This window comes from Gymnogyps californianus, chromosome 17, assembly GCF_018139145.2.
Source record: "Gymnogyps californianus isolate 813 chromosome 17, ASM1813914v2, whole genome shotgun sequence".
In the NCBI taxonomy this organism is placed as follows: Eukaryota; Metazoa; Chordata; class Aves; order Accipitriformes; family Cathartidae; genus Gymnogyps; species Gymnogyps californianus.
In genome coordinates, this window is record NC_059487.1 from 674,649 (window position 1) to 797,735 (window position 123,087).

The 123,087-nt window shown below is 48.1% G+C and overlaps 1 protein-coding gene across 2 annotated transcripts; it reads left to right on the plus strand.

The window, feature by feature from the left end:
* Positions 1–3,136: 3,136 nt before the first annotated feature.
* On the plus strand, positions 3,137–72,014 carry RALGAPB (Ral GTPase activating protein non-catalytic subunit beta). Of its 2 annotated transcripts, none has more exons than XM_050907074.1 (30): positions 3,137–3,187; positions 10,237–10,449; positions 11,128–11,330; positions 15,656–15,819; positions 16,466–16,652; positions 19,842–19,973; positions 21,154–21,332; positions 24,614–24,762; positions 24,873–25,089; positions 32,013–32,214; positions 33,627–33,794; positions 34,917–35,031; positions 35,273–35,420; positions 38,166–38,230; positions 38,424–38,556; positions 40,609–40,742; positions 43,806–43,988; positions 46,641–46,792; positions 48,479–48,666; positions 50,831–50,937; positions 52,586–52,738; positions 53,383–53,592; positions 54,576–54,734; positions 57,586–57,751; positions 60,898–61,020; positions 61,865–62,001; positions 62,848–62,956; positions 65,229–65,307; positions 65,866–66,014; positions 67,782–72,014. In XM_050907074.1, exons 2-30 carry the CDS (start codon positions 10,267–10,269, stop codon positions 67,973–67,975), a joined length of 4,488 nt encoding a protein of 1,495 aa, XP_050763031.1. In that variant the 5' UTR covers positions 3,137–3,187; positions 10,237–10,266; the 3' UTR covers positions 67,976–72,014. The 2 variants fall into 2 exon arrangements, with proteins under 2 accessions (XP_050763031.1, XP_050763032.1); XM_050907075.1 differs by having other exon boundaries at positions 40,621–40,742.
* The last annotated feature ends 51,073 nt before the right edge of the window (positions 72,015–123,087 follow it).

Genomic DNA, 123,087 nt, shown 5'->3' on the forward strand with positions numbered 1-123,087 from the left:
GGAAATATTTCAGTAGGGGTAGGACTCACGGATAACTCCTTCTCCCAGCTCCCCGGGGGGCTCAGCTGGGCCAAAAACCGTGTGATGGCTGCCCATGGCTGTGCGTGGGGCCAGCCGGGCACACCAGCACTCTTTTCCCCACTGCCCTTTTTCCAGAAAGGCATTCCTGGCCAGGATCCTGCCACCAACACCAAATATAATGCTCGTTACAGATCCCAGCAAGAAAGGCACTCAGACTCTGTAACGTATTGATTAAAATACCTTTAAATTAAAAGATCTGGGGATAACAGGAGAAACAAGAAAAAGTATAATCTTACGTCCCTTCGGATGCTGGGAACCCCGAGTCGTGCAACATCGCATGGACGTCCAGCCAGGGCGTGGCACAGGGCGCAGGGGAGAGGTTCACCGGCATCGCGGTCTTTGGGGTTTTTATCGGGTTTTCCTCGAAGTAAACAACTCCATTCATCATTTCTGCAGTTAAGCAAAAGGCTGTTTAATGAAAACACGCTGCTTCACTTCAAGATAAAGACAAGGACAGGCCGTGGCGTCATCGCCAGGTGCCGAGCGGGAGCTGCCTACAGGCTTCTCTGGTGCAATCAGCTGGCGAAGCCCATCCTGCGGCCAGGAGGTGCGTGCAGCCCGGTGCAAGCCTGAAGACCGAGCTCCCCCCGTGGTACACACAGCCAGGCCTGTGCCCCTCAGGTCAGCGCTTGCGTGGGTCACCGGCCCCTCGATGCCCAGCAGTCTCCCATCAGGATCAATGCGGGCGCGGGGATGGGGATCTTCGAGCGTGCTCCAGGAGCAGTCCTGCTGTGGCTTGGCTTTGGAGAGGGGACCCTGCGTGGACAGGGAAGGAAGAGACAGCGATCTTAACTTTTTTTATACATAAATACAGGTAACATGACAACGGTAAGGTGCATGAACTCTGTGATAAGACAGTGAGAATCCAAGCAGGGCAAACTGCACCGAGCTGAGGAGGCAGCGCACAGGCAGCAGCAGGCAGTCCTGAGGCCATTCTCAGTGGTTTTGAAAACCACAAGCGCAAAGGAAAAGAGCAGAAAGGTGGCTCACCACGGGCTGCTGCAGATAAACTCCGTGTTCCCTTCCTCTGCCGCTGTCAGGCTTAATGTAGGAGACTGGAAGGAGTGTTTGCACCTCTGATATAGCAGGCAAGGGGCCGAGAGGAAGATGGGCTCAGCAGACTGTGGTTTGGGGGACGGGGGACCCGTGAGCCAGCTCTGCACAGTTTTAGTTGCATCATGTCTCTGCACGTGTGGTTGTTGGCTCTCTGAGCCCCTGCTTGTGCACCGAACTCCCTTTCCACTCAGCCTTCTCAGTCCTTGCTGCACGTACCACCCCAGCAGCCTCACTAACACCTCTCCAGAGCGCTTCTTTTTTTCAGTAGGCACCAGAGATTCATGGTGCGATGAAGGGTTGTGTCCTGCAAGGGCCCCCCTCTCCCCTCAGGGGCAGAACAAATGGGCGGAACAGATTTAGAGTAAAAGCACTGAGCAAATTTTTACCATAAAACTCTCGCCCCTTGCCGTCAGCAGCCTCCCATGCACAGGGTGCGTAGAAGGACACAGGTCTTGCTGCAGGACAGGGGTACAGTTTGCACTGTGATACATGGTGGTCCTTCGATGGACGGCAATAGAAGGGGTTAAAAATCTCTTTGCAGGCTGCTGTTTGTTTGGGCTGACATTTTCCCGCTGCACTGAACAAGGAGCAGCGCAGGCGAATGCTACAGAAGGGGCCTGGAGACCCAGGCCCCTGCGAAGCAGCCGGTAAGGGATCTGTAAGACTGGGCCGAGCTCCCCAGCAACGCGCCCGCCGGAGTGGTTTGCAGAGGTCAGAGAACATTGCGGACGAGGTGAACGCAACGTGCCGCGCAGGGGACACGCAGCTAGCTGCACGGTGCCGCTCACCAACCGCTGCAGGCAGTGACGCGAGAACGGCCATGCTGCTGCCCTCCGGCCCGCTGCCAGGGGCTTGCAGGGCCCCGTGCCCTGCGCCCTCCCTCAACGGCCTCGCTTGCCGCCTCGTGCCAAACGATGCCTGGCTGCGGGGCGCGGGCCCTGCTCCCTGCAGAGCACCCTGTGCGGCCTTTTCTACTGGCTGTGTTTGAATACAGGTAACTTGGAACGCTGTGGCTCAGTACTTTCAGAGCCTGCGGAGAACTTTAATCAACACCGAGGGACAGGGGGGACAGCAAACGAGAGCAGGATGGAATAAAGCAAGCTGGGAGGGAGAGACATGGCCCGCGGCCCACAGAAAGGGGAGACAAAGCTGATGCTGCTCGTTGCTACCTCCCCCAGCTACGGCTGGCCTCGGCTGCCGCTGCTGGGGCTGTCAGCCGGCAGCGGTGCCTGAGCAGAGGGCGAGGGCCAGCCTGGACGCCAGCGCACCGCAGAGCCCCTCGGCCTCCTCGGACCCCTCAGCAGCGGCACTTGGAAGAGTCAGCGGCTGCCGGGATGGCAGGAGGGGCACGCTGCCCGCTCGGCCCCCTGCCCGTGAGGGCTCAGCCTGGACGAGGCCTGGCTCTATCTGGTGGGGACGGCAGCAGCTCCTAACGCCCCGGGGGGGCCCGGGGGCGGACGGGCCCCGCTGCTGCACCGAGGCTGCTGCCCCAGGCCCTTGCGTGGGGTGACGGTGAGCCCTCACGGGGCCCTGCCCTGAGCCCAGGGGGAGCAGCGCTCAGAGAAGAGCGGGGAGAGGGCGAAGGCCTCCCCGGGGCTGAGGACAGCGAGGAGCCGCGGGGCGGCCCGGGGCGCGGAGGGCTGCGGCCCGCGGGCGGGGCTGGACGGGGCGGGCGAGGCGCGCGCGTCCCCTTTAAGAGGAAGAGCGCGGCGGCGGCGGCAGGCGCGGCGGCGCCGGGCCCGCGCACGCGCGCAGCCTTCCCCCGCGACTTATTCGGCGCCGGCGCCGGCGGGGGCCGCGTAGCCGGGTGGGGAGCCATGCTGCAGCGCGGCGGCGCGCATGCGCAGGGCGCCGCGGGGCCCGGCCGCCCGCCGTGCGCTTTGTGGCGCTGCCGGAAGCGGGCGCGGGGAGCGGGGCCGAGCGGAGCGGGGCAGCGCGGAGTGGCGTCTCCCCTGTGTCGCCTCGGCCGCCGCGGGCACCATGGAGCCGGCGGCCTGAGGGCGGAGCGGCCGGCCCTGCCCCGACATGCCCGCCGGGCCCTTCGGCGCAGGTAAGGCGGCCCGGGCCCTCCCGCGGCGGCGCTGTCCGCGCCCGGCCCGCTCCTGCCGCCGGCGGGGCCTGTGGCGGCGGGGCGCCGCCCGGGAGCCTCCGCCGCGCTGCCCTCTGCGCTGCCCGCCGCGGGGCCGGGCCTGCGGGCACGGCGGGGCCGGGCCGGAGCGGACGGGGGGCGCGCTTGCCCCCGGGGGTTTCCGCGGTCGCCTCGGGCAGCCGCCGGGGGCCCGGCCGGTGCCGCGGAGCCGCCGCAGGGCGGGCGGGAGCGGGCCTCGGGGGACCACCTCGCACCGGCCGGCGGCCCTGGGGCCCTTCTCGGCCTGTGCCCTGGCCCCGGCCGCGGGGACCGGTTTTGAGCCGCGTTTCGGGTCCCCGAAGCGAGCGTGAGGTGTCAGCCGCGGTCGGTGAGCTCCCTTCCCCCTGTGTGCCGGCTCCCGCGAGCAGGAGTGCGGCCGTGAGGGAGGGAAAAGTTTTTGTCACTGCTTCCCTGCAGACTTTCTTAGAAATAATCTGGTGGTGCCTTGTGTTCCTGGCTGCAGGCCTCCTGGGCTTTGCCGTGATTCTGCTTTCCCTTCCTTGTTTTTTGTTTCGTTTGATCTTCAGGGCCCTGCGGGCAGTAGATCAGATTTCTTTTGGAAAGCGGTGAACAGCAGCAAAAGCACAGCAAGGCTTGCTGCCCGGGTTAAGGGGACCATCGGCTTCAGGAGATCCCTTCCCGGTTGTGCAGTTTGTAGAGTTGCACAAGGAACTGGACTGAGAAAGAAGCGCGAATGTAAAATAAACCGTTGAGTAAAAATTATTCTCCGTCTGCGTCTGGGAAACGCACTGTTTTGCGGTGGAGTTCATTACGTGGTTTTTGGCACAAGTGAGGGATGTCAAAACTCCTTAAATTCTCAGATGACCTGCCTGGAAGATAATTTTCTCAACCCTGCTTTTAAAGATGAGAATGATAGAAGCAAAGTAGTACTGATGTCTGACTAATGAAGCTTGAAAGCAGAGTAATAGCCAAAACATACAAAATTGACTGATGTTTTTGCTTTCTTATGGCTCTGTTAACCTTCAGATATTACAGTATGCAATTTTTAGGCAGCCTTCTTCTCTGTGGCAGGTGCCCTGCTTCGGGAATGTTGACGTCCAGTGGTGCTCTCGGGAACCAGAATGGCGATGGGGTCTCTGAAGTCAGTGAGCAGGGAGTGCTGCGGGGAGTGAGACCCAAGTCCTGTGGCTTAAATGGCACCTTACGTTTGAGACCCAGCCTTCCCTGTGTCACATGCATGTATTAACTTTTGCTGCAGTTAGGTCATAATATCTGACAAATTCAGCCACCCTTGCCCAGGGAAGATGTAATTCTCTTCTCTTCTGCTCAGTAGCACTGTGGCTGAATGGCCTGGGAAGGGATGACATGGGTTCCTGTTTTTTCTGTGCCTGAGCTCTTCCAGCCTTGAATCTAGACTTTTTTTTCATTTAGCAGTAATCCTGACATGCATCTCCATTTATTCTTTAACAAAATACTGACTTAATAAAATACCAACTTTCTGCTAGTGTTTCTCTCAGATGGGTCTTCTGTTTGGCTCTTGCCTTTTTTATTTTTTGCCTGCTATCTGCTCTGCCTGTTGTCCTTTACACATGGTGTGTGCCTAGGGCAGAGCCTACCCGTTGGATGGGCTCCAAAGGTGAGCTGCCTGGAGAGGTCTGCACTGCTTCAGTCCTGGTGGGCTTAATATGAGAGGTGCTGAGTGAGTCTTGGCAAGATCTAAGTCGCTCTCTCCAGCAGAAACTTGGAGGGCAGAGGGGCAGCAGCGTCAAGGTGGGACAAGTGGGTACGTGGCAGTTGTCCATGCTCAGGACGTCATAGGCCCTACCTGGCTTGAAAAATTGCTCATGAGCCTCTTTGGTACATGATGCAGCGAAGACGGGTTGTGGCAAGATGGCTTTCCGATAGTAACTGTCGCCTCTAGAGAGCAGATGTCAGTACTATTGGTGTAGTAGGGGTCATGTTAGAGAGAGGGATTACTTGTTTTCTGTGGAATACTGATAAAGTATATCTAATATCCTAGAACTTTATGGTGTAGGCCCTTTATGTTGATGCTTCTCTGGTTTAGCCTCTATTAGGTCTTCAGCCTTCCTTGGGCATCTCTGCTGATGGTCTTTGCATCTGTTATATTAATAACAATTGCCTCCGCTCTGCTTTTTTGATTCTGATAAAACCCAAGAAGCATCCATTTTTGGGACAGCTTGTCTTTGTGCTTGAAATCCTTTTGCATTGTAGGCGAACATTTCATTTTATGTATGAAGCTGCTGAGCACAAAGGGCTAAATGTTCACGTTTGCCTCCAACACTCGCCTCACTCAGCACACACTGAGGAACCGCTTCGTACACCAATATTGGTTCCCTGACCTCTCCCCTGCACACACTCCAAAAACCCCACCTCTGCTTTAGCCTCTGAGCTCCTGCATGTTCCTTCAAAGTAATTGCAGAATGTGGGTCTGTTATTTAGTTAGGTGATTCTCACTGTCTAACTTTACTGATCCAGGAGTTTAAATATTTTGGCTGCAGCTGTTCATATTAAGTCTTTGGGGACTGGAAATAGAACTTAAATATCTTTGGTTTTGGAGTTTTATGCGCTCATTAGTAAGTTCTTTCACGCTCACCAACTTCTACGGTGTTTATGAACTGAGGATCTTAGGTCTTAAATGCTGAAACAGCCATTTTCAGTGGTTTATATGGTGATAGCTACTAAAATTCCTAAGCTGAAATGGATCTGGAGGGAACATATTGAAACCCAAATTATTTACCACACTAAGGAATATTTGAATTATGTTCAGTTTCATAGTAGATGGTAAATATTTTAACTTCACATCTCTCAGTTGTTCTGCCAGTGTTAATGCTGACAATTTCTTTCCAGATCTGTCTGTGAGAATCTGGGGATGTTTTATTTAGTGCAGCCTCCAGGAACATAAGCACGACCCCTTTCCAAACTTGAGAGTGTGTAAAACTGCTTGATAAACTTCAGGGTTTTATTTATTCTTCTTCCCACCCCTCCTCTTAATTAGGTTGCCTGTCATTCTGAGAGTCCTTAGTGATTTGAACCTCAGTAAGACACATGTTTATGTGAAATATGAATATTCAGCTGCATGAAACTTAGGAGATGTTATCTGGGCCAGTGAGAGTGCTTTTTTGAAGCTGAAATGCAGAAGCATTGCAAAAACAGAAGTAAAAATCAGGGTATGCTGTTTGCGTGGTGTGACAGTCGCCTTTTTTATTTTTTTCCAATTTACTGTTGCTGTTTAAAAAATTTGTGATAAATACAGCCTCTTCTGAGGGAGAGAGTCCTGCTTCAACGAAGCATTAGGTGCCTTTTGTCTAAAGCAAGTTATAGAATTGTCAGTGTATTGACTTTGTCGAAACAGAACGTTGTAACAGATACAATTGTGTGGGGAGACTTACCAGCCTTTTTCAACTTATGTCCAGTTACAAGAAGCTGCATAGTAGATGGCTCTAGCTATACCCCAATCCTAACAGATGGCAGCAATTTCCAATTCAAATAGCAGTTGAAGTGGAGTCTTAAATGAAAAGTAACTTCTAGTCCTTGCAAATAAAAACTTCTTACTGCTAAATGTAAGGGGGGAATAGATCAATACCCTAGGAAATCCCACCTCAAAAGGATTTTACATCTGAAGCAATTACTTGTTTCAGTATTCCTTGTGTATTGATAAGACTAGCAGAAGATTTCTCTTATGGCAAGACCAAAGGAAGTCTTGAGTATTAATAAGATACAGATTTGATCATTAAATTTATGTATGAAGGTCAGGCAGCAGGCTGGGTATGTGTGGCACCAGAGGTTTTGGTTACCCTGTCCTGCTGCTAAACCTCTCTTCAACATGGCATATTATACTGTATCTGTTACAAATGCTGCTCCTCTCAGACGTGTGGAAGGTTGATCCAAAAGAGCTTTGCATCTTTGCTTCAGCACGGCAGGGAGCTGTGTGAAGGCAGGTGGTTGCGTCCTCCCATTGCCTTGCCCTAGTGCAATGAGGGTTTTCCAGAATGCAGCAGGATTTGGGAATCCTTGTCCTCTCTGATGACTTTTGTCTTCTAGACGAGAAAGCTCCTGCATAGGGACTGCCTACAGTTTGGTTGTGCTGTGCAACGCTTCCATGCTTCTGGGAGCCCTGTTCTGGTATAAGGGCAGCCACAGTAAGCGTGCTTGCAGTTATCAGCATGCTGATAAGTTCTGCCATGAGCTGTTAGCTGCCAGTCCTTCAGCTGGAGTGCAGCGATGGAAAGTACATGCTGCTTTATCAGTTGAAATCAGTTTATTTAAACCAACGCTCCTGAAATGGTGTTATGTGTTTCTGTAATGAACTTGAGTGTCAAATGGGAGGGATGGAGAGTGCCTTCACCCTTCCCTTGTGGTGAGCAGCAAAGCTGGGGGGCAAGGGGAAGGAGCACACTGCTCTGGGGGTAGAGGCAGTGCTGTGGGGCTGAGAGAGGAAGGGGAAGTCTTGCAAAGTGGTGATATTTCACTTCTGTGTCTCCTTCTTCCACTCCAAACACAAGCTGGAGACGAAGGCGGTGTTCAGGTGGGACAGAAAGGGGAAGGTGAAGAGGCCCTGTGGGTATAGGATATGAAAGGAAAAGATAGCAGTAGGGAAACCTATATAATGAAGTTAAGCGGTGACTGAAGCCATCACTAAGGATTGTGGGTCATGTTCATTTTGGGTTTTTTGTTTGTTTTTTTTATTTTGCTTTTTTGTTGTGACTTCTCTGTGTCCCAAGAGCTGGTGTCTTGGAATTGTTGTTTTCCTCTAAGCCTAAGGGTTTTGACCGCAGTGGCACGCGCATTCCCCCTGCCACGGCCCCCAGAGGAGAGTAAGTGCCTAAAGGATGGGGAGGATATGCTTCCTGCAGGCTGTGGCTGCTCTGATTAATTTGCTATCAGAGGAGCACATGTGATTGCTGCCTCAAACCAGAAGGACGTAGTTTGGAAGACCAAGATCTTGCTGCCTTGCCTTCCCTCATCCCTTGAAGGAAATCATCAGGCTTTTTAAGTAGGTTTTGGGTGTAAATAAACACTCGGGGAGTCAGCTAAATAGGCAGACCTGTTTAAATGGTGGCTTGTCCCTCGGAAGGTGTATTTCCAGGCCTGGCTTCTTGTTTGGTTTTGGGCCAAGGAATGTCTAAGGGAGGCATTCAAAACATTCCCTGTATAACTAACTGGCTTCCAAAATGTGCCAGCTAAGTGTAGTTGCAAACGGTCCTCAGGGTGCCATTTGTTACAGCTTGAGCTGATCTAAGCTGTGGCTGTTGAACGCTCCTTGCTTTTCTGCCGTGCTAACCCTGTTTTCCTTGTTTTATTGTTCACGTGGTCATCTGGCTCAGATGAGTGATAAAAGACTGCCGGTGTTGGTGGGAGAGGAGGAAGGAGGGAGATAGTGCAGTCCCAATTCTGATGGCTTAGGCTGCCGTGGTACCACCTGCCTAAGCAGCAGTTTTAATGTTGCTGTGAGTGGGTACAGAAGCCTCCTCCTGCCAGAAGGAATGCTGCTGCCACCCCTCCCGGCCACGTGTCCTCACTCTCCTTTGTGTTGGCACAGATGTTCATCTCACCTGAGTTAGATCAGATCTTGATCCAGCTAAAAACTCTCTCAGCAGAAAAAAAAGTTTGTGCTGGCTTAGCTTTCCAAATGTTTTGATGCGTAGATCAAAACTGGCAGTGCATGGCAGATCTTCTTGAGCTGCCCAGTGCTGCCTGGAGGGACTGGACGGCAGTCCCGTGACTAGCTGCTGGCCTTGTCCCACACTGTGCCTCCCTGCTGCCCGGGGCTGCTTGCTCTGGCCAGGCTCCCAAGCTTGTTTCTGTACAGCAGGTAGGTGTTGTGTGTGTGCTGATGGTGCAGCACGATCCACTGCTCTCGGGGCAGAAGGGCATACCCTGCCGTGCTTCTGGGCAGATGCTGGCTGAGAGTGACTGTGGAAGCATAGCTTAACTTTTGTTGTTTCTAATCTGCCTCTCTTGATTGTGGTTTCATAACAATGCCCCCCCCCCCCCAAAAAAAAACCACTCACCGCTGCAAGAACCTGGTTAGTTCACTATCAGCTTGGCTCCCTAAGCTGGCTTAATCTGCGGTAAGGGAAAATGCACAACTGCAGTTGTGCTGGGAGTGTTGTTGAAAGGAGAACTCTGTTCTCCTGTCTAGTTCTGAGAGCGCTACCTGGGAAATTTTCTAGTGGCTTTTCTATCCTGAGTGTTTGGGACAAATCTAGATTAGGGAGTGACTGTGTGTGTATTGACTTTAGAAGGATTGGAAATGCATTAGGGCATACCCTAATGCCTTGGGTTTGGTACCAGTATGCAATGTTATAATGAAACTATAAGTGATATTGGGTTTAAGTAGTGATCCGCCAAGGCTCAGTCAGTCTTGAAATCACTTCAGATAAAGTGCACTGTTCATCACCAGTCAATCAAATTTTTCAACTACGAGTTTTGAATAGTGCATCCTCTAGGAGAAATACTTTATGAATGTAAAAAGAGACTGAATTTTTGTCTTCCAAGATGACTAAGATTTTCCTGAGAATTTCCTTGTATGTATTTTTAACTACTATTGAGCTGAAAAAGGGAACAAGGTATAAATTGGAGCCATTGCTTATATGAACAAAATACTTGTAGAATTATTCTCTGTTTAGCCAAAGATGTCATGTAAGTAAGAGCATCTTTCCTGCAAGGATGGCGCAAGCAGACGTTGTGTGAGGTGAAGTCACTTCTCAAGTTTAAGTGTCTCAAATGGGCTGCTAGTCCCTAACTGAAACTTACTGTAATCTTTTTTTAAAAAAAAAAAAGCTCACAGCTATGTTTAAAAACAACCCCACAACATATTAAGGTTGAAAAACAGCTGTTGAAAGCTCTTCCAGATCTTCAAATGTATGACATGGACACAAGCATCTTGAATTTACAAGGGTCTGTATCATGGCAAACAGCCTCAGTTTTGGTAACTCATGTCATAGACATTTCTACTAATTATGTCTTTTTTCTTCCTTGTCCCCCAGGTGTTATTTGGATTGTAGCATAGAGGCACTATGTACTCAGAGTGGAGATCCTTACATCTTGTCATTCAAAATGATCAGGGTAATACCAGTGTACTCCACAGCTATCCTGAAAACGTGGGGAGAGAAGTGGCAAATGCAGTGGTGCGTCCTCTTGGACAAGCTTTAATTACATCATCTGTTGGAAGTGAGAGTTTACTAAAAACAGACAAAGAAGTAAGTGCATTTCCTTAGAGATCATCTTTTCCTTCATGCTAGAGTGGCAACTTAATGATTTTCTGTAGTCTCTTTTATTTTTCTCTCTTTAATAGTCCAAGCTTTATGAAGTGTGCTATATTTTTTAGGTTAGTAATCTACATAAGGCTTCTATTAACAGCTAGTTCATAGCAATGGTGTACTTCATGACCTGGTAGTACGTGTTTATCTGAGCTACTGTGCCAGGAAGTTCAGGCTAAAGCAAATAATAATAATAATAATAATAATAATAAAACCCCCAGAAAACTGAAAAAAAAAAAAAACCAACCAAGGAATTTAGCAGTAAACACATAAAGTCTCTCTAGTTACCTTCGTTTTTGAAGCAACAGTATGTGACTTTTAAAAGAAGTCTTTGTGTAGTACAAGTATCTACTAGAATTTGAAAATCTTCCATTGCATTAGCTCTTGTGCGTTCTGAAGAGTTCTCTCTACAGGTTAGACTAAAGAGATTCAGGATGTAGAGTGATGTGCGTTTATTCATAATCTTCATAATGTCATGATGTACAAATTAATGCCTTGGTGTTTTCTTGCAGTATATGTTAAATAACTACTGTTATTTTGTTGAGTTAGAACCAATGTGCTCTGGGCATTGTTTACTTAATATTTATTTTTAATAACTTTTGCTTTGTGTTTGGTTAGGTAAAATGGACTATGGAGGTGGTTTGTTATGGACTGACCCTCCCTCTGGATGGCGATACTGTGAAATACTGTGTCGACGTATATACAGATTGGATTATGGCTCTTGTATTACCTAAGGACTCCATTCCTTTACCAGTTATTAAGGAACCAAACCTTTATGTTCAAAGCATTCTCAAACATCTCCAAAATCTCTTCGTACCGAGGTGAGTATTAGGGCTGGGACGCTCAGGAGGCTCAGGAATTCGAAGCTGTAGTCAGCAGGTAATCTGTCAAAGATGCCTGATGAGCCATGGAGGCTCTTGATTAAAATAAGACTGCTGTCGTTGCAAAGTTAGGAAGGTGTCTCTCCAAACCTGTTTCGTAATTTTCAGTAGCAAATTGAATTGTTGCTGCTGTGTTTAGGTAATTAGGATTAGAGATCGTTCATAGACTTGAATGTTTACTGTTCTAAGAACTTCAAGAACCATCTCTATTAGATGACTGGATGGCGGGGGGAAAGGTTAAATAGCATCACTGTGTGACCACGTGCTTGTGGTGTTGTGTAAAACTGAGGTAACTAAGAGCACATCATGGCAATCCCATGCTTTGTTTACTCAAGACTAGACCGCATTTCTGATGTGCTGGAGGATCTTGCAGTAAGTGGCTGCTTTGTGCCTGCATCTTGCTGCCTGGTAAATGGGCATAATTATGCTGACCGTCTTTCGCTGGTAGAAAGAATCCTGCGGAGGAGTGCTTGCTATCTGACAACCTGGTGTTACGCGAGACTTCCTCGGATGATAATGTGGAGATACATATGCTTCTAGGTCTTAGACAAAGTTACATTGTCATAGTGCTCAAACATCATACTTTGTTTATAGTTTATGACAAGTTTACCTGCTGCTGTTGAACACACATGTTGGATAAGTAAGAGGAGATTGTTTAATGGTGCCCTGTGAAACTGTACTTAAATATTAGCTACCTGAAATTACTTCAGATCAATGTTTAGTATATGTCTGTAAGTACCAGATCATCTACTTTTATCAGTATTAATAATGTATCACTGCAAGTGGCCTTCAAAGTGTTCTGCTGCGTTTGGGCCACTTAACTTTACCTGAAGGCTTTGTTAATAAAGGGCTTTGAATAATGACTCATACAAATTCAGACGAGAAGTTCATTGCTATTTATTGATTGCCTCAAAGTCTACCACCTAACCTTAGCTGTCATTGCTCTTGACTTGTAGTGAAAAAGGCATTTTAATTCCCATTAAAGGATGGTCAGGGCAGTGGCACAAATCTGAGGAAAGCATGCTTCTGGATTAGACTTCTGCGGAAGGTTGTCTCTAAGCTTTAATACATGCAGAATAGTCTACTGTCTGGGAATCTTTATTCCCTTGGCACAGTAGAGAATGAATTCTTCACTAGTCCATTAAATAGTTCTTGCTTTGATCCCTTGACTGCTTTCACACCAGGGGCCCTGGTAGCAGACAGTTGAGTAGTCCTGTTTCTTGCATGCTGTTGGCATAAGCTGCCATTCCACCCTTCTCTCCCAGTTTCATTGATGGAGCTCAGTGCAGGGTGGTAGACTGCACGTGATGGCTGTTGAAGGAAATAATTAACATCCAGATGCAGGGAGGGCTGTAAAAATCATTATTTTAAACACTTCCCCACTTCCTCCCCCAGTATAACTATTCTATTGTTTTTCTCTCAAAAGCCTCTGAGATGTCCCTAAACCACTGTTTTTTCATGACCGCTGCTGTCAACACTTGATGTTCAAGTCTCTACTCTGTTTTCAAGAAAAAAAACCTTAAATTTCGAGTTTTGTCCTCCAGGGATCTGTGTTCAGAATTCACTCCAACAACAGGAAGACATTCTATAATGGAAATTAAATGCAGAACTGAGTTGTGCACACCTTGCTTGAGTGAAAGCAAAGGCTCATGTTCTTAAGTGCCTGTGGAGGGGAAGAGGAAAATAATTTCTGGTTTTACCCAATTGATGCAGGTTGCTGGTGCTGATGGGCTGCTGTAGAATACTTGCCTAGGAGCTCTTGTAGCAACCTGCATTGAACTGTCTCCTGGAAAAATCTCCTATTCTTGTGTTGAAAATACTAAGCCTTTATTATAAGCCTATGTCCTATGGAGGGTTGTGATTAAAATAGCTTCCTTCCTCGTCCTGGTTTCCTGGAAACTATATAGCTGTTGGTTTGGCTGTCTTAAAAGTGGTGGCCCAGAGTTGTGGTGGGGATTTCAGACCCTGAGGAGGATGTATAGATGAGGTGTGAAATGCAGCAGCCTTAAGTGAGCAGGTCCACTTAAATAGCATCTCAGGAACACGTATACACCAAATACAAAGCAGGTGTGTATAAATCACTCTAGTTTGAGTGCTCAGCGGAATCAAATGTTTACATGCACAGTCCTTGAAATAGTGTGGTGCTGAAAAATAAGAACAGTGAAAGATGGGTGAGTCAAGTTGCCTTTCCTCTGTCTGCTGGACTGACTAGAGAGAGGGTGCTTGCATCCTTCCCTCCAGCACTTGCCTTCTGTCCACCCTGATGAAAAGACCACTTCTTTTCTTGACGTATTTGAGCAGTCCCCAGGCAACCCCCAGGCTTTCCGTCTCTAGCAACCCTATGATATTCAGGAAGCCTTGCAGATTACTTAAGCAGTAGTGGTAGTTACTGCTGTCAGATAAAGTTTCAGTACCACAAACTCTTGTTGGAAGCACGGAAAGAAAATAGGAGAACTCTCTCCCCCTGCCTCCCATCCCTAGGAGATTGAGGTGTAGGTACCAGGGTCTTCTGTGCAACTAAAATGTCTGGAATTGCTTGAGAAACCATGGAACATGTGACTGTCCAAGTGTAATAGATGCTTTTTTTCTAGTAACTTCTGCTTCTCATATGAAATCATGAGAACAATTCTTGTTGCAAAGGAGTGTGGGAACCAAAAGGCCAGGTTCTGTAGAAATCTAGATATGAGTCTGCAAAATGCTGCAACCAAAACTTGCCATTCAGTTGACTTTGTGGACAAGAGGAACTTATAGATGGACGGGGACTTCAGAGTTGCCTTTACCAGATTAGCTCGGAAGTATCCCATTAGTCATCTTGCATATGGAGCTCCTACATATAAGCCCCCTTTTTATAGATTCCCTAAATTATTAAGGAAACAAGTCTTGAAACAGGCTTTGAAACTTCAAGCCTATCAAGATTAAGGATATCTTTTCATTAAAGTATCTGCTCTGTTGTTGCTCAGGGAAAAAAATAGTGCTGTAACCAAGGCAGGGCTTACTTGTCCCAAGCTTTGTTGTTCTATGGAGACTATCTGTTAGGATCTAGCACTAGCATCAAGCAACCCACTGAAGTCCTGAACTGTGACTAGTAGTCTGCAATTTTGCATTAGATATTATCTTGTCTCTTTGTAATCTTGTTTCCAGTACTGTAATACAACATTTATTCTATCAAGATAAGAGTTGACAGTATTTTTAAAGCGTGTCTGTCAGTAAGTGATCTCAATGCGAGCTACTATTCTCTAAGAAAAGCAGATCTCTATCTAGTGGATCAGCATGTTCTTGAGATGCTTACTGTGCAACATGACTTGTGGATTATACCACACTGAAAGTGTTTGGTAGGAATCTGGGAATACTACTTAGTAGTCCAGTGGAAGGTAATATTTTTATGATTTTTTTTTTTGTCATTCCTTCAGTAAGCAGTAGGAGGGATGAGAAAATGGCGTACAAGTTGAAATATGGCTTGCATATATTGCATGCTCTAATTTGTAATCTCCTCTTTTACCCTTTAAACTTTTAGGCTTCCTCAGCTTTATTTACCAGTGTCCTCAGATACTGTCCAGAACGTTTCACGTTACTATTTTGTACCTGTTCTGCCTTGTCCAAACTAACTGATGGGAAGAGAGCATGCTGCTTTGTGCTGCTTCTGCAATGCTTCATGTTGAGTGACTCAGCAGTGACAGTGTGGAACAGGTTGTTACTATAGGGAAAACCTTGATAATATCAACTTTCTTCCTTATTTATCCCCTCTTCCTTTAGTCTGATTTTCCTATTTAATGACCCTCTTCTAGATATTTTTTTCCTAAATCCAAGGAATTGGGAGTAAGAGTTGGATCTACATTTGGAAGCAAGAGGAGAACTAGGAAGAATTTAAATTAGTTTGCTAACAATATTTTCACCTAATTTTGCCACTTTCCTTCTGTATTACCTATGTAACAATTAGTGATGTCTCAGCTACATTCTCATTGTTTGGTCTAAGATAAATTCCTTTGGGATAATGGGTTGTGCTTGCACCAGTTAGTGTTCACTCTATGGCGACGAGTTCTGTGTCATGTAGAAAAGAATGTTACGGTACATCTTGTACTCATTAAGGCAGAGTTAGGATGCTTAGAGACAGAGTTAGGGTGCATAGAAACATATTAGCTCATGTTCTTGGCTCTCGTTCAATAATATTGATGTTTCCTCTTGTAATTGCTCAAAGTTCAGATTATTGTACGCATCACTTTATAGCTCTTGTGTAGAGACTCAAATATTGTTTTCTTCTCTTGCAGGCCAGACCCAGGATCTAGTCAGATTAGACTATGCTTGCAGGTTTTGAAAGCTGTCCAGAAACTGGCTCGCGAATCGACAATTATGGCAAGAGAAACCTGGGAGGTTTTGTTGTTATTTCTTCTTCAGATCAATGACACTCTTCTAGCAGCTCCAACTGTACAAGGTTCATGTTCAACTTCCATTTGGTTCAATTACTGGAAAAGCCTTTGGCTCTGCTTGATGTTGAGCTGCCAGGGGAATGGGGAGAAACCTGTTAAAAGCTCTTAGTAGCCACCAAAGCACAATAGCTCACTCCTAATTCTGCTACACTACTCTGAAATAAAGCATTGTCAGAAAAGACTGAATGATTTGGAGCTCAGTTTTCCTAAACGTATTTTTGGAGAACAGTGGCTCTGTACAGGAACAGTTCATGGTGAACAGTTTCAGACAATGTTGTTCCCTATTTGTTTTACTGAAACCCCTATGTCTCTTGCTGTTTGGCCTGCCTACTGGAAAATAATATTGTCAGTTTATACCTATTTTTAAAAAAGACATCCATGTAGATAGAGTCCAATAGAAGACAGCCTAAGATCAGTGAGTTCCCAGTGTCCCTTAGTAACACACGTATGTGGCTGGGCTTTATATATTATGTTTGGTCTTGTAAAAAGGCTAATTGGCTGTAGGAAGCAATCAGGAATCACCCTTAAATGAAAAATGATGAAAAAAATGAACTTAATCTTTATGCACTTAAACTGAAATCTCCTTGGGGAGATATTTGAAGTTACTTAGATTGAATACTCACTAAAGGCATGCTTTGTTTCTGTTATAAGGTGGCATTGCTGAGAATCTGGCTGAAAAATTAATTGGCGTGCTGTTTGAGGTGTGGTTACTAGCTTGTACGCGGTGCTTTCCAACACCACCTTACTGGAAAACTGCCAAAGAGATGGTGGCCAACTGGCGACATCACCCTGCAGTAGTTGAGCAGTGGAGCAAGGTCATCTGTGCCCTTACTTCCAGGTAGGAGAAATCCCATGGAAATAAACACGTGTTTACGGGGATGATCACGGTTATACATGTTTTTCTCTGGAGTTGCTTATTTGTGGAATGCACAGCAATCCAAAAGTGAATGAGCAAAACAAAGTGAGAGATCTTGCTAGTATCCGTGGCTTTTACTGTTTGTGTGTGTGTCTTCATTCTGCAAGTGAAGATCTGAATTGGATCGTCTCTTATTGTGTAATCTCAGCATCCCTCTGATATTTAGCACTTAACAGTGTGTGTATATTAGTCTCCATCACTGTGACTCTTCATCATGTCCTGTGAAGAATGAGTCATGAATGTTAGTGTAGCATTATAGTCTGTATGTTTAATGGCAGTCACCACCAAAATTATTAGGTGCTGTTACTACTGCATGTTGCTGCATTTGAGGTGACTCTTGGCCTCTGCCTCTCCTGCCCTGCGGAGCTGAAGCCATGCTATAGCTGCGTGGCGCTTGTGCCCTGGCAGTCGGGATGCGGTGGGCCAGAGGCAGGCTGCAGGCTCTCCCCTGAGCAGTGACGCTTTCCTCCAGAGAGTATTGGAGGAGAGCTGTACCAAGCCTTGCTGGGCATGGGAACAGTGAGGATCTGTGGGCTGCGGGAGGGGTGAGGCTGTAGTAGAAGGCCCTGAACAGTGAGGTGAGTCTCAGTACCCTTAATACTGGGGTCTTTGTGGTACGAAGTCTTTGTTGGACAAATCTCAGCCTCTTGGAGGAAAGAACTAAACCAGTTGCTGAGGAGCAGGAGTCTGGGTCTCCTCTTCCCAGCTCTCCTGAGATGTCAATAACTGTTTCTATGGAAGTTCAAAGAAGTATTAAAATTGCTGCACTGTGAAAAATTAAATACTATGCTTTTCCACAAGGGTTTATTTTAACTCTGAAAACTTCTGCTTCTGGATTACCTGTCAAAATTCCAAGTGTGGATAGATTTTTTTTTTTTCCCCAGGTTTTGCAGCTACTTGTTAAACCTGTGGGAGATAAAGCTGCAATACAAGGTCTGCGTATTTCCCACGCTATTTCTTTAGCTATTTTTAGCTCATTAGATGCAGCGTTGCATAACAGAAAATATTTTATGATTCACTGATCTGAAAAGAACAGCTCTGTCTCAAAACATGCGTTGGTGTTCTGCTCCATGCACTATGCCCACACTTTATCTTCCACTCTTGACTAACAGTCTTAGTTCTGTTGATGCACAGTAATCTGCAGGTTTTCTGTAATGTTTTAGCCTGCTGTTCAGTAACATTGGTTTATGCCTAATACATAGAAAGCTGAAGTCCTCTGAGGCTAACTTTAAGTTAAGTGGTATTTTAAGATGCACTTTTAATACTTCAGTGAAGCTCCAGCTTCAAACAGTGAAAGTGTTGTTTTAGTAAACAGTTTTCTGAATTGGGTTGTTAGCAATAGGCCGAGAGTAAATGTCTCAAAACCATATGGAAAATTCTATTTGGAAATCTGTTAATGCAGTGTTAATCTGTATCCATGGCTAGGACTTCACAGCAGGATGAAACTAGGGTCTTACTTGTGTTGCCATACCAATAGATACTACTTTCACCCATCTAGGGTGCTTTAAGTCTATTTTAACTGTCTTGAATGTGTGGATTACAATTTATTTCTGTTTTCAGTCATTCTTGAAAATGTCCCAAATTTCAGTTAAGAGTCAGCCATGCTCCTTGAAAAACTGATTTCTTGCAGCTCACAAGGGGCGAATTGTGAAGTAGTGCAGTCTACTGCAGAACAGAGCTGTGGGGCATGACTTTGCATGGGGTGTGCCCGGACTCTTCTGGGTTTGTCAGTAATTCCTCAGCAAAAACCTACTATGGGGTGGTGCCTCTGGGGCAGTAAATGTAGATGGGTGCTGGGGCATCAGCGTGGCATACTGGAAAGCAGTTACTGCCTGGTACAGGCGTGTGCGTTTCTGGTTTGGACCTGAAGAAGACCTCGTGTCCTAAAGCTCATTTGCTTTTCTATCCAAGCTGGTTACTATGATAGACTGTGATTCCAAACACACTTTGAGTGTATTTTGCATTAGCTGGCTGCAAGTTACTGTAGTGCCCAGTGCTGGGGGAAGTGGAAGATGGTAATTCAGCCTATTTCACTCTTGGTTTAGCAGTCAGCCGTAAGCTTCTGCTCTCCTCCCCTTTCTCCTAGTTGTAATGACTTTATCTCCATAAAACTATATGGCTTTATAAGTCGGCAATGATGAATGGGACGTCTTGTCTACTACAAGCAACTCTAAGCTTAGAAATAAGGGTGTGATAATTGAAGCAAGAAATGGTGCTAAAAGTGAGTTTAGCTTAGGGAAAGACAAAAACTGATTTCTGGGAATGCTAGGATATTGAGAAGGTGCAACTCTGATCTCTTCCATCCTTTTAGAGAACACCAAGATTATGTTGATCAGGGGAATTGATCTATAAGTTTGCAAAGCTGGGGATGAGGCAGGGGTCAAATCAGACAGCAGTGGCTCGGTGAAGCTTATTGGTGATGGGTCAGGTAGTTATAGCACTTCTAGAGAAAGATCTCTGTTTATCTAAGCCATGATCCTCACAATCTTGCATTGCTGTGAAGCCCTCCGTGGGTTTGCTCTTCACTGTTCTGCAACTCCCAGCTTCTGCAAAATGTGGTGCATCTTTTTTGAAGAGCTTGCTACTCCGTGGATTGTAAATCCCATGCTGCTTGTAGGATGGCACCCAGTGTTGCTCAGTGTGCTGGTGTAAATTGTAAGTCATCAGGAACTTGGGAATTTAGACCTGTAACTTAATGTGACTTGCTGGTGTCATTGCACACTTTAGCTAAAGAGCCTTGAGGATAAGAGCTTAAATTCCTTCTTTCCCGCTCCCCCCGCCCCCCTTATGTAACATCTTGTCAGTTATGTATGTGCCCATGTTAACTGGTAACCGCACTGGCTAAACAGATGGGAGAGCTGCTATGGGGTGTTAGGCCTTAACAGCTCTTTGATTTGGTTGGACCTTTGGGCGGGCTCCAAGGTGTGTACCCTTCAAAGCTTTAAGAGGGCTAAGTGATTGTATAAAATGGGGATCTCTAGGAAAACTTGGGATGTTGTGTTGTTGCTTGTGGGCTCACCTGTGGACTGCTGATTCCTTTGAGGCTCAAATGCACTGTTAATTTTTGAGGGGTATTAACTGAATGACAGATCTGTCTGACTTGCTTTCTAGATTGCTGCGTTTTACATATGGACCTTCATTTCCTCCATTTAAAATTCCCGATGAAGATGCTGGTCTGATTCCTCCTGAAATGGATAATGAGTGCATTGCACAAACTTGGTTTCGCTTTTTACATATGCTGAGGTATTGTAATTACAGCCATCCATTGTTCGTATTCTTGCATCATTTCTATAAATCTGCATGACAAATGAAAAATTTCTCTGGAGATTGCTAAGATTAAGCACCTAAATAGAATAAAGTGCGAGAGACTTGTACCAATGCCCTGCGGCAGTTCAGGGCAAGGTTGTGAGTGGATTGTTCAACTTTGAACTCTTTGACTCTTTCAGAATGTGAACTGGTTCATTTAATTTAAAAGTTTTTAGCTATTTGGCATTTTGGAGGTTCTGAAAAACAAGACTTCAGTACAATTTTGTTTCTCTGAGATAGCAAACAGGAAAAGCAGAACAATAGCTCCGAGAGATGTATACTGCTTCCATTTATTCTCCAGGGTGTTAAATTTAACCTACAAAAGATTATTTTTAAAATGGGTGTCTCTGTTTTTATGAAGAAAGCTATACAGTTAATTTTAACATCCATGTTACTCTTCCTTAAACACACAACAGAACCAAGTGGCATGCTTGATTTTTAAAGATTCTTGGGAATGGCATTGCATTAACTTTCTGAATGGCCAGAATATTAAACTTTTAATATAAAACATTATTTACTAATTAAAGCTACATGAATGTTAGACTGTTTAAAAACTACTTCTTAACTAACTAAAAAAAAAAAAAGTCTGTTCTTTTGCTTCATTTGTGATGGTAATGTGACAAGTACTGTACTCCAGAAATCTGGAATTGGTGTTACAGGATTTGTATCAGTCAGAAAAAATTGCTCAGACTTTTACAACCCACTCCCTTTCTTGTCACTGTTTGCTGGCAATATTTTATTAATTGCTTACCTTTTGAGAATAATTTTAACAATGTAAGGACTTCTTAAACTGAGTTCAGAAGACCTCATAAGTAGTTAATATTACTGCAACAGTGGGATTATTCTATCAAGTGTATACTCTGGTTCATTGGATCTTAATAAATTTATTCAGTGTATTTGGGTAGTGTTTGAAATGAAGACAACTGAGTAATGCCAACCCAGGACATGAAAATTTACTTCCTGTGATGGAGTAACAGCTAAAAATATATTTATATTGGATGCTGGTTTGTGTTGTTGTTGTTGAAATGCCTTAAACTATTGCATCTTTAAGTATTTTAAAAGTCCTAACAGCTGTTCTTAAACTGACTAAAATATATTTTGCTCTTTTTGTGTGCAGTAATCCTGTGGATTTGAGTAACCCAGCCATTATTAGCTCTACCCCCAAATTTCAGGAGCAGTTTCTGAATGTGAGTGGGATGACTCAAGAACTGAATCAGTACCCCTGCCTTAAACATCTGCCTCAAATATTCTTTCGTGCCATGCGTGGGATCAGCTGTTTAGTGGATGCATTCCTAGGTAATGCTTTTGTCTTACCTGTAGGTAGCTAGGAAGAGTAACTTAATCATTATTTTATTCTCTTTAAATCTGTCTTCTCCATAAATACAGCCATAACAATTTATCACTTGCAAGTATATCCTGGAATTGATGGGGAGGGGACCTCAGGTCAATTTTAAATGACCATCTGTATACACAATAATAATATTTGAATGCACAAAGTTGTAGATGGCCTTAGTTTCAAATGCAAAACAAATAAATAAATCTGAAGTCTAAAATAAAACCAACCATCTCTTTCCCAAACAAGGCTTCTTTCTCTTTTTGTCTAATCAACAATGCAAGTGTTATGCTTTTAGCATGTTGTGAGCACTGACCACTTTGTGGCAACAGCTGTGTGCAGTGCCTGTTTTTATAAGGTACTGAATTTTGACTGTCATCTTCAGATCTTTATACTACAAGTGCCAGTTTCACTTAGTTTATGATTAGTGGGTAACTAGTACTGCTGAGAAGAAAAGCTGTGTTTCTTTGTGTCTGCTGGTAACTGAGTAGCTCAAATTTGACTGAAAGGTAAGGTAGATGTAAGCACTAGCTGGTAAGTTTTAAGTAACACTATATAGCACCTGAAATCTAAAGCATTATTCTTAGTATGCTTCAGGCTTATTTAAAAATTCTTCAGAGAAAACGTGCTATTGTAAACTCTGAGAAGCTGCCTGTCTCCTACTGCTTTTTTTGCTTAAATGTATGCAAACAAATGTTGTCATCTACCAGAAGTGTGAGCTGACGTGAGACTGCAGAAGACTTGAGCAGATATGTAAACTGTGTTCAGAAAAAAAATTGGCTGTGGAGTTAGACTGTCAGCTTTTACATGTTGTTTGTCTTTTGGAAAAAACTGAATGCTTTAGTCCTTTTAGGCAAAGCACCTTAAGATCCTCCTGTCTCACTGAATTATAAGATCCTTTTTACTAGAAATGCATTCTGTGTTTCTGTAAAAATATTGCAAGGAAAAGGTTTATCAGTACTGTATTCCCCACTGCAAACAAGTTTTTGTAGCTATAGATTTCACTTTTGTAGAAATAGCTTTGTTTAAAAAGTTAAGTGATGTAAAAGAGCAAATGGTCATTTTTCTTAAGCTGTGATATTGAATCTTGAAACCTGTTGTGTCTGCTGTGTTCTTCCAGATGTCTTGCCACCAATTTTAAGGAATTTTAATGATTGCTTTTTACTAATACCGGATATGAGATTCAAAATATTCAGTAGTCTGTCAAATAATATCATAATTTGTTAAAGGAGGATTGTATATAGGCAATATATGGCCTAACCTTACGAAAACAACGTCCTTGTGTTACTCTGTCAAACTCTATCTTCCTACCTATGATAATAGGATTTGGCAGTCTGCACTGAAACGATAATTTAAAAAAAAAAGTCCAACTGAGCATTGGTAGAAGGTGTTCCTCTGAAGTGTCTTTTACTGGCTGTGTAAGCTGAATTAATTTTTTTTTTAAAAGCTGTTAAATATAGTATGTATTGAAGAAAAACATACTATATCCAAGGTTTTTGTGAAAGTGTGGTTAGTAATTAATTTTCAGTGAAGAACATAGTTTGTGATGTAAGACTCATGAGGGGGGCATCTTGCAGTGGCGGCAGAGGAAGAAGCTGAGCAGCTCTTAGCTTTGCATAGTGCATGCACCTCTGCTGGGATAGCTGTTGTAGTGAATTCCTCTTGGACCTTAAAAATAGCATGGGGTTCTTATCTGAGACTTTTAACCCACTAATGGTGTGGTAGTCCTTTTTGCGTCCCGCATCTGGCTGCCTGAGACTCCGTTCCCACTGGGGCAACAGTGATCACATACACAACTCTGTGTCTGGATGCAGTGGAGGGGGCTGTGACGGTATCTGGGGTTGAGGTCTTCCACACTGGCCAGCTGTGGAGCGCTTCTGTGGGCCCCTGGCAGCCCAGACTCTCCTGTAAGCATGGCAGGGGCTTTGCTGTCTATGTGAGCTTTTGATAGGATGTTGAATTGGAGACTTCAGACTTCTGAAGATCTCACGTAGTGAGATGAAACACCTAGGGTGATGATAGCCCACCTGGAGTTCAGAGACAAAGACTGCAGACTATGATGCACTCGGGCACAGCAAAGCTCTCGGTGAAATTAAATTCAAGCTGTAGGTGTGGATGTGAGAGCGTGCCCAGGCAGACTTTAGGCCTGCAGTATGGACCCCTTCAGCTAAGGCTAATGGGAGATCTCATTGCCTTCTACCCCAAGTGCCAAAGCACATGGTTTTTATCTCGCCCTCCCTGATATGTACCTACATGATGTGTGCGTTGTTTGGCAAAATACTGTATCCTCTTTCCCAAAAAAGTGTACCAAAACAATACATTTCATAGTGTATACTCTGCCCTCTGCATGGGCTGTAACACTGATGGTTTAGCAGGAGTTAGTTGTTCTGTAATGTGTTACGAAAAGTACTTGGGTGCTTTAATTAACATGGTCAAAAAAATCTGTGTCAAATCTTCAAGCACACTGCAATTCCACAGTTAATTTTTCAAATGGGGTGTAGGGGTGGTGGTATTCATTAAAATGGGAAGAAGTGGTGTTTGTCACTTCCAGTTTTGCAGAGGGCTAGTTGCTTCTGATTCTGACTGGGAAGACTGGCTTTATACACCACAAGTATTTCCCTGAAGCTGGGTAAAGACTGATCTAATGTCCTGCTGCTGCCAGAAAAATTATAGCTTGCTCTGCTTTCTTACTCCATCTGTTGTACTGACTTAGTATTTGGCTGCTCAGCAAGCTGATTCAGCTCACAAAAACAGCAGAAAACTGCATGGTGGATGGGTTTCATCTTAATTTAGTGAGCTAAGTTGGCTTTGAAGGGTCAGACATCTTAGAGATGTCTCAGAATGGGGTGTGGGAGGTATGGTTGGGAAAGAAAGGCAAAGGTGAGAGGCATCTGAGTTTTGGCAGGAGTGAGCTGTTAAATTGGCTTTGGCAAATGAACCTTGCCCCTTTCCCTCTGCCTGCTTCTAGACTTGGTTCTCCTGTGTGCCATTTCCCACGTTGTTAAGGTGTGGGTTTCTTTGGTGTTTTTTAATCATTTGGTTATCTAATGTAAGCAGGGTTTTCTTTTGCTTGTGTTTTTATTTCCGCTAATAGTAAAAGGGGAAAGATGTTCTTACTACTGCTGTTTTGGAGGGGGCAGTGGGGGAAGCTAGTCTATTTACAAAAGGGCCTGATGCTTACTAACTGCTGTGTATGAGCCTATGGAATTCTTGCTGAAAGCTTGCTTTATTTCTTGATCTACAGGCATTTCACGACCCCGGTCAGACAGCGCACCGCCCACGCCAGTAAACAGGCTGAGCATGCCCCAGAACACTGCTATCAACACCACTCCACCCCATAACCGAAGGCATCGGGCAGTGACTGTGAATAAAGCAACGATGAAAACCAGCACTGTAAGATTTCATACTCTCTTTTTAAGTAGCTGACTCTTTTGATAGTTTCCTCGGTTAGAGGAAGTAATTTCCTTGTTTCTAGGAGCTGATTTGTTCTTCTGTTCAAATAGGTAACTACTGCACATACTTCAAAAGTGCAGCACCAACCCTCCTCTACTTCTCCACTCTCTAGCCCAAACCAGACAAGTTCTGAGCCACGGCCACTACCAGCTCCTCGCAGGCCAAAGGTTAACAGCATCTTGAACCTCTTTGGATCCTGGTTGTTTGATGCAGCATTTGTTCACTGTAAACTTCATAATGGAATAAACAGAGACAGCAGCATGACTGGTAAATATTATTGAAAAAATATACGTACACTTTTTTCCATGTTTTATTGACATTTCCTACCTGCAAGATTAACACATGCATAACCAAAAAAAACCCCTGAAGTGCTGTATTGTGGTTAACCCCTCCCAGCTGAGCCAGCACCTGTTACTAGCTGAGCAGGTGCTGGGGGCTTTGAAATTTAAAAAAAGTCACTTTTTACTATTAAACACTCCCTTGCTCTAACAAGCATGGCAGTCGCAATTGTGCTAGTGGGGAAAATTTTATTAAGTGAAAGAAATAATGTGATAAGAGTTCACTTCCTAATTTGAAATCTGCTTGAGTATCTCTGAGTAATAGCAACTTTTTATAGTGACTCTAATGTTTGAAAAATTGTCAAACATCACTCCAGATACTGCACAAAGTGGTAGTACTTGTTTTTGGAGAGTGTTATGAAAACAAGTCCTTAAAATAGCAAGTGAAGTTGCTGCCTTTCAGTGACGGTTGCTACATGTTTCCATATATGGCTTGATACCTTGGTTGTCTTCAGTCCTTAACTGCTAGATTTATTTCGTCTCCTATGCTTTGCTCAGCTTTAGAGGTTAGATGTTTTGAGACATGATAGCAGAATTAGTGCTCTGCTCAGAGAGGGTTTTTAGCATTCTTCTTCCTTTTGGTGATAATATTCAGAAAAGAATAAACTTTCTCACTCCTTGCATTTTTCCTGTTCTTCATGTAGTATTTTGAATGTCTGCTAAACTCTTCCAAGAGATCTATCTATGAGGAGCTCGCTGGCCTAAGTAAGAAAAATAGAAGGAAGAGGTTTGTTGTAGCAAGTTGGGTTTATAGTGGGACTTGACAGCAGCAGCTAAACTGATGATTGTCCTTCTTTGTTGTCACAAATCCCTGTGTGGAGGCAATGGGTTTAGGATTTGGGATCTGTTAAAGGTATTTTTAGGCATGCAGCACATGGTTTTTGAAAGTGAGTTGTGGATTTCTGTGGTAGGAGATTCAAGTCCCTCTGTAAAAGGCCCATGACACATTACTAGAGAAATAGCTGAGCTTAGGAAGGAGTAAGGCATAATTTAAGGGTGTGTTCAGTTGCATATGCAGCTAATGTATTTCTGTATTTAATGCTTTTCAGATTGATTGGATCATTTTAATTTTCATATAACCTGTATCTTGAGCAATTTTAATGAAGTGCTTAACCTGAAAAGGATGTCAGCTGAGATGCTGCTTATGCAACAGTGTCAGCTGTAAACAGAGGTGGTGTAATTCTAGCAGAAGTACAGAGTCATCCAAAATCAAAATGATTGAGTTCCCAAAATGAAGGGGTTCCGGGGCCTTCTATTCATATATGCAATGTCTTAAGTTACCTAACAGCAGTCAGAAAATTGTCATATTGCTAGCCTTACAGAGGGACTCACTAGCTTCCTGAAACTAGAAACAACTATTTGGAAATCACTTGATTCTGTTCCTCCTCCATGCTCTTCAGAGCTGTCCATAGTGAGACCAGTCTTTGCATGTCACCCGTTCTGCCATTTATTAGCAGCAGCGGATCTGAGAGAATTATGTTGGTGGAGACCCAGAAAAGTGGCTGTGTTATGTGCTGCTTTTCTAGTGATTTGGAAGACAGAATCAACTTGCGGAATTTAGTCAAGTGTTTGCTGCCCTTCCAGGATGCCATGAGTGTTGATATGGCTGCGTAAAGTACTGGTCACAGCAATGCCATAGCAGGCTGTCGGAAGGAGAGCGAACTCAAGATGGACCCATACTGCTGAAACTCTGTAGAGGGGCACCAAAGTCTGATTGCCTGATTTATCCTTTTGGATAAATCCTTTTGCTCAGCCTCTGCTTTAGGTGGGAAAATGTAGCGAGACTGGTAAAGGGCTAGGCTCCTGCAGTTTCTGTTGACTTGAAGCATCAGTGTCTTTTCAATTGGATTTAAGTCCAAATAGAAAAGCTTCTGTTCTGGGAGTCTAATCTGTGAAGCCTGATGCTTCCAGGTGAAGTCTTTTGCTCCTCAAACAGTGTGAGGCAGGAGGTGCTGTGCTGGGCTGATGTGGTGGGCCAGGTACTGTGGTCCTGCTCCGTCCCACAAGTGGGGCCCGTCAGTAATAATCAGATCTGCATGTTGTGCTCATCCGCCTGCCTCTGCTCATGCTGCCCAATATAGATGTGGCTTGAAGAAAGAGGGCAGCAGAGAAGGGACAGCTAGCTGCCACGATCCCTACCCTTAGGAAAGAGGACAAAAATAAATCTGCTTCTTTTTGGCTGCAGGTTGGCTGTACCTGTGTATCATGGTCCATCTGCTATCCTCTGTAGCCTGGTACAGTAATGCTTTTGCCACTAGCTTGAATATTCTTACCATGCTTGACACTGCTGTTGTTAATCTTTACATTAGCTTCAGGAAGCACTATTATTTTTATGGATGCTTTAAATATTTTATGATTGGGAAGTGTCTGCACTTAAAATCAGCTTTGCTATGTAGTATTGTCTTCCACTGGCCCACGCACACTATTTTTCTTTTAGGTCTGGGACTGCAGCTGTATAAGATCTCAACAGCTTTAAACCCTTCTAATGTTCAGTTTGTTTCAATGCCATGCAGTTAAGAATTTCTTCTCTCATAGCTCTCTGTTTTCTTGCTGGCTGGAGGACTGAGGACCACTTTGAAAAGAGGTGAAATATCTTGATACAGGTTGCTCCTTGGTCCTGCAGAGAGATCTCCTGCCCTGGGACACCTTTCTGGAACACTGCATTTTCTAGTGCGTGTTTCTTATTCCTCTTTTGTCATGTGACACATTCTCAATGAGAACCCATATGACATGATTTCTAAAGAGGTATTCATGAGCTAAATGTGAGTGCCTAACAAGTAACCCTGTGGATGAGCTGCGGTCTCAAGTTCTAGTTCAGAATTTAGTTCAGTTCTTTTAAATGAACCCTGCTGACTCACATGGACTAGCACATCGTCCTTCTCCCATCTTACAACACAAGTCTTTTTGATGAGCTCTAGGAAGTAAAGAGCAGTTGATCAAGGCTGATGTGAATAAGTACCTGTCTACCCTTGCTTTTCTCCTTGTCCTGGAGCCTCACGTATCTTACTTCTTGAACTCTTTAACCTCCAGAAAGGAAGTCAAGAAAAATGACTGGTGGAAAAACTGTGCAGCTTTTTGTAGGTTCTGAGATGGAAAAATATCTGGATGGGTGGAAGGGTAGCTGAACTTGCTCTACTTGACCCCTGCTTTGGCGAGGGGGCTGACTACATAATCTCCAGAGGTCGCCTTCAGCCTCAACTCTTGCCTGGTTCTGTCAATGTAACTGCTGCCCCACTGTTGTTCAATTTTCTGTCCTCTTCATTGGTAAGCTTCTTGTACCAACCCTTGCACAATTCAGGATAATCGTAGGTATTTCATGTTTGTGGTTGCTGTGGTTTTGTCTGTCTCTCTTTGGGAAGAGAGCGAATTGTTCTCTCCCACAAGATTAGCTGGAGGTCATCTGTGTACGGCTGAGTACTGGTGGAGTTTATCACCTGGAAAGTAGTCTTCCTGTTTGCTCTTTGAGCCCCGTCCTTCAAGATAGTGTTGTGTCATCATTTGGATTCTGAAGCAAAACAGTGATCTTGCCATCACTGGTGTAATGCTTTTGTGCCTCGAGTGTCCTGTATCAGGTTTTAGTTTCTGCACTGAGACCTTGATGGTGAAGCTTTATGGCCATATAGCAGGCAGCTAATGAACATTACTCTGAATTGTGGCGAGAGAGGAAGAATGATCTGTTCAAAAATGCATAGTTGGTTTGAAAGGAGCTGGATCCTGCTGGTGTAGTCTTTAGAATTAGATGGCTTCATGGTATTTATTTAGCTGTTAGTGTGGCATAAATAGCTCCCTATGATCGGTACTTGAGAAAACGCCTCCATAAGAAATTCGCTATGAAGCCTTTATGAAGTTAACCCTGAATATGACAGCTCTGGGGTGTGTGTACATGTGCCGAGGTGTAATGTCATTGGCAGGATGTGTTTCAGTTAGACAAGCTTGGCCATACGGTGCATGGTGCTGCTAGTTGCTGTCCTCAACTTGTGAGAATTGGGAGAAAGTCATGAATACCTTGTGCCACCATTTCAGCAACTGAATCTTCCAGTGTGATGGGCTCATTCTTAATCCTTGTACCTAAAGTTTTCAGTCACAAGCCAGCCATCTGTGTGTTCTATAGCAGTGGAAGGAGGCTTACCTAGGCACGTTGTTGGTATCACCCAGGTGCTGTTGGCAGTGGGGGAGTCTGGGGGTATAGTTTTACCCTCCTCTCTTCTGGCACTACTGTCATTTAATATTAATGTCCCAAAGAATGTTTCTGGGGGTCTAGGAGCAAACTATAAGAAGCCCTGATTAGGGACATCTTGAGTGTTGCTGAGGGGCTTGGTCACATGTCTTGGTCTGACGCTGCGCATTCAAAGCAGCAGCTCTTCCGAGCTGGTGGTGTTCTCTCCTGGTCCCTGGGTACTGGTGTCTTTCCTCTCTTCTTTCTCTGGAGATTGTTTTTGAGATGTTGATATTTCTGGTAGTGTTTTGCCTTTTATTTCTGCTTTGGAAGATTGTTGATTGAGCTGGTGGTCAGGGGAGGCACGCCCGGGTATACTGGTTGATAGTAACTTGGCTTAGGGAGGACGGAGCTGTAATACCGTCAGGAACTCATGATTTGGAAGCAGGAGTATTGCTGTGAGGAGACTCTGCAGGTAAGTAACCTTCCCCCTACAAGACATACCCCAAGTCGCAGAAGCCTTAGGATAGCCTACAGTGCAACATAGGGAAATGTACTTGAGCTGGGAAGGGTTAATACGTCCATTTAAAGAACTGATGTACATTCATATGAACAGCTCTAAATCTTATTAGTGTTTTGTAAATTTTTGTTCATTGTTTTGCATGGTACTTTCAAAACCATAATTTTGGACCTGAATGCCAATTTCCTATGTGTTTAACGAGCTTGCTATATCATAAAGCTTTTAATCTATTTTTTAAAAAAGCTAAAAGCTTCTTAACTTATATTACGATTTCACCATCTTAAAAGTATTTTATAACTACTGCTGTCCTTTGATTTGTTTCCATTTTATTTCTATTATCTTGCAGCATCTTTTATCCAAATTCTTCTTTCTTATAAATCTTGTAAGTAGGAACCAGTAGCTTTTCCTTAATTGCAGTCATGCTTTTCTTTTTCCATAATCCCATATTTTATTTGTAAATTCATTCTCATTGTCTCTTGTAGCTTTTGCACTTTTACTTGAAAAAGACAAGTAATTTTTTTGTGTGTGTCTTTGAATGGGGAGGATTGTTGGCAAAAGCAAATTAATCTGCCTGAATCAGTCCCATCTTTTCTGTACTTTAGTCTGTGATCATGTCATGAGTTTCAGGACTTTGCACTAACCATGTTTTTTTTACTTAAAGCTTATTTTACAGACCTAGTGTTTGATTTGTATGCATTGTGCATGTAGTGTTTTTTTCCAACTACAATATATTGCTGGATAGCTTATTTAGGACAAAAAATGGCTCATGGGAAGATGCATAAAGATTTGTGCTTATTTGCTACTTACGTCATGAAAATTTGTAAGGTAACAGTAGGTTAAACGGCGAATTCAAAGAATTCAAAAAATTAAGAGTAGACACTTGTCATTAGGACGCTTCCTTCAAAACAAAAAAAAAACCCTATCCGTAAATTAACAAGTATTCCAACTGTCGAAGTGTTAACAGGCCTTTGTTTGCAAGACTGATTGTGAACCTGATGTTCCCCAGTGTCCCAGGCTTGAGATAGAGGAAGTTCTCTGGTACTGGTAGAACTACATTGGTATGATTCTGTTAGGAGCATGCATTATCTGTTGTTTAGTTTTGTAGCTTACAAAAGTTTTGAAAATCAATATAGTCTTAGCTAAAAATAAGAAGAAACGTGCTTTCTGCCGTTAGTAATCCAAGAGTGAAGTTGTCCAAGGAAAAAGTGAAAAAAAGAAAAAAAGAGAAGAAAAAAAAAAAGAAAAATCACATTGAGAGCATTATATTTTTTTTTTTTTGGTTGCCGTCCTGGAAGAAAGGATGAAACCAGCAAAGCGAGTAGCCTCCTGCATCGTATGCATGTGATACTGATGGGTGAAAGGGGGACCAGAAATCTCTCTAGAAAGACATGAGTTTAACTGGCTCGGACTGGCAGAACCGTCCTGCAGGGAGGGAGCACAAAGCTCGGCAGAACCACATCCCATTTAGGTAACGGCGGGCTCCCGAGAGGCTTTTGTGGAGCGTATTGTGGGATAGGGAGTAGGAGAGGGCCAGCCTCCCTGGTAGCTGCTGTCTGGAGGCTGTCTAACCTCAAATTTATTTGGCAATTTCAGTAGTCATGTGAGGAGAGAGGGACCAAATCAGGAGAGTGGGTTTCAGCAAACTTCTCTTTCTGATATGGGTCCTTAGAATTTTTTGATTATTTTTTTTAATAAGTATGTTTATACAATAAAATTGGATCAAAGCAGCTTGGTTTCAGAGCAGCATAAGAGATTAGTTGGCCAGCTGAAAACTAGGTGCTTGCTTCGAGGTCACAGTAATGGCACCGTCTAAATGTTTTTTGGTATTTTAAGGCAGCAAGGCAAGGTGGTACTTCATTTTTCTGGAGATGAGAACTAGGTAAGGGAAGATCCTTGTCCTCCAGAGAGGGTAGGAAGCTAATATTGGATATAAGTGTACTCTTCCCAGCAGAAAGTTGGGACAGGCTCTAGAATATGAAGGTCAGTTGTTGTCATCCTTATAAAGAAAATAGTTACACTCACAAATAGTTTCTAAACAGAGGCACTGACTCAAATATAGTGAACTAACAGCTTCATGATAACTACTAAATTTGACTTGATCTTTGTGTCCAGGATCCCATGAGCCTATTATATATGTTAACAAACACAGTGAAACATTGTTTTTTTCTCTTTCCAGCTATAGCAACTCAAGCTAGCGTGGAGTTTCGCCGGAAAGGATCACAAATGTCCACAGACACAATGGCTTCCAACCCCATGTTTGATGCGAGTGAATTCCCAGACAACTATGAAGCAGGAAGGGCAGAGGCATGCGGGACACTGTGTAGGATATTTTGTAGCAAGAAGACTGGGGAGGAAATATTACCAGCTTACCTATCCCGGTACTAACCTATCTTCCAGTTGCTTTATTGGTATAACTTTATGGTGCAAATTAATTCACAGTGAATAGCATTCAGTTACTGACTGAATACTGTGGTGCCAATTCAAAAAGACCTGGTTAGCCTGCAGATGCTGTAGGTGGGGATCACTGGCTAAACCGAGTAGTGATTTCCTTTTGTCTTCTCATGATGCTGGTTTTCATTGGGTTTTCTTCAAGTTCAGTTGAAGGGAAGTCCCTTAAAGTGCCTCCCAGCTGGAAGGAACGTTGTCTTTTTGATACTTTCTTGCCTCTTATATTCTTGGTTTTGTTTTTTTAATTTGTCATTGAGTATTGTTCAGATGGAAAAAATAAGTGCGCAGACATAAGACTTTGTACACTTTATTAGACCGTGAAGGATCTAACCTTGTCAAATGCCACAACACTGGGATGGAATGTGTTTGTGGGTTTCTTTCCTTTAAATATAGAAACGCACTAATATTCCATTATTTAAAACAGTTGTGTTCTGAACTACCTGTTTTCAGTTTTGTTTCTAATAAAATAAGGCAATCTTGCCTATCATAGTGTACCTTTTTTCCAAATTTTTGTTAAAAAGTGAAATAGCAAAGGCTAGAGGCAGAGAATCAACTTTAAATCATGACTCACTCAAACTGTTCAGGTACCTTTGTCACAGATGGCATCAAAACTTCCTGGAAGACTGAACTATTTTATTTCTTGCATGTTGTTGTGTTTTGTGTATAGATAGTTTGTGTTTCTCTTACCCAGTCAGTGAGATTCCTCTGTGTTTGCAAGCCTTTTAAAAAAATAAAATAAAGGGGGTATAAATTTTCTTCAACAAGAGACTGCAAAAGAAACTAACTACTTTAGGATGATGGCCAGCTAGGTTCCTGCCCCCCTGCTTTTTCATTTGAACTGGTTATGATGGTTATGTTTGGTCTCATTTTCCATATCGCTGATCAGTGTGTCCTGTCCTGTCCCTCCCTCCCACCCCAAAAGATTTCACAGTATTTTTCTTGTGTTGGGGAGTTAAAATCAAGGTCTCACTCCCATCCTTACATAGGGAAGGGAGTAGTGGGAGAGCATGTGATCCAAACACAGTTAGTAACCATCTGGGCTGTATTTGTACAGCTCCAAGTCTGTGTGGTGCAAGAAGTCAGAGGTTTCAATAAAACTGTGCTACACTGGCTTTTCACATGAAATACGTGTGATTTGTGAGGGGTTTTTTTGTTAAGCTGGTTAGCTGCATTTTCCTGTGCTAAAGTAACTTGGGGGGGATGCTCATATAAACATTTCCTAGCTCTGATTTTGAAACTTACTCTATATAGAAAAGATCAAATAGTGGCTGTGCATTCTTGTTCATGTGGGATGCTGATGCTTTTTATGTGCAAATAATTTAATCTTATCTTTCTTTGTCAGATTTTACATGCTTTTAATTCAGGGTTTGCAGATAGCAGATTTCGTTTGCCACCCCGTTCTTGCCAGTGTTATTCTAAACTCGCCTCCTTTGTTCTGCTGTGACCTGAAAGGGATTGATGTTGTGGTCCCTTATTTCATTTCTGCTCTTGAAACCATTCTACCTGACAGGTAAATTGCTATTTCTGTATAAACATCATCAGAAATGTGGGGAGGTGTTTATCTTCTGGGGTTTTTGTCATTCCTGGGTAGTTTTCACTGAAGGAATTCTGTAATGTGGGCCCCATAGTGCGTATGTATTTGATGGTGATAATAGTGGCACTTCATAAGCTCTAATTTTCAATTTTATTTAATGCAATTTTCTTTAAAGCAATAATAGTGCTTATTTTAAATGAAATATTTGAGTTGTGTTATCTACATAGTCATTGATGGAAAGCAGTATCTGTAAGAATAGGGAAAAGGAGTGATTTAGCTCAAATATATTGAAAGCCTACTGATTTTGAAGTAAAATTTCACAGGATATTCTTTAGCGGCTGTTGCTGCGGTGAATTCATTAAGAGAGTAATCTTACACATCACTAAATAGAAAAATTGATAATTTAGACAGGCTGGTGAAATTGGAGTAGGTTCTTGAACCAGAAGATAGAACCTCCCTTGTCAGAGCTTTATAGATTTCTGGACGTTTTGCTAAGTAATTTGAGGCACTTAATACCACTCTGTGCATGCCTTCTTCAATGTATGTTTTATGTCTAGGTACTGCATTTCATTTTGAAGTTACGCATAAAATATTATTTATCTTCTGGGCTTAAATCTGAGCCACTGCTTCTTTTGAATAGGTCTTATAAGTAGGAGAATTTGCTGGTGGCCACTGAAAAAAGTTGATCTATTTGCTAAGCAGCTTGTGTTTTCTGCAATATGCGTGTGAGCATATTCTGCGGATCTCTGATAATCCTGGGTGGGTTTGAGTTGTAATAAGCCAGTAGAGGCTCATGACCGAAACTTCCTGCTTTGAAGATGCAGTATATATGAATAATACTTTCATCAGCTCACTGCTTTTATATGGGGTACAGAATCCTTGGCAAGTGATGGTTCCTGCATGATTCATTGTGTTATTGCTGATGTTTAAAAAAAAAAAAAAAAAAAAAAAATCCTGAGCCTAGAAAGAAAGAGCTACATTGTATACTGCAAATTATTTAAGATCACTGGGTGGCTGTATATTTAATTTTAACTTAATTAAATTTGGCTCCAAATTCCTGTGAAAAGTTGATTAACTGTATGATGCTTTGATTTGCAGAGAACTCTCAAAGTTTAAAATCTATGTAAACCCCACAGAGCTAAGAAGAGCTTCAATTAACATCTTGCTGTCTCTGTTGCCTCTCCCTCATCATTTTGGAACCATAAAGTCTGAGGTAGTATACTTACCACTTTGTTTTGCATTTCCATTTTTGTTTTCCTGGTTGGTTTGGAGTGGGATTTGGATGACTTGTGGGTTGTATCTGGTGTTCTGTTTAGCACTGAGACTCTTATAGCAAGTCTGTAACAGTTACAAGTTGTCAGTAGCAACGTGTGCTGTGGATATTGACTTTTGAAACCAATACCATGCTGGCGTGATCTCTAATAAATACTGAAATAAATGTATTTTTCCTTCAGGTTGTCCTGGAAGGGAAATTCAGCAATGATGACAGCTCAACATATGATAAGCCAGTAACTTTCCTTTCCTTGAAGCTGAGGCTTGTGAATATACTTATAGGAGCTTTGCAAACGGAAACAGATCCCAACAACACTCAAATGATACTAGGTTATTTCAACTTTTTAATTTATTAAACTGTGTTATAGAAGCGTCTGTCTTAATCTGTCCTGGAATAATATGGGTTATTAGTAATGTGTTGCTTTGCAAGAAAAAAGATGAAATTCCTGGCAGGTTGTCATCTGTATAATCTCCTCATACTGTGAAAACATCTTGAAAAGCCTCACATTTTTGTTGAGGTAATCTCTTTCTTTTTACAAATGTGGAATAGTACTTGAAAAGTAGAGGCGGAAGTAAAGCACGTTCTAGCAGGAAAAGTCAGGCATAACTAGGAATGGAAATAGGAAAAAATGTTGTTTTAATATTGGGAAGGATTCTTGACTAATGGGTTACAGGGAACATTTTGGGTTTTGGCATGATTAAGCCTAGAAACAAATTGAAATACTGGGTGACTGGTGGTCCAGCATTGGCAAAATACAGGTGACATTTGTTTAGCACTGTGTAAATCCTCAGACAAAAGCTTTGGAATAGAGTCTGGGGATGCATCATAGTTTGGCAACAAACTGTTCTTTGAGGTAATGAGTGTATTAACATTATTCTGAATACTCAGGAAGTAAGTAGAAGCTGAAAACTTGAGTAGTGCATAATCTGTCAAGTTAAATATATTTTCAGACAAGTAAAAAATGTACCTGCCTTTTATTCTCTCCCCCCTTTCCCCCCCCACACTGTTTTTCTCTCTTTTGAAGTGCCTTTTTCCACATCATGGTGTTCTTGTCCTTCAATAATTACAATACCACTTTCCTTTTGTCTGTTTAAAAAGGACACAGACTTGCACTGCAGTGGGAGGTGTCTGCCTTGTTCTGGGAGACAGAGAGCCTACCTCATTGATAGGGGAGGGCAAGAAAATGGCACGGAGCAATGAAGTGAAGGGAAACAAATCCGGTCTGCAAAGACTTTTGGAAAGTTTCCTTGCAGTGGTTGAAATAGTTCCTTTACTAGCGGAAGACTAGTTCATATTGTTCTCATACGAAAGAATGATTTGCAACCAATGCTGGTGAAGGGATGAGTATATTTACAGTTGCAAAGTGATCCTCCAAACGAGACCCACAGAGCATCGGTGCACAGAGGGCTGCACCACCTCCAGAACTGCAGGGCGATGCTCTGTTAAATCCTACCCATGCGTTCCTGTACGCCTCCACTGCGAGTTGGTGTTTGCATCCGGCTGGGTAGATGCTCTGCCTGGAATGTTTTTTTTTCCCATCACTATTTCCGTGGTAGTCCATACCAGTCCATCTCCCCTGTATTCCTGTTCTTAAATTCCTCTTTCCGTATGTGAAGTTATTTCCTGCTGGCTTTAGTTGGAGAGGATTCATGAATTTCCAGTTTAGCCAGAGATTCTCACATGTGCCACCAGCTTCTCAGCACAGTCAGTGTTTGTTTCCAGCTGCTCACGAAATGTTTGACAGCGAGTGGTGCATTTCCCTTCATATAGCAAGTGGTGTTTTCCTAAACATTCGTTGGTGGGGGAGGGGGGGCAGAAAATTAAAATCGATGCCGCTGAGTGTGTCAGTGTCAGCCTGTTACCGGTCTGTGTCCTTACTGCTGCTTTCCTCGTCGCCTGGGGGTGATGCTGCCAAGCAGGTACAGGCTGTTTACCCTAGTTTACCTAAGGCACCCAGAATGCATCGGCAATTTTAATTTAAGTGTCTTACACTTGCGTGTAGTTATCTCTCCCAAGATGGAAGAGATAGCTACCTGCTGGCTAGTTTGGATGCAGTAGGGTTGGCTACCCCTGCACTTAGAGCTTCCGCTTTGTCAATACAGTATTTTGGACACTGACAGAAAACAAAGCACAGAAAGTGAGAGGCTGGGGATGACTTCAGGTAGAGAGAATTTCAGTGTATCCCACCTCAGATTATGAACTGGCCTCCTGATTTGGGAAATTGGTTTTATGTTTTGGCCAAATTGAAATGAAAGCAGTTTTTAATTTGCTCTGCAAACCCACAGATTGTCAATGATGCAAATATTAGCCTTGATATTTTTTTTTTTTCTTTTGGTGGGGCAGGGGCAGAAATGTCATTATAAAAATAAAACACCTTGTGTTACAGTGGTTTGGGGGTTCATTTCACTGGTCCCTGATCAGTATGAGAACAAGCATGGTCCCTTGTGCTGATGTCGTAAGGGTTGCTGAATGGACCAGACATTATTCACTTTATCTTCCAGCAGGTTGCTGTATGTACTGGTAGTTCATTAAGACTTGAAAACGTGGGGGTTTTTGCCGGTCACCAGCTGTCTTTTGGCTCCTAATGGGGAAGGGAGCCTCTTTGTGCCGGGCAAGAACATAGCCAAGGCCAGCACTGTATCACCCTTGAGGTGGCTTTGGACTATGCAGCTCATTTTAGCGCTCTCAGTTGTCTAACAGATACTGTTATTTTATTCACAGAATCAGTAGATATCCTTAAATGTAAACTGAGTTTTTAAATGAGCACAGTCTGATGGGAGACAAGGAACGATTCCAGCCCTTCTGTGAAACCAAAATCCTTCTGAACAGAGGAATTTGAAAAACCTATGTTCAAAGCATTTTTAAAATAGCTGAAAGCACTCTCTGTCTCAGCTCTCATCTGCTTCAAATGGCTAAGCCTGAAGCAAATCCTGTGTTTTATAAAACTCTTATAAAGAGTTTTTATAAAACAGGTTGGTGATCCTGTATGTTAGACCTTCAATGCTTCTTTGTAAATTTTAGTAGTGAATATTCTACTGCAGTCTTTAGTTACCTTCTTCTATCTGATTCTTCAGGTGCAATGTTAAATATTGTTCAAGATTCAGCACTGTTAGAAGCCATTGGCTGTCAGATGGAAACGGTAAGTCGTTTTTGTTTATGAAGTTACCATTTCAGAAAGAATGCATTACTCATTTTATCTGCTGTTGTAAGGTGCTCTGTTAGCATCTTGAGGTTTGATCATCTTTTTTTCTCCATTGTATCTGAGAGCATCCTCTGATATAGGGAACTCAGAAAAATCTTCTCATCGCTCAAAACTGACTTTCAATTTGCAGAACGGCGGGGAAAATAATGTCTTCAAAAGCCACAGTCGTACGAACAGTGGCATTAGCACTGCAAGTGGAGGCAGTACGGAGCCCACAACACCAGATAGTGAGAGACCAGCACAAGCCCTTCTGAGGGATTATGGTAAGGATAGCTCTTTTGAAAAAACTGTCATTATATGCCAAGGTGATGTGTGGGGGTTTTTTTTCCCCCCTGTTCCTAGTTCTGACTAATACATTAATGTGCATGGGTGTTTTGAACCCAGGGTGGATAGCCCCTTTGTTTATTGCCAGTTTGTGCTCATATGTGCCCTCTCGGTGGTTGTTTTTTAATCCGTACTAAAGGACTCTGTTAACATCTTAAAAATAAGAATGTAAAAGCTTATGAAAAAGGTGTTTGCAAACTGCTTTACTTTAGCTTATGTTTTCAAGACACTTAGTTTTCATGAACAATAATGGGATAAATGTACACCAAGTGTAAATTAATTGCTTCATTCATTTCGGTAGCATTCATTCCAAATGCTTACCTGACTTTTGCAACAGCTTTTCTTGAACTATATTTAAAGAGTATTTGAGGGACTCTTGTTTTTATAGAGCGAGTAAGCAGAATGCTTGTGGTGTGTCATTTGTTATAACAAGAGAATTTAGTAATTAACTTTAGTTTGCTATGTCTTGTACTGTGCATTTTTGAATCTTTGTAATAAAATCCATGTTATTCTAAATCTGTGTGTGGTAAGCTGGCCAAATGTCGAGATCCTGGAATATCATTTGCTCCTTTGGTCTTCATCAGTTTAACTGATGTTGACCAAGTAAATGTGAGAACAGATCACCTTTATTATATTGTAGCTTAGGTTAACAACTCTGTTCTTGCCAACCAAAAAAGTTTGGTTTTTTTTTTCTTTAGTTCTATAACTAAAGAGAGGAGGGAGATTAGCAGGAAAGACTTTAGTATGTTCTAGGGATTCATATAAACATGTTGGTGCTTTCCCTACAGGATTTGTTTCTTTGAAATTATTAAAGTGCTAGTTTTCAGCACACCATTTGAATTGTGTGTTTAATTCATATGGGTTTTCATTGACAAGTGCTTGTAAAATACCCATTTGTAAGGTTAAAAAAAAAAAAAAATCTTTTAAATGTTTGACTTACTGAGTCTTTAAACCATGGCATAACTTGAAAGATTTTTTTGTAATATATTCATTTTATTGGATTTTTTTAATTTCCTATGCACAGATGGTAAGGTTGTAAGAAATTTATGAAAAGAATTTCTGTGTTTCTGCTGGATGCTTCAAACAAGGAAATTGAAAACAAGATGGTCTATTTTTACTGTTTTACTGTAGCAGACACTTGAATCTGCTACTAGTGTAACATTGTACTTAGCTCTTGAGTGTTAAATATGATGATTTAAGTTTTGGGAAGGGTATACCTTAGCTGTCATAGTTCTCATGTCTCTTTATAACTAGTCATTTAGCAGTTTCTGTTTCTGAAATGAATTTGCCTACTTCAGTTTTAACAAGTATGTCTAGTATTTATGTTCCTAATATTTTGAAATGAGAACAACTGATACGACAAACATTTTCTATTGTTAATTTTGAGATAGAGGTTCAGGGAACTTAAAGGTCTAGAAATAATTGCATCTTTTTTCTCCAGGACTGATTCTTTCATTATCTACATTTATCTAACTAGTACTTTTGATAAACACTAGGTGTAGAAAGAATGGGTAACTTCTGGCATAGATATCTGAAGTTACATGTGCTCTATTAGTTCGTTACTGATGCCTAAATATAAAAGTACTAATGGCTAATACACATGACCAATGCCTAAATTTTTCTGAGACTACAGGACATCACAGCAATTTAAGTACAATAGCAAACAATAGCAAAACCTGAAGCTAGCTGTTCTGCTGCTGAAATGCAGCAGAATGCTGGGATTACCCAAAATGTCTTTTTAAAAAAATTTAAAAAAAAAAAATAATTGAGATAAGGTAGTCTGAATGTATTTGTATAATGTCTGGTGGTGTATAGAAGGGAGTTAGCCTGTGCAAAAGTGACCAACCCAATTTCTGGATTCTGAGTTGTGTATAATTTTATTTTATGTGTGTATTGTGGCTGCTTTGGCTTGTGCCTGTGCTTTGCTTATTGTCACTAATGCTTAGTTATTTTCCCTCCCTGTGGTATGTGGTATTGGGGTTATATCCTAGCTCTTAATACAGATACAGCTGCTGGACTACTGATACGCAGTATTCACCTGGTAACCCAAAGACTCAACTCGCAGTGGAGGCAGGACATGAGTATCTCTCTGGCTGCACTGGAGCTTCTGTCTGGACTGGCAAAGGTGAGAGGTGAAGCTTTGTGTGCTCTGGCCTCTTCTCAAAGGGTGATTATAGTCCTGTTTAGGTGAAAGTCATGCCACCAGACAGATGTCTGTCTGAGTTTGTCAGCAAATGTTCTGTTTGGACACGAGAAAAAACAGTACTCCTTTTGTACTTCATCTCCTAATGTAAATGCTCTGGGGCTCAAATGATGCGTGGTGTAAATGCCTGTTGGCTGAAAGTGAAGCTCAGGGTGTCTTGTTCAGATACACATGGCTCTACTGTACGATTCTGGCTGGTTCTGTTGAGCTCACTGGATGGCTCCTAATCTTTCTCATGGATTCCCATGTGTGTCTGGTTTTGGATTTTGTTTTGTTTTTTACACTACAGGGGATGCATCTGCCATATTAGGTTGCAGAGTTGAGGAAAGACTTGCCACTAAGCTTCCAGTGGCAGTGTAGGGGCTTGGGCCATTAGTTTTCAACCCCACTGTGAACTGTTTATCATACCTTTGCTTGGTTGGGTGGTTGGTCTGTCTGTTCAATGTGTAACCAGACTTAGAAAAAAGAATTCTCGTTGCTGTTAGTTGGCAGATTGCAAATATGCCAGGGTGTTGTGGTTTAACCCCAGCTGGCAGCTAAGCACCACGCAGCCGCTTCCCCCTCCCAGTGGGATGGGGAGGAGGGAAAAAAAAAAAAAGGTAAAACTCATGGGTTGAGATAAGAACAGTTTAATAACTAAAGTAAAATAAAATATAATACTAACTAATAATAATAATATAATAATAATTGTAATGAAAAGGAATATAACAAAAAAAAGAGAAATAACACCCAAGAAAAGACAAGTGATGCACAATGCAATTGCTCCCCACCTGCTGACCGATGCCCCAGTAGCGATCCGCCCCTCCCGGCCAACTCCCCCCCAGTTTATATACTGGGCATGACATTCCATGGTATGGAATATCCCTTTGGCTAGTTCAGGTCAGCTGCCCCGGCCATGCTCCCTCCCAGCTCCTTGCACACCTGCTTGCTGGCAGAGCATGGGAGACTGAAAAGTCCTTGGTTTAGGATAAGCGCTACTTAGCAACAACTAAAACATCAGCGTGTTATCAACATTATTCTCACACTAAATCCAAAACAGAGCACTGTACCAGCTACTAAGAAGAAAATTAACTCTATCCCAGCCGAAACCAGGACACAGGGTATTAAACAACTTAATTGCCCTTTTTGTAAGTGTTGTTCCTGCTTTTCCCCTTCCATCTCATCTTGGAAATAGTTTTCTGAGCTTAGAAAATGATAGCATATTTCTAATGAGGGTGTCACCTTCTTCAGAGCTTTATCTGCACACAGCTCCTTGATTCAGCAGCAAATAAATGAACTAAAGCTACCAGGTGGGGCGGGGGCTTTTTTGTTGAGAAGTAAAATGCCCTTTTCTGCTTGAGGGCTCTTGTCCCCAAGCTGGACCTCATGACGTTTGTTAAGCAGAAGTCCAGTGTATTTACAGTGACCACAATGACCTGGCGTGACAGTTCAGCATTTCCTGTCATATTCCCCCAGGAACTCGACAGATCTCTTTGAAGTACATGTGTGTCAGGCATTTTTTAGAGCATGGAGTCAGCACTGAGCCACATTGGAGTGGGTGCTTATTTTATTACTGCAGCAGCATGAGCTGAAGGATGCATTTGAAAGTGTTCTGCAATGAATGAATGTATCGTTATTGGGTCTTATAGAGCGTCATACAGAACCAGGGGTTCCTGCAGCTTGTGTGGTTAAGCCAGGTTTTTTGGCTTTTTTTCTTGGTTTGCAATGGGATGGGAATGTGAAAATATATTATCTTTTCAAGTGCCTACCCAGGTTAATATTAAATGTTGTAAACTTTATATAATTCTCATGCAACTGAAGTAATTCTTCCCCTGGGGTATCTTGGATATCTTTCCCCTTTGTAACAAAGACAGTAGAAAGAGATCACCTCTTACTGCAGAACTGCAGAGTGGAGAACTGGTTCTGCTTGTGCCTTTGGAGGTGACAATTCCCAAAGCCCTTCTCAGGTTAGGGGCTGCTCTGTCCTGTGTCTGTTCAGCACCAGGTTATTAGTAGGAGTTGGTAAATTCAAAAATCCTGTTTCCTGCAGGAGTGCTGGTTCACCAACCTGCTTTTCATAAGCTTATCTTGAGGGGACTCTATTTGCCATAGATCTTATGCTGCCTTCATCCTAGGGCTCTGAATTGTCACCCCCAGCTTTGTGGAGTGCAGCTGCCTGGCTCCGGTGTTGTCACCGGCAAGACCATCCACCTTCCTGCTTGGATAAGGGTGCATCTTCATGAGTGAAGCTTTATATGGCATGGTCAAATGCTACAGAGTAGAAAAGTCCAGCTTTAACTGACTGTTCCTGTGCCAAGTCACAGTCTGGGAAGAGAAGAGAAATTCAGTTCTTTAGTTTTATAATGTAGATCCTTACGCGTCAGTGTACAAGGCTCTTTGCTAACTCTCCGGTCTGGAGCCTTGTTCCCTGAAGCCCTGAGCTGGGAGAGAAGCTGAGCGGTTTTTGCAGTGAGTTTTGGGGGAGGGGTTATGGGGTTTTTTGCCAATTTGCTTGTCTGAGGGTGGGTTTTCTGTCCCTTTTTCACTGGTGAAAGTTACTGTGCTGACAAAATATGCCTAGTGGAAAGTTATGTGAGCAGAATGAAGCCCTGTGGAAGGGAGACTTGGCAGTGAGTGGGTTTTCAGAGATACAGAATGGGTTGCTACAGCTGAAGGAGAGAAGTATTTGCTGAAAATAAGTTTCAGATACTAATTTATTCAGCTTGCAATTAGTTTCTTATCCAACCATATTGGTACCACTCTTGCTCTTGGAAACCAAGCCATGTAATGTGGTGGCACCTCAATGCAGCATTTCTTTCCTTTGAGTTTCAATATCCATCACTGTTAAATATTTTTACCCATGGCTTTTAAGCTGTAATCATAAAAGAGCTCAAACTGTTTTTTTCTATTTCTTAAAACTGCGTTTAAAAATGCTTTTAAAAACTATTTCTTCTCCGAAAGATTTTTGTGGAGGAATTCTCATCCTCTCCTGCTTGCTTTACACAGGTGAAAGTGGTGGTCGATTCCTCCGATCGGAAGAGAGCTATTAGTTCAGTGTGCAGCTACATAGTGTACCAGTGCAGCCGCCCAGCGCCGCTCCACTCCCGCGACCTCCACTCCATGATAGTTGCAGCTTTCCAGTGCCTCTGCGTCTGGCTCACCGAGCACCCTGACATGCTGGATGAGAAGGTACGAGTCCCTGGTGTATATATTTTGAGTGCTCCAAATTGTAATGCCTTTCGTGCCTGACCTGTCTGTTCTTGAGACTTTAAAATACTGTGGTTTTCTTAGTTTTCAAAAGTAATACTAGGAATTTCAAAACTAGTTTCCGTGCAAAATAGTTTTGAATTTTGATTTCTGCTCTTTATTCACCAAGAATGTTTTTGGCTTTAAAATTACCTTTCCTATTTCTAAGAATGTCTTGATCTTTCTTCTTGCTTTGTGAAAATGGCAAAAGAGAGAAGAAAAGAAAACCTGAAAAAACAGAAACTGAAAAGAGAAGTATGGGAATTAATGGTGTGTGTGTGTACTATAGCTACCTGCTGCAGATAAACTTCACTAAAAGCCATGTCTCATCTATTTCTCAGCTCTTACCTGACTAAAGCGTCTTCCAGACTTAACGGAATTCCTTTGACGCTAATATTTTGATAGTCATCGGTTTTTTTCACCAAGAAACCAGTTTTCTAGAAATTGAGCAAGGCATAGCTCAATCCAAGATGGAATTTGCTTGGGAAGCTTGAAAAGAGCAGGAAATGAAAGATGCATGTTTCCAACATCCTTCTGTCCTGCTGTTTAAAAATAAAAAAATAAAAAAATTTAAGTGCATATTTTCATTGTTCGTCTCCTTGCAGAGACAGCTCAGTGGTCTTTCTATGGTTTTTGTATATGATGTATAATAATATGTATTATATAATATTTTAATATAGTTTTATATAGAACATGCATTTTATATCTTTATATTATGTTTATATATTCTGTAGCATATATAAATATATGTATTTTTTTTTTAAATGAAAATTGAAACCCCACAAGCAGGACTTTAAAGATGCTTTCTGCATGCACTCTGGGATACTGGCATGGCAGTAGGTGACTAGGACAGGATGGTTTCCCTGGATGTGGCACAGCATGGGTTTATTCAATTGCATAATGCTTTATTTCATAGAATTGTTTAGGTTGGAAAAGACCTTTAAGATCATCGAGTCCAACCGTAAACCTAACACTGCCAATTCTACCACTAAACCATATCCCAAAGTGTCACATCTACACGTCTTTTAAATACCTCCAGGGATGGTGACTCAACCGCTTCCCTGGGCAGCCTGTTCCAATGCTTGATAAGCCTTTCGCTGAAGAAATTTTTCCTAATATCCAATCTAAACCTCCCCTGGTGCAACTTGAGGCTGTTTCCTCTCATCCTATCACTTGTTACCTGGGAGAAGAGACCGACCTCCTTTCGGGTAGTTGTAGAGAGCAATAAGATCTCCCCTCAGCCTCCTTTTCTCCAGGCTAAACACCCCCAGTTCCCTCAGCCGCTCCTCACAGGACTTGTTCTCCAGACCCTTCACCAGCTTTGTTGCCCTTCTCTGGACAATGCTCCAGCACCTCAATGTCTTTCTTGTAGTGAGGGGCCCAAAACTGAACACAGTATTCGGGGTGCAGCCTCACCAGCGCCAAGTACAGGGGGACAATCACTGCCCTTTCATTTCCTTTCCTTAGGTTCTTTTTTGTTTTAATTATCACTGCATATTGAGATAGTGTTACATACTGTGTGTAGTATATACTGGACACTTAGTCGCTCATTCCTGAGCCATGATAGTCAGATGGGAACCTCTCATTGCATTTGCAAGTATTAGAATTGCAATTTTCCAGGTGCCTCACCTTGTATTTGCTTTGAATTTCACCTGCTATTTTACTAGCCAATGCTGTAAACTCCTTCTCTAATTCTTCATGGCCATTCTTTGCATCTCAACGCTGGTTAATTTTGCTCTGTCAGAAAACTTTAATCTTCCTGTTCACCTCTTTTTCTACATCAATTATGAACATAAGGAAGGACACAGGCCAAGGCATAGAACCCTACCTGGTCTCTGGTGGTAAAAACTGACCACTTACTTGTGTTCAGATTTTAGCCAGTTATTTATTCATGAGAACACTTTCCTTGATGTTCTATAGCTTGAGCCATGAGGTTTGAACCTTTGTTGTAGCAATCCAAATATTTTCAACAAATGATTTTGTAATGAGCAACACTTGTGAGTCATACCTGCGGTTCTACTGAGTGTTGGCCTCTCCTGTAATAGATTCGTTGAAGCTTTGCTGTGTACTTTTAGAATATTGTTATTGTTCTCTTGATGAATTAGAAACCATGATATATTTTACTTATGAAAGCTGTTGGCAATTGAAAGATTTGGAAAAGGATTTCTTGCAGTTTTCCAGATGAGTTCATTCTTAATGTGCTTAGAACTTAATTAAAAGTTTTGCAGAGAGTCTCAGAAATGCATTTCTTATCTCTTTAAATATGTTTACATTTTTCAATTGCACTCTTAGTAGTCCTCTTGGCAATTTTGTGCATATGTAATGAAATATATATTGTGTATGTATTCATTCAGAGCACTTTCTACAATTAAATACAAACATAAGTAGACATCTGTAGATGGAGAAAATATCATTCCTATAGCAAATATGATCTTATTCCAAAACTGTCTGTTAGAATAATCTTCTGCCTTTATTTCTGAGCTCATATTACCAGCAGTACTTTATTTTAATCAATGGTATATCACTGTTTCACTGAGGTCTTGGAGCCATTTGTTGGAGTGCTTCTGCTTTAAGGTGGTTCCTCTTGCGTTTTAGGATTGTTTAAAAGAAGTACTGGAGATTGTGGAGCTGGGCATTTCGGGAAGTAAATCCAAAAACAGTGAACAAGAGGTCAAATACAAAGGAGATAAGGAGCCAAACCCTGCATCCATGAGAGTGAAGGATGCTGCTGAAGCTACACTAACGTGGTATGTAATTTGTCAGAGCATGTTTACTTTTTAGCATTGCCTTGTCTGAGAGTGTTTTAATTAGGAGTTCCCAGCTCGTGAGATCTCTGTGATGTAGCAAGAGCGTTTGAAAAGTCAGCCAGAAGCTCCCTCTGTTTTGCCCTTTGGGCAGGGTTGTCCTGTGCTCTGCCTTAGCTGTCTTCCCCCTCTCATTACAGGTGTTCAACAGAAAAAAGATCCCTGTGATTGTCTTCCCCTCCTGCCTGTTCTCTTCCTTGGAGAGCAAAACCCAAGTCCTCCTACAGTCCCTGGTGTTCTGTTCTCGGCCAGTCCCCTCTGCAGACAGCAGTTCCCTCTGTCTCCCACTTGACCTGGTGATCCTGTCTTTCCATTCCCCCTTCTCCTTCTCCTCAGCCTGACAAGATGCACCATCCCCACACTGACTGGGAACCTGATAGACAGTGTTTCCTGTGTAAGGCAGCAGGGAATGGCACATGCAGGAGATGTGAGCTGGTGCAGGATGGGATGTCATTCTGCCCACAGCGCTGGGCTTGCTTAACGTATCTGAGAGGTTCTGCTGGAAATGCAGTAACAGATAACGTGTGGGTTGGGGAGGGGAAGCGCAGAGAGGAAAATGGAGATTTGCTCCAGAGAAGTTGAAAAGCACTGTTTTACCGGATGAACAGTATGATGGTAGACAGGACAGACTGAGGATGGGTAGGATAAATAGGTTTTGCAAAAGGCAATAGTTGCTTTCTTTTCTGCTCTGCTTTGCAATAAAATTGTTATAAACTTTACTGTTAGTAAAAACAACTGTGTAACTTCCAAGGTAGAAACAACTACTCAACGGAACCTGTGCACAAACCTGTATTGTTGCCTAAAAGTGCCTCTTTTCATTTAGAGAGATGAAACCATCTGTTCTCAGAGTAAAGTGAAAAAGTGTGTGGGGAGGACTTCAATAAACTTACTTTTGGTCTGGATGGTGGCGTTAAGAGTAAAGTCCTGAGTTAGATCATACGATCTGCAGTCTGACACTGGACAACTCTCATTATTGGTTCCTGCCATAGAAATTTCTAATATTACTAGGTAGATTCTGTACAACTTCAGATGATTTAAATCAGTACTTCTAGGAGCCTTCCAAGGCTGTGGCTCCAAGGAGGTAGGCACTGTTGGACCACACCTGGAGGCTTTCTCCCAGGGAAGGTTACCATCTACGGTAGTCATGCTTGTGTGATCCTGGGTCTGTCTTAAAGGGTTTTAAATTAATGTAATCTGTACTTGAAGAAAGCAAAGCCAGTCATAATTAGTGCATCAACCATTCTGCCTTGCTTGTTGATACAAGAGTGGGCTAAGGTATCAATGATTACCTCCAATCATCCATAATCTTCTTATAAGAATGAACATTAAAAAAGCTGTGGAAGGGTACAGATTTTCACGCTTTAAAGCATATCTTAATATCTTTATAACCTAGGTTATAAAGAAACTCATTCTGTAGGCAGAGTACCTTTCTTTGTAGGTTTCCATCTATGTTTTTCTGAAGTTACTGGTTCTGTTTTAAAACAAGCTGATGGGAGAGGGCAGACTTGCCCTGATAGGGTAACTGCTATGTCAAGACGCAAAGGAAGCATATGAGTGAATGTCTGTGCTTGGGAGGAACAGTTTGTCGTCTTAATCTGTTGTAACTCTTAACTTTTTTCTCACTTGCAGTATTATGCAGTTACTTGGAGCATTTCCTTCTCCCAGTGGCCCTGCTTCTCCTTGCAGCTTGGTGAATGAAACCACGTTAATTAAATATTCTCGCCTACCTACCATAAACAAGCATAGCTTCCGTTACTTTGTTTTGGATAATAGTGTCATCCTGGCGATGTTGGAGCAGCCTCTAGGGAATGAACAGAGTAAGTTCATACTTCCCATTTCCTTCTTCCTCTGGTTAAAACTCTCTGTATGGAGCCGCAAAACAAAGGCGCTTCATCAAGTCTCTCTCTGACATTTCAGGGGCTTACCTGTTCTGTGGGTGTGCGATTGAGCAGAGTGTTGTTCTGGGATGAAGTGGTGGGAGTAACTTTAATGCCACTGATAGTCAAACATGTACAAACCCATCCAAATCATTCATGCAGTTGTCTGTGTCATTCACCCAGTTAGATACTTGCAGCTGACTGCCATCTAAATTATTGCTGATGGACAAAAGCAATAGCATTATATTTTGAAAACATCCTTGTTCATAAAAGAATGAAATATAAAGAGTATAGGAGGCTTGATAGGGATAAGTGCTGAACAAATGGTTGATGTGACATCTTTATGCTTGCACAGTTGCTTTTGCTTGCTTTAAGTCTCATGTTACTAAGTGTGTCCTTGGGTGCCTTCAGCTCACTTGGTTTTAGTTGCTTAGGAGCTGTTACACCTTTCCCATGTACCATCCTGTTCTATCAATGACACCTACTGTGAAGAAGATCTATCGCAGGGTATTTGCTTTCACAGCTGAATCTAACTCGTTTCAGCCTCATATGCTTTGACCAACAAGAATTTATGTTAAAAAAAGTCTGGTATTAAATTACATGATGCTTTGAACTGAATAACTGATCCCCCTGTAAGTCTTCATGTATCATGGCATTACCTAACAGAATAGGTGAAAATTCTCTTATATACTACCTCAGTTTAAGACTAATGTATGTTAGATCTGCTGCCCTGCCACAGATATATTTTCCTCATCTATGGACAGGATGGAGTCTAGATGCTAGTCTTGAAGACAGCGATTGCACAGAACTCCATGAACTGGCTAAGAGGAGTTGTTATTTTGAGTTGTGGTCCAGAGTGCTCCAACCTCATTGAGAATCACTAAATAGACCTTGCAGAAAGCGCTGATGCTGGGAGCCATTGCCGCACGTCCGCCCACAGTCTGTGTTTGAGCAAGCGTGTTCCTGACTAGAATGGATTAGAGCACGCTAGAACAGCTGAGCAATTCTCATCCTTACTCTGCCTCTACTAAATGCATTACTGAGGAATCCTGTAAAGCTATTAGAATCTCAAATTAGATTATCTCTTCTTGCTGTGCATAACTTGCTTACAAATCCCCTTTGAATTACAAGATTAATTGCAGTAACGCACAAGTACGTCAAATCACTTTTGAGGCAGATCACTGAAGTGGATGATTGTGGGGAGCTGGTTTGGTTTGTCTATATGTGTGCTTATGTAGCTATGGTGCACCCTGTACTTCCCATGAAATACTGGGGAAGGAATATATATCTGCTGGTTACCTGATGGTGTCAATTTGTGGTTTACATGCGCAAAAGATAAATAGAAATAATTTTAAAAAGAAAAGCTGTAGAGGCATGATGTTCCCTCTTCCAAGGTGTCTAATATCAGTGGCTTTTTAAGTCTCAAGGAAGACTGAAATCCCTGCAATGTTAAAACCATCATTGTGCAAGTTGAAAGTCGCCTCAGGAATCTGCAGTCTAAACTCCTGCTCTAAACGAGGTCAATACTGAATTCAGACCAGAACAATGCAACCTGACATTGTCCAAGTAGGTCTTGAAAAACCTATCAGGTCAACTTCTCTGTGTCTCTATTCCTTGTGGTGGAAAACTTCCCATGATGTGAAGTCAGAATCTTCCCATGTCTTAGTTTGACCATTCTCTCTTGTCCTTCCACTGTTCTTATTGCTGGTATTTGTGTGGGACCTTTACAGAAGGTCATGGAAGTATCATGGAAACTGTGTCTCCATATGGTCATTTGTCTTACCTAAACCGGCAGTGGCTGTACAATCTTTTTCATTTCCTGGAGATAATTTGGAGAGCATGAATTTGGATAAAAGTTACTTTTAATGAAGAAACTGAGCCGGCAACTACTGAACAGACCACAAAGTAGACTAGTACTTCCCTGCTGCAGAGAGGAGGATTGCTTGCTACTCACCAGGAATTGTCTTGAGGGTCAGGGAGGAGTTAACCTTGAAAACAAAACCTCTGTCGTCATGCCTGCGTTTCTTTCTGGTTAAATTATTGCACAATGAACTGTTTGCAATTTATGATGATCTATTATTCTCTTAACTCATGTGCTTTGCAGATGACTCTTTTCCCTCTGTCACGGTTTTGATCCGTGGGACATCTGGAAGATTTGCATGGGCCCAGCAACTCTGTCTTTTACCAAGAGGAGCTAAAGCAAATCAAAAGGTCTCTATCAAAGCCCGTAAAGAAATGTTTAACTTAGAGATGTTCAGCAGAAATTCCACTAATGTGAGACAGCCCCACAGAGCTGGTGATTATACATTAAGGCTGAGCCACGGGGCCTTTAGCTGTAGGTAATGTGACACATCTCTGGTGACTCTTTACAACTTGTGATTAATATTAAATACACGCTGTGAAAGTGCTGTTGCCTTCTAGACTTGTTTAAGGGGAGGGGGCATTCTCCTGTTTTTTTCTGAAAGCATCTTCTGAGGTGATGGGGCAATGGACAGTGTATTTAGTGTGTAGGCATGAGTGTTGGTGCTGATTTTGGGATGTCAGGCAAAGCCTTTGCAGCAGAGGGAGCAAAGTCTGGAGGTGTAGAATGGGATGCTGCAGAGAGAATAGCCATTCAAGCTACGAAGCCCAGTGTTACAAAGATGGCAGTAAACCTGCTGTCAAAAAAAATTATCTAGATGAACTCTGGAACAGCTCTGGAGAGGAATAGTGGAGGAGAAGAGAAATACCCCAATCTCATTTTACAGTGAGATCTCTTATTGCAGTTGCCTAATCGAGCATGTCCTTCTGTTATCAAAATTTCTGTCTGTTTGTGAACTTCTCCAAATCTTTGAACTCTTCACATGCCCCTCGGTAAAATAAAGGAAGAAATAATGTAGCTGAAATGAGGGCCTGTCAGTCTCAGCTGTCACGTTCCCATTTAGATGAATCTGGTCTCCGCAAAGCAGCCTTCGGGAAGACCCTCCACGTGATGCCATGGGAGCTGTGCTGTCACTGAAGCTGAGCCATTTCGCTAACTAGTGTCAGTCCAAGTGTACTACCTCCCACACCAAAGGAGAAGTCATGTCCTGGCTGCTGACCTCCTTACCAGTTTTAAGCGAACTTTTCCAACTGAAAGGCATTCTGTAACTTTAATGTTAACAGTTTTGCCCTTTTGAAGCGTAATTGGTAGTAAATAAATTTATAAAGCAGCACTCAAGATGTAATTAAAGGTCTTGCTTGCTTGGACCTTATGCACCTGCTAACCTGCACCTAGATCTTTTGTTGCTTTCATTGGTAACTTCAAGTTTTGAATTACATAATAACAGTTTAGAACATAATGTAGTAACAATATCAAAATCGCATTACCATACCTTGTGCAAGCCCTTTTGATACTCTGGCAGTGCATCTCACTCCTGACCCACAGCATTGCTGCTGTTCTCTTCCAGACTTCTCAGCTTGACTTGCTGTGATCATCATAGCGGGCAGGGTTAAAATGGAGGCTTCTCAAACAGTTGGTAGCTTTTGCTCAATACAGTTAGAATGGGCTGAAAATGAGATGTTGCCATGTAAGCTTGCCACTTTTATTGGGTTTTGCAGCTGCTTAGAGGTTAGATGGTAAGCAGGGTTCCTAGGTTCCAGGAATGCAGCCACCAAAATGGGCAGAACTGTGTCTCTCTCTTAAAATTTAAAGCCACATTTTTAATACAAGTCTATTAGTTTAAAGTACTTACTGAATGTTTTGTAATGATACCTCTCACTAATGGATTAGTGTACTTCTGATGGTGAGGGGGGAGGGAACATTTTCCATCTATTATAATAAAGTATTGTGCAGTGGTATGATGCCTTGAATGTAAAAACTGTCCCCCTTTTTTGTCAGACTTTTGTACCAGAACCTCGACCAGCTCCTAAAAATGATGTTGGATTGAAATACAGTGTGAAGCACCGCCCTTTTCCTGAAGAAGTGGACAAGATCCCATTTGTGAAAGCTGACTTGAGCATTCCTGATTTACATGAAATTGTGAATAAGGAAGTAAGTAACTCTTAGTCTCTGACTTAATTTTGTTCTTGGTTTTTTTGTCTGTTCATGAATCCTACACGAATGTTTTACTGTAAATAGTTTTACTCTTTAGCTTGACTAATTTGATATTAATGGAATAATGTCCTCTGCAAACTAATGAAATCTGTGCACTTCTCCAGGAAGATGACAATGCCTTGGATGTGTTTTTTGGGAGACACTGCTCAACATGTTTTATTACAGATCCTAATATCCTGGTATTGCTAGGAAGCAATGACTTGCATTTTGTTGCTGCTTCTGAGGAAATGGAAGGGGCTTTTTTGAGGCTTCCTGGGGGAATAGGGGGGGTATGTGTCTCAAAAATATTTTAAAGTTTCACAGTGCCAAATGTGTTCTAGTTTCTGTTCACTTAAAAGGGAGAAGCTGTAGCTGATACTGGATACATAAATTTCCAACAGCTTTCCCATGCAAACAGGGTGTTTAGACTTCACTTTGTAACATTGCAAGGTCTTGTTGATAGTGCTTCAGTAAACATCCTGGTGGTGGAGTTGCAGCTGCTGCTGTACCTGTGACTTACAGCTTTCCTAAATGATGGAGCTGTTTTCTTAGTAGATCTTAGTGATCTTGGTAGAATCAGCATTTCACGCGGTGTTTTTCAGCTCGAAGAGCGACACGAGAAGCTGAGGAATGGCATGGCCCAGCAGATTATTTTTGAGACTTCCATAGATCAGAAGAGTGAAGAGGAGTGGCGGAAGAAGAGCTTTCCTGATCCTATCACGGAGTGTAAGCCCCCACCACCGGCACAGGAGTTCCAGACAGCACGCCTGTTCCTCTCTCACTTCGGGTTTCTCTCACTAGAGGCATTGAAGGTGACCTGATACTTCTTAGTGTTGTGCGAATGCCCTCAGTACCTGTATGGTCTGGCTTGGCAAAAGAAGAAAACTACGTTTTGTTAGTGGAAGATCTCTGTAATTCCAGCTACTGTTAAGCTGGAATCAAATAGAGGGATGGATTCCAGTCTGCCAGGATTGAGAGCAGGATTGTGGAAAGCCATGCCTCAAGTTGAACATGCTCTGAATAGGTGGCTGTATCTTTATTTTTGCAGTGGGTACATAAGCTGTCACATTCACATGTTCATACTTGAAATCATTCCCTCAGCTTTAATTCGGTTTTGGGGTGGTACTTTTAAGAGTTTCTGAAATACGACTGCCTTAGAAGTTCTGCTCCAGAGATGATTGTGTTGAAGTGTAAAACAATACTCCCAATATAAACACTTGGGAGTACATATAGGTTGTAAAGCTTTCTTTTTAAAGTTAAAATAACAACAGTTTATAGAGATGATCATATTCTTAATTTGAAGTTCTGCCTCTTACCTGTGGAGTCTCCCTTTTGTTGCATTTCCTTCCAGAAAACCATCAACAAAAGTAGACAATGGAGCTTTTGCAAAAATGATGTCTAAATGTGCTTAGTATTTTACGTATTATTGGTATATAAGTTAATAAATATGAAACTACGCATGACTGTATAGCTGTGATAGTGAAAGTATCTGCTGCTTTTGTTGCGGTAGCTAGCACTCTTTTTGAGCAAAATGTTATGTCCATTTTGCTGGCAAAATACCATTTTTATTTAATGAGGAGAGTAGAATGCAACAAACTGTCAAATTATTATGCTTGCTGTTACTTTTTTACAGTAACTGGATTATATTGCATCAGAAATTTCTGTATGATTTTGCTCTTAGGAGAAAAGGGAAATTGTCTTTTTATATTTTAATGGATTATTATTGAAGTCATAAAGACCTTTTCAGTTAGGAAAGATTTTTTTTTTAAGCTGTTGAACTCTGTCTATTGGCTAGGAACCAGCTAACAGTCGTCTACCTCCTCACCTGATTGCACTTGACTCTGCTCTTCCTGGGTTTTTTGATGACCTTGGCTACTTGGATTTACTACCATGTCGTCCTTTTGATACTGTTTTCATTTTCTACATGAAAGCAGGCCAGAAAACAAGCCAGGAGGTAAGTGAATGTGTAGAGTGCCAACTAGCCTATATTGTCTTGTTTCTAGTAATCCTCAAGTGAATAAAGCATCACTGCTAATGACTAGAGTGGAGTATCAGAACTGGGGGTTCTGGGCTTTGTGTGTGTTTACAGTGTGAGCTATAACAAGTCACTGCGTACTCTTTTTTGTCTGTAGGTTGAAGTACATTACCCCCATTTAGGATTGTTGTAACATCTTTTTAATATATATTTACATATATATAATATATATATTAAATATATATTTAAAATATTAATGGTATTTTTGTTGTCTATTCTGTCCTTATTGTCCTTGTTTGTGGAGTTCAAAGATTCATATCTGAAATGCATTTCAGATTTGTTGACTCAGCTTGCAGGGAAGGCTGCAGTTTGTTCCAGCAGTGTGCAATGTCCAGGTAGTCTGGTTTGATTCTAATGTTAAACACATGTTAAAGGAATGAAAATCTTTCTGCACGTAAGAAAGTATTATTGCTTTGTAAGTCTTTACATTATACTATTTACATTCAAATACGATTAGGTTAATCAGGTTAATTTGTGCAAATCTGAATCGTGACTTCCTTAGACTGTGACCTAGAAACTCACTGAGACAGCTTATGGGCTCGTTAGAAAAGGTTGCTTCTATAGTACCTTCTCCTCATTCCATTCATAATTCTCATAATAAAGAGTAGAAGTGTAGCTTCTATAATAAATTATTGTGCCATCTTCTCGTGTTACTGTGAATGTACGGTTGACAGAAAACACTGTAGCACCTTCTACTTCTGCATGGAATACACTAATTGTTGAAACCAGGATCGTGCTGTTTGTGAGTTTTCAAGTTGAAGTTCACAGTAGCCAGTACGCAGTCTTTCTGTCTCCAAAGTCAGCTACGAAACAAGATATACAAGGCTTGCCTTCCAGCTGAAACGTGCTTTTGCTGAGGTAGCAGAACGCTTTTTTCCCATCTGATGCTTATATGCTCATACGGATTTAGACAGATGAGATTACTTAGTCCTGCAGAACTTGCCAGTCTTTGGAAGCCCAATTAGCATGGGTTTTGCCACGTAGATTTAAGAAAATCTTGTATTTGGGAGATGCTGGACATATTTAGACACAGTATAAACATGCCACTCCTGCTTCAAGATCCCTGGACATTGTGCTGTGATTCCTAAGCCTTTCAGCTTGTGCAAAGTCACAGTGGCAGTCAAGTTAATAACATACTCGTCTATATGGACCTGAGCTCAGTGAGATACTGATACTGCTCCCATCTTTGAAAAGACCTGTGACTTATTTCTGTTGTGTTTCGTTTTCAATATTAACAGTCAAGAGAGGAGGAGATCAAAGCCAAGCTGTGACACGGTTTCTGCTTTGAGCAGAGCTGGCTGCCTGGTCCTACTCAGCCATCTCTGTGTGTGTGAGTTCATAGCCCTTCAGCTCAGGACCTCATTCTGTTCTGAGAGGTGACCCGCTGTCCTTTCACAAGGAGTGGTGTCAGCTATGTTTTATCTGATGCTGCACAGCCCAGAATAGTGGCATCTGGCCTGCTGGTTATTGCATTAGGCCCAAATATTTTTCTGTGATGGTAGGCTTTTACAGTTGAAGTGTCTCATGACATTTATTTATACAGGGTAATGAAACCGACTGCACACTTTTTACATCGTTATACTTCACATCATTAAATGTCCTTTGAAAATACGTCCTTGTCCTTGCTTTACTGTAAATTCTGTTTTTGAATGGGCTCAGATATAAAACCATATAGTTTTCTAAAGCCTGAGCTTGCCTGTTTTCTGAAATTGTCTTCTAAATTGCACTTATCTCAATTCATTCTGAAGCATAGCTATGACTTCAGTGTGCTTAGTAATGAGAATAATAGTAATATTTCAATGCAGTGTGTCTAGTCACTGCTGAATATTGTACGAGGCATTAGGATGGGGTGCCAGGACTGTGTGGATACGAGGAGCCTCCTGCCTGGAAGCTTTCCTTCCAGCGCCTGTCCCTGCAGTTTCTGCTCTGCTGGAGCCTGTGTCCCAGCGTACTGCCCCCGCACAAACCAAAATCAGACGCTCCTGCCACAAAACAATTTCTCACGTGGCCCAGAAAGGATGGGTGCGTTGCACAGCGTTGTCTGTTCCACAAATCCCAGTGGTTCTGGTAGACCAAATCACAAATCATCCGTGTCTCCCTGCGTGCTGTTTGGTGAAGGTCTCAACTTTCACTTGGTCACAATGGGATAAAAATTGCCTTTGGATGTGGAAACATCCCAGATCTTTATAAGAAGTAGGATTAAGGTTTAAAGTGAACAGTACAGTGTGACATTTGATTAAAGTGCATGCTCAATCCTGCTGAAAATTGTTTTGCAAAACCTGTTTCATAATTTAATGTGTGGTAAGGCCTGTCTTCTAAATCGCTGTATGTAATGTACAGGTGAGTAGTGATAAAATACCTTTCTCCTAAAATTTTACCTCGGTTTAGTAGTGAAAATTGTCCAGAAAATTCTCATGTTACATTTGGTGCTAATGCAGATTCTGCACTGAACAGTTCTGTGGTTTATCCCTGATGAGTGGATAAATCTCAAAATTGCCATTTCTAGCAGTTTGATTAACTATTTTGCAGGCTTTGGCAATGATGGCAGAAAGACAAGTTTATCGAATAGGACATTGTCAGGCAAGATGGGAGGATGCTGGGCAGCAGGGAGTAGTGTCCGTTTAGAAAGTCTGGGGTTCCAGGCTTGCTGAATAGCTATATTTGGGCAAAACCATGTTGGTGACACAAAATTTTAATTAAAAAAGTGGAGAGGAAGAGAGCTGCTTCCTGGAGTCTCCTGTACCTACCACGGTGCTGCTGGTTGTTTCAGATCCTGAAGAACATGGAGTCTTCCAGAATTGTTCAGCCACACTTCCTGGAGTTCTTGCTGTCTCTTGGCTGGTCCGTTGATGTGGGGAAGCACCCTGGGTGGACTGGCCATGTCTCAACAAGCTGGTCAATCAATAGCTGCAGTGATGAAGAGGGACCTGAACAAGGTAAGACACAGTAAATGGTGTAATGTTAAATTAAAATGTTTAGGCTCCTTTAGGAGACAATTAATGTAAAATTTCTTGCTCCTGGATACCTATCTGAGCACTTGCATATTTTTTTCAGATAAAGGCCGATGTTTACTAGAAAGGAATGTGTAAATATTAGATTAAGCTTCAAGTCAAAGTGAGCAAAACTGATGTCTGTATGTTGTTGGGAGGAAGTAGCCTCAGCAAGAAATACCTCTGTGCTATATTTTTAGCAGACTTGATGAGTCTTTAATATATTATCCAAAACCAGTATTCAGGTGAAATCAGATACAGATTGTGCTGCATATTCGCAAATAGACTTGAAATACTGTGCGATTTTTGGTGTTCTGTAAGTAGATTAAAATGTGATGTTGATTAATAAGTTAGCCTTGTAATCATGCTTGGTAGGAAGTAATGAAAACAAACTGCTGTTTGTAGGTCATGGTGGTTGGAGCCCACACACAGCTCTTCTGTCCTGCTTAATTTACTCTGCTTTTTTCCACTAGAGCAACTCCTCTGGGCTTGTCATATACTACCCTCTCCCCATTCTGTCAACCAAAATGATCCTCAAGATAGTGAATTGCTGTCCCAGGGTGGTGAACTGGATGTGGGGTTAGTTTCTGTCTTGAACAACTTCATCAGATTACCTGGGATTCTGATAGTGTCTGGGTTGGTTTCAGTGTGGTTCATGGTCACTACTCCAAGGGCCAGACCTTTTCTTGGTGATCTTCGGAGCCTCAGCCTTCTGCTGTGGGCCACACAAAGGCATTGAACAGGCTGGTCCAGCTTGTTCTACGTCTTTGATCTGGCATTTGTATCAGGTACGACACCATTACTGCTGCAGTTGCTTAACCAGCCCTCTTGCTCTGCTTTCCCTTCACTGTGCCTTAGAAACGCTCTTCACCTGTAACTGTGGTCAACTAAAGGCTTCTCTATTCATTTGTAGAATAAAACTACAAATGATAGAAGGCTTGAAGTGTTGGGGAGAGGTTAAGAGAACAGAGGCACGGCTTTCTCTGAACAAGTCAGGAGAAGTTACAAAATGGCCAGGTCTTGGTTTACTTTTCCTTTGAGGACAGGGTCAGACTGTGCTTTACTCGGAGGCAGAGCCCTCTCCCTTCCCTTTGCGGTTGGCTTTGTCAGTATGGCTGTGCAGAAAGCCGTGCCCTGAATTAGTGAGGTAACCTGTTTTGATGTGGGCTTTTTAACTTGGATTTTTTTCAGCCATTTGGATTAGATCACAGACCACCAAATAGTTGAATTAATTCAACAAATTGGAGGAAGAAGGAATAGAAAAAGTATTCAGGGATGGGAGGGAGGGAGGGTGGGCTAATTCTAATCTGGTTCTGCTGTTGGAAAAATCCATGAGTGGAGTCATACCTTTAGTAAGCAATGGCTAAAAAACTGAAACGGTAGATTTAAAGTAGACTTGGACCAACTTGTGAAGATTGCTTGCTTTGTTTTCTCCTCCAATCTTTGCTGTGACTAAAGCTATTTATTTTGTTAAATGCATTTTCTCTTTGTAGATGGCTCTGATGATTAAAAACCCATTCAGGAGTCTAGCATCCTGGCTTGTATCAGAAATAGTGTGGCCACCAGTGCCTGTACTCAGCACTGGTGAGGCTGCACCCCGAATACTGTGTTCAGTTTTGGGCCCCTCACTGCAAGAAAGACATTGAGGTGCTGGAGCATTGTCCAGAGAAGAGCAACAAAGCTGGTGAAGGGTCTGGAGAACAAGTCCTGTGAGGAGCGGCTGAGGGAACTGGGGTTGTTTAGCCTGGAGAAAAGGAGGCTGAGGGGAGATCTTATTGCTGATCTGAAAGGAGGTTGTAGCGAGGTGGGGGTTGGTCTCTTCTCCCAAGTAACAAGTGATAGGATGAGAGGAAACAGCCTCAAGTTGCACCAGGGGAGGTTTAGATTGGATATTAGGAAAAATTTCTTCAGCGAAAGGCTTATCAAGCATTGGAACAGGCTGCCCAGGGAAGTGGTGGAGTCACCATCCCTGGAGGTATTTAGAAGATGTGTAGATGTGGCACTTCGGGATGTGGTTTAGTGGTAGAATTGGCAGTGCTAGGTTTACGGTTGGACTCGATGATCTTAAAGGTCTTTTCCAACCTAAATGATTCTATGATTCTAGAATAGCTTCCAGTGAGACATGATTAAAATAAATTCACGGGCCTATGCTTTGGTTTTTCCCTGCACGCCCCCAAAAGCGAAGCATTTCTTAAACAATTGGGTTCAGGTTGTGGTGCAGCTCCATGAGAGCTATGGACTGGAGGTGCAGGAACGCTTCCCTGATGATGAAGCATGGCTCGGAGGCTCCTGCATGCCTCTGGCCACCTCTCTGTCAGCGTGCTGAATTTCCCTGCTCCATTGGTTTTGCTGAGGCAGCCATCCCAGGAACCCTGCTGTAAACTGGATCAGAGAAATAATTCAGCTTGAAGTCCTTGCTAGTCTTTCTGGAGGCGGTGTGGGGAAGAAAAGGGGGGGGTGGGGGGGATTGTAATTTACTTACAGCATGGCTCCACCAAAGAATTGTTTTCTCTCTGTACTGTGAAGGCCTGATGTACTGGCCAGCTGTGATGAGGCAATAAATGGGGGCTGAGAACGAGGGGCTTTCTTGCATTGGATTTGATTCAAGAGAGCCTTTTTCTAACTCTCCTTGGCAGAAGAAAAGACATAGAGGAGAGTCTGTACAAGCTGGCTTGAATTCTAGAATAGTATCAGACTGAAGTTATAAATGTTAGAATCCTTTGGAAATTTAATGAGTGAATGATGTCTGTTAGAGAGAATGGTTAGAAATAGCTACTAGATGAATTCTTGTGGCAGACGTGCTTACTAGACTAATCAATCCAAGGGAAATAGAGTATGCAGTACAGTGGAAATATGTTCGAAATAAATCCTCTCCCAACCAAAAATGCCATTTCCTTCAAGATAATAAAAATTTTTTTCTGAGAATGGTTGTTAGCCATGAGATTTGACTGTGAAATCTTCTCATTTTAAAATGAGATTTGCGTGATTTCTTCTCCTTGATTACACCTTGTATTTGAAGGTCTTCTCCTGAGGCAGTGTATAAAGAGGTAGAGCTCCCTTTTGACTAAACTTTCCTTTTATGTCCATTTCAGATGATCTGATTATTTCAGAAGATGTTGGGGCAAGTATCTTCAATGGGCAGAAGAAGGTGCTGTATTATGCGGATGCCCTGACAGAAATAGCTTTTGTTGTCCCGTCACCAGTGGAGTCCCTAAGTAAGATCACTTTGTACATGCTGTTGACAAAAACCAAAACGATGTTTTTTGTTAAAGAGCTTTTTTCAGAAGCAGAACCTAAATAAGCTAACTAGTAGTGTGTCTAGCAAGATCCTTGTCAGAAAGGTCCTGATGTTTAAATTACAACACCCTAATCCTTAGACTCCTTCCTAAGGTAGTATCTGTTCTGTGCCCCTTTTTCTCAGTCTAAGCCTCAATATATGTCTAGATTTGCACAGCAGCATTGCTGTTACCCTGGGTGCATTAGGTTGGACGTATGGTTCACCGTCAACTGGTGGTGCATTTTTTTTTTTTCTCCTGTCTTGATGACATGCTCCTGCAGCACATGGAGGAGGATGTGCACAACTGCTATGTAGGTGAGCAACAGCTTTCATGACATCTTTTGCACACTAAAACCAGGGTGCAAAAGTTCCCTGGAATAAAAGGGCTGTGAGGAAATGATAGCCATAGGAAGGAGGAGACTGTATTCCATAGGAAATGGATGGGACACTTCTAAATCCATAGGGAATGCTTTAATTGCAGTCTGTGTCTGGAATAACTAGCAGTTGTCCACTGATGAATCCTCTTCCTGCTTTTGAGTGACCGTAAATCTATGTACGTTTAGTTTCGAAAACCTTACAAGCGTTTTTAGTTTCGAAAACCTTACAAGCGTTTTTAGTTTCGAAAACCTTACAAGCGTTTTTAGTTTCGAAAACCTTACAAGCGTTTTTAGTTTCGAAAACCTTACAAGCGTTTTTAGTTTCGAAAACCTTACATATGATGACAGCTTAAGTTTTTTGGCAGAAGAAAAGACAAAACTCACCTTTCTTCTTCTGGCTTACAGCTGATTCACTGGAAAGCAATGTCTCTGACCAAGAAAGTGACTCCAACATGGATCTACTACCAGGAATATTGAAGCAGCAGTCTCTGACACTTGAACTCTTCCCCAATCATACAGACAATCTTAATCCCTCCCAGCGGGTAAGGCAAAACTTACATTGAAAAATGGCACTTTTGGGGGGGTTTTTTTTGTTTGGTTGGTTTTGGTTTGGGTTTTGTTTTGTTTTTTTTTTTTTGCAAGAAGCACACTGGCAATGCTACAACATTTTTTGATAGTATGTGATTTGGTTTCCTAGCATTCGGAGCTACTTGTTCCTAGCCGTTAATCCTTAACATCTGCTTTGGTACTGCCAGAATTTGCACCTGCGGTAGGAAATTGCAAGATTACATTAATTAAATATGAAACTTAAACATGCTAAGTAGTAATACTCTGCATACTGAAATCTTGAAATGCATGCAGGAAAAAGTATATGCAGTATTTACAAAGTAATTCAGACTCGAATCCATGCTTGGAAATTTAGGATGGATAGACATGAACACTTTTCATACCTACCCAGTTCAAAACACTATGTGTCAGTTGTGTCTGAAGTATCAGATGTGAAGTTGCTTTTGTATGGTAGCAAAGTAGAAAACCACGAACTGCTGTAACAGTTAGCAAAGGATTTAAAACTGCTTATTTCTTGTATGGAATTCATTTCCAAATGTATATTTAGGTACTGATTTAAGATCTTTGAGAACATTAAGAAAAACTTGAACCAGTTTTAAGATTGAATATATTAATTTATGTTGAATATAAATATTGTGGAGACCCAGATTACTGTTTTCTCAGTGGGTAGTTCCGCCGCAGCTGCCCCATCTCCATAGTTGGCAGAGGTTGTACCTGTCTGAGATCTGACAGACTGAGGAGCAGCTGTGGAAATGCTTGTTGGATGCATTACTGGACTCACGGTGTTTGCAAATGCTACTCTTCCCTTGTGTTCAAAACAGCTCAGTCCTACTTCCAGATCCAAGAGGGTGTCTCAGGGCCGGACCATTCCACCGATGGGACCTGAAACCAAAGTGTATGTGGTCTGGGTGGAACGTTATGATGATATAGGTGTGTAGAAGTTTTTATTGTTCGCTAAAGTAACAACAGGGCAGGAACCAGAGGAAAAACTCTGTTCCGTTCCTGTATAAAATGCTAAATCCTTATTAATGTCTGTAACTGACACTTTTAAGATTCTAAAACAGTTCTCTGATATTTGGTGGTCCATGGGGTGTACAGGAATCAGTGGCATGTAGGTCTGGAGATTCTTTTAGCTCTAGCAGTACATGTGAAATGCCGTCATGCACATTCTTAAGCTTAACACACAAGGCAAGTGTGCACCCCTATTTTTGAGTTCCCCTCAGCTGCTGTCTCCTCAGAGTGGATCTGTTTTTCTTCCTTTAAAAAAAAAGATTTCTGACACCTGCTGCTTCTGTACTGAGGGGATCATCATCCTACTTGGTTCGATGGTACCTTTGAAACCTTCTGTTGTGTTCTCTCTTGTGGGAGGGCTTGTTTATTCTGTGCTCAGGGTGCCCCTTTCTTGCTGTGCAGTCCAGCTTCCTTTCTGCACCTTTGTTCAGACAGGGTCCTGCTCCTCATGCAACTTAATGTTTCTTAGTTTGGCGTTTCCTCTCTGACTCTGGGTACTGGCTGACCTGGGAGAGACCCAGCTTTGCCCATCCTGTTACAGCCATGGCATGGACAATGGTGAGCAGCTGGCTACTAGGCTTGAGGAGTCCTTTGTCCCCAAGAGCTTCTTGTGTGCTGGTTCGAAGCCATGGCCTGGCTTTAGCACTATGTGAGAGCTTCTCTGTACTGGTCTAGCCCAGCAGAGTCTGTAACACTGACCAGTAGCCGATACTTTATTCTATCTTTGATTTCTAATCCTGGTTCCCAGTCTGGCAGTAAGGGCGGACCTTAATTAAGCCCTTAGGTCCTCCCAGAGAAAAGCAACCAAGAGAATGGGAGCAATCAAGAGGAAGCTTCCTGTAAAGTGTAGCTGTAAATTCTCAAGAAGACCACCTTGTCCACAGCTCATCCCTCAGAGCTTTACTGGGATGAGGAGGCGGACATCAAGTTCAGCATCGTTTCCTTATCCAGACATTGGCCCAGAGGGTGTTCCCTTAGCTCCAGGAGTCCCTCAGCCGCTTCAGTTCCCAAAGTGGTGTCCCTGACCCACTTCTTTCTTGGGTGGCAGCTAAAGTCAGCTCACTGCAGAGGCAGCAACTGTGCTACACATACATGTTTCTGCTTGGCTGCTTCTTTCGGCAGCCGTAGGAATCTCCCAGAGCTCTGGGCCTGAAGCTGAAGAAATGAGTTTGTGAGCCTCAGTAAGTGTGGCAGTTGGATGGGGGGGAAGCTGCTGAAAGTGGCTCCTAGCCCAGAGGCTTTGCCTTACGCTCTTTGTGTTCTTGGCTTTTGCCTTATGCTTCTGGTACATCTTTGAATCTGGACAGTGGAAAAGCTGTCACTTTGTAGTCTGGGCTATCACCCCTGTGCCAACTGACTGCCCTCCCTCTTGGTCCATCTCAAAGCCCTTCCACGGCCCTCTGTGCTCTCCCTCTGCTAGCTCCAGCTTTTGTGTACTCTTAGCATCCCAGCTCTGATGGCAAAAGGTGTTTTCGGGCCTTATACTCTTTCTGCTGGAAGAGGCGTTGGCCCTGTCCTGCTGTCTGAACTGTACTTTTGTGAATGACTCTCAACATCTCTCTCAGTTCCTGCCCCAAACAAGGTAATGGGAAGTGCCACATCCCCTTCCAGGGATCCGAGTTCTTACTTCCTCCTGCACCTTCATTATCCAGTCACTTGTTACCAAGTGCATGGCAGCAGAGTTGTAGGTTATGGTGAGGATCTGCAGAGCTAGGATTTGAGGAACGATACCATGTTTGTTGGAGCAGAGCTCAAGGGAACTGTAGATGTGAGAGGTGGTATCGTTTGAAATTCCCAGCACTGTTCTTGAGGCTGATTACTTGTGGATAGGTGAAGATGCTGTTGAATAATAATATGAAAGCTCTTCTTGTGATTGAAGTACCTCACCTCCTTCCTGCTTTCACTGTTCCCCTAGAGATTTTGACCTTTGGGATTGAGAGAATTGAGGGTCTGGGACATGTGTTACCTAATCTGAGCGCAGGATGGCTGAGGTGTGTCTATATGCTCCATGAAAGCTTAAGCTTGAAAACAAAGACTTTGCATCACTAGCAGTGCAAGAACATCCATAGTATAAATGCTTGAGGACTGCATGGTTTTGACCAATGATAAACAATCTTTCTTTGTAGAAAACCAAAAAAACATCCAAAAACTGGGGTAGATAAACTTTATTCAGTGCATCCTCTTCTTACAGAAAACTTCCCCCTCCCTGATCTGGTGTCTGAGACTAGCACTGGTGTGGAAACTACAACTAATAGTAGCACTTCCCTAAGGTAAGACTGCTCTTATTTTCATTATTTTTCTTGATTCTTGCAGACAACAGTTTAGGCTGCACTTTAGAAGTCATGACTGAGATTATTTGCATTCTTTAGCTTTCACAGGCAACCCTGAAAACTCGAGACAGTCATGTTAAAAAAGACAGATGAGTTTCCTCAGTGGATTTTTTTTGTTGAAAAAATGAAAGAGCTTTTTGTATCACTGTAGTTTAAACACAAATTAAGGAACAGAAAATGTGTAGTTTTTATCTTGAGTCTGTGATTAGCCTCCCTCCTGATTTACTCCCTTGAGAGGTGGTTAATGCTGCATACGTGTTGTGAGGCTTAAAGCCCTGTCTGCAGGACTCTCAAATTCTGTGGTGACAGAAGACCATAGAAACAGTACAGTTGATACAACCCTTCTAAAGTCCAGAGGATGCACACGGGAGTCCCACTGGTTTAGCCGCAAGACGTTTTTTAACATTCTTTTAACACTTGAAGTGGTCATTTTTCATCTATAGATTAATTGAAACAGCACTATAAAACTGATTTAACGGTTGTGGGTTTTCCCTTAAGATCTACCATTCCTGAGAAGGAAGTTCCTGTGATCTTCATCCATCCTTTAAACACTGGCTTATTCAGGATAAAACTACAAGGAGCGACTGGGAAATTCAATATGGTTATCCCATTGGTGGATGGAATGATAGTCAGTAGGAGAGCTCTTGGTAAGCTAAAGATTTTTAGGAACACTCATGTTTTGATTTTATTTTTTTTTAATAATGATACTATATCTGCAAAATACATGGTCTGGAGTCTTTCATTGGAAAAAATATTGGGCATGGCAGAACAAAATAAAAACATGCTTTTTGCAGCAACGGTGGTAGCAGGAACAGCAGAGGGAGCAGGTGGTCAGCACTTAGCTGGCAGCATAGCTGGGCTCCACTGCAGTTGTAGTAGGAGAGAAGTGAAGGGTTGGAACTAGTAATGGTGGAAGGAAAAGGTAAATGCCTGTTATTTAGATAAGAGAGAGCAGAAATGTGACCCCAATGTTTAGCATTGAGAGCCAAGGTGCTGGTGCTAGTTGACTGCCAGAGGGTAATGCTGCACTTTTGGACTGTGCTGGCATGCTGTGTTTGTTCCTTCTGTTAATAAAGCCGGATAGTGATTAAAAGCTGCAGCAATTGAGGATTTTCTAATGCGTTCAATAAAAATACTTAACCTACTAATGCAGGCATGTGTTAACAGGGGTCTGTGTGCGCTGTCTGCCTTTTCCTGTGTTCCTGGATGGATTAATGGATCTGTCTTGGTATCTGTGCTACTATAGCTTCAGTAACTGGAAATCTCACTCCAGTGAGAGCAATTCATAAGACAGAGTGAAATGAATAAACGAACATTAGGATACTTGTACATAACCATAAAACTAATGTTGTAGGAGTCTGTTGGGGGTGACTTTCAGGTTCTGGTTTTTGTATGGTTAATTCAGTGATGGGGAAATTGAAGCCAGACTGGGCCTTTAAATAACATTTGTGAATTCAGCTGATGACAATGGCTTGTACTAAAAAAGAATCAGGTGTGTTTTCCTAGAGTTGGGCTGTTTTTTCAGCTGCATCAGGACTATTAATATAATGAAATTTGTCTCGTCTCTAAGTTCAGCAGATGTGGTTTGTGTGCAGTCAGGAATCAACAAAGTCCTCTAAATAAGGAAGACACTGTTTCTGCCTGTAAGAAAGTGCTTGTGAAGCAGCAAAGGGGTTAACGGACACTACTTCATTAGAGACATACGAATTTCATTTCAGAATAAAATAGGATAAAGTCCACTGCCAGCTTTGACCAAATGTTACTGCTTTGGTTCCCAGCCTTCTCCTGCCTGCCATATACAGCAGTGTGAGTTAGAGAGGTAACAACAGTGGCAAAGCAGTGAGGGGAAAAGAAACCTGTTTCTAGCCACGACCCATCAAGTCTTTCCTCATCCCCTGTTCAAAGGGGAAGGCTCTGCAATTCCTACTGGAAAAAAGTACTGATGGGTACTTTTTTCATCCGGAAGGCTGCCCTGGCATTACCCGGTGCGAGCTCAGGGCCCACCTGAGCTCTGCATGTCCTCGTGTGGCATGGCCAGGGGCAGTACCACTGCGATTCCTGTATTAGCTGCCCTGGATTCTTTCCCCTCTTGGGCCTGAGGGTGCTGTTGCAGGCAGTTTCTTGGCTCTGGCAGAGCAAAGCAATCTTCCTCCTCCTCCAGCCAGTTTTGGGTACCACTGACTTAGTCCCTTTCTTATTCATTTTTCACAGTAAAATGTCCTTACAGGCCTGGGGACCATGGTTATCTGTTATCAGCTACTCATTGAGAAAAGTTCTTGACTTGGTGGTGCTGAGCATCTCCCCTGGGTTTCTAGACGGGACAGAACCCAAAATTGTCTTTAGCTGCGAAGCCAGCAAAGGGGGTGCAGACTTGAATTTGTTTAAACTTGATTCAAATGTTGTTTCTTTTTCAGGTTTTTTAGTGAGGCAGACGGTAATAAATATTTGTCGGAGAAAGAGGCTGGAAAGTGATTCCTACAACCCCCCACATGTCCGCCGAAAACAGAAAATAGCAGACATTGTCAATAAATACCGGAACAGGCAGCTGGAGCCAGAATTTTATACCTCACTTTTCCAGGAGGTTGGGCTCAAGAACTGCAACCCCTAGGTCATTATCCTTCCAGGACAATTAGATCAGAGCTTGGTGGCTACAGTAATGAAAACAGTTAAATAACAACAACAAATTTCCTCAGCCCTCCGGAATTCAGGAAATCATATTCTAGCACAAGTCAGCAGATACCATGTGGGAGGAATGAGAAATGAATCCAAAACATTGCAGTTGGGATATTGACTTAATTCACCTACCCTCAAAAGATTACTTAATTCCAGTTTTCCTGGATGCTAGCAACATAATCTCTTCACCCAATCATCTATTCCAGACTAATTAGGAACTGTGTCTCATTCTGTGAGAGGAAAACAATCAAAACAAAGCCATCTCTGCATATAAGGATGGAAAACAAAATACAAACAAACCTGCCTTCAGACATCTCGCTACACCCACGTGTTAAAGGAGAAGGGAGCAGGATCTCTCCTTTGAGGAGAGAGTCTGTTTCAGAGCATTAACTATCCCTGCAAGAACTTAAAAGACATTTTCAGCCCCCCTTCAGAGCTCAACAGAAGATCCTTCGCTGCTTGTAACCAATCTGTGTACCAAAAGCAAGAGGAGGAAAATTGCTTGGAAGCACCAGGTCATGAAATTCATAGCCAAGATGCTGTATTTCACAGTTCCCTCCGTGGCTGGCAGTGAGTCCATCTACATACGAGATTTCTGTCATGCTGACAGCAAACACCACCTGAAATTACCTGACTTTCCAACGTGAGTTGTTACTAGATAAGAGCTCTTGGTTATATAAAAACAAGGTTATGACTTTCAGGTCTGTTGCAAAATGTCGCATTTAATTTTAGTAGCTTGACTGGTTTTTTATTTTTTTTATGCAACTACTTGATTTATTTGGAAGTGTCTGTATCACCTACTCACCGTTTCCATAAAAAGCGTAAACATCACTTGCTTTCCTTCCATTGGATTGAAATCTGAGATTCTGGGGCTGCCTCCTGCCTGATATTTATAGCATAAGCAGTTTTCGCAGCTTCTACAACACTTTTCAGAAGCTCCTGTTAAACAGACTAAAACAACTCGAAAAGAAAATTCAAGAATTCTTCTTTCCCCATTAACTTGCCATTCCATGAAAGCCCCTTTGGAGTTTTAACTTAAAATTGTTTTGAGTCTACTGTGCTTTCTCATGCTCAGCAGCGGTGGTTCCCCTTCACCTAGGTCAGAAGCTTTCATTTTCAGACTGTGGATTTCACGTGTTCAGGACTTGAAGGATGTGCTGGGAAAAGATGTTTACAACTGCCAGTTTAATATTGGGAATATAAAAGCTGCAGTGGGCGCTGGCAGCCTTGGGAGCGCTTTCAGGCTCCCAGCGCAATCTTAACTTGTGTTGCAGTAATGAATCATCGCTGGCGCTCCCGGGTAGATGCAGTTTGTGATCCCTGGCAGCGGCACGTGCCCTTTTCCTTCCAGTAAGCAGGTAATGTAAGAGTATGAGTGTGAGCAGGAATTTGGGGAGCTCCTCGCGTTATTCCCAAAGTGTTTTTATTAGCTTTTTAATATGCATTGCGGTAATACCTGTCAGTCATTTAATTTTGATATTTCAGAGTTACTTTTTGCAACAGTTCTGACCTGAAACAGTCTTAATTGTTTCATTGCAACTTACCTGCCAAGGACATACCCTGTTCCTGTCTTTTCATGTGGTTTTTCACAAAGAGTTAATGGAAACACAGGCCCCTAAAAATACATGGGAAAGGACTTTGAGGATGTCAAACAAAGGGGTGTTAGGTGACATGCTTGTTGCAGGGGACAAGCACGCTGGCCTCTCAACTCAGGAGCTCTGGATTTTGATCCAGATGAATCACGAGTGGAAAAAAATGAAACCACATAAAGAAAACTACTGTAGAAGTAAGCGTGATGGCTGGCCCACGCTTGCGTGATGCCCAGGTTGCAAATGGCAGGAGGAGCTGCAAGGCAGCGTTAGGGTGTATTGGCAAAGTTGTGAAGGGAAACTTGGACAACTTCATTCCTCTGCCAAACTCTTGCCAGTATCAATTTAATGCACGGACACTAAATTTACCCACATTTTCTATGTACCTATTGGATCTAATTAATGGCCAAACACACTTTAGTCCACTGATTTAAAAGGCATGACCGATGCATGTGTAACAAATAAACATACTGAGCAATCAAATGTCTGCACATCTTCAATAACGTCACAACAAAACCCACATACCATAGCTAAGTGTATGTTATATGCAAAGTCATTGGTTTATATAGTAATGAGCTGCAAAAGATAACTTCTTTCAGGCATTCGGGTACAGTCAGTAATGTAAAGACGTGTGTGTTTGGGGAAACCCTGGTTATTCTCCACAAAGTCCAAGATAGCCAAATGGACTGCCTGAAAATTTCCTTTTTAAAAAGGCCTGTGCTTGGCTGAAGCATAGTCTTGGGTCTATTTCCATGTTCATTTAAAACATGGGTATGGCACCCACTTGAGCAGTAACAACCGCGAAAGCAGTGCCACTTTTCAGAAGCCTTGAAAGAAGGTAACTTTTGCGCACATTGTTGCTGCTGATCCCGCCGCCGGGGGAGCAGGCATTTCTAACGTGCTTAATTTGATTTGTAAAACCAGCTGGTGAAGACGTTACACACTAGTCGTGTGACCTGGCCGTAAGTGTTGGGTTTTGCTATCTGGAAAGGTGAACCTTCAAGAAAGTCACAGTTTAGTATAAAAATGTTGCGATTACAGAAATGCGTTGCCATCCCACTTGGCTTGGATGCCGGTCACAGCGGCGAGCGCCGCTGGCAGACCTGTGCCGGTGGAAGGTGTCTGCAAGGAGTGTCCCTCCTTCCCCTGTGTGCGGAGAGGTCTCCGACCTCATAACAAAATGTAAAACACCAATTTGGGAATGAAATCCTTGTCCTGTCGAAGTCAGTTGCCAAACTCTGATGGCTTCAGCTAGTCCAAGGTACAGCCTTGAGCCTTTTTGCCCCAAAAGGGTTAGAGCAAATGAGATTTATTTCAGTTGCGATTGCGAGAACATGTTAGTCAAGAATCCAGAGTTCTTTTTTCATCACAAACTGCTGTATTGAGTTTTCAACTTGACAACTTGCGTGGCTTGGGTTTGCGTTCCTGTTCATCGGAGGTGACGAGTATTGACCACTTGCTTTGCGCGTAGCGTGATGTTAGTCTAGACTCCGCAGGTAACGTAGTGCTGCAAAAGCTGAGCTGCAAATGTTGCATAATAACTAAACTGAGACTTTCTCTTTTCATAAGACCTTTCTGTTTGGGTTCATAATTCTGCTTTAAATGATGGCATCCTTTTAACGGTGCAGAAAGAGGGGGGACCATTGTCACCTTGTTAAACACAGTGTTGAAATTACAGAAATTTTAGTACCTTAATAAAGACTCTCTTTTAAAGAAAAGCATTTTTCTTAAAGGTACTTTTAAAAAAGGCATTGCAGCCTCACAGCAAACAGGAGATGGGAAGGACGGTGCTTGTGGAAATTCAGGTGTGCACGGTGCACACGTGGATAGCAACGTGTGCACAAGGCCATAGGGAAGAGCAGCCCCTCGCTGCTTGACCAGCTATACGTGCTGGGTTCTCCATAGGTGACTGCATTTCTGTCCTGCGAGGTTCTGCATGCCTAGAAAGACGGGAGAACTAAATTTCAACCTAACAGACAAATTTGATGTGATTTAATGATTGCGTAATTGAGTGATGTCTTTGAAGGCAAACACAGACCTTTTCCCCATGGATTTTAGCAGGAGCAAATAGAAATGAGAATGCCAGATATCATGTGCTTCAAATCATATACAATTTGTATGAATTTCTGTATGTTGCCAAGACATGATCTTTTTGTTCTTATTGTATTTTTCTGTAAATATTCCCGGCGCTAAGTTGTAAAGTAAAGGCAAAATGTAAATATGAAGATGTGAACTATGTTCCCTTGTCTCTAGTACTTTATCTCTTATTTGTTTAGGGAAGGCACACAAAGGCTTGTTTGTATTTATGCCAATTCTTTGTCCAGGAGAAACACATCAAATATTGAATGTAACACAATTAGTCCAATAAATTTTAAAGATTCTTATCTAGTAACTTTGCAGTTGTCAGTTTTTAATATTTTTCCAATGCCTTTGGTTGAAATTATCAGCCAATAGAGATGTTTCCCAGGGAAATAGCAGACGGATGTAGTAAAATTGCGCTCCCTCTGCTACGCAGCAGCTATGGTAACAGCGCACCAGCTTATATTTAAGGAAATCACGTTGTATCTCGATGGTGTGGGGAATGAAAACACGGAAACACAGCTTTTCAAGGGAGACCCGATGCTCTGCAGTGCAAATGTTCTCCGGTTGCTCAACGCACTGCTTCCTATCTCAGACGTAGGTCCCCCGCTGCGCAGCCGGCTCCGCTGACACCCTGCGAGCGGGACTGGGGAAGCTGCCGCGACAAAGCCGTGCGGTTAAAATGCAGCGTGGGGTCCTGCGAGTGTTAGAGACGGCTCTTATTTCTGTGCAGACTGAGGATAAAGAATTTGACTTCTCAGTTGTTTGGATTAGAAGAGCTGGGCAGCAGTGCAGGAGAGTCCCGCGTCCTGTGTCGGCGATGCACCCAGCGAGCTCTGGGGAATTAGGAAAGCTTCAGGAAACCCGTGGGGTAGAGGGTAGGGTTTGTCAGTGCCCCTCCGGCGTCGGACCAGTGAGCCAAACCACCCACTGACCATCTCTAAGCTCCCCAGGGCGGTGACAAACTCTCGCTGTGGGTTCCCTGGGTCAGGGCTGTGGCGTTTGGTCTGGCAGGCCCCTGACTGTGTCCCGGTGCTTTACTGCTGAGGCGCCGGGTGGTGGTTACCCGGTGGTTACCCTGCGTTGTCCGTGGCGCTTCACCTTCACCGCAGCTCTTACTGTGAGATGCTGCCTTCGGGGCGTTAGCCTTTCCTGAGCTGTCCGCATGTCGACTTACCTGAGGGCTGGAACAAAAACACTGAACTGACCGTTCCAGAAACCTCAAACAGGGCAGCGTGAGCGGTGGTCTTCCTGCCAGCTCCCTCTTTGATAACTTCAGCGGGGGCCCCTGCCCTGGGCCACCTGCCCAAGCTCCTTGCCACATTGCTTCCAGGGAAGGTTAGGGCAGATCCTGCACTGATCTCTGAAGAATCACAGAAATGAGTGATAAATATCTTTCTCTGCAGTCCCAAAGTGTAGGGGCCAGTAGCAGAGAGGGCTTTCTGGAGTTCGTTTTGGAGGCCTGATGCTTTCTCCTTCCTTACAAAGGAAGCAAAGGGCACCAGGCAGAGCAGTCCATCCCTCTCCCAGGGGGCTGGGAAACCTTGGCTGTCCTTGCCATGCGTCCTGCCTGCTGCTGTGGGCTTCTCACTCGCTACAGGCTTCTTCCTATTGCTCTCCCGGTGGCTTTTCCCCAATTTTCATTTTGCAGAGCGCAGTTTCTGGCCATGCTTCAGCCGTGCAGGGAGCTGCTCTTCAGCCAACGTCTGCTCCTCCTCAAAAATCCTTTCCTTTGCTGCCGTTCTCATAACACAGGTTTTCAGCCCAGAGCAGACAAGCTCTTTGTCCCTGAATAAATGAACTTGCTCTTGGCTGCGCTGAAGTGCAGGTACTCTGGTGGCAGGTCACCCAACGGCCCAAAGCCCTCCCGCCACGCACTGCACCTGGGGTGCCGCGGACTCATCCTGCACCAGCGCTTGTCACCCCAAGCTACTGCCAGCCCCCCTCTTTTTTCCTCAGTTTTGATGATAAATCTGCTGATAGCCTTGGGCTGGGTGTTAGATGCATCTCCCCACCCTGAGCTGTGCTGGCGAGCACGGGAATGCCCGTGGCTTCGGAGCCTGACCCTGAGTTACAGTAGCCTCCGAACCCTCCTGCCGGGAGCTGCCTGCAGCTCTGCCAACACGCTGGCCCCGGCGCTGCTGGCAGGAGTGGGATGGCACCCCCAGTTCCTCGGCCCCATCCTGCACGGCAGCGCCGAGGGATGGCTCGGGGTGCCCAGGGGGAGCTCCTGGCAAGAATAGGAGCTGGCTGGGGGGCTGAGGGCCCCCTCCCAGCCCAGGCCCTTCGGAGGAGGGGTGTTGGGGAGGGATCGGCTGCTGCTGAACTGTTTTGGGAGGCCGGAAAGCTCACTTAGGGGCCTCGGGTTGAGAGTGCCTTTTCATCAGCAGAGCCCGTGGAAATGGGAGGTGTTTTGTGTGCGGGGGGGGGCTGTGTGGGTGTGCGGTGGTGACCAGACTTCAGCTTCAAGCAAGCCCAGGAGCTCAAAGGCAACTCACGTGGCTCCGCTGCCGCCCGGCTTCCTCGGGACACGAGAGCCCGGCTGGGAGCAGCACCAGGCAGCTCTTTGGGTGGCCATTTTTTTATTAAAGCTCCTCCCATGCACTGAAGGTATTTGATGCCAAGGCAGTAAACAGAGTCATGAAACTGCTGTAACGTGCCAGGGCATCATTTTGGAGGCACCACGCAGGCGATTGCTGTAAAAACAGGAGTCACAAATCCAGGGATGGAGGCAGGAGTGGCCGCAGTGCGGAGCAGCTCAGGGAGAGTCGGTCTTGCCCTCCTCCACGGCCAGAAATTAGAATTATTTTCTCATTCCCTGTTAATTGAGGGGAGCTGCTCCATGGGGTGCTCAGCAGCCGGCAGCACCCTGCACCCCTCCTGCACCCCATGTCCTGCCCAGCCCGGGTGAGTGGAGGGGCCCAGGAGCTTTGCCATGGGGGATGCAGAAGAGATGTCTCATCCCCAGTGCCCTCCACCATCCTCTTCATCAGCTCAATTCCTATAAACTTGCCAAGCGGAAGCAGGAGAAACACTGCATGCTGACACCCAATACACCCGTTTTTCTCGCCACAGCATGGCTAATTCTGACCACAAATGGAGCCAAATTGCATTACAAATAATTTTCCAGGGTGAAATGTAATTTAGTTACTGCTTTAAGCCGAGAAAATACTATTTGGCTGCTGGCAGTGAACATGCGTCTGTCAGGAGAGAGGGTAAGAGGCTGAAGGTGGAGCTGGGCTGAGCCATGGCTGCGGGCATCCTCCAGCGCACCCACTTTGGTGGTGGGTGCCAACGGGGTGTCCCCCAGGCAGTACAGGTGCCGTGGGTGTCCCTGTGCTGTGGGTGCTGATGGGGTGTCCCTGGGCTGTGCTGCTGCTGCCAGAGCATCCCTGGACCATGTCGATGCCACCGGAGTGTCCCTGGGCCACATCAGTGCTGCTGGGATGTCCCTGGGCTGTGGCAGTGACACTGGGGTGTCCACGGGCCACATTGGAGGGCATCCCAGGGCTGTGGGTTAGGTCATCGCCGTGACAACAGGCCCCATCACAGCATCATGGAGGAGGGCAACATGTTGCCACGGCAACCAGGAGCATCCCGGGGGTCTCAGGCCTGGCTTTCGGCTGGGGCAACAGCATGGCTTTGCATGCTGCATTGGGGGAAACCCCTCGTTCCCAGCACTGGTCCAGAAGCTGGGGGCAGCAGCCGGGGCACGGCAGCAGCTGAGGGGAGCTGGGTGAGGCTCACCTGGGCACACGCGAGGTTTAAAGCTGCTTTCTGCTTCCTGCGAGAGCAGTGATATTTTCTGCTTTATTATATGCGCTGTGTCAAAAACACCCGCCCCGCACACGGGGTCCCAGCTCTGCCTTTAACCCAGACGGGGGTGTGATGGGAAGAGGTGATGCATCGCGGCTCTGGGGCTCACTCCAGGTTTTCTTACAAAGGTTTTAGTGGGGAAGGCGAAGATGGGCCAATTCATCCCGGCAGCAGAGGGAAAGGCTCGCTGGGCTGCCCCCGGAGCTGGCGCCGGTGCTGGTGGGACGGGAGGAGCCGCGGTCCGTCGGCACCACCACCTTCGCCGGCTCTAGGGGGATCAGGCTGCTCCCCGCTGCAGGGCAGAGCCCAGCAGCAGCAGGGGTGTCCCAGAGGGGCTGGGGGTCCGGGGCCGGCACATGGGTCTGACGGGCACTGGCACAGGGGTCCTGTGCTCCCTCCCCATCTTGTCTTGGCCCCGGCCCCATACTGGGCTTTGACTCCCCCAGCACAGGCCACCCATGCCACTGTGCCCACCTCCAGCATCCCCAGCAGCATCCCCGCCGGGAGCCGTTATCCATCAGCACACACTCTTCCTCCCCCCTCGTGCTGGGGTGTCCCGCAGCCTCACCGCCCCGGCCCCCCACATGCGGGCTGCGGTGAGCCCTGGGGGTGCTCTGCCGTCAGCAAGGCAGGGGGGCCCAGGGCAGCCCCCCCCGGCCAAGCCGGCAGGAGGGTGCTCCGCTGCGACACCCCGGTCTGGCCATCCTCCTGCCCGGGCCCTGGGGCGCTGCAGGCACGGGCTGGGGGGTGGAGGCTGGGGGGGCCGGGGGGGCCAGAGCAGCCCCTCCGCAGCGCTCCAGCCCCCACATCCCGACAGCGGCTTCCCCGAGCCGGCGCTGGGACACGTGTCCTTTCAGGCAGGGACAAAGGCCGAGTGCCCCCACGCTCCCCCAACAGCCCGTGATGGAAGCACATTTGATGACATTATTAAATGATTCAGTGCATTTTCTGCCTCTTAAAGTACTTAATATACATGCCTGTGTGATTCATTATTATTATTATCTAATAAAAGATTATCTGACTCACTTTCATGTTTCTTCCAATTACAAATTGAAATTGTTCCCACTATGACCTTGCAGCTGCTAGATTTTCTAAAATTAGCCATAATGATGCATTTTACTAAGATAATTAATTAGCTAAACTGAGAAAATTGAGTAGTAGAACTGCTTCACATGCTGCTAATTATCTTTTATTATGTCATCTTTACATGCAAATAAAGAAATATTGTGATTATTTTAAATACTGTTTTCATTAGCTAATATACTTGTTAGCATAGCAATGGCTCGATTCTTCCTCGGCAGCAGGAGCCCTTGGGGACTCTGCCGCTTATTGACTGCAGGACTCTTCCTTTCAGATTAAGAAAATATAGTTACGGTCCAAATTAGGTTTATTTTGTTGATTCATTTTAACGGCGGGGGAGAGGGCGGGGCAGGGGCGCTGCCCCCCCAGACTCCTCTTCCCCAGGGGCCCTCCTTGCTCAGGATGTGCCCTGTGATCCTGAGCTCTGGTCCTGCCATCCCGGAGCACCTGGAGCAGCTTCTGGCACCTTGCGGGAGTCTGGGAGCGGGTGGGTGGGCGCAGGGCGGGCACCGTGCACGGTGCCGTGTGGAAACCCTTCCTATCGGACACTGTCCATGCGGGCACGGGCGCTTCGGGGCAGCAGCATCGGTGCGGCAGGGAGCCTCGCATCCCCCTGCTTCCATCGGAGGTTTCCTGCTCCAAGAGCCAGCTGGTCGGCAGGAGCCAGCACAGGATGCTGAGACCCCCCCGTTGCTCCCCAGCACCCCTGTGCGGCATTGGCTGGGTTTTCTGCCCCCGGCTTTATTTTGCCCCATCCCCTCTGTCACCGGCGTCTGGCTGGGGTCCCCTCCCCACAGGCCCGGGGCTGGGTCCTTTGGCTGAGAGCTGGGAAAATGCCGTCTGCCTTGGAGAAGCGGCTTTCAGCAGAGCCACCGCTCACCCCGGGGCTGGCAGGGTCCCACCCGCGGTGCTGCCTGCTGCCCGCTGCCTGCTGTGGCCTTGCCCTGGAGCAGGTCAGGCCGTGGTGCTGCAGGTTGTGCCGAGCCGGGCATTGGCAGCGGGCAGGAGCCGCTGCGTTTGGGGAGCCCAGGATGCGCTCGCATGCCCACCGACGGCTCCTGGAGCTCGTTTCCAGCTCACCGTTGGCTTGCGGGCAGCAGCTGTTGGGGGGTTTGATGCTCCCGGCCTCAGCTTTGGCACCCAGGTCCCTTCCCTGGCACGGGCAGGATGGGACAGGGGATGCATTTTGCTCCCTCCAGCCTTTTGCTCATAAATAACAGCTATAATTTATACCAGTGGGGAATTTAGGGTGGGGGAAGCAGCTCCCTGGGTAGGTGGCTTTTCACGGCTCTATAACAACCCAGAGGGATGAACAGGATTTGAGGACTGGTCATAGGGATTCTTCCTTCTGGCTTACTGCTCTGAATGGGGTCCGTGCTGGAGACGCAGTGAAGGCAGCACCGCAGGGTGCCACGAGCGTCACCGAGCAGAGGGGGCCACAGTGCCCCGTCCCCCGGCCGCTGCAGGCACAGCCCACGCCATCGGCAGCTCTGACGCAGCGCCGTCGTGCACCAGCACTGAGTCATGGCCAGCAGCGAGGCTACGCACAGAGAAAATAAACCCTGATAATAAACCTGCCCCGGGCCGCAAGGTTTAAATGGCAACGAGACTGTTCTGAAGGAGGAGCTGGTGGCAGTGTCAGCTGCGGGAAGGGGACGGGGCAAGCTCGGATGGGGCATTTGGGGCCCTGGGGGCAGCTGGACAGAGGAGCAGGGCTGGGGGGCAGCGGGGCCAGCCACCAGGCACAGCCCCAAAATGGTTTAGGTTGGAGCTCCCGGGGAGCGCGGGGACAGCCCTGGGCTTGCCTGGCAGGACGGGGCAGCCGTGTGTGCCAGGGGAGCGGGGAGCAGCCCGGCCCCGGCACGGCTGCCTGCTTGGTGTGCAGGAACAACAGTTTTCTGCCTGGAAGAGCGGGCAGGCAGGCAGGGCCTGCTGCCCGTGTGGCCTGTGACAAGCCCAGTGAGCCCTGTGCTCCGAGGCAGAGCTACTCCAAAACCTCTAGACTGAATATTTGTCCCCTCAAGGACACTCCCGCAGTGGCACGGGCTCCATCCTGGGAGATGTGCAGCCGGCTCCGACCCCACGAGTGACCTTGCTTTGGGCAGGAGCTGGGACTAAGCATCTCCTGAGGCTCCGTCCAGCCCGAAGGACCTCATCACCCCATAAGCCTGAGCCCCTGAGGCCCTCGGAGCCCCACGCCATCGCAGCATGGCACCTGCCCAGGACCTCCAGCATCTGCCCAGAGCCAGCGCCGGTGCTGTGGTCGGTGTGACGGTGGGAGGGGCTGGTGGGGACGGCGGTGCCCCCAGCAGCCGCTCAAGCCCCTGCCCAGGCATTCCCAGGGACAGATGCACCCAAGGGAGCGGGAGCAGACCTTGGCTGTGCCAGCCACCAGCCGCCCCTCTGGGAAAACCCCTGCGGTGTGGCCGGCGAGTGCCAAGCCTGGTGGGCACAAGGGCACTGCAGCCCCCGCTGCCACCGCCGCAGCCCCCGGCCCCTGCTGTCACCCACTGCTACCTTCATTTCTATGCACAGCTTGAAAACTGTCTTGTTTGAAGCTCCCACGTGCTTCAGGAGCATCTTCTTGGGCAGAGCCCCATGTGAGCTCCATCACCTGCCTCTCGCAGCAGGCAGAGCCCTGCTCCTGCTGCCTGTGTCCGTTGGCATTGCCTGGGACAGCCAAAATGATGTGTCTAGGTCCCTGTTCACCATGGTCATGGTTAATAAACCCCAGATAGCTCCACACCAAAGAAAGCTCCTTATTTTCCGGTGGTAGCAGCTGGGCAGGGAGGACGGTGGCTGGGACGAGTGCCGGGTACTTCCCCAGCTCCCGGCCTGCCCCTGACCCAGAGTTTCCACGCTGGGGCTGTGCACATCCGAGCAGGGTCAGCCCGGCCCCACAGCCCCACACATGTCCCTCCAGCTTCACAGGGTCCCCCCGACCGCTGGGTCGCCCATGTGGAGGTGGACCCTGCCTGGTCCCACTGCCATGGACCACCTCCCTGGGACAGAGAGCAAAAGGAATGAGCTGAAATAGTGACAAGGGAGGTTTAACCAAAAAACTGCAGGGGAAAGCCCAGCACCTTGCTGGGAGGGGGAAATCAGAGACAGGGAGCAGAGTTTTCTTACCATGGTTCGAAAGCGGCCATCAGGAATGCAGGGCTGCAGGTCCCAGGCAGGACGGGCTGGGTTTTGTCCCTTGGCTTCGCTCTCCACAAGGGACGGAGAGGATGCAGCCCTCCTCACACAGCCCCTGCTCCATCCCCACCTACTGATGGTGCTTACAGAATCACAGAGTGACAGAATGGTTTGGGTAGAAGAGACCTTTAAAGGCCGTCTAGTCCAACCCCTGCCCTGCAATGAGCAGGGACATCTTCAACTAGATCAGGTTGCTCAGAGCCCCGTCCACCCTGACCTTGAGTGTTTCCAGGGATGGGGCATCTACCACCTCTCTGGGCAACCTGTGCCAGTGTTTCACCGCCCTCATCGTAAAAACTTTCTTCCTTGTATCAAGCCTAAATCTACCCTCTTTTAGTTTAAAGCCATCACCCCTTGTGCTATCGCAGCAGGCCCTGCTAAAAAGTCTGTCCCCATCTTTCTTATGAGCCCCCTTTAAGTACTGAAAGGCTGCAATAAGGTCTCCCCGGAGCCTTCTCTTCTCCAGGCTGAAGAACCCCAACTCTCTCAGCCTGTCTTCACAGGAGAGGGTGTTCCATCCCTCTGATCGTGTTTGTGGCCTCCTCTGGACCCGCTCCAACAGGTCCATGTCTTTGCTGCGCTGAGGACCCCAGAGCTGGACGCAGTACTGCAGGTGGGGTCTCACCAGAGCGGAGTAGAGGGGCAGAAGCACCTTCCCCGACCTGCTGGCCACGCTGCCTGTGATGCCACCCAGGATATGGTTTGCTTTCTGGGCTGCAAGTGCACATTGCCCACCAGGAGCCTTTTTCCCTTGGGAATACTAGAGCTTTGCTGCCTTAAATTTCACATCCACTGTGGCAATAGCTGGTGCTGCTGTTTCTGAAACACCAGCGATAATTACAGCCTGGTTTGCCCTGGGGATGGGATTAGTTATTTGGTCCAGAGCCATCATGCACATCCATCCCCTGCATGTTCCTGGTGAGACTGGGGACACCGGGGACACAGGGACACCCCAGCGCGGCCGTTTGCAACCCACAGCCCTGTCTTTATTCTGCAGAAACCTGTTGCAGCAAAACTGTGCTGAACAGTGTCCCAGTGCCAGCACAAACCCCGGCATGGCAGCAGCTCCCTTTCCCAGGGAGAATAACGTCACGTTGTTAGGAATTCACGTCAGACCAGACCCGCTATCACTCCGAAAATAAATTTCTTCATAATTTTGTGTAATTAAGTAGTAATTTACTTCCTAAGCAGTTGTTTAGCCATTCAGATGCTAAGCAGTATTTATGGCCATTGATTGCCGTGAGAGGGGAGGCCGGAGCGGAGTGCCGCCGCCACACTGCCGCACTTGGGGCTCTCCTGTGGTGGGGACGGCAGTGGGGGGCCAGAGGGGACGTGGAGGGGTGGCTGGCGCCGGGCTGTCCCAGCACCCTGGGGATGATAACTGGTGGGTGCTGGGTGGTGCTGAGTGTCCCGGGGAGCGGCCCTGTGCTGACACCCCCCCTCGCCGCACGGCAGGCAAGGACGCCCCGACTGCCTCTGCAGACGGGGTTTGATGAAGCTGCACGTCCCCAGCCCAGCTCCGCGATGGGCAGCCAGTGCCAAGGCCAAGGCCACGGGCAGCGTCAGCCTGCCCACGGCGGGGAGGAAGGGGAGCCCCAGCCCCGCTGGCAGGCAGGCAGGGGAAGGACTCGCCAGGTTTTTATTTGACTTTACCCATGACCTTTCAGCTGGAGCAAAACCTCCCCTGGAAACGCTGGGCGTCAGGCACAGGCTGGCAGCAGGGCTGGCAGCGGGGCAGGCAGCCCCGGCAGCTCAGCAGCAGGAGCTGGGCCACGCTGGGCACCGCCGGCAGCACCACGGTCCCGTCCTCCTCCTGCTCCAGCAGGATGCCTGGGGATGGAGGAGTGAAATGGGGACGCAACATGAGAGGCCATGAGCTGCCTGCGCTGCCTGCGCTGCCTGCGAGCAGCAGCCCCTGGTCCAGTCTCCCACAGCGCAGGGCGGAGAGGAGTACCCTAATTACTGCCTCTAATCACGAGAGTGAGTGACTCTGCGAGGGCCGTGCAGCCACCTCCACCCCACGCCGCCCCCCCGCCGGGCCAGCGAGGCCACCGGAGCAGGGACGCCCCGGCACGGCCCTGCCGCAGGACGAGGCCCCACACCGGGGGACACGCTGCTGCTGTCAGACACCCCTGGACACAGATTCGCTTTCACTGAAGCATTTTTAGGATGTTCAGCTACAAGATTTCCAGCTATGAACCCCAAACTGCGGTTTTACGAACACGGGGAGGCAGCATCGACCCAAGTGGCATTTCATGGCAGTAGGAATGAGGGCACTATGCCAGTGCCGGAGCAGAGGACATCTCGGAGGGCTTGGTCCAGGCTGAACCTTGGGCAGCCTGAAGGTCTCCCTGGGGGCCAGGGTGCAACGAGCAGAAAGTCACCCCAGGCTTAGCAAAAATTGACTCGCTGCCCAATGCAGACATCTCTGCTCCCAACTCGGGTCTTCCTCTATGAATATCTCCCCTCCAGGGAGACAGACAGAGATCATGGGTGGCGAGGAGACCGGCGTGCCGATGGCCCAGCCCGGCCCTTTGTGTTACAAACCAAGGGCTTCCCGGAGCCCCGGAGTGGGAGAGCAGAGGTGTTGCCAGTCCAGCCACGTGCCTCCTCCTGCACGGGGCTCCTCGTGGCAGCTCAGATGGCAATAAAACTGCCGTGGCACGTGGCCACCTCTGAGCTGCCATCGACCATGACCACACAAGGATGGTGCACGCAGGGAATGGTGCTGACAGGGATGGTGCACACTGGGATGTGCTCATGGGGATGGTGCACATGTGGATGGTGCGCACGGGGATGGTGCTGACAGGGATGGTGCAGGGGGAGCAGTGGCTGCAAGCCGCTGAGATGCACCAGCACGACTGCTCTCGGCAGCACAAGCCCCATCCCGCAGCTGGACGCTGGCTATAAAAGCCATCAGTGTTTGGAGGGGGGGCAGGAGCTGACAAGCTGATTTTGGTTCACTGGGTGCCACACGCCAGCCCCCTCCTGCAGAGCCGCAGGACCGAGGGTCACCCAGGATCGGGGGGACAGGGAACATGGGGTCACCTTTGGTGAGCGGTGGGGCAGGGTGACAGCTGGGGACACTGCGGGGAGACGCAGGTGAGCGCGGCCACCTCCCTGCATGGTGCTGCATGGTGTCCTCCTGCATGTGCTGCAACCTTGGGCTGAGGTTTGGGTCCTCCTTCAGGGTCCTTCAGCCTGAAAGGGCACCGGGGGCTCCCCAAAGCACACTCGTGCCCCGGACCCCCCCTCCTGCTCCCCTGGAGTTTGCCCTTGCTGGAAACTTGCTGGAGGTGGCTGCTTCTCATGCCCCTATTCCTTCCCACCTGCCTGACCGGTCCTGCCGGAAACCTGCACTTTTGTCCCAAAAATATGTGTCTGAAGTTTTTCTTGTTTGCTTTTGCCTTGCCCCGTCCCTGTTTTCCTCCTCCCCCGCAACTTGCCTGCTTTAGGCCCGAATAAATCCTGTCCTCCTTCCTGCGGAACGGTGCTGCCAGTGACAGCACTGCATCACCGTTCCCCTACGGGAAGTCCCCCCGACAGGGACAAAACAGGGTGAGTGAGGCCCTTCCTTCGTGCCAGCACCGGGCTCAGTAACGAACCAGTGCTAATTGACACCCTCACGGCTCTGGGTTTTGATCTCTTCAGCAGCTGGTGCTTAAGGAGCCCTCGGCATGGCCGTGCCCTCAGCGTGGCCGTGCCCTCAGCGTGGCCGTGCCCGTGTGCTCCCAGCACAGAGCATCGGGATGGGGCTGAGGGGCCTCGTTTTTCCAAGCCTCCCACAGCAGACCCCTGTCTGGCAGGAGGAGGGAGATGCTGCCGGCAACCTCGGCCCCTCGACAGATGCATTGGGCAGGAGGTGACGGCCCAGCCGCTCCCTGACTCGGTTTGCCCATCAGTAACACACAGCTGATGCCCCAGGGCGATGCCACGCACCCGCCGGGGCTGCACGGTGCTGGGGAGCCGTGGGGTGCCCGAGGGACCTTGGGGTGCCATTCCTGGGCACTGCCTGCAGCGGGACCCACGAAGTCCCGCACCAGGCCGGGCATCAGTGACCACAGGCACCAAACCAGCCCCTCGCCCGGTGGTGGGCACAGGCAGCTGCTTGAAAGGCAGCATTTAGGCAGGCGAGGGGTGTGCGGTGGGGGATTTGCAGCTCAACCCCCTGCCCACGTGGAGAACTGGAAATATTCAGTGCCATTAATTTCTGCTAAATAATTGTGCTGGTTCACCAGGGTTTGTAACAAAACGATAAGGAAGCAAATTGCTTTAATTCCCTAAGAATTGCTATGATGTCTCCAAAAGGAGTAAATTATTTCATTGCGTTAAGGAAAATGAAAATGAGTTTTGCTTTCAGAGGAAACTTCCCCATCACACGGCGTTCGGCTCCAGCACAGCATTGCTGCCCTAAAATATGAGACCTTAAAAAAATTCCCTTATTATTTTCTTCCCTGTTCATCTTCAGCGGAGACCATGGCTCAGAGGATCGCGGGGGGACTCACGGGACCTCTGGAGGTCTCCAGGCCCAACCTGAGCCTCTCTTGTCCCAGCGTCCGCCTGTTGTCCCTTGTCCCCACCCCCCGCACAGCGAAGAGCCCGGCTCTGGCTCCGCTGCTGCAGCCCTGGATGCTGTTGGTCCCCTGTGGCCAGGCCATCCCACTGGCCCCCACCCGGCTCATGTCCCCCGGCACCGTGGGGAAAAAACTCCCTGGAAAGTTGTGGAAACAGCCTGGCCCGGGCTGGTGCTCGGGGGACTGGGCTCCTCTCCCGGAGGGCCAGCGTGTCCCAACAGCTTTTTGCTTCTCTGCAATGTGCTGCGACAAAAGGGAGGTGTTGGCAGCGGGGGGGGGCTCCCCGCAGTGGGACGCACTGCTCGTGCCAGGGGGGCTGGCAGGGCCGGTTGGCACATCCCGCTCCTGCTGCCCGGCCCCGCTGCGCACACAGCTGAGCCCCGTCCCTCGCCCTGGCCTGCTCCAGCCGAGCGGCTCCCAAAAGCTGCTCCGCTCACCCACCACTAGCCCGGGGATGTCCAGCGCCCGCATGGGTGCCAGGCACACCGGGGAGCCCAGCAAACATGTCCCCTGCTGCTGGCCGCCTGGCAGCGGGGTTTGTCTCTGGCCGGATCCAGCAAACAATCGTATGGATGCAGTGGGAGGATATGAGTGCTCCTTGCATTTGTGTTGATGGCTGTTTAATGAGCTAATTTTCCTTCACACTATTGATTTCCCTGGGCTCTGCTGTGAGATGGCTTGCCTCTGGGTAATGAAGACTCGGCCGCTCTGAGTGGGGCCCTGCCTTAAATCCACAGGACACGCTGGCGTGGCGTGGGCAGGGAGCATCCCACCGCTTGGGGCTGCTCCGGGTAGGGCTGGGGTGGGCTCGTTTTTCCAAGACGGTGTTGACAACAAAGCACGAAGCTCTGGGAGAGGGCTCATGCCCTGGGGAAGCGTGTCCAGAGCTTGGATTTACACCAGATACTTAAAATGCCCAAGTATTGCCTTGCAGCTGGAATAACCCAAACCTGGCTTTTCCCAGCTCTGATGCTGTGCTGTGAGTCTGCTGCAGACCGAGATGGATGCTCCTGTCACGCACACGTACACGCACATGCACGCGCGCACACGCACACACACGTGTACGCACATGCACACACACACACACACAGAGCCCTTTCTTGCACCATTACTGACTCTGCAGCCAGCACAAAGGGGCCCAGGGGGTCCCATCCCTCCCGCTCGCCCCTTGCCGTGACGCCTGCGCGGGGACAGGCAGTCCCCAGGCAGCGTCACCCCTGCCTGACAGCTGCCTCCAGCAGCGTTGGGGGCTGCTTCACGGAGCCAGATGATGTTCAGAGCCCAGCTTGGGTGCTCGCTGCTCACCCTCCTTCTGCTTTCCTCCCCAGCCACCCTCACTTCGCCTCCTGGCACCAGTGATGGAACGAGAAGGGCTGCTGGCCTCGCCAGCCCCAGTGCTCCCCGTCTCCCCCAGGACCGGACCGGCACCGGCTCTGGTGCATGGATGGGTTTGCAGCCCACGTCCGCAGCTCGAAGGAGCCGCAGGTGCCCCGGGAGGTGGCATTCCCAGCGCAGCCCTTGGGCACAGAGGAGGACAGGGGGTCAGCCCACCGCACGCCTGCCCCGTCGGGGCGCTTGGGAGGGATAAACAAAGGGAGCTGGAAGTCTTAATGCGTGATCAAGATTATGATTTAATTGGCATAACAAAGGCTTGGTGGGCTCAGCCACATGACTGGAATATTAATATGGAAGGATGCAGCTTGTACTGGAAAGACAGGCAGGGGATTAAGGAGGAATGTGTTGCTTTGTATATTAAGGCTGGATATATTTGGTTTGCAATCCAGGGAGAACCTGGCTGCCATCCTGCTGCGGCGGCTGCACTGCACACCGAGGGGCTTTCAGTGAGCAATTGTCAGGCTCACCCAAAGCCCGGGACATTGTGGTGATGGAGAATGTCCTCACCTGAGCGGCTGGTGTGGAATCAGGACAGCAGGGACAGACTGTCCAGCAAACACTCCCAAGGCATTAAAAGTGATTTTTTTCAGGAAGAGGTGAGTAGAAGAGAAAGGCTCTGGCTTTGCTTCTAACCTCCAGGGTGTGGATGCAGAGGGTGGGGGGAAATAAGTGGGATGAATGCAGCTGAGACATGAAGAATCTCCTTGTCTTGTGGAGGGAAAGAGCCAGAACTTAGGATCGAGAAAAGGGACCTCCGGGGATGCCTGGTCCAACGCGCTGCTCCAAGCAGAGCCAGTTAGACCAGGGTGCTCAGGGCTTTGTTCAGGTACGGTTCAAATATCTTCACAAACAGAGAGCCCAAACCTCTGTGAGCCCTGGGCTGACCACCCTCATGGGGGAAGTCTTGTCCTTATATCAAGTTCCCTGAGCCCGCTGGGTCTTGTCCTGCCCCTGTGCACCCCAAGTGTCCCATGCTCCAGCCCTCTCCTACCCGCCGTTATTGGCCATTTCTGCCGTCGGCATCTCACCAGCCTGGCTGCAAGGAGGCTGCAGGAGACCATGCCAAAGGCCATGGCAAGATGGAGAGCATCCTGTGCTCTCTCCAAACTACGAGCCTTGGACCAGGTGGCTGGGGAGCGGCCGGGAAGCAGGCGGGCAGGTTTGAATGTAAATGCATCAGCTTGGAATGCAAGATCAAGAAGGCCAAAGGGAAAAGAAAAAGGATTCAGCGAGCAAGGCAGTGAGAGCGTGTGGGGAGGAAGGGGACAGGCAAAGCGGGGGCTGATGCTGCAGAGTGGGAAGGGGAAGCCCTTGACAGGGATACTGCGGTGCCGGGGGCATTCACTGCCTCAGTGCATCAGCCTGGATCAGTCGGGGTGTGCAGTTAGCACTGGTGAAAGGGCAATGGCTCTGCCGGGAACAGGGCTGGGGAGCTTGGAGAGACCAAGCGGTGCAGGCAGGCCAGACCTGGCAGCCCTCTCTGCAGATGCAGGCAGAGCTGGCAGCAGGAGAGCCTGAAGCAGGAGGGGTGTAGCTGAAATCGGGGGGCTAGGGCAGCCGAAGCGCAATGCTGTGTGGCTCTTTAAAAAGAAGAGAAAACCACAGAGTGCTCAGCGCAGCTTCAGTCCCCTGGGAAACACCAGGACAAGCAGCGAAGCAGCCCCAGGACCCCGCAGGACAGCACGCGGAGGAGCAGCCACCAACACCGACTTCTCCTGGGCAAAGCGTGGCAAACACAATCTGGTTTTCTCCTTTGACAGAAGAATGGGAAATGCAGTGTGTATATCTTGATGTTTGTAAGGCTTTTGACACAGGTACATAAAAGAAGCTCAGAAGCAAGTCACAGATCGTATTCAGCCTAACCCTGCTATAAAATGAGTGCTGGTCCCAGCTTGGATAACCGCCTCCGGGCTGCAGCTGCCAGCAGGTGAGATAACGGGATATAGGACTTGCAGACAAAATAGGAAGATAGGAAGAGTGGGAATTATGTTGGAAGGCAGATTGCTAACCCCAACATCTCCCTCCACACCACGCTCACTGACGAATGAGATAAACAGGCTTGGGGAGCAGGACACCATGCAGCACAGCCCAACACCAGCAGCATCCCAGCACAACCAGGCCATTGTATAAACAAGAAATGGGGAGCAAGAAGCAAGTCAGTAATTTTGGGGGGAAGGACCTGACATTCTAATAAATCACAGCAGAGCAGGGGGCTAAGAGCAAAAAAGGGGCAAACACGACGTCAGGATGCGTAACCAGGAGGGCTTCAGAGATGCTGGAGACGGCTCTGCCTTTCTCCACGGCACCGGAAAGCGGCGGCTGGAGAAGGCAGCTATGTCTGGACATTGCCCTTTGGGCCGGTTGGAGAGGATCCAGGGAAGGATGTCAGAGACCTGGAAAACATGACCGGCAAGAAAAACCGGCAAGACGTGGGACTGCTTAATTGGTAGGAGAGAGTGGAGGGGGCTGCGGCAGCAGTCTGCAGGAATGTAAATGACTCCGGCAATGAGGAAAGGATTAATCTGCCTGTGCCGGATAACGCAAGGAGAAGCGGGCTTAAATTATCACAGGGAAATTCAAGGTAGGCACTGGGAAAAATCTTCCCAGTCAGGAGCGGGGAGGGGCTGGAATCTCCATTGCTGAGGTTTCTGGGAGAGCTGGGTCCCAGGCAGCATGGCATTAGCTGGCATTAGCATTAGCTGGTCCCAAAGGTTCCCTCGTTTCTAGGGTTTTACCATTTCTGGGTACAAGTGTATGGAAAACCCTTAAAGCACGGGCCTGGCTGGCTTCATGGCCTGCAAAGACGGAAAGGTAGAACAACTGGGTAAGCCCTGAGAGTAACCCCTAGAGACCCAAAGGGATGAAAGGGTCAGTAGGGACCATGGGGGCAACACCAGCATCATCCCACAGAGCCACACAGGGAGGTGCTGGGGGTCGGATATCAAACCAGCTTCCCCCGGGAGCTAACAGTGAAGCCAGGGCTGGAGAAGTCACAGGAATGAACTTTTGGGGTAAAGCAAAGCAGGCGAAGCTCATGTGGGCAGCAGACCCCACATCATGCTGGGTGCTCAACAGGAGCCTGGGGAAAGAGGAGCCTAGTGAGGAAACCTGCCTGGAAGCAAAATCAATTGGAGTCAGCGAGAGGAAAATGTGCCGGGAGAGAAACAGTGTTTAAAGAGCTGAGGGCTGTGTAATTTGAATTTGTGAAATTATTTCTGTTGTCTCTGTCCAGGGGTGGTCACGGCTGGTGGCTCTGCTTTAGTTGCACGCACAGGATGAGCAGAGCTCACACGGGAGGCGAGCAATGGATGTTCAGGGACTGGGCTAACGATGAGCAGCATGTTCAGCACCTTTCAGTCTGGCTAACTGGAGGAGTGGTTAGAAGCACCCGTGAGCTGGCAGCTCGGAAGCAACAGGAGCCACAAAACTTGAGCAGAAACTAAGTCCTGGGGATTGCACCGAGAGCGCTGGGAAACTGCTGTTGGCAAATCTTTCTCCTCCCAGCTAAAGCTGCTGCCCACAGGGTGGCTCTGGGGTTAGGTTTGACCAGATGAAGACGACTGCTCCTGCCACCATCATTTGCCGCAGCAGTGCCACGTGGGGTCCACACGGCGAGGGTCGTGGATGCTGATGCAGGCACGGGGCAGAAGGATGCAACACATCACAGCTGCCTGCTCAGTCCTTTTCTTCCCAGTCCGGGACAGCAGCCACAGAAGAGCAGCAGTAAAAGAAGATTAAGGCTAAGTTCTCCATAGACATGAATTTTCGTGTGTAATTCATGCCCCGTACATGTCTGCAGGATAAGGTGGGCTGTGATACTGTGTCCCAGGGATAGCCTCGTGCCTCGTGGGACAGCCTTCCTTGGGGTACGTGGGGGCCCTGTGGGGATGGAGGCTCCCAGGTCCTCGCTGCGTGATCCATCACAAACTTACACCCGCACCACGAGCAGGGTGTAGTGTTGGACAGTCCCCAGGTTTATGGCAACAACAAAGCAGCGGGCTCACTGCAGGGCCAGGGCAAGTGACAGCCCCATGCACAGCAGCTCAGCGCCAGGGAACTGCGATGGCACAGGGGACTGGCCAGGAAATTCCCAATTCCTGGGAGCACCCCATCTCCTCTTCCATCAATCATCTGTGGCAGCAAAGCCCAGGAAACCGCTTAATAATCCCAAATAATCCCACAGGAAAATTTACAACAGCAATCATGTAATTTATCTGATAGAAGCTCCTGAGGGCAGGGGAATTTCCTCAAATAACCACATCCAAGGAAACCTCCGTCCTTGAACGGGGAGTTTCCATCTGAAGCCTGCCTTACAGACTCCCTAGACCAAGGCTGAGGAAACACTGGTCCCTGGGATCCCTGGGGTCCCCTGCGTAGGCTGGAGGTCGACTGCTCCTGCCACAGCCTGGCAGCGGGGAGCGCGGGCAGGATAACCCTGCAGGCAACAAGCAAAGCCAGCGCCGAGAGGCGTCTGGGCTGGGGCATCTCCGATCCCACGCACGGTTCGGCCACCACTTCAGCTGCCCACGGAGGAGCCGCCACCTCCTTGCTGTCAGCTCCAGCAAAGGGCACCTGACGTACGGGAGTTTCAACAAGGGTCAGCCCAGGGTGACTCCTGGAGTCGGGGGGTCCTGCGGTGCCCACGGGCCTGAGCAGAGGTGTCCAAGCATCTCACCTGGGTTCAGAGCTGCTCTTCAGACCTTGCACTGGAAAGTCAGCCTGCTTTAACCTGACCTGCCACACTGGTCTTTAAGATGCTGAATTCTGCCTTGATGCTGACACTGGTTAATTACTCATGCATGCTTACAGGCTGCACAGGGTCTTTAAAAGTCTGTTCCTTCCCCCTCCAGCTGCCTGCAGGCTCTGTATTTCACAGGGGCATAGGTGTTCTTCAACAGCCGGGAAGGGAAGGACACGTGCTGCTGCATCAGAGTAACTCCCTCTCCTTCCTGCTGCGCCGGATCCGGCTGGGACCTGACCACGGCCGCAGCCGGCGGAAAGGGGGTTTCCTGCCCGCTTGCCCTGCACACAGCCAGCAGCTTGCAGGGGCAGCTCCAGCCCCTTTCTGGTTTGCTGCCTCACCAGAGGCACTCGGCTGTTGAGCTCTGCTTCTCATCCGCTCTGTAGCATGGCAGGAGCTGGGCTGACACCCCCCTGCCCAGGGGGACCTGGCAGCTGGACCTGCATGTCCCCCTTGCCCAGGTTGCTTGGGTGTCACTGCCCACCATCAACTGCTCCCATGCAAAATCCTCCTAAAAGACCTTCGTAAACATAACTGATGCTTTTACTGCTGGTGTGACTCTACAGCCTCCATCTCTGCTTCCTGGCTCCTGTCTCTGACATGGCCCCTGCTCCCCAGCTGCTGAAGAGGACCCGTGGCTGCAGCCAATGGACTTGCGCACAGGGAGGGCCACCAGCACAAGCAGCAAGTTACATCTGCTCTAGGGATGTAACAGCATCGGCAACGAGGGCTCGTAAATCTTCCTGCGACCTGTCTGCAGAGCCCTGGTCAAGCCTCGTTGGGTGGTGGGTTCCCGGCAGTTGTCCCTGCGCCTTGCACTGGGCCGTGGTCCCATGGATGTCACCCCCCGTCTCTGGTGCCAGAGCACAACTTTGGAGCACCCTTCCCATAGCTCCAGCCTTCGGATGCTCAGCGTTAGAGAATCTCCCCTCCTAGGGCATGAGATGGTTGATGCAGGCAGAGACAGGTTTAGCCAAAGCGTTTCTCAAAGCAATTGATCGTTGCTTCAGGCAGTGCAAATCTTTGCAAAATCAAAATCACTTTTGTGACATTCCTCAATCAACTTAAGGGGGTTTGTTCTAGGGGAGAGACAGACACATTAAGTTTTGCTCTAAAAGATGTGATTTTATATGACCTCTGGCAATTGCTCCTTAAACCCCCCTCCGAACCCCAGGCCAGAGACCAAGTGGGTCTCCAGCCCCCTGAGATAGTTCTGCATGGCATCTGGTTCATAGACACAGGGCTCGTACTGGAGTACGAGTACAAACCCCATGGCTCGCATTAAGCCTTCTGTCAACGTCTGAACCATTGGAGGTAGAAGAAGAGCGGAGGCCGAGCAGCCCAACAGCCCCGTCACACTCAAACTCCATTCTGAAGTGACAGATTGGCACTCTTCGGTCACGCTTGTGGCGTGTATGGGGAGAGGATGCTTGAGGATGCTCGAGCTGTCCTGACTGCCAGGTGCAGCACGCCCGGGCTGGCCGCGACCCCTCGCTATGGCCAGAACATGGTCCGTTCACGCCGATGACTCCAGTGCAATAACCCCGGTGGTTTTGCCCAGGTTTGTATCCGCATGAGCAGTCTGTCTTGAAATTTGCTTCTAGAGCAAAAGGACACAGTAAAACCAGAACTGCCTGCTGATGTGCGTCTGACAGGGGTTTATGTATCTCAGAGTCTAAGGTCCAGACTTGGAAACAGTCGTGTGCGTCCACTATAAAATCCGCAGGACAGTTTCTGGACAGTTTCTAGACAAATGTGCCCCTCTGCCTTGCTTTACCAATGGATCATCAAAGAGGGATGGGAGAACTGAGGCTCCTGGTCCTCAGTTCCTGCCGACCTCCATCCGGAGAGCCTGGATGGAGGTCAGACAGCGCAACTTGATGGTGATGAGAGCCAAGCTTCCCCTCCAGCCCGGACCTGGCGCTGTGTGGCCAAGCCCTTGGCATGGCAGGGTGCATGGTAGAAAGGAGCTGAGGGATCCTTCACTCACCTTGTGCTGGGACGAACGTCCACGACAGCCCGGGAAGACTATTCTGTCCGTAAAAGCTCCAGAGCCCCAGCAAAGCCACTGGCTTGTAAGGAGGCCACAGATAACCGTTGGAGACACACCAACCTCCCCAGAACCAGGGAAGTGAAGGACCCCTCTGAGATGCGCAAATGTACAGATGGCCACAACAAGCAAAGGGCTGCTACATCAGCAGTTGAGACTAATTTACTGAGGTGGACGAAGCCCTGCATCCCTGTACCCAAAAAAACCCATGGCTAACAGCAGTTAATCGCTCCTTTAATGACCTCTTCAGACTGCTTCCAAAACCTGTGGAGTGGCTGCCCTGTTCCTGGGTGAGGGCTGCCGCCATGGAGAAAAGTCTTTGTCTCCCTGGGCTTGTGTCGTGGGGTGGCACATCAGCTAGAGGGAAACCACACTTGCTCTGCCTGCTCCTGCCCGTGAGACGGGCAGAAGCCCCAGCACCCCGGGCTCAGCAGCACCCAGGCAGGCACATTTCTTGCAGGCAGCACCGGGGCATCCCTCTCTGCAAGAGGACGAGTTTAGCCTGGAAACACTTGGCATTCCTTCAGCCTCAAGGGACTCCTTCCTTCCCGCTGCTGAAGCTGTCCCCGCGGCAGCCAGTGCCTGTCCCTGCGGCGGCAGCATGCCCAGCGCGGTGTCTGTGGCTGCCCGAGGGCTGCACAGACCTGTGGTGCGCTGGCCCAGGCACATGCACTCGGCCAGCCGAACGCGCTGCGGCACTGAGGTGTGCCTGGGTAATCTGTACTGCCACTGAATATTAAGAAGGTATTGGAAATCTCCGGGGCTCCTGTCCAGGAGAAGCAGCGCGGTCGGTACTAGCCTGCAGGCACGGCATGGCACTGCGCTGCCGCTCAGCCCGGGCGCTCCTGGGTGGGGAGGCTGCACCTTCTGCTGCAAAATCTGCGTCTTGGATAAATCAGTGACATTTGCAAGAGTGGCATGCAACGTCGGACGTCTCCGTCCCTGGTGGCAAGCTCAGACCTCACTGCTCTTCACACACCCAGGCGCAGAGCTGCATGCAGTGGCCTGCAGGCAGTCGTGCGGCGGTGGGTGCTGGTGTGCAGCAGCTGCTAGAGCAAAGTCACTGCCCCCATCACACAGGGGACATGACTCAGGTCACAACCACCAACCTTGGGACGCAGTCCAGGAGCCTGTGCCCAACTCCCTCCAGACCTCAGGAGTCCTCAGGACCTCTCTGTAAGCAGGAGCACATCCTAGGTACCACCAATCCCCAAGTGATGCTGCTTCTCCCACTTCAGGGACACTGGCCAGGAGAAAGGCACAGGCACCCAAAGAGCCGATGTCCCGGCAGGAGAGTCGGCTGCAGATCAGCCTCTGCCTTTCCCACTGACATTCTGTGAAAGTCAACGAAGCGTATTATTTCTTTAATTTTCTCATTGCTTTCTTTTGCATTTCTCACTGTTGCCTAGCTGACATGCTATGAGTAACCACCTTCATTTGCATTTTGCTTTTCCTGATTCCAGTTAATATTGGTTTCAAGATAAGTACGTAACAGTAACACGTTTCTCCTTCGGGGTGGGGCACATCTGTAAATCAGGGCCACGGCGGATGTTCGTGCATGCGGTGGACAGCACACTAGCCTCCACCCGGCACATCGCAGGTAATGACGCAGGTAACAACGGCACCTCCATGCATCCCGGTGCAGAGCTGGCCGTGCTCCTCGGGAGGAGGCAGGTCCCCCGCAGGCAGTGACGTATGGGGGTGTCCTGAGCCCAGAGGAGTTTGCCCAGGGAGACTGTCACAATCCCTCTTTATAGAGCCCCAAACCTTTTTTTTTATTATATTTTATTATTATTTTTATTATTATTATTATTATTATTTCAAATCAGATCAGAAGGCGGTGATCCCAAAGATTGTGCACAACGATGGCTGCTGGCAGCAAGGTTGTGCTCCAGGTGATGCTTGACCCCAGCTCTGTTCAGCTGAGCATCCTGCACTCACAGGGATTACATCCTGTGCCCAGGAGGATTTGGGAATAGCCGAGCTCGGGACTTAATCCCGCTTTCCAAGAGAGGCTGAGGGAGGTTCCGGTACTGGCGTGAAAAGGTGCTGGGGCCACCCAACAACAGAGGTCACGCTAGCCTTGTGAGGGGACCAGGTGGGAACGGTCCTGGTTTGGGTGCACCACTCAGTCCTGTTTGGGTGTCGCTAGCTACCGACACTGGGACAGTTCTCTAAATCACCTTGTCCGAAACACAGCAATCCCACTCCGTAAATAATAAATCAGATGTGGCCTAGATTAAGACTGGATTGGAAGATGAGTTTCCATTATAAAATCATACATTCTGTCTTTACTGTGTCCAATTTTGGGGCCCACAAAATTGAGAAGCCAGAGAGGCATCAGTGACGGATGACCAAGATGGGCACAGGGCCCTTGAATACAGGTGGAGGAGCTGGGCCAGTTTTTTCTGGTGAAGAGGTACCTAGGAGCTGATCTAACAGCAGTCTACAAGTAGTGGAAGGGCAGTTACAAGGATGATGGAGTCAAATCCTTCCTGGCAGTGCCTGGTGATACATTGAGGAGCAATAACCACAAACTGAGTCCTGAAAGGTTCAGGTGGGATGTTAGGAAACCCCTTTCCTTGGGAGGATGGTGCAGCCTTGGCACAGGTCACCAGAAAGGTGGGGGAATCTCTGGCCGTGGAGGGTGTTAAGGCTCAGGTAGGCAGAGCCATGGCTGATCTCATCTTGGGTTGGTCACCAATATGGTGCCGGGAAGGGACCCCTGGAAATCTCTAACACAACCTCCTGTGGTTCCTTCTCACCAACACTTCTGCAATTCCATAACAAAGGTGTTAAAATGTCTTCCCAAACAATATTTGCCAGATGAATTCTCATCCGGGAGGGGATTTGTGTCTTGCTTTACCGTTTCCTAACAACTGGCCCACCTATTTTGCATGTACAGCAATGAGTCGCTTAACTCAGGCGTTCTTACCCATTAACTTAGGCATTCTTTTGAGACCAACTGACCAAAAAGTGGTTAATCTGAAAATAAGCTGCTTTGGTTTTCTGGTCATAAAGTAGCAATTAATTCCACCTTAACAGGCATTCTTCATACAGAGGCCAAGGTGCTGCGCTGGAGACAGGGGGAGGATATAGCAAAGGATGGCGTTGGTTGGCCAAAGGTTGACCAGTGCAGGATGAAAATGAAAAGATCAGGCACAGGCATGCCTGGTGGCTAGAGAAGGAGTAGGAAGGACTGGGGAAAGGGGAAGGCACTGGAGAGGAATACTTCACACGTGTTGACCTTCTATGAGCAGAAAAAGAATCTGAACCTGGGGGACAGGAGAGACAAAACATACATGTGAGATCTCAGCGGTGTCCACCAGTGCCATCCATGGGCAAGGAGCCAGGCTGAGGAAGGAAAAAGGGTGAAGATGTGGGTTGGAGCAAGTCAGAACGGATAAAGGGGAATGCTGCAGAGAACGAAGTCCTGCCTCGCTGGGAAGAGCACAGTGGTATACTGGTCTGTGCAGGGGACCTGGAGGAGGTGTGCAACAGGGTGCGTGTAGCTCCCCAACAGACCTGTGTCCCTTGGCTGTGCAGTGACAGGTACCTCCAGAGCACACCAGCACTGCCCAGTGGTGCTGCCTGCTCTCTGCCCAGGAGCCCTCCACGACCAGCGGAAGAACCGTATAGCCAAGAGGAGAGCATCTGGGGAAAGCCGGGAGGTGTAAAGGGAACGTGCCAGCCAGACGGCACAGGACACCAGTGTCAGCTGGTGCTGAACAAGCCAGGACTTCAGAGGGTGCAGTGCAGGGCCGTGCCAGCATCCCGCTGGGGCCCGGCAAGCGGGATGGCTGCACGAGGACTGCACTGCACTCGGTTAACCCGCCCTGAGTCTCAGCAGAGCGAATTAGCTCCAGCAGTTTCCTTTTGGTGCCGGAGCTAACTTGCTCAGAGCATCTCTGCATCAGCTGGGAGGATGGAGTGACTCCACAGTGCCAGCCCTGGTCCTCTTCGCAAGCAGGCAAGCAGCTCACGCCTTTTAGGCAGAAAAGGCAGGCAGCGACGATGCCGGCCACCAAGGCAAGGGTGCTGCTGGTCTGGCTGCCGGGGTGCTGAGCCGGAGGAGGGACTGTGGCTGCTGTACAAAGCCCCCAAGCGCTGTGTGACCAGGAACAGGCACCCCGAGGAGGTCTGGCTGTGAGGAATTCCAGCAGAAAACCCACCTCGGCACGCTTGCCTCATCGTTAGCCAGTGCCGGGCCCGGACCTTGCCGGGTTGCTCCCTGCCGAGGGTCTCCCCGGACAGGCGGCTTACGCAGCCCGTGCCCCGAGCCCGCCCCCAGCGGGTCTCCTGGAGCCCCCCTCCGGGGAGCGGCATTCCCTCCCCTCGGGCGGGCGGCCTCCCGAAGCCGCCCCCACGCCTTCCCGGCCCTTTCTAAGCGGGGCCGCCCCCGGGCGCCTTCGCACCTCTCGAGGCCTCAGGCGACCCTCGGCGCCAGCGCCTGAGGGACGCGAGGCGCAGGGCCGGGGACACGCGCAGCCCCCCAGCAGGGCCCGCTCGGCCCCGCGTTGGGCGGCGGGGCGGGCGGTGTCCGCTGCAGGCCCCGGCGGGGCCGGGGGCCGGGGCGGGCCCGGCGGGCCGGTTCACATCCGGGGAACGAGCGGCGGGCGCGGACGTGGAGGGCGCGGGCGGGGCGGCGGCGGCGGCGGCGGCGGGCGGGGGGCGGCGCGCGGGGCGGCGGCGCGGCCAATCGCCGCCGCGCTCTCATCGGTGCAAACAGGAGCACAATGGAGCGAGCGGCGGGCGCGCTGCAGCCAAGCTTGGCGCGGGCGCCGCGCGGCTGACGGGCCGGCCTGCCAATGGGCGCCGGCGCGCGGCGGCGGGCAGCCAATGGGCGCGGGGCGGGGGCGTGCCCGGGCGAGGTTAGGGTGTCCTTGCAGGGTGCTGGGCTAAACTTCACCAAATAATAGCTGTTTGTATTTGGGCGGCCGAGGAGCCATTTTAGGTAAGTTCTGCCCCGAACTTTTGGGTTCGCCCGCCCGGCGCGGCCGGGGGCGGCGGCGGGGCGGGGGGCGGCGGCGGGGCCGCGCCGGGGCGGCGCTATGAATGAACTCGGCGGCGGCGGCGGCGCGGGCCGCGGGGCGGGCGGGCGGCGGGGCCGGGGCGGCCGCCGGCCCTGTCATGGCTCCGGCCGCGGGGACGGGCCGGCCGCGGGGGAGGGGCGGCGGCGGCGCCCCCGCGGGTTCCTCCTCGCGGGTCCCTCCTCGCGGCCCTCCCCCGCCCCCCGCGGCGCGGGGCCGGCGGCAGCGCGGGGGGCCGCGGCCCCTCTCGCCGGCTCTCCCTGCCGCTCGCCCCCGGCCCGCCGGGCGCGGATAAGGCCGGGCCTAGCCGGCGCCGGGCCGGCAGCTCGGGGCCCGGCGGCCGCGGCGGCCCCGGAGCGTGCGGGGGGCCGGGGGCGGAGGCGGGGCGGGCTCCCCCCCCCTCCGGCGCTGCGCGGAGGCTCCTCCCGGCCGGGAAGGGGGGAGCGAGGCCCCCGGCCCCGCACCGAGCTGCGCGACCGCAGCGGCGGGGATGCGGGGTGCCGGGAGCATGCCCGCGGGGCGCAGCTTTCCGCCGTCATTCCGGCCGCAGTGCCCAAGAAAATCGATAATTCAGCCTTTAAACTTCGCGGGCGGGGGCGGGGGGAGCGGGTCCCTCGGCAGGCTGGAGGCCCCGGGGCACGGGTTTCCTGCTGCCCGGCCCCTGCCGAGCAAGGGCACCCGGGGCGATGAGCGGGCGGGAGGGGGATTCGGTGAAAGGGCCGTTCCCTCCGCACCGGGCTCGTCCCTGTCACCGGCGGATCCGTCCCGCTTCGCCCGCTGTGCGCGGAGCAGACGTGGATCTGTTGTGACATTGCAGCCATGTCACAACAGAGAGGCATCACAGTCACGTTGGAGTCGCGTCTCGTTCGCGCCGCAGTCATCTCGCCGTAGTCGCCCCGCGCAGCCTCGCGTCTGTTGTGTTTTGGTGGCTGCGTTGTGGGATTCTCCCTGTTCTTACCAGTGACTTTTACTGGCGATCGAGGTGGATTTTAGTCTTGATCAATGAGGTTTGTAGGGTAAACGCTGTGAGAGAAATGCATGCAAATGGAATACAGAAGGATGGAAGAGAAATCATCTGCTAGTGTTGCTGCCTGGTGTGCACACCCGTCTTGGAGCAGCTAACGTTTTCTCTGTTTATTGATTTGCCTTCCTGACAACTACGCTAAACTCGCAGTAAAGTCAGGGACCACGGAGGCCAGGCAGACTGCCTCGGCACACGGAGAGCTGGTTCTGCTTGGTCTGCTGCCGGCCTTCGATGTGATAGAGCTTTTCAGTAATTCTGCTACGAAAAGTGCTTGGTTTATTTCTTCAGTGAGTTGGGATGCTTTTAGCCAAAACCTCGCGCTTTTTCGTTGTTTACCTCCTGCTTGGGAAATGCAGCAAATGCTTTTGGCGTTGGAGAATGAGGGGAGAGGGGTGGAGATGGTTCGCTGTGGTTGTGCAAAGTGTCCTGTAGGTCTGTGCAGAAGTCCCCAGCACCCCTCTGCAGTCACTGGCCTCCCTGGCAGAGGGCTCCTCGTGGGCAGCCAGATGTGGTTGTGGTTGTTAGGTGTTTATCCCTGACCCCTTCACTGGCAGGGCTACAGATACTTGGCAGCTGGTGCTGCCTGTATCTTTTTCACTGGTTTGGGGTCAGTTGGATTAGGGTGTTGCCAGAGGAGAGGGAACACTGAGCTCTGCGAGTATTTTCCCTGCGGTGAAGTGTTGCTGTTGGGCCCTGTTCAGGTGATGGCACAGGAATAGGTGCCGCCTTACCTCTCCTCGCCCTTTGTTTACCTCATTCACGCGGGAGCTCCGCTGTGCTGCTTTGCAGAGAAATTGTTGTTTTGGTCCAGCTGTTGAAGTATGAAGCAATAACAGCATATTTTTGCTCTGGGAGCAAACTCTTCCTGGAGTAAATAGGCTGTTTCTCTCGAGGCTTCTGGCCTCCAACTGGGTTGGTTTTGTTCAGGGCTGCCACTGGGTTCCTTTCCCGCTTGTTTAGTGGAAAATTGATTCCTCTTCCACTACAAAGCTTAATGTTGTTGTCTGTTTGCTTTTGGAAAGCTAATTCTGCCCATCGTCTCTGATTGGTACGGCTGCCTGAACTTGCAGGTCCTTCAGGAGCATTGGACATGCTGCTGAGTTTCCCTCGCTGCAAAGATGGGAAGCGCGCAGCAGTGGTGGGGTGAAGCTGATTGAATGTTGCCCCTCGAGTGCTTCAAGCTGTAAAGCATGATAACTAGTAGAGTTGCATCCTATCAAAATGTCTGCGTGTACCTTGTGCAGCAGAACTGAAAGTAGGTATTACTGTTCTTCAAATAAAAGCCAAAGTCAATGAGAGGACTTGGAGAAAGACTGATCTTGGTTTGTTTTGGCTTTCGTGAAGTTTGAAGCCCATCCCGCAGCCATGGCTGTTTATTTCTGCCTATTGTCTCATTCCTCCAAGCAGAAACATTGATTGCACTGTTGCTGAGAAGGCAGTTGCAGCCCCTTGCTGCAGACTAGTACAGATGTGTTAAAAACTAGCCTGTGTGAGTCTGTGAAACTAAGGCAGCTCTTGTGCTGTTTCTCAATGCTTGCAGCGTGTGAATAATGCGCATCTCTTGTGGAAGGTGCTGTCAGGGTCCCTCATTACCTTGTTCTGAGCGCTGCTGTCTGGTGTGGTAGTGTATGCCTTTTTAATGGCTTGAGTTTACCTCTCCCTCCCTTGTCCTGCGTGTTGGTGTTAGGGGAGAGTGGCTGTGTCTAAGCTGCTGGTCTTCGAGCAGCTCGCCCTGGATATGCCAGTGTTAGCCCCGATCGCCAGTGCTGTGGGTATTTTCGGGGTCTGTTGATTTCTAGTGGCTTGGTGGAGGAGGCTCTCAGAGGAATGTCTCATTTTCCTGACTGCTTTTTACCATATTTCTTTAACAGGAAGCAAGTCTCTGCCTTCCCCCCCCCCCCCCCCCCCCCCGAAGTGTAATCTCAATAATTTTTAAGATTTAGTCTTCCTTGAGAGATCTTTAATATTTTCTCAAGAGTTTCTCCAAAGACATAAACTTTTACAGGTGGATAATATAAAGTGTTTCACTTTAATGGTTTGTGTTATTTCAAGAGGGGTTTGTACAAGCAAGTGGACTTGTTTTTGCAAGATGGGAAGGCTGAGAGTTCGGCCACCAGAGCAGGCCTTTGTTTTTTGCATGAAGCTGCGGTGTCCTGGCCTGTCTTGGGTTTGCAGAGATAAGAGCTAGTATCGTGCACATCAGCGTGCAGGAGAAGCTTGCCCTCGCAAAGGAGGGGAGAGGGTTCATCAGCCTTGCACTGCGAGTGAGCCCTTGGTGCAGGAATGTGGACTCGGTGTGTTGAGTCTGGAAAGCAAGCATGCGTAGGGAGGCTTCTCTGAAACTGTCTTAAAGAGACACTGGCAAGCACGGTGGTTGGATGTCTTACTGGGCTTCAGGGGAGCCGAGAGGGCTTGTTTTTATTGCTCCTGTAAGTAGCAGTGAAAGCATTTCTCCTCTCTCATCCCCAGTTTCCTGCTTGGGACAGTGGGGTCAACCTCTGGTGTTGGCGACTTCGCCCTGCTCTGTGAAAGCAGAGGCAGAGCTGTTGTTGGGGGCCACCAGGCTGTGTAAAGGGGAGAGAGGATGGTCTGGGTGAATGGTCTATATGTAGTCAAGTAGCAAAGTTTGCTGCGGGCAGACTGCTGGCGACAGCGTGCAGGGTTTGTGTGGTGGGTTCTCAGCACCCTAAAAACCCATGAAAACACAGTTGCACTTCACCGTGGGAACGGTGGCAATGTCAGTGCCTGCATTGCCAGTGTGGTGGTGGTGGGACCAAAATCCTCTAAGAAAGTGCAGGGCCCCTGTGTAGCAGCGTGCTGCAAACGCTGTGCTGGGCAGTGCCTGTCCCAGCCAGCCTCCAGTGATCCTCAGGCATGAGCCCCTGGTGGAAATAACAGAGCTGGGGAAAGCTGACCGAACTGTCAGCAAAAGGGGAAAAACATGGTGCTGTGGGTGTCAGCTTGTGACATGAGGAGGCTCTGATTTTGCTTTCTAATATCTCAGGCTGGTGCAATATGTTTTCCGTGTGATAGGACAATGCCTTCAACTTTCCCTTATATGGGAAAATCTGGTATGCAGCCTAGCAATCTGCCAATATGTGGCTATTAATTTTTAGCATTGTTATGTTGGATGTGTCCAGTCAGCCTAAGAAGTAGGAAATACCTGGGACGCTGTGGCTGGGCTTTAATGTTTGTGGCAGGTCCCTGACAGATGTCTGGGGAAAGGTTGTGGCTATGCTCTGGGGAATGCCTGAGCGCACTCGGCTCCTTGGGAGGTCAGCTAAAAGCTGGGAGAGTTTGGTGCCTGAGTGTAGAGCTCCTGCCCTACGCTGTCCTTGGGCCCAGTGCTTGGAGAGGACCTGGGGGCCTTGGTCGTGTTGGCACCGAGGAGGTCAGTGAAGCACTTGACCCATCCTTTGTGCAAGGACCTTCCCCACGGAGGAAATGCTGCCTTGAGGTTAAGGGGTGCATGCTGTTTCCATACTGCAGCCTGTTGCCTCTAGGGGATTCCCAGCCTGTAGTGAGTATAAATCCTACTCTAACAGGAGGAAAACACTCTTCAGTCCAGAAAAGAAAGTGAGAAGTGTGGGAACGGAGCCCCAGTCCCTCTTTGTTTTTCATGTAGGCGCTGGAAGTGTGCTTGCAGAGGTGCATTGGGTATGGATGAAGGAGTGCGGGTGTTATCATGATGATGAGATGTTGGCTTGGCCACGGGGTGCACATCACACTTTCCAGCCCTGGTTTCCCTGTGAGGGATGCTGCTCAGTAGCAGTCTGACAGTGATATTATTAACATCTATCCTAGGAGGTACAGCATGTGTTCTGCAGTCCTGCCTTTGCCCTAACTTTATGCAGCCCTAGTGTTCACTAGTATAGGTAGTATTATCTGGTTGGCTGGTTGGTTGTTTTGGGGTGTTTTTGGTTTGGTGTGGTTTGGTTTTTTTGTTTGTTTGGGTTTTTTTAAATTGTGTTTTAACTGGTGAGATTAAGTTTAGATTTCTTCTGGTGAAGCTTTCTGACGCTTGTCTGGCTCTTTCTGCTGTTTGGCTCGGTTGTTATGGGAAGTCTCGTTGAAATGCAGGTAACTCATTGCTTCCTTTTGGGGTGACTGTGCCGAAAGCAGGGGAAAGTTACGCTTGTCAGTGTCAATTTGCAGTGTATTTGTGTTTCCTGAATGTTTCCATAAAAGTGTGGAATCTATGGAGCCCTGCTTCGCGTTAGAGTAAAAGGAAGCAGTATCTGGGGTCAGGCTGGTGTTAACCCAGGCCTGTGAACTGGCTGCATGTCCCTACTGACATACTTGTTATTGCAATGGAGGGATAGGTAGGCAGCAGAGGGGCAAGGTTGTTTCGTTCAGTATCTTAGGTGGTCCTAAAGCATGTATTTAAATTGCAGCCTGGGAGCTCTTGCACAGGAACATAGGTGGGAAGGGCATGAGCGTGCTGTGAGGGACCCCAGGCCAAGAGCCTGTGCAAACGCCCGGTGGGGGAAGCGCAGCCCAGTGTCTCTGTGGCTGGCCTGCTGACAGTGTGCCTGGGGGGATAGGATCTGCAGCGCTTACAGCCCTGAGGGTTGTTGAAACTCTCTAGGATGTAAGACCCCCACCCCTTCCCCCAGGAGGTGTCTCATTTGCATTTCTTTGAAGGCAGAAGCAGGACTTTAGCTAATTGAAGGACTTCAGCTACCAGGCCCTCCACCTTAGCAGCCACTGCTGAGAATTTTGGTCCCTCTGTATTGCACTAGAAAGAGACGCTTGTTATGTGGACGTAGTTGAGTTTCCTTCAAAAAACTTCCAGTTGTTAAACCTCTCTTCAGAAGTCATGAAGGTACTTAGATAACTAAGTTGTTTTATGTGCTTTCTGGTTTTCATTTTGCGCTTTAACTTATGCTCATACCTCAACTTATACCTTTGAAGGTGAATTCCAACGTTAGCAATGTGCTAGTGCGCTACACGCAGGAACAAGAGTGATGCAAAGTTATGGGGGACTTTCACTTTGTTGATGTATAGGTAGGTGAAGTATTGGTTCTTTAAGAAACATTAATGCCTTGTTATATATGTGCATCGAGGCAGAATTAAAGTTAGTCCTAGATACAAGAATAAACATTAGTGCTTTGCTATAGACGTGCTGTGAAAGCTGCTATTTTTGTGTGAGCCGCTGCCCTGAGTTCTCTAGGTCTTGTGCACAGAGCACCTTTAACCCTAAATGTTTCATCTACTTTGGTTGAACTTAAAACATACTTAAGATAAAATTAAGCTTAAGTGTTAGGTGTCTGTTAATTGAGGATCAGAGAAGAGAGCGCCATTCTCTCTTGATGACTTCTATATATGTGCATGGTGCATCCTTGCTGTACCCTGTGCTTGCTTAGCCTGGGAAGGAGAGCAGTGGGGTGTGGGAATGCACAGCGTATTGCTCTTATTTGTATGCTTCTCTGCTTGTTGCTTTAGGGCAAGCAAAGCCCTGTTTCTCAGTGATCTTTCTCAGTCCCCGTAGGGTGCCCCTCACCAGGGTATCTGAGCTTTTCCCGGCATGCACTTTTGTGCATACATAAAGGCAGGTTTCTCTCCTCCACTGCAGACAGCAGAGACTGTGTTCTGTTTGTTCGCTGTGCAGTGATGTTGTGGGGAGGCTGACTGAAGCAAGGCTTGCGCTTACTGTGAAGGTGCTGAGGTTTGTGGTTACCCTGATTTCTTCAGAGAAGTGGTTACAGATTTGTGGGCCAGTCACAGTGACTGCTCCACCTCCTTGCTCTGGAGGGTGAGAATTTCTGTCTGAGAATAACATTGCTATTTTGGAGTTGGGCCAGTCCCACATTGTGCTTTGAGAGTGAGGACCAGGGTCCTGAATCCGGAAGGCAAAGGAAGGAGTGGGTCACTATGGGTACAGGCTCTTTGAAGCTTTAGTAGTTGTAATTTCAACGAGAGTGGCCTTTCCAGGAGCCCTGTAGTGAGGTGTGACTCTGCAGGCTTGCAGGCCATGTGTGTTTGAATAGGTACAGCTGTGCCCACATCTGACAGGGCATAGTGCAGTGTGTGTGGAGATGTGGTTATCTGCAGATGCAGCTCGCTGGTTTCTAAGACAGGCTCTCTGCTGGCTGCTCTGCTGAGTGGAGCATGGCATTAGGGCTGAGGAGTTCTGGACAGTGCTCCTAAACCCTTTCCTGGATCCAGCGCTACCTCCTGCTCTTTCTGCCACCCTGAGCTGGGAGAGGGAGATGTCTGACACAGGGCAGAAGTGGATTTCTGGGCCTTGTTGCATGCTACTTCCTCCAGAGACGTCTGCTGAAGGAAGGCGTCAGAAAATGAGTGGCTCATCCAGGAGAGGAGATGTGGAAACCATGTTGGCATGGACTTCTGACAGGTACGTGCAGTAAGAGTGGGCTAGGACATGGGTCTATGGGACCCATGCTCTGCTATTGTGTCCAGAGTTTGCTTGCCTGGCCTTCACGTTGCTACATGTCAAAGGAGACTGATGTCTGTAGGCCTGCCAGGCAAGCAGGGACAAGAGTCTCTTGGCAGTTTGGTGCAGCTGATGCCATGTGCTTGCCTGCTGGCTACCTGACCCTGTGAAGATGGTGCTGGTTGGCCAGGAGGGTCCTGGACATGGTGGGTGTCTTCTATGTCTGTGCCCTGAATGAACGCAGCTTGACTCTGGGAGAGACCCATAGCAGCTCTGTCTGTGCACTGTTTGAAGGGGCTTGCTGTGCTCTGAGGTCCCAGCTCTGCTTAGAAAAAGGGACTCTGTAAAGATGGTGCTCTGCAGTCTGCGTTAGTGATTGCAGCTTGGGCGTGCTCTGAGAGAAGGGGTGTTCTCCTGCCCTGTGCAAGTATGGACCTCGAGCCTGGCGAGGCTGATGCTCTCTCCACTGCTCCCTGACCTGGCCTCTGACTGAAGGGCTTTATGAGCTGGGACAAGAAGGGGCTACCTCTGCATATGTGCTTTCACTAGCATTTTACTTGCAGCATGTCTGGGCAGGACTTTGGGTGCTCGCTGTTTAAAAAGGCTACCCAGGTGTATTAAAGAATTGCCTGTAGCTGAGGAGGGAACCAAACCTGGCATTGCTGAACTCTAAGCATTTGTGCATGAGGAATCGATGAATTTCTTTTTGGCACTTCTCTCTCCCTCCCATGCTGGAGTGTTTCTTGGGATGGTGTAAAAGACACGAATGCAAGGAAGCTTTGAGATGTTTGAGAGGAATGTCTCCTTACAGATGGCATCTGAACTCTGGAGACTGTTCTTCAAAGTAGCTTCAGCTGAGATTGTGGAGAACTTGTATCCCAGAGAGTTAAATTCAAAATAAACTGGAAGCCCTTGGAGGTAAATGTCAGGGAGTTACAGTCCTTGCGGGGCAGAGCAGTTGAAGTGGAGGTGCGTGTAAGGATGTGGACCTGAGGGCTGTGGGGTAGCGGCGCTGCTTGTGAAGGGTACTCTTGCTCTGTGTTGCTTCAGGAGAGTTTGCTATGTTTTGCTTTCTCTCCCTGTTCTTTAGATGCTTGGGAAACAGGTCTGATGCTTCAGTATGCAAGTTCTCAGGCCTGGAGAACAGCAGATTTCTGTCTGTTGCTATTTTGGGCTGAGGTTTGCTAGTTTCTCTTAGGAGGTACAGGCAGAACAGATGCCATGAGCCATGGGACCTCACCACAGCATACAGTAAACTCTCAGGCTCTGGTTGTTTGGGATGTTGCCTTCCTGGGTGCTGAGGAACAGCTTGGCTCCCCCAGTGCCTGGCACTGCCACAGGCAGGGGTCTTGCCAGCCAACCTTTCTGCCCTCTCTTGGGGTGGGGTGGCCTGGCCTGTGTTTGCAGCGTTGACAGGGTAGGTGCAGCCTTTGCGTGTGCAGGAGCTCCTCTCCAACAGGGCAGCATCAAGCAAGTGACCTCTGTAAGCTGGTGGTGGAGGTGTCCTGTACATGGGGAGTGAGCAGTGTAGCAAAACGGCCTTTTGCTCCTGGAGGTCCCTTCTACTCCCCCTCCAACCTTCACTGTGTGTGAGAGAGCACAGACCGAGCTGAGCTTCCTTTGTCACCTGGGTTTTGAGACCCTTAGGACCAGGATGGCAGTGCTGCCTAGCCCGAAGGAGAGCTGCTCACTCGTCACACGCTAAGATGTAGCTTGGGATCAGCCTTCAGTGCCTGCAGTCAAGAACTGTAGCGTGATATGTGGCCATGGTGGGCAAAGCAAGGCTGGCCCTGAGCTCGCTTCATGTACCGTACGCCCCTCCCTGCTCCGCCGCCCATACGCAGACAAGACATTTGGCAAAGCAGTGGTGTCCATCCTGCTTGCGAGGCCCTGGAAATGCTTAAAACGCTGACTGTGCTCTTGTGGCCCAGCTGCTGGTGGCTTGGCCACGTTTCATTCAGCTCCTGGCTTGCATGTGTTTCTTAGGGCACGTTCCCATGGGCTGTTCGCTAGATGAAGCAGGGGCAGGTTGGCAGGAGGGCGCAAAGCCTGGTTCACCCTTTTACTTTACTGTGGTTGTAGCAAGAGGGCACTAGGGAATAACTTAAAGCCAGCAGGTAACAGCAGCAAATGGGGGGGTGGGGACACCAGCTGGATGGCTCGCAGGGGTAAAGGCGATCCACCGTGGAGGTCTACGGCAGGGAGTTTCAACCGGAGAAGACTGACAGAAATGCCTGAAGGAATGATTTTCAGCAGGACTGGACTCTGCAGTGGGGTCTCTGTCACCATTTGGAGCTGTGGCCAGTGTTGCTGTGCCATCCCAGCAGGAAGTCTGCTCTGGGTGTCAGATGTGCTCTTCATATGTGTCTACAGCCAAGTCTTGAGGTGCGTTGCAAGTGCTTGTTCATCCTCTCAGTAGCCCTGCTGTGAAGGCTGATTTTTATCCCCATTCTACAGTTGGAAAATAGAGGCACAAAGGGCTCTGATTGCCTTTGAGGAGCTGTCTGCAGTGTGGCAAAGCTGTTTTCTGACAGCTTGAGTTTGCTGTGCAGGATATTAACAACAGCAAGAGGGGAAAATCTGTGCTTTCAGGAACGCTATCTCATTTTTTGGCCGTCTGCCTTGGGATAGCTTGAGTTCGGTGCTCTTCAGTGTGTAGCTCTCAAGCGGTAACCTTATAAAAGGTTCTTTGAATTGGCCAGCTGTAAGGTCTGCCGGTTGAGCTGGCTTTTGTACACCTTTCGTACTAATAAAGGTGCTGTGGGCTAAATTATGTGCCTGGTGGCATCTTTACAGGGCTGGTGACCTTGAGCATGGACTTGGGCAGCTAAGTGAAGTTCCGAGTGCTTGTGCGTGAGAAATAAAAGGCAGCAGGAAAATGTGCAGACTGCGCAGGGCACTGGTTTCTGCTGAAACCTCTATATCCCTCCTGATAACTGGAGAGCAGGTGGGTGGTTTGCCCTGTTGCAAGAAGCCTCTGAAGCAGCTGGCAATAACCCCTGTGCTCCCACAGGCCCAGTAATTTGGAAGAGGCTTTTCTTATGCTACTGGGAAGTCTGGCTCCTCATGACCACTGGTCCAGGAAGCCAGTAGGAGCTGAGCCCACAATCCCATCTCTGCCCAGGGGTAACAGCCAGGCACTTCAGAGAAGAGAGCTTGCTTCTGGCACTGAGAGTGTGTCCTCAGAGCTATTTTGCCTGTTTCCATCTAAAATGTAGCTAGGGTTGTGTTGTCACTCTGACCCGAGGCTTTGCACAGTCTCCTTGGCAGCCTTAGCACATACTCCCCTTGGTACGTGAGGCTCCCTGCCTTGTGGAGGAGCAGATCGGGTGTACAGTCCCAGGCTAAGGAGGAAGAGTTGCCCACCAGCCGTCTTTTTGGTTGCTGGCAAGCTGGTCCTGCAGCTGTGTTGAACTGCCATTATGAGGAGTGTGCTTCTGGCTCCCGGCAGGCAAGGAGAGAGGCTGCGAGCTGTCTGCCTCCTGCCCGTAGCAGGGTACCAGAGGGGTAGGAGAGCTGTGTGGGAAGCTGTGGAAGTGGCAGCCTGCCATAGGCTTTATTGGCCTGCGCAACTCAGGACTCTCCTGCAGCATATGAATGCAGATACTGCATTTTCCCTTAAAGTAGGAAATTAAGTGCTGGGAGTGTGATGGGAGAAGTGGGAAGGCTTTATGGCCACTGGCACAGTCTGTTCCCTGGACACCCCATTCACGTCCTTCTTTGTTGGCTTGCTGGTCAACATGCTGGGGCTGGTGAACAAGTGGAAGGAAAACTTGGCACTGGTGATGGAGAAATGGCTTGTTAAGATTTGGCAGACAGGGGAGTTAATTTGGCCTGTGTGGTGGCCTGGGTCGAATGCCACACCGGAGCATGTTTGTGTTTAATGGGGAGCAGAGGTCTAGAAAATGCCACATCAGTGCGATGGGCTTTGCTGATGTGGCAGGAGCTTGAGCTGGTGATGCTCTTGACAGGGCACGTGAATCGTGCTGGTGGGGTGCCGCCCTGCAGGGAGCTGCTGCGGGCCCCCTGCGTGCGCAGGAGTGCTGCACGTGTTTATGCACACACCAGCGCACCCTCACCCATGAAATCCTGGCCGTCGGCACTGCTGAGGGTGGTCACGGGCCTGCTGCCCGCGGGAGCCCAGCCTGCTGGGTGCCAGCTACGAGGCTGGGCAGGCTTGGCCTACCTCCCTTCTCTCTTCCTTGTCTACATAGGTACTGAGCTGTAGAGATTTGTTTTATTTTTCCTCTGGTGTTTGCCTTGCTGATGTTGAAGATTAAAATCCACTGCCTGGGGCTTATGAGCAACTGTTTGGAGTGAGACTCTTGGCCTGCTGATCAGAAGACGACAGATGTAGGCTTGAGAAACCTGTCTCGCTCCTGGCAGCTCCTGCATGCCAGGGCAGCAGGGCGATGGTGTGGAAAAGGGCATACAGCTAATGCTGGGTGCATCCCCATGGTGGGGAAGGAGGTACAGCTAATGCTGGGTGCATCCCCATGATGGGGAAGGGGGTGCAGCTAATGCTGGGTGCATCCCCACTCTGCAGATGGCCACCTCTCAACCCACAGTGCCACTTGGGAGCCGTGTGTCCCCTCATTTTGAGCTGTCCATGAAGGTGATGAGAGAAATACATTTTAGGGTGAGCTCAGACCTGGTTTCCCTCTCTTTAGTAACAGGCTGGAGTGCCATGTCTTCGTGCGCACGCTGGCTGGCCAGGCATGGCTTTGCGTTTCGTGATGTGCCTTCACTGAACAAAACCGAAGGTGTTTCCAGCCGTTCTGTGGCTTTCTCTCCCCTTGTGCTGTTGGTCCCTACTTGCTGCTGTGCTCACTGGAGTCCAAGCGAACCCTCGGTTCTCAGCCCTGTGGCACGGTGCAGCTTTGAAATAACTGCTGAAGGTCATTGTGGTTACGGTCTTGGATTAGGAGCTGCATTTGAAAACTCTCCAAAAAGGAGCTATTGGCGTTTTTGCCACGTGAGCTTGTCATGAGAGTCATGAAGTGCAGCTGACTGAAGCTGCATTACCAGGGGCTGCATCCAGCCTGCATGTGCTCTCTTGCTTGTTGGGTGCCAACAGAGCATCCTCTGTGCACAGGCAGTGGCACTGTCCCAAGTGTCTCCCTGGGGTCTCTGATGTGGCTGTTGCTTTAGGGCTGAGAGCTTCCCTGGGAGGGCTTCGGAGCAGAAGTGTTGGTGCTGAGCAGGCTTTTTGGAGGGGGAATGCTGTACAGCATCACGGTATTCCTTGTCCCATGGAGCAAGTGGCAAGGAGGTTGTGGCTATTTCTTGCCTGCCCATCTTGTTGCCTGTTCCCCTGTGGGGTGGTGGAGTTGGGTGTCCTGGGAAGGCACTGCCTGGCTTGGCTGGCAGGATTGCCACGCGTGCTGGGTGTCCTTATCAGCAGATCTCGCGGCTCCCCTGGCCCCGCAGAGAACACAGTTAATTCCACCCCCCCTTCTTTTTTTAAAGATTAAAATATTTTAAGGACAGAAAATTGTTTGGAGCACAGCTGTGACTCCCCTGGGGCTGGCTGTTGGTGCGATGCTCTCCCCGGCCTGCCCTGGACATGTGCACCCGCCTGAGGGGTGTTTGCTCCCTGACTCTGGATTATTCAGACCTCTTTGTACACTCCTTTCTCCCCTTGCTTCCTTCGTCCTGCTGTGCGTCCTGCTCAGGGGAGTGGGGCCTGTGCCCCCTTCCCCTTCCCGTCGGGGCCAGGGAGCAGTGAGGGAGTGTTAGGGCAGCTCTGAAACTAAGAGCATTTGGCTGCTCAGCGAAGCCTCTGCAGTTGGGATGCTGAAGGGGTCTTGCTTTCCGTAGCTGTGTGCACAGAGCTGGGAGGCTGCCTCTCCATAGCCTCTGCTTGGGAAGGAAAAATGTATGCCGTAGCTGCCTCACAGCAAGCTCACAGGCTCCCCAGCCCCCTGCCTCGCTGCTGCTGCTTCTCTCTTACTAAACTACTGGGTTATTTTTAACTTGGAAAAATTACAACCCAAGATTTGCATTCTCTACCTCCAGCGGAGGGCTGGAGGCAGGATGTGGGGGAGGCACTGCGGAGGGCTGGGAATGCGGCTCACCGCTCCGGCAGGCCTGTTTCCAGGGGCTCGTGCCCCCTGCAGCACTCTGCCTGCCGGGCTCCGCATGCTCGTCGAGCTGCGAGGCTGCGCAGAGGGGAGTCGGGGAGGCCGCTTCTCCACTCAACGCGGCTGGAGTTTCAGCTTGGATTCCCATGGTGAATGCACAGAGCAGCTGCAGACACATAAACAAATCCTGCTGCAGCAGGCGGTGGGGAGAGAGCCGGGCTCTGGGCTGCCAGGCTGCTTGCGTGACAGCCTGCAGACGGGTGGCTTCTGACGGGGGCTGGATACCTCCTTCAAAGAGTATCCCACAGAGAAGCTCTCGGGTGCCTGAGCGTGTTGTGGAGGAGCAGCCGGCTGGGTTGCTGTTTTGCCCAGCGGAGGAGGCTTTGCTGGGCCACGCAGCCCTCCCTAATTCAGCTTGCTGAGAGCTGGTTGGGAGGAGCCAGGGAGAGAAGTGTCACTCTTGCGCCGTATTTCTCTTTCCCCCTCCCCTAGCTCTGCCCCTTCAGTGTTTTGCAGGCGGTTGTCTTGTCAGTGCTCTTCTCCCCTGCCTGGATCTCCCCAAGTGAGCAGGAGCACCTCTCTAAATCTGGTGGCAGGGTGGTGTCTCTGCAGAGCCCCTTCTCTGTGCAGTCCACAGGAATGTAGCTGCCTGCGTCCCTCTGGATTGCACCACAGATACTCAGGCTTCAAGCTCCAGTAGCTCTGCCGGCTGAGACGTGTCTGTGCAGCCCTGCCTGGAAACAGGAATTGATAAGGTAGCAAGAACCAAACAGCACCAGGGGACTGCAGATGTCTCTCTCTCTGCTGTTTGGTGCCTTGGAGAAGGGTGTTGGTCGAGCCAAGCAGATGAAGGACAGTGCAGACTCTGAGTTCTGCTCTTGGTCTGTCCCAGCCAGACCGATGGGTCCTCTCCTGCTGCTCACCTGCGGTGTGGATGCATCAGGTAGGGAGGGTGGCTGATGCATGGGCCATGCTTGGTTGTCCTCGGGCCTGCTGTCTGCCTTGGCAGCAGGAACACTGCTGAGGGTGGAGAGTGCTCTGGAGGCCCCTCTGATGGGCGGGTGCTGCCAGGCCCTGGGGACCTCTGCTCCAGCTTGCCTGGGAGAGCTGGCCAGAGCCCATCAGTCCTGGCTTGTCATCTGCTACTCCGTAGTGCTCCTAGGCATTAGGGCAGGAGTAGCAGGGCAATGCAGCAAACCTCTTGGCAAGCAATGGCCAGTACTTATTTCCCCCAGCTGTCTTCAGGCAGATGCAGGCACCCTTGCTCCTTTGGGAATAATTCGTGTTTGCTTGCCAAGGCTGGTCCCTTACCCCCAGCACACTGATCCAGCTTGGCCTGACATGCTTCTGGTCAGTGTGCTGATGCAAGAGGCTCTCCAGGCTGTGGGATGGGGCATACTATGAGATGCTGATGCTGTTCCTGTGCCTCTGACCAGTGCCAAGTACCAGGACTCTGGGAGTTCCTGCTGGAGCAGCGGTATTAATGCCTCAGCTCTGCAAAGGCGTGAAAGGTTTCATGTGATGCCTGACCCTGATACAAAAATGACGTGGCTCGGTGTCATCTCTGCATGGTAGGGAATGGCTACTGACTACTCTCCCCTTTCCTCAAGGCTGTAAGGTTTGTTGTCAGGCATGAGACAGACTGCTCCTCCATGTTTGAGCCAAGGGCTGCTGCCACGATGACAGCAGGCAGTGGGGAGCAGAGCACCTCTCAGGCTGCCAGGGCTGGAGCAGCACCTTTTCCCCGCAAAGAGGTGCTTCTGCAGCTTGTGTGAGGCAGTGGGGATGTCCCTGCCACCCCAAAATGGTGTGTACACACAAGGACAGCTGCTGACACTGGCATAGGGGTTGGTGGTGTGGGGCAAAAGAAAGACCAGGACCCTTTACTTGTGAGACAGTCTTCTGAAAGCTCTTGGTTGCCCCATTGCCTGATGCCCTTTGCTGCCTTGTGTCTGGAAGGGCTGAGCAGGGTCCTTGTGCTGTGGCTGTGGGAGCTGCCTGCAGCTCTGTGCTGCTGGGAGCACTGGCTCCCACTCTAGAGAGATCTGAATCTTCTCATCAGTCTGTACTTTGACCTCTGCCAGCCTTTCTCAGGGCAGGTTAGCACATCTTCTGGTACCAGGGCGGCAAGGGTGTGCTGAGCCTTCCCAGCTCCACCTGGGCTTAATCTCTTTTCCTTCAAGCTGTGCCCAAACATTGAGGAGACGCAGCGCTTCTGAGGCGCTTCAGCAGAGCAGACCTGCTTGTCTGAAAATCAGTAATTTCATGGCATGGCTGTGCAATTCTCCTTTCTTCTTTATCTCCCTGCCTTCCTGCTTGTCCTTTGGGGCTGCATCCAAAGTGCTGTGCCTGTTTGGGATCTGTATTTTCAAGGGATCCTTTCTGTAATCAAAACTATAGGAGAGAGGAGAGAGAAAGGCCACATGATGTTGCGGAGGTAAGTGAGGCTTGCACCCCTCATCTGGAAGGAAGGGTCACCAGAAGTCTGCTGACAGATGGAGGTTGGATGCTTCTTTATGCCTCTCTCTCAAAGGAGCTGCTTGCAGTGAGACCTTGTCCTTGGCACCTCCCTGGAGCCTGAGCCTGCTGTGCTGTGCCTGGTGCTGCTCCTGTGCCTGGGAAGGGGACCCTCGGGCTGCGGGGAGCACAGCTGGCAGACGGGGTCAGCCCGGAGAGAGTGCATCTCCAGTGGGGCTAGTGCCAGCTAGTTTGGGGGATGAGTGAGAATGTGTGGAGCCGGGTACACTGTTCTAGGGTACTTCTCTGGTTTGTAATAAGCAGAGGGGCCTCCAGCCTGAAGTGTGGGGCTCCTGTTCCCCTTGAATGTCTTTGATGAACCACAGAATGAGTTCATCTTCCAGTCCACCATGCAGGAAAAGCAGCTGGGAAGACTGTTAATCTCTAAATGCTGGCTTTTAGCTCCTGGTGAGGGTGGGCAGCTGAGGCATGGACCCCAACTCATGTTTCCAGGGTGATTTCAGATAGTGGTGTGAGCCTGCAGTGTCACTGTGTGCTCCCGGTTGGCAGTGTGCCATTACCATGAACCAAAAGTAGTTGCTGGAGGGGCTCCTTGCCTCAGCCATGGTGCAAGGCAGACTGTGCTCCTGCTGGACCCAGCTTGCTTTGCTTCAAGAGCAGGTGTCTGGGGCTCTCACTTCTGGCCTGGGACCCGAGTATCCCAGAGGCCTGCTGAGAAGCAAGTGCAATCTCTTCGCTGGGTTTTTATCACTTCATTGATACGTGGCACGCATGTGCAGGGTGCTGAGTGGCTTGGTTGTGTCAGTGAATGTTTGCCACAGCGGTGGTCTGAAAATCAGAATTGAAATATATCGTGTAGTGGCACATGTCAACTTACAAGGGACTGTTCATGGTGCCTGTGGCTACAACCCAAGGCTGCTCCCTGTTTCTGCTCTTTGCTGCAGCAACTTTGGAGGGGCTTTGGTGCAGAATTCCTACTTAGAAAGTGAGAGGAAGGAGTGCAGGTTTTCTGAGTGTAGTATCACCAGTGTTTCTGGCACATAGGTGGACCTGCCCACACGCACCTGTGGGTGCCCCTTGTCCTTCAAGAGGTGGCTTGTGAGCACTGCTTGCTCTTTGAATCCCAGCTCCTGTTGTGCTTCATTCTTCCCTTGGAGAAAGCCACATGCCCCTTTTCTTCATCCTTCTGAAGAGGATCAACAGTCTCTGAGGACCTGATGGTTGGGTGTTGATTTTTGTTTTAACTGCACACATTGTTTCCTGGGTGCAGCTTATTTCTACAGATAAAATCTGTTCTTTTTCCCCTTTGAAGAAGGAAGCCACCTGCCACTCGCAGGCAGCTGAACATGGCACTGTACTGCAGGGATGTGCTCTAATAAAGTAAAAAATTTCTCATCCATGCTGAATAAGGACCTTTCTTGGGCAAATGCCATCAGCTTCTGCAGATGCTGAGGCCTCTGCTTTGTCTAAGTTTGTAGCCCTTTTCACTGTTGGTGACAAGCCTGCAGACACGACCTGGGGGCAACAGGCAGGGCTGTGCTCACGCCTGCCCTGAGGCAGCTCCGGTGCCTTGCTGCTGCTCGGCAGGCCGGGGCTGAGCTGGCCTCGGGGGAGCTTCTGAGCTGCAGCTGCAGCAGGTACAGCTGCGTGATGGTGCGGAGGGCCTGGGTGCACAGGGGTGGTCAGAGAAGAGAGGGGAGTGCAGCGCTTGAAGATAGTAGCCAGGGGAACAGAGCTGGGAAGTGAAGGCAAAGCAAAAGCAGGACTGCGTTCAGAGCTGCTGACTCCCACCTTCCTCGCCACGCTGCAGATGTGATCTCCCTGCAGGAAATGAAAGTTGCTCTTTGGATAAAGGCTATGAATAAAACTAACTTTCTGAAGTGCCTTGGTGTGTCTGTGACTGAGGGGCTGTTGGAGCATCTGTTCCTGTTGGGATGCAGAACACTTGAAGGGATATCGGTGAAAGTCTGCAATGGGGGATGTCAGCCTGCGCTCAGAGATTGTACTTTGTATGTCTGAAGTCATCTGTGGGGCCTGTCCTTGTTGGTGGTCGTGTGGGTATCTTGGAAGCACGCACAGGAGTTGGGGAGAGGGAAGGGCTGAGGCAAGGCTGGATGTGTCCCGAAGGGAAAGACAGGGGCAGCCCCTGACTGTGCCATGTGCCTTACTGGTTTTGGGGACTGTTCCCAGTTTTTGTGAACCATAGAATCATATTAGGTTGGAAAAGACCCTTAAGATCATTGAGTCCAACCGTAAACCTAACACTACCAAGTCCACCACTAAACCATGTCCTAAGCACCACAGTCTACACATCTTCTAAATACCTCCAGGGATGGTGATTCAACTGCTTCCCCAGGCAGCCTGTCCCAATGCTTGATAACCCTTTCACTGAAGAAATTTTTCCTAATATCCAATCTAAATCTCCCCTGGTGCAACTTGAGGCTGTTTCCTCTCGTCCTATCTCTTGTTACTTGGGAGAAGAGACTGACCCCCACCTCGCTACAACCTCCTTTCAGGTCAGCAATAAGATCTCCCCTCAGCCTCCTTTTCTCCAGGCTAAACACCCCCAGTTCCCTCAGCTGCTCCTCATAGGACTTGTTCTCCAGACCCTTCACAAGCTTTGTTGCTCTTCTTTGGATGCGCTCCAGCACCTCGATATCTTTCTTGTAGCGAGGGGCCCAAAACTGAACCAAAGCTTCATCCTCGTGCACTGTTCTACCAAAGTGCTTGTCCTCTTGGGACCCTGAGAACTGGTCCTGTTTGGCTGATCTCACCTGGGTATGTGTTATATTACATGGAGGACACCTTTTTGCCAGGCATCTTGGTAATCAATGAACTTACATTAGCCCAGCCTTTTTTGGGCAATGCACTGCAAAATCAACTGGAGTTTCAGATGTGAGAGCCCACCAGCAGAGTCTCCTAAAAGGCAAGTAGGACATCATCTGAGAGCAACTTGGATGGTGCAGACTCATCCCGTTGCCTGCTCTTGGAATACATAACCTGTGGGCACAGTCCTCTTCTGCTTGTTAACACATGCTACGTTTTCAGCTCATTGGCTGTGGAGACTGTCAGACTTGTGGGCCAGTCTAATTACAGCTCGTTCCTGCAAGATATGTTTTGATGTAATTCAATTTTAGGTGGTGTTGGTGCTCTCTGATGAAGCTCCTCTGTGCAGTCAGAGTAATTCTTGTCTAGCTCTCACTGTTTTGCAGTGCAAATCTTTGCAGTGCCTCAGGATGGCTTTTTTGTAAGGTTTCAGCAAGAGCTAATGTTGTTTTTGAGGAAGAGGTTACAGAAAAAGGCAAAATTTGATCTTTTGCTTGTCGTTGTAAAAATTCAACCAGCCTTAGCAAAGCACCAGCCTCTGAAAACAAACATTTGATTTTAAAAAATGCTGTTTGTCACTGTGCTCTGTTCCCTTTGCACCTGAATGAAGGAGGGCAGAAGCCTGTTACCGCATCTGTCTTTGTGTTACCTTAAATGGAGAAGTCATCTTTCTCTCAAACCTAGTCCTCATTCTCCTGCTAGGCCTTAGACAAGGACCCCCAGGCATTGCACGGGTAAAAATTTCTCCCATCTCAAGTGTCTTGGGAGCCGCCTTGCAGCCCCACTCCAATGGCAGCTCTCATCCTTCAGTCCTATCCGTAGCCTTCATTTTCTTGGGAATGGGTAGACATGGCCCTGAAGCCATGTTGCAGACCAGAGAATTCTCCTAGCACAGGTCTCCTGACCATTTCCTTTTGGCAGCCCCTTTCCAGCCCCTCTCTGTCTGCAGCTCCAGGCTTTCTCTCAACCCTAACTCTCCCTTTTTGGGGGAAGCTGGAAAGAAGGCTGCTGAGCCGTTTTTCAGACCAAAGGTTTTCTAAGCCCCAGTCTCTTTGCAGGCCCCCACTTTGCTTTGGCAGCCCATTTCCATCCCTGCTCCAATCGCATCTCTAGGCTTTTTCTTTCCATCAGTGTTACCCTAACCCTAATTTTATAGCTGAACCTTTTGACAAGACCTGCTGTACGAAAGATGATTCCCAGCCAAGGTCTCTTGGCAACCTAAAATAATCTTTGGCAGCCCATTTCTAACCCTGTTCCAACTGAAACCCTAGGCTTTTGCTTTCTGTCAGCCTTAACCCTAGTTCTCACTTTCCATCTGAGCCTTAGCCGTGGAAACCCAGATGAAAGAGTTCTCCCAGCCCAGGTCTCTTGGCAGCCTCCACTTGGCTTTGGCAGCCCCTTTCCAGCCACAGTCCGACTGCAGCTCTAGGCTTTCTCTCTCTCTCAGCCCTAACCCTAACCCTGGCTCTAGCTCTCATTTTCCTGCAGAACAATAGAAAAGACCCCACAGCCATTGCCCAGATGAAAACTTTGACCCAGCCCAGCTCTCTTGGTAGCCCCTGCTTGGCTGTTGAAGCCCCAGCCCAGGCTCAGCTGTAAGCTCTCTCTTTTGCTCAACTCTAACTCTTATTTTTTGTGAAGGACTGTAGGGAAGACCCCTAACCCGTTGCTCACACCAAAGCTTTCTCTCAGCCCAGGACTCTTGACAGCCCTTGCTTACCTTTGACAGCACCTTTCCAGCGTCGCTCCAGCAATAACACCAGGCTTTTTGCTTCTCAGCCCGAACCCTCGTTTGCCTGCTGGGCCGTAAGGAAGGGCCCCCCCAACCATTTCCCAGCGAAAGGTGTCTCCCACCCCAGGTCTCTTGGCAGCCCCTTTCCAGCCCCACCCCAACGGCAAGCGTAACCTTTCCTTTCAGTCCAGAGCCCAAGCCTAGGAGCTATTTTCCAGCTGAGCTGTAGGGAAGGCCTCTGAGCCATTTCCCAGCCCAGACCTCTTGGCAGCCCCTCTTCCATAAGGCAGTCCCTTTCCAGCCCCACGTGAGCTCTAGACTTTGTCTTTCTCTGAACCCTAACCCTAGTTTTCCAGCTGAGCCTTAGCCAAGCCCCCCCAGCCATTTCCCCGATGAAGGCTTTCTCCCAGGTGAGGCCTCTTGCAGCCCTGGCTTTGCTCAGGCAAGCCCTCCCTTGCCCCGCTGCCCCTCTGGGTTTTCTTTTTCTTAGCCATAACCCTGATTTTCCTGGGAAGCCGTACAGAAGTCTCCTACTGATTACCTGGACCAGTGATTTCTCCAGCCCAGGTCTCTTGGCAACTGCCAAGTACTTTTGCAGCCCCTTTCCAGCCCTACTCCAGCTGCAGCTCTGGACTTTGTCTCAGCATTATCCCAACCCTAATCTTATGGCTGAACATTGGACAAGGTCATCCTTGTGGAAGGTTTCTGCAAGCCCAGGTCTTTTAGCAGCCCCCACTTTCTTCTAGTGAGCCCTTTCCAGCCCCTCTTGAACTGCAGCTTTTGTCTTGCTCTTGACCCTAACCCTGATTTTACATCTGAACCCCAGATGAGGGCTGCCAGATGAGTCTTCTCCCAGGCCAGGTGTTTTGGCAGCTCCCACTTTGCTTTGGCAGTGCTTTTACAGCCCCATTCCCCCTGGCTGGCCTGTGCACCCGGAGGTCCCATTCCCCAGGCTTGCCGGTAACACGGAGCACAGTTGAGGTTAGCTGGGGTTCCTTTCCTAGTACCTTAAAATTTTATGTGCACATTTCTGGAATTTTTTTTTTTTAAGTCAGAAAATTGCTATTTCAAAGTCGAGTGGTTGGACAAGGATTGTGCAACATTAACTGGCTTCCCTTTTTCCCCTTCCTTCTCATTTGCTCTCAGGGGATGGCACAGCAGCCGTGCCTTCTCCTGTCTGCAGGGCTGATGAAGGATGTGGATGCTAGCACAGGCTGCTCCTTCCCAGTTTTGGGTCCAAGCTTTGGATTTGGATTCTGGCGTTGCTGCTAGCATGCAGCATTTGGTGGGCAAGGCTTTTCCCGTGGAACAGCCGCCTACAGAAGTTCAGTTAATAGTGTTTGTGCAACCTTCATTGTAGCATTTTCAGGCTTTTGAGTGCTTCCATCGGTGTCCTTTAAATATCCTCTTGAGATGTGAGGTGGTGTGGTTGAAATGCAGGCAAGGCCCGTGAGCACCCCAGACCCCAGGCTCCTGGAGAGGGGGGGAGAGGTGCCGGTCTGTGGGTGGGGAGTAGGTGCTCCTGCTGCTGCCCAGGTGTGGAAGCAGTAGTGCTCTGGAGCTGGCATCGCACACTGCCGTAAAGAACGTCTTTACGGGCACAACTAATTTTGCATCCTGTAAAGTAGTTTTAGGACTCTCATGTGGCTTTTAAAGGTGATATGCAAAGATTTCACGGAAAAGGAGCCAACAGCAGGTTGCTGATTGCCTGTGATGAGGGGTACGAGCGCTGAGGCCAGCTCTGACCCAGACTGTCCCTTCGGAGCATGGTCAGCAGTGCTGCGTGCGCGTCGCGCTGGGGCTGGCCTGCAGTGGCCTGGCAGGAGCCGCTCTCTGCTGCTCTGGGAGGGTGGGTCAGAGATGTCAGGGCTGTGCCTCTGGTGGAAAATCTGCATATTTTATATTTTCCTGGTGTGCAACTGCAGCCTCTAAGTCTGGAAGATTGTTTCAAAAAAGCAAGTCTGAAGTTTAAACCCTCTTTGAAACCCTTTCCTTTTCTTGGGAAAAACAAGACCTTGAAAGAGTGTAACAAGCTGCAAGCTCTGCCCCCTGCCAGGCTGGGTGGCTAGCACTCTGCCTCCCCCGCGATTGCTCTCCCCTAGCCCAGCAATGCTCCCAGAAAGCTGAAAATACTTGGTGCTTCCCATCTCTGGGGCAATTATTTGATCCTCTGCAGCTGATCTGAGCTATTCTCGGAGCTAACAGCTGGCCCAGGCAGGGTCCCGGGTTGGGGGCTGCACACCCCCGGAACCCGGGCTGGGTTCTGGAAGGAGCACACAGTAGCCCGGACCGTGAGCTGTCGCCCAGCGAGCCGCCCGCTCCATCAGCACTGGTAGTGGGGCACTGCATTAGCAGCCCTGGGTGCTGGGCTTCCCGTGGTGGGGCCCACTCCTGCAGCGCACGTTCCCACGTGCGCAGGCTCATCCATGCTGCCTGAAGACCTGCAGTTCCCAAAATGAGCTGGATGTGTGAGTGAACTTCATGCAGAGCTCGCTGTCACACAAGGTGATGAGATGAGTATAAGAAATTATTTATTCTTCTGCAGTAATATTAAACACCGTCAGTTTTGGAAGCAAGGTTATGGGGGCTGACGCATGGTTAGTATCTGTTTGGGAGCTTCGTGCAGCCCTAGCCGCTGCATCAGGATTTCCCTCCTGGTTGCTCTTAGCCTGAAGGCTAGGAGGTGTGTGTTGCAGCAAGCGTCTTCCCAGACAGAGTGAAGCAGCAGAACAATGCTGCTTGCTGTGGTTACAGACCACTAGCTATGCAGTATGTAAATGAAATTAATATTAGAGAACATTGTTTGAGACTTTGTTGTCTTTAAAGTTTCAAAACCTGGCCAAAAATATGCTTATCCCGTTAAATTGGGGGACTTCTTTGGGTTGTGACTTTGAGACTGCTATGGGCTATGTCTGAGGTTATCTGAGATCTGTTTGGTGGGTAAAGGGGGACCCTGAAGAGCTGCTTGTTTTAACGCTGTTTACCAGTTGCAGGCAAGCTAGCATTGTAACTATTTTTGCAAAGCACATACTAGGAATTCTTTGGTGTCCTGTGGCAGTTTGTCTTCTAGATTTCCTGCTTCCAGCACTGTGACTTGCAACATTTCTTATAGCCTTGCGGTCGCAGCGGTGTTGCAGGGTTTCTCTGCAGGCCTCACATGCCATCGCAGTGGCCGTGCGGGAGACACTGCAGGCGGGTGCCCGTGGGGACACTGGGGCACGCTCGGAGGGTTCTGCCACAGATGCCTGGTCACCCAGCCCTGCTGTTGGCCCAAGGACTTCTCAGATTGGATGCTAACAGTGATATTAGGACATGTTCAGCTCTTTGGGCAGATGTGGGCCTGAGAACAAAGTCTGCCGGGTCAGACTGACCTTGCTTTAACTCCTCCGGGTAGGTCAGACTTGCAGAGGGGCTGTGAAATGTTCTCCTGGGCTGGCCCCTGCTCTGGGCAGGCAGTGTGGCCAGGGATGCGCTTCTGGAGGCTTAGTAAAAGAGATGGGGATACTTTCTTGCTGGGGGATGGCTCAGCACCATTGGAGAAAAAAGGCTGGAAGGTGTTCTTAGTGGGGCTGGCTGCTGGGGACTGGCTGGGGACCTCCTCTGGGCAATGTGCTCTGAAGTGAGGTGTGGTGGCACACTGGGCAGGGTTCCGGCGTCCCCTGTGCTGGACAGACAGATCTGGAGAGGAGCTCTTCCTTGCCGACTGTCTGGCACAGGCTTCTCCGAGCCTTCCCCAGCCTCCTGAATTTGCCCCATTTGCTCTCAGTCATGCCAGCTCTTGCAAGCATCGGATGTGCCGTGAAATTGCTGATCACCCCAAGCAGAGTTTTGTCTTGGATTTTCCTGGGAGTTGAGTGCAGAAAGGGCGAGTGCCGTATTATTTTCAGCTTCAGTCCTCTCTGACTTCAGGCTGGCCTTCCTCAAGGCACAGCCCCAGGCATGCAGAGCAGCGGCAGAGAGCTGGGGTCCAGCTGTGTGTGGCATTCCTCCTGGTTTTGCAGTGTGGGGCTTCCTGCCTGCTCTTTTTAGCCCCTTATACAGGATATAAATATAATATAAAATAACAGGAAGAGAGAAGCAAGATAGGTGCAGAAAGCCAAGCTTCCCGTTCCAGCACTGGCCCTCACGGGATCTCGGAGGAGAGCTGTGAGAGGAGGCTCTCCAAAGCACAGAGGAGCGGGGACATGCTGTGTGACATACGGACTGCCCCGACAGGAGCTTTGATGTTGAACGGTGCTGTAGCCTGGCTGTTGGAAGATGTTTGGGGCGAGGGAATGCGCACCCAGGCTGGAGCGTCAGCTGGGCAACGAATTTCAAGGGAATGTGGTGGTTTAAAACGATGGAGGAAGGTGCGGGGAGAACTGCAGCCTATGTGAACTTGCCTCTCCGAGGTGGTTTGATCCTGTCAAGGTATTGTCTGAGCACCTACCGCTTCATTTCCATGCTTCAGAGCTTTTTATGAGCCAGGAAGGATGTGTTGCTTGTGTAGCTGTAAAATCCTTGCCTGGCATGTGGGAGACTGTGCAGAGGGTGCCCTGAACACCCTCAGCTCGCCATTGTGTTTGCAGAAGTGCACTCTGCCGTGGGGTGCTGGGAGGGACCTGTGGGGCGCCCAGAACAGTAATAGGAAGGTACTGCAGGCAGCTGCGCAGAGTGGGACCCTGAGGAGCTGGTGTGGCTGGCTCTCTTGAGCAAGCTAGTCCTACCAGCCATGAGTCTTGCGTGCCAGAATCCTGCACTTGGGGTTTGCATTAGTACCTTTTCTGCTGTGCTCAGGGATGAATCTAGCTACTCCTTGGATGCTGTACACTTGGTACCGGCTCCCACCATGTACAGAAGGGTGTACCCGCTGCTCCAGAACATCTCCTGGCTCTGCTTCGTCCACATGCTTCTCATTCTCCTCGGTGGCTCTCTGCAGGCTGGCTGCAGGAGTGCGTGTTCCCTAGTCTAATGGT

Excerpts from the sequence above, each read along its gene's own strand:
- RALGAPB (XM_050907074.1), top strand. The coding sequence starts at position 10,267 with ATGTACTCAGAGTGGAGATCCTTACATCTTGTCATTCAAAATGATCAG. Across the intron at positions 32,215-33,626 it reads TTACCAGCTTACCTATCCCG|ATTTTACATGCTTTTAATTC; the intron begins GTACTAACCTAT and ends TTTCTTTGTCAG. Across the intron at positions 53,593-54,575 it reads TCTCACTAGAGGCATTGAAG|GAACCAGCTAACAGTCGTCT; the intron begins GTGACCTGATAC and ends TCTATTGGCTAG.